Source organism: Chiloscyllium punctatum, chromosome 22, assembly GCF_047496795.1.
Source record: "Chiloscyllium punctatum isolate Juve2018m chromosome 22, sChiPun1.3, whole genome shotgun sequence".
Taxonomy (NCBI): Eukaryota; Metazoa; Chordata; class Chondrichthyes; order Orectolobiformes; family Hemiscylliidae; genus Chiloscyllium; species Chiloscyllium punctatum.
The window spans coordinates 30,744,110-30,888,288 of NC_092760.1; the positions used below are offsets into that span (position 1 = coordinate 30,744,110).

General features: G+C 42.0%; 1 protein-coding gene, 1 long non-coding RNA gene and 1 pseudogene across 6 annotated transcripts; 1 reads left to right on the plus strand and 2 right to left on the minus strand.

Moving 5' to 3' along the window:
• Positions 1 to 1,932: 1,932 nt before the first annotated feature.
• Positions 1,933 to 101,607, minus strand: chrm4a (cholinergic receptor, muscarinic 4a). 5 transcript variants are annotated; one of them, XM_072591945.1, is made up of 3 exons: positions 101,578 to 101,607; positions 6,749 to 6,830; positions 1,933 to 4,186 (listed from the first exon to the last, which is right to left on the minus strand). In XM_072591945.1, exons 2-3 carry the CDS (start codon positions 6,750 to 6,752, stop codon positions 2,721 to 2,723), a joined length of 1,470 nt encoding a protein of 489 aa, XP_072448046.1. In that variant the 5' UTR covers positions 6,753 to 6,830; positions 101,578 to 101,607; the 3' UTR covers positions 1,933 to 2,720. The 5 variants fall into 5 exon arrangements, with proteins under 5 accessions (XP_072448046.1, XP_072448045.1, XP_072448048.1 ...); XM_072591944.1 differs by lacking the exon at positions 101,578 to 101,607 and adding an exon at positions 99,584 to 100,406; XM_072591947.1 differs by lacking the exon at positions 101,578 to 101,607 and adding an exon at positions 85,481 to 85,503.
• Positions 48,708 to 52,572, plus strand: LOC140493355 (uncharacterized). The gene is made up of 3 exons (XR_011963649.1): positions 48,708 to 48,807; positions 50,554 to 50,594; positions 52,263 to 52,572. It is a non-coding gene; the product is annotated as an uncharacterized lncRNA (long non-coding RNA).
• A 24,035-nt stretch (positions 101,608 to 125,642) lies between the features above and the next one.
• On the minus strand, positions 125,643 to 128,982 carry LOC140493882 (small ribosomal subunit protein eS10-like; annotated as a pseudogene).
• Positions 128,983 to 144,179: the final 15,197 nt, after the last annotated feature.

The following is a 144,179-nucleotide window of genomic DNA, read 5'->3' on the forward strand; positions in this document are numbered from 1 at the left end:
ATAGTTAGCCTCTACAGAGCTGACCAATTGGTACCTCCTCTATGTCAGATGCTACAGCAATAGATTTAGACTGATTTAGTTCACATCCGATTTAAGCAGTCATTGACTTATCTGAATTACATCAAGTACTGTTAAACCTCATTACTCCTCTGATTAACCACTTGTTGAAATGGTTAATCCATTTTCCTTAGTCTCGCTGAAGCATCTGGACTCCCCCACTAGAAATACTGACTGGTTGATTCAGGAGCACAAAGGTAACCCTGGTTTATTTTTTTCACTATCTGCAGTGTTCTTAAACCCTACTTCCTTCATCTTCTCACGCGATTGCCTCCAACAAATGTGAAGAGCTCACTGTTTTGTTTGCAACTAGGATGGAGGTTATCTCTCCGACTACCTTTGCTGGCACCTACCCCACTTCATTCAAATCACCCCCTAAACCTGTCTAACAATCCCCCCTACTTCAACCTTAAATACTTAGAATCCCTACAGTGTGAAAACAGGCCCTTCAGCCCAGCAAGTCCACACCGACCATCCGAAGAGTAGCCCACCCTAACCCATTCCCTTATTTCCTCTACATTTCCCCTGACTAATGCACCTAACATTATGGGCAATTAACAGGACCACTCCACCTAACCTGCAGATCTTTGGATTGTGGGAGGAAACCGGAGCACCTGGAGAAAACCCACACAGACGCCGGAAAAATGTGCAAATTCCACAAGGACAGTTGCCTGAGGCTGGAATCGAACCCAATCCCTGGCACTGTGAGGCAGCAGTGCTAACCACTGAGCGACCATGGTGCCCCTAAACTAACCTGAAATGACACCATTTGGAGTTTCTCTACCAGGTTCCCCATTCCATCTAAACTCATCTTGTCCATGTCTCTTTGACCCCATTTCTAGTAAAGTGTTGACATTTTAAGACTTCCTTGTGACTTGCGCCAAACAACCCCCTTGCATTGTTCAGTTCACTTTTTTCCAGTCTGGCCCATCCAGTCACAAACAGAGCATCTCCAGCAATGCCATCACTTCCTGTCACAATGCAGTTAATGCCAGAGTCCCCCTGTGATCTACTCATGAGTCCTCCCTCTTCTTCACTGACCTGTGTTCTTTGATGATATCATCTGTAGACATTAGGCCAGTTTCCCCATCATGTTTAAAATGCCCGTCTATAATGGCCACTACCTCTGAAGCTGCGTAATCCATTTGTTCAACCTACAATCTCAGATGAGCTCACTTAATTATTGGTAAGACCAAAACCATTGCCTTTAGGCACTTGCCACAAACACCATATTCTTACCAACATTTTTACATGCCTCCCCAACTCTTATTTCACACAGAGGCTGCCATCTGCAACCTTGGAATTTGACTTTGGCCAGAGATGAGTTTCTAATCCTTCATTCTCCTCATCTGTACAGCATATTTGCTCCTCTTGTCTATCTGTTTGTCACCTCCGACTGATTCTAACTCTCCTCTGAGTAACTGGCCATCACCTGCTGCTTGTTTCATCTGGATTTGGGCTGCCCTGAGGTTACCCCATTCAGATCAATCCATTTTTCTTTATCTCGCTGAGCTGCATTGGCATTTGGGACTCCACCACCTTAAATATCAACCTCCTAGTTTGTGCTCAAATCTTTGTTCTTTATCTTGACAATCTATTCCTCTCCAACCTTTCCCTGAAATTATTCATTTGCATCAGTCGGTGTCACCAACTGTGAAGGATCCAGATCTCTGAAGTCCAGGGTTACAATGCCTGCTACCCAAGCCATGCGAATCTGCCATTCTTGAAGGAACACCTTGTGATAGGAGGCTACCTTCTCCCAAATACTGTCCACCTTCTGGACGTTAATGGTCTGATTGGAGTAAGGAAAATGGGAATAGAGAAAGTGAACAAACTGGGTCCATCATTCAGTCACAAAACACACTCCAGCACGTGTGAATGTTTTAAATGTTTATATTGTAAATAATATTAAAGGGTAAAAGTTACACCAGCTGTAGCATTATTGGAAAGATTACAAGAAGTTCATTTTATTATATGCCCTGACCATATCTGCTTTATTTTTAAATAATTCCATTATAAATAAAGGTCATATCGTACTGATATTCTACCTTTCTGTAACATTTGGCAGTGATAGCCTCATTGTATCTACTCACCAGCCCCTGTCGGTACACATAAGCTTTCATATGGGCTTGTTCACTTTGCCAAGATCACATTACACTGTTTAAATGACTAAGGGTGAGGGAAGGGCTGTAACTTAATGTGGGGATGTAGGTGATGTCAAAACACCATTCCTGGGATTTTTGATATCAACCATTAAATGCCAGTCACAGCATTCACTCGGTCATGTCACAGCTGTCTAGATATCTTATACTTTTATTTAAAGTTTTGTAACAGTAGTTTAGTAAATCTCTCAACATATCAAGCTTCTGTATCCTGACACAATTGGAGTTGCTGAGCTGAAGCTGGATACAAGGAAAAGCACATTTCTGACTTGGTCTACCACTAGCACCTGCACAATATTAAGATGTGTTATGACTTTTTTCACACTGTCATCTCTTTGCTTATATGGTATGTACATGCTTTACTTCAGGAAGGGAAACAGAATTTTATACTGAAAATACAAGCACAGTGTAAGTCTGGTATCTCCAGAAATACCACTTTAGAAGATTTACATCTTTAAGTCTGCAGCGACACACATTGCAGACCAGATTCTGGCATTCGCTTTATCTTGCATTGCCAATGTTCTTGTATTTGCACAATAGCAAGTGTTTGAAAGTCTTCTTAAAGGTAATGTTGCAGAGGGCATAACATGCTGGGTTGACAGTGCTGTTGATGTAGCACAGCCAGTACCCAATGACCCAAACAGTCTCAGGGACACAGTCATCACAGAAGGTGCTGATGAGAACCATGACGTTGTAAGGAGTCCAGGTGAATATAAACGCCAGGAGGATTGCAAAGATTGTCCGCGTAACCTTTTTCTCCCTGGCAGCCACCTGGCGTCTCTTTCGCACTTGACTCCTTGCAATGTTAGCGAATTTCCTGGCGACAATGCCGGGCTTGTTGGCAGCTGTGTTGTTGGTTGCATTTCCAGGCATGATCTCGATGGCAGTGACACATTCATTGCCAGTCTGCCTGGTGACAATCTTGATCCTTGACCATTTGGAGCTCTGCATTTTGGACAGCTTTGGGACTTGTGCATGCTGTATGACGTCACTGGTGCCTTTCTCTTTGAGGTTGGGTAGGACAGTGCTGGCTGAACTGGACTCATTGGAGGTCTCCTTCTCCTCACGATGGCTCAGAGACACCTGTTTTGTGGAGGGCTTTTCCTCTACCTTTCCATTCCTCACAGTGTCACTGGAGGAGTCCGTTGCTGGCTTGGGAGAGTTGTTATTCTGTTGTTTGCTGAAGTGACTCTTGAAGAAATTGGAAGATCGAGAAGTATTCTCCTTCTGACTGTCTGTCCTATGACTTTTCATTCTACTCCTGCTGGCAAAGGAGACTTGGATGTACAAAACAGTCATGATGACAACTGGAAGGTAGAACGCTGCAATGGCTGTGCCAAAGGTCACAACAGGGTTGGAGAAAAATTGAATGTAGCATTGTCCTTTTTTCACCTTACGCTCACCAACAATGAATTGCCAAAAAAGGATGGCTGGAGCCCACAAGATGAAGGAGAGTATCCAAGCTGCCGCGATCATCAGCCCAGCCAATTTGGTGGTCCTTCGAGCCGGATAGGTCAGTGGCTTTGTAACACAGAAGTATCGATCAAAACTGATAATCAGAAGGTTCATTACAGAAGCATTGCTCACAACGTAGTCCAAAGCTAGCCACAAGTCACAGACAACAGCTCCCAGAGGCCAGTAGCCTTTAATAATGTAGACAGTATACAAGTTCATGGAAAAGACTCCAATGATCAAATCTGCACATGCCAAGCTGAATAGGAAGTAGTTGTTAACAGTCTGCAATTGGCGATTAACTTTGATGGATAGCATGACCAATATGTTACCCACCACTGTGACCAAGCTCAGGGATCCAGTCACAACAGCAATGAAGACAATCTCAACAGTCTTGTAAGGGCTGGTCGTTGTCACTTCAACAGTTAAGTTTGAATTGTTGGCTCCAGCTTTCTCAAATGTTACATTCTCCATTTTCAGCAGAAAGGTTTGAACAAATGTGTTATACATAGAACCTGAAACACACAACAAAAGCATCATGAGAATGGTGAATGCCTACTTCTTTTCCCTACTTAACCTGGGAGTGGTTTCTCTATTACTAGGTCTTCCAGTTTCTCATCCATTCTTCCCTTTTCTTAAGGATGCTACAGTTGTGTGTAAAAATCAAATGTCACTGCAAAATATCAATTAACATTGTAAATATGTGCTGTGGATGTTCTCACTTTGTACTCTGACACATAATAAATGTTAAAGGAAGAGGTTTCATGAAGCATATAGGAACAGGGATAGGTTATTTAACCTTTTGAGCCTGTTCTGTCCTTCAATGGAATCATTACTGATCTGAATCATTACTCTATCCATACACCATGGCTCTATATTCTTTAATACCCTATGTCATTAAAAGTCTATTAATTTCAGAATTAAAACTATGATTTGAGTTATCATCTGCTGCTTTTGCTGGGAGAGGTTTCCACAACTTTATCAGTATTATGTGAACAAGCATTTCCTAGCTTCACGCCTGAATAGTCTGGCTCCGAATTTTTTGTATCCAGAGCTTAGCAGCAGAAAAGCTTCTTTCTGTTTAACCTATCAAATACCTTTAACAACATCTATTACCTTGTTTCCTAAACTTCCATACCACTTGTTTATGTGATCTGTGGTCTTTTAATTTAATCATTACCAGAAACATTCTGGTCAATTCCTGCTGCACTCGATTTCGCGATTACTGTTTCTGCTCGGGGTTGGTTAGCTCAGTTGGCTGGACAGTGCAGTGTAATGTCAACAATTCAGGTTTAATTTGCACTTCTGGCTAACACCACTATAGAGCTCAGGCCTTCTCAATCTTGGTGGTCACCTGAGGTGCGATGGTCCTCGGGTTAAACTGCCACCACCATCAGTCATCTGTCTCTAAAGAGAGAGTAGCACTCTGGTCCTCTAAGTCGATGGCAGCTACTACGATTTCTATTTACTTTCTACTGTTAATATGCAGACTGTGATTAGATTAGATTAGATTAGATTACTTACAGTGTGGAAACAGGCCCTTCGGCCCAACAAGTCCACACCGCCCCGCCGAAGCGCAACCCACCCATACCCCTACATCTACCCCTTACCTAACACTACGGGCAATTTAGCATGGGCCAATTCACCTGACCTGCACATCTTTGGACTGTGGGAGGAAACCGGAGCACCCGGAGGAAACCCACGCAGACACGGGGAGAATGTGCAAACTCCACACAGTCAGTCGCCTGAGGCGGGAACTGAACCCGAGTCTCTGGCGCTGTGAGGCAGCAGTGCTAACCACTGTGCCACCGTGCCGCCCACTGTGCACTGTACACTGTGTGTAATCTAGCCATGGTTCTGGATAGCTGTAGCAAACTTCCTCTCTTTTTATTCTAACCAGCTGTTGTAAAAACTAACATTCCATTTGCCGATTCGATTACTTCTGTACAGTTATGGAGTCATAGAGTCATACAGCATGGAAACAGACCCTTCGGTCCAATAGTCCACACCATATTTCCAAACTAAATTAGTCTCACTTGCCTGCACTTGGCCCATATCCCTCCAAACCTTTCCTATTCTTGAACTTATCCAAATGTCTTTTAGATGTTGTAACTGTACCTGCATCCATCACTTTCTCTTGTCAGTTCATTTCATACACAAATCACACTCTGTGTAAAAAGAAACTGCCTCTAATATCCTTTTTAAATCTTTCTCCTCTCACCTTAAAAATATACCCCCTAGTTTTGAACTCCCCCATCTTCTCTGTGCCCCTCATGATTTTATAAACCTCAAAAAGATCACCCCTCAACCTCCTAAGCTCCAATAGTCTTTCCAGTCTATTTATATAACTCAAACCCTCCATTTCCAGCAACATCCTGGTAAATCCTTTCTGAACTCTCTCCAGTTTAATAATATCCTTCCTATGTCAGGGCAACCAGAACTGCACACAGTACTCCAGAGGAGGACTCACCAAAACTTCTGTGCAACCTCAACATGATTCCATTTTTCTAATCTGTGTACATGAACCCCTCAATCTCGTGGAAGTGTGACTGTTTCTAGCTTTTCAACAATTAGAAAATACATTTAGGTGTCCTGTTTTAAACCTTAATGGCTGACCTCACATTTTAATCTGTTGAAATCTGTCTGTCACAACTTTGCCCATCCTCTTAATCTATCAATTTCTCTTTGTAATGTTATTCTGCTGTCTACATGATTTAATATACCACAAATCTCTATGTCATTGGCAAACTTTGATATATGGCTCCTGTCATTTCAAAGCCATTAATAACCATGATGAATAGTTAAGCTCCCAGTAAAAATCCAGTGGGACATCATTCCCATCCAGATCATGAATATATTCATTGACCCTACCCTCTCTTTTCCACCACCTAACCAATATCCTGTACAGACCAATAATTTCCCGTTAACTTGATTAGTTTTTACTTTAGTTTGCAGGATGCACGTTTAGCAAACACCATCTGGAGGTCCATCTAAACAGCACCCAGAGACATTCCTCAGCTTACTATTTAGCTACTTCCTCAAACAAGTCAATTTTGATCCCATTTGGCATGACTCACCCATTACAAATCCAGCTTCGTAGAGGCAGTCTCCCAGTGGCAGTCCAAGACGGAAACGTGGCGTAAGCAAAGCCAGAGTTTGCTGGAGAACAAAATAGAGAGGGAGATGAAATAGAAAAAAAATGCCTATAGCAGAAATCAGACGAATAACACAACTGAGATATAGGTTAGGTTTGGACCTGGTGAGTGTGATGGCGAAAACAGAAACAAGGGCAGCAAAGACAAAGTGGGGAAAGAGACTGACAACCAACATTAGTTGTATCTTGGGATTTCCCTTTATCAAAAATAGATGGCAAATGACAAAGCAAGATCGATTTGGGACCAAGAAGGGGATTTAAGCATGGATGCAAAGTGTATTGCTGGAACTAAATGAGTACTCTGCCTTTATCAAGGAGGATGGTGCTGCCAAAGCTGTTCTGAATGAAGGGTTAGCTGAGGTTCTAGTTGGGATAAAAATTGATAAAGAGATGCCAAAAAGGCTAGTTGTACTTAGGTTGTTAAATCATTAGGACCAGATGGATTGTATCAACGATACCAAGACACGTGAGGGAGGAATGTGGAAGGGTTCAAAGGGGAAACAGAAAAGTGCACAGCTAAGCACATACAAAGTCAGTTGCCAACTGTGCCTGGTTCCAATTAAATGGGAAAATAGGGAGTTGTATACCACACTCAACTGATGTTGCAAGAGCTTAAGACCTGTTAAGAGAAAAAAATGTTGCTAAGGCTTGAAATTGAGATGTGATTGGTCAATAGGAAGAGCACCGATTTGTACACAGAAGCGTGATTGTAACCGCCAAAAGGCAGACTCTGTGACCATGCCAGGCCTCTGTGACCCTGCCAGGCCTCTGTGACCCTGCTGGCTGACGGTCCTTGATGCAAGCCATAAAGGAAGCTGTGCTCAGTGTTCTATCATCCTGGTGATCATTTTGCCAATTCTTGGAGGTCCAACTGAGATAGCTAACCCTCCGACTTGAAGCACAGGTCTGTTTAACGCATCTCATCAGTAAATGAACCAGCCATGGTTTCCGTAAAGTAGGGACTTTATCCCTTTGGTTTGTTTACCAGTGAGAAACCTATGCCTGAGTATGAGGTAGGCCGATCGGGAGTGACAGGAGTACAGGATTGTATGTCTGTGTAGTGAATGTACATCCACATACTGGAATATTTTGAGAATAGAGAAAGTGTCTTCAAGCCCACCTACAGCAAAAGTGAAGGGAGTCAGGGAGACCAGCTGACAATGATCTGGGAAGAAAAAAAGGTTGTATGCTTGGGCAACTTGGTAAACCGTGTCTACAATATTGGGCAACTCAGTAGGCTGTGAAGTATGAAATAAAGGACGTTCAGTTTGTATGATAGTGTAGTTGTGCCTGTGTATATGTGTGTTACGTGTCAGTTGTCAAGAAAATGCTGAGCGACGTCTCTCATGAGGCAGCCTCTCAGAAGGGAGCACTTTTGGCATATATGTATGTCCATTACAGGCCCGATTCCATAAACTTTGTCAACATATGGGTGAAATGGACGCAAAAGACTGAAAAGCCATTTCCCCCATTCAATTGCGATCACATAGAATGATTGGCAAATATTCTGAAAACAAAGGAAAAATAAGGGAATCTGGTGGTAAGGTTACCATTTTTAGTTGACCAAATCTAATAGGAACAAAGACAAGTCTGTACGGAGAACTAGAGAACTTGTGGAAGTAGGTAGAATGCTGATAAAGACATTAGGCGAAGTTATCCAAGGAATGTTGATTAAGGCAGAATTCACGGGACTATGCAGAAACCTGATGAGGGTGTGACAGATTGGGTGTAGGGACCTCGCTTGGTTTTTCAACAATATTCAGGTATATAAGGGATACACGGGGATGCCCGCCCTTGTCACAACTTTTGTAAATGGGTTTGCAACCACGTATGAAGCAAATCTTCTGTGCGGTCTTGACAGCAAGGGAAGCTAAGAGCCTGAATGGAATCTTGAGTAACCTGTAATATTGCCAGCAGTAATTACAGCTCCAACAGCACCTGATTGGGTCCTTGTCACTGATAGAGCTAGACCACCCCATAGAAACCTCTAGATAGTGATGAGGTTGGGGTAGGGGGAGAGGGAGAATGAGACTTTGTTGTCGTTGCAGCCAGCATGTCCTTTAGTCCCGAGAGAGTGTCTGAACAAGTCGCAGGAGAATGTTGCGTTGTTTAGTGTCTCCAATCCCTTTTTCCTTTTGCATCAGTCGCAGCAGCAGTTATGGGGGTGACAGTCCCAGGTAAAGGACTGCTCATTTTAATCCCTCTGATGATGTATCCTTAGGAAACTCTCACGCTGGTCTTGGGGCCAAGGCAGGACAGTCTGGGACTGTGGTACAACAATGTGTTTCCCTCGCTACCCCTGATAGTTCCGCCCCTTCCCTTGCGGACATTATCACCTCTCAAACAGAATCCAGCACTCTGCAGAACAAATTGTCCTGGCAGGTTGCAGGCTGTCTCCAAAGGACAGACAGCTTATGGGTCTCCCACTATGGCCGCGTGGTTGCACCCTCTGCCTGGTTACCATAGCTTGCCCACCTGTGTCACCACTTTACACATGTGGGCAAAGAAGGGGTGAATAGTATTATACAGCAATCCTGGCATGTGCCAGGCTTCACACCCATAGCTGAAAGAGAATAAGTGCTAGATGTACGGTGTGTCAAACAATTAATGCAGGGAAAGCTCCCAGTGTCAAGCCTGCTTTGCAGCCCCAACCTTTGTGCATAAACAAATGGACATCCACAGCATGGATGAAATCCCATTGAACTTTGTATGGCCTTAACTAAGTCTCTTTAAGCCTTCCATTCACAGGTAGTTGAAGCTCAAAGGGAAGCCACTAAGGAAAGCTGCCACATATACCAGCCAGGAGACTGTGTATTTATGAAATCATTCCGCCGAAAGAACTGTTTGGAACCCAGGTGGGAAGGGCTATTCCAAGTGCTATTGGTGACACCCACACAGCGGTGAAGCTCACGTGGATCCAGGCATCGCATGTCAAGCCAGCACCGACCCTGACCCCAGAAGGGATGAAGACGGCAAAGAATGTCTAAAGACTGTTATACTGTGAATACTTAACCATTTTTTTCTTTATTCATTCATGGGATGAGGGTCACTGGCTAGGCCAGCATTTATTGCCTATCCCTAATTGCCCAGAGGGCAGTTAAGAGCCAACCTTATTGCTGTGGGTCTGGAGTCACATGTGGACCAGACCTGGTAAGATGGCATATTTCCTTCCCTAAAGGACATTAGTCTTTAATGAAAACACCCAAGCTGCTCATGGCTTAACACAGGATAAGCCATGAGGACCTATCGCATAAGTGAACCAGCTGGGTTTTTCCACCAGTTGACAATGGATCCATGCTCGTCACTAGATTTGTAATTCCAGATTTTTTTTATTGAATTCAAATTCTACCATCTGATGTGGTGGGATTCAAGCCTGGGTCCCCAGAAAATTACCTGGCTCTCTAGATTAACAGTCCAGTGATAATGCCACTAGGTTATCACCTCCCCCTATCATTGTTAAAAATGCTGGGGAGATTGCTGTTTGATCCAGGCCAAGCTTCTGGGCCAGATCAGTTTTTTTATGAACTTGTAAGAATCCCTTGGAGCACCTGGTGGCAACTGGCCTGGTTCTATGCAAAAGCTCATAAGGGAAACAGCTACTGGGTTTGTTCACAGTTCCCCTGGGATGCTGGGTGTTTGACGTGTATCCCAGGGTATTCCCAGTGAATCTGAGTCAGATGTAATCTGTTTTTTTACTTTGACATTGACACACGGAGGGAAAACGGTAGGGGGTGCACCCTGAAAGGTGATTGCTCCTGTGATTGCTTCCGGTTCTGTGTAAGCCCCACTCCAACAGAACTCAGAGGCTCCCCTCAGTTTCAGATGACCTTCTGAATGATGGGGATGCTGTTACCTGGGTTACGTGATCCCACAGCCACACTGCACCTCAAGGACCAGACAGTTGTAAAAATTACATTCACGGAATTCCTGCGACATTAGTGGAAAAGGGCTCTGACAGGATGGGATCATTTCATGTCCTTCATGTACCAACACAATGGTTATCCGGAGAAGCCATGGGAATGGTTAGTCTCCTACAGCAGATTGCTAACTGAATAGTTTGAGCACTCCAGAAGACAAGTCGGGATATACAGGAGATCCACACTGAGTTAGCTGCAATTAAGACTGTAACCCTGCAGAATTGAAAGACCCTTGATCTTATCTTAGCTAAGGAAGGGCGTGCATGCATTATAATACATAAGGGCTGTTGGACCGACATACCAGGCAAATCTGAGCTCATATCTGATCTCGCCATTCTTATTCCGGCTAAATTTGGAAGGTTGACCAGTCGCTAAAGCAGCCCCATGGCTTCGGGGGCCCAGTGGGTTGGCTCCAAGCCACCCTGGGGCACTGGCGAAGCTCAATCACTCAGTGGTGCATTGGGGTACTGTTCCTGGTTGTTATTGTCTTGGTTCTGACAGGTTGTTATTGTCTTGGTTCTCACATCAGAACCCTTTTGCACCAATTGTGTGAAACAAACTATGGCCAGCGCTATGGTCCAGTAGGTGACAGTACCAGAGGATAAGGATGTAGAATTCCAAAGACTGGGTCAGATTGAACTCTAAGGTTGTCATGAAAGGACAAAAAGGTGGAGTATGGAAGGAATCAAAGGGGGACAAAAGAGTGCACAGTGAAGCATGTACACAGTTCAGTGCAAATCACATCTGGTTCCTGTTAAGCGAGAAAACAGAAAGCTCAAAACACACTCAACCAGTGTTACATCAGCTTAAGGCAGATGACTTATTAAGGGAATAAATGTTGCTAAGGCTTGGAATTGAGATGTGATTAGTCAATAAGAAAAGTACCAAATCGTGCATAAAAGTGTGATCGTGATCACTGAAAGACAGACTCACCACGCCAGGGCTCTGTGACCCTGCTGGCTGACTCTCCTTGCAGGCAAGTCATAAAGGAAGCTGTGCTCAGTGTATTATCATCCAGCTCGTCATTTCAACAGGATGTTATGGAGATATTGCCTATAATCTTCCAAACTACCTTCAACAGTGATGGTGGTAGATTACTGGAGAGCTACAAATATTATATCCATGTTCAAGGAAGGGTGTAAAAGGATGAACTCAACAACTGCAGGCCTATCAGTTTAACACAATGATAGGAAAAGATTAGAAATGACAATCCAGGTCAAAATTAAATCATTTGGATAACTGCAGATTAATTTAGGAAAGCTGGCATGAATTTATTAAAAGCAAATTGCTTTTAACTAATTTGAATTGTATTTTTTTGCTGAACAATGAGGGTAGATGAGCATTATATAATTGATGTGGTGCCTGTGGACTTCCAGATTACGTGCCACAAAAATTGGATTTTCTGCAAGGTTGAAGGCCATGGAGTTTAAAATGGACAGTACCAGCATGGATACAAGGTTGATTGAGTGCCTAGAAACAGAGGGTAATGGTGAATGATTGTTTATTGGACTGCTAGGTCTAGTGAGGTTTCCCAGGTGTCAATATTAGGTCACTGCTTTTCCAGTCCTAGACGCCCATTGTCAGGGTACAATTTCAAAGTTTGCAGTTGATATAAAACTTGGAAATATTGTGCATTCTGAGAAGAATACTAATAGATTTCAAGGGGGCATAGGCTGGTGGAATGGGTAGCAAATGTGTGGCCAATGAAATATAGTTCAGAGAAGTATGGAGTGATCCATCTTGGTACTAAAAATGAGGGGAGAACACTGTAAAATAAAGACGGCAAACCTAAGGAGATGCAAGACCAGAGAAACCAGAGGTGTATGTGCACAGAAGGAGTGCCTAATAAGGCAAATGGGACTCAGGGCATGAAGTATAGAAGTAGGCAGGGGTTGCTGAATCTTTATGAAATACCGTTGGGTCCCATACTTCATGAAGGATTTGATGGCATCGGAGAGGGCGCAGAAAACATTTATCCGGATGGTTCCAGAAGTGACAAACTCCAGTTATCAGAATAGTTTGAAGAATCTAGGTCTGTTCAATTTGAAATAAAGAAGGCTGAAGAACACAAGTCAGTTTTTGGCCAAACCTTCCTTGTTTCTGTATTAATACATTCTGTCACTTTATGCATTGTCCATTAAATTTTAAGCCCTCTCTTCTTTCTCAATTCATAGAGTCTTTGCTGACCACATTCCCATACCTGTAACCTCTGTACTAACTTCCTAGCAGTACTGTTCATCAAAGACTATCCCTTCCCTCATCAAGCAGATTCCCTAACCTTCTTACACTGAAGGTCAAAGGTAAAATCATGGGGGAGCTGTAAAACTGTCCAATACCCAACACACATGATATACTGAAGCAAAACAAAACATGATGCACACTAGATAGCTGAAATAAAGAGAATACCAGAAATACTGAGGCAGCATTAGTTGAATGGAAAGTGGAGGTAGAGGGGTGCTGAAAAATAGTGGGGGAGCTGCATTGGTATACCGCCTTGACACATTCTGGCAGCTGGGGATGCTTCTGAGTGGCGGGGCAGGCAACTGATCAGGTGCTCACACTACAGAGGCAGCCAGCCAATTAAGCCTTTTGAGAGGCCAATGTTGTTGACACTGGTGAAATGCCCAAGTGTGAGATTGCCAAATCCGTGGAGGTGGGCTCCCTGAGGCAGACTGAGGACTGGGACATCAAAGCCCTCAATAGTGAAATTGTGTCCAGTGTTTATTGAGTGCAGGGGATTCCCTTTCATTCCTGCTGGTTCCAAACTAGTTGGTTTCAGCAATACTAGTGGGTGGCACGGTGGCACAGTGGTTAGCACTGCTGCCTCACAGTGCCGGAGACCCGGGTTCAATTCCCGCCTCAGGCGATTGACTGTGTGGAGTTTGCACGTTCTCCCCCTGTCTGCGTGGGTTTCCTCCGAGTGCTCCGGTTTCCTCCCACAGCCCAAAGATGTGTAGGTTAGGTGAATTGACCATGCTAAATTGCCCGTAGGTAAGGGGTAAATGTAGGGGTATGGGTGCGTTGTGCTTTGGCGGGTCGGTATGGACTTGTTGGGCTGAAGGGCCTGTTTCCACACTGTAATGTAATCTAATCTACTATTCCACCCACTTAATTGAATGACGAACACAATTGCAGCCAAGTATGAGACTGCTTTCCGAAAGGTCAGTTTCACTGCTGGGAATTCTTGGCTTGGGACCCCATCGGCCTGAGGCATCGGGATTTTGAAACACTTAGGAAAATGCAGCCCTGCATCAATAATCTTGTGTACAACTGGAAATAGTTAAATATTTAACAGGTTTTAGAAAAGCACAGAGCATTGAAAGGAGGTAGTGGTGCATGCATCAACATTAGTAAGATGATTAAGTAAAACTCTGTAAGCTTGTTTAGATATATATAAACAAAAGCAAAGTTCAGATAGCAAACAGTGATTTAAATACTATAGGTGAGGGGAATATTAAACTAAATCAAATAGTTATAGCATGACTGACAAATGATGGGTGATTTTAATTGTCTTATAGATTGAGAAGAGCAGTGAAGCACGCCTGTAACATAGTAAATTTCTTGTTCCAGATGTTACAGTAAAACGAGGAAGGATAATTAGATCTGAGATTATAAATTGAAACAAATTAAAAATAAACTCAATAAATAACAGAGACATTTTTTTCATGTAAATAGTCATTAATGGATGGGAGAACATGCTGGGAAGATGTAGTTAAGAGGTGGATTTAGGAACATTCAGGATACAATAAAATCCTGCCATTTGCAAAGCCACAAAGTTATAGAGTCTATATCATGGAAACAAACCCTTAGGTCCAACTCATCAGCCAGACATCCCAATTTGACCCAGTCCCAGTTGCCAGCATTTGGCCCATATCCCTCTATCCTATTCATATACCCATTCAGGTGTCTTTTAAATGTTGTTATTGTACCTGCCTCCACCACTTCCTCTGGCATCACCCTCTGTGTGAAAACATTACCCCTCAGATCCATTTTAAATCTTCTTCCTCTCACCTTAAACCTGTGCCCTCCAGTTTCGGACTCCTCTACCCTGGGGAAAAAGACTACTCACTCTATTCATGTCCCTCATGATTTTATAAACTTCTACAAAGTCATCTCTCAGCCTCTGACACTCCAGGTGGAAAAAAAGCCCTCAGCCTACACAGCCTCTCCCTTTAGCTCAAGTTCCTGGAAAACCTTGCAAATGGCAAAATCACAAACAGTGAAAGTATTTTATAATTGGAGTCAACTGGATAGATTTCAACCAACCAAAATCATGATACCTATAAATATTGCTTCTGCATATAAAAATGATATGAATGAATAACATTCAGTCAGCAGTAAGTGCGATGCAAACTCTAGCAATGAACACCAGGCTGATTAGAGAGCCTCTCTTTGAATAGAAACATTGAAAAGCTTTGTTTACTGTTGAATCGGAACTTAGTAAAATCCAACATCAAATGTTTATTTTCCTCATTCTCCCTGGAGAGTAAAGCTGTCTCTGGTACTCTGGCCAGCTACTAGAAGCATGTGTGAATACTGCGGGAAGCAGAATTGTTCAGTCCTGGAGAATCTGTTGACACATGAAATGGTCATGGAAATGGCAGAAAACATTTAATTTTAGTGGTTAAACAATTGCTAATTGTAGTTATTTTTAATCAACCTGTTGAGAGATGTAATGATGCATCTTTGGGGCAGGTGGGACTTGAACCAGGCCTTTTGGATCAGAGGTAGGTGCACAAGAAGCCCTCAGTTTCTGATTGTAAAATGTCTGTTATTAGCTAAAGACTGAAAATTCAAACAAGTCATTTGCAAATTGACAGGAATGTAGATATGAAAGTGTCACAGGTAAGGCGTGACTCGTTGGTATGTTCTAATCTGAGGTGAAGACCAATTGGTATCATGCCCAAGATTAAATGATAGCAAGCTTATTCATCTCAGATAATGACATAGTATCATCCAGCACAGAAACAGACCCTTCAGTCCAGTCGGTCCATGCTGAACATAATCCCAAACTAGACCAATCCCATCTGCCTGCTTTTGGCCCTTATCCCTCCAAACTTTTCCTCCTCATGTATCTATCCAAATATCTTTGAAATGTTGTAATTGTACCTGCATCCACTAATGTGGTATTCTTTATTGCATTTTAATACATTTGAGAGGGCAAATGAGTCATTGGGTGCACAACAACTGTCCCATTAAGGGCAGGAAAACAGCAGATTTCCGCCCGTGAAGGAATTAGATTAGATTAGATTACTTTAGATTAGATTACTTACAGTGTGGAAACAGGCCCTTCGGCCCAACAAGTCCACACCGCCCCGCTGAAGCGCAACCCACCCATACCCCTACATCTACCCCTTACCTAACACTACGGGCAATTTAGCATGGCCAATTCAACTGACCTGCACGTCTTTGGACAGTGGGAGGAAACCGGAGCACCCGGAGGAAACCCACGAAGACACGGGGAGAACGTGCAAACTCCACACAGTCAGTCGCCTGAGGCGGGAATTGAACCCGGGTCTCTGGCGCTGTGAGGCAGCAGTGCTAACCACTGTGCCACCGTGCCGCCCACAAATATAATGAACTACCTGCCAACTGAACTCATGGTCACTTTTACAATACCAGCTTTTTATTTCCAGTCATAACTGAAATGAAGCTTACATTTGCAAGCTGCCATGACCAGTTCATTTCCAATAACAGAACCATAACATTACCTTATCTGAATATGCAAAGTGCTTTGAGATCAAATATATTTTCTCAACCCATTATTATTTTGGGACAAGTGAACCTTGATGCTGCAATATGCAATATGGTGCACACAGTGAGTGAATTCACAAATGATGATGATGCATAGGTCGGGACCGGTCTGAGAAAGATGCAATGCTGAAGAATGAGCTTTGTTGAGTCGAGCAAGCAGCATTTTATCATTGGCTCTTTTATCTCACCTGGAATGATAAGACAAAGTTGTCTCTCTCTGACTGTAAGGAACTGCAGTCAGTCCCTTTGCCGTCAACAATAGGATAAGACAGACTGCTGTGTCGAGGGTTGTATTGATATCAGTTACTGGGAAATTCCAAGTGGTACAAAAATTAGAAAAATTCTGGACAGAGCAATCTATTGAATCTATTCCAGGTGAGAGTTGTCTTGACACGGGTGATCTCGTCTGACAAATAAGTTATCATTTCTGGCTCTCTAGGTGCTTCAAATTTCACTGCTGGCATTTCCCTTAGGGAAGGGATTGCTGCAAGCAGAGACATGAAAGGATGTTACCTTCCAGGCCAAACCTTTACAGAAAAAGCTTTTCTATCACTGTACACCAGCAGGTCCAATTCCCCAAGGTTCGCATATTAGCTCAGGATCTGGGCAAGAATGGAAGGGCTGAGCACTAAATTAAAAATGCTCTGAATGACTACAACCTGGCATCATTTTTGATACTGAGCAGATGTCTTCCAGCTTCTAGCAACCACTTCACTTTTAAGACTGGATAATATATTGCCTACCCACTCTCATGTTTCCTGTCAGTCTGAGCCACTGCCAATATGCACCTTGCTGGTTGGCTAGTAAAGCACTTCAGACTAACGATACCTTGAGCAGAATGTCATTTTTCTGCTTAAACTATTCTTGTGCACTTGGTTGCCAGCCCCAATTAGCTACTTGTGCAATCTGTTCCTCTTCACTACTGTCACTGTGTTTTTTTCCCATCAGTATAACAGAAAGCTTTCTGATCTCTTTCAAGTTTTTGACTAGATTTAGTTCAGAAAATGTATTTAATACTTGTAATATCTGATTGTATCAGATGGGAAAATTGCTTTTGCAATCTATCATCCACCCATTGAGAGTCAACGAAATGTACAGCACAGAAACAGATCCTTCAGTCCATGTTGACCAGATAACCTAAATTAATCTAGTCTGAGTTGCCAGCATTAGACTGATATCCCTACTAACCCTTCTTATTCATATACCCATCCAGATGCCTTTTACATGCTGTAATTGTACCAGCCTCCACCACTTCCTCTGGCAGCTCATTCCGTACACACACCACCCTCTGTGTGAAAAAGTTAATCCTTAGGTCCCTTTTATATCTTGCCCCTCTCACCTTAAATCTATGCCCTCCAGTATTGGACTGCTCTACCTTGGGGAAAAGATCTTGATTATTCAACCTATCTATCCCTTCTTGATTTTATGAACTTTTATAAGGTCACCCCTCAGTCTCTGACACTTTAGAGAAAATAGCTCCAGCCTATTCAACTTCTCCCTGTAGATCAAACCTTCCAACATGGGCAACATCCTGGTAAATCTTTTCTGAACCCTTGCAAGTTTCACGACATCCTTCCTATAGCAGGAAGACCAGAATTGAATGCAGTATTCCAAACATGGTCTAACCAATGTCCTGTATAGTGGCAGCATGACCTCCCAACTCTTATACTCAACACACTGACCAAAAAGGCAAGCATACCAAACACCTTCTTCATTATCCTGTCTACCTGTGACTCTACTTTCATGGAACTATGAACCTGCATTCTACGATCTTCTTATCCTCCCATCCACTTCACAAGGGCCAGTCATGTCCTCATGCCTTTTTTATTACTTTTCTTTAACTTCAGAGGGATAATGTGGGATGCTAGTTTCTTGCCCTCCAACTGAATATGAAATTATAGCATGCTATGATCACTCTTCCCTAGAGAGTCATTTACTATGAGATCACTCATTAATTGCACCTCATTACATTGTAACAAATCTGAAAGTACCTGCTCCTTGGTTGGCTGCACAACATATTGTTCCAAGAAACAATCTCTGACACATTCAATGAATTCTTCCTCAGCTCTAACCTTTTATTAGTCTATATGCATTTTAAAACCACCCATGATTATTGTTGCACCTTTCTTACAAACCCTCAGTATTTCCTGATTTATACTGAGCTGCGTTGTGGGACTAATATTTCGGGACCTATAGATTGCTTCCACCATGGATTTCTTTCCTTTGCTATTTAATATTTGTACAAAAACTGATTCTATATTTTGATTTCTGGTGCTGATATCATTTCTCATTACAGTACTGATCTCTTCGATTACTGGCAAAGCTATACCACTTCCTCCTCCTCCCTGTCTAACCTACTGAAACACTGAGTATCCCTGGATATTCAGTTCCCAAACCTGGACTCCTACAACCATACTGAAGTAACCACTATCAAATCATACCCATTTGTCTTTATTTACATTGTTAACTCATTAATTTTATTTCAAATGCTTCGTGCATTCAGATACCTAGCCTTTAAGTTTGTTTTATTATCTAATTTTCTGACGATTTACAATTCATTGGTGCAATATGATGTTCATACATTCTGTTTATTTTCTGGTGACAATCAGACTCATCGCTAATCTGCACTCCTACCTTCTGTACAACTGAACCTTGCCTTTGTCATTATTTAGTTTAACATATTAGCTATGTGATCTACCAGGACTCTGGTCTTGGCATGATTCAGGTAGAGCCCATTCAATCAGATTAGCTCCCTCCTTCCCCAGTACTGCTCCATCACTATGAGCTCATTTCTTCCATTCCGATCTTTGAGTATTAATCTCTTGAATCAGTTTGACCATGTGCCTATTACTTATGGTTCAGGTAATAATCCGGCAGTGATGAACCTTTTGGTTCTGCTTTCTAATTTAGCCTCTAGCTGCTCATATTCTCTCAGCAGAGCCTCTTTGCCCGTGATACCTCTTGTGTTGGTAACCACATGGGACCACAACAACTGGACCTCTTCCCTGACGTGCCAATGTCCTCTGTATCCTGAAGCCACAGACCGGGCAGGCAACACGGCCTTTAGGACTCTCAATCCTGGCCACAGAGAATTCCACTGAGCATACTATCCTCCATTACAATGATATTTTTATTTTCCTTCCTGCATCACAGTGCTATAGTTAATTTGCTCTTCCTCCTTATGCTCCCCACTCTTGTCCATACAGGGAATAAGAATCTCAAGCCTGTTAAACAAGCACAAAGGCTGAGGCTCCTTCAGTACTTGCTGATAGTGACACCCCCCCTGTCCCTGACCACTGACTCAATTTGAGGTGGTTAATCTAAGGGATGTGACTGCCTCATGAAATACAGCATCCAGATAACTCTCCCCCTCTCTGATGTGTCACTGTGTCAAAGCTCAAACTCCAGCTCACCAACTCCCTCAAGAAACCAACACTTGCTACAGATGTGGTCACTATGAACCACGGTAGGGTCCACCAGCTCCCACGTCATGCAATTACAACACATTGCCTGCGCCCAGCATCTTGATTTTAGAGAACATAGAACAATACAGCACAGAACAGGCCCTTCGGCCCACGATGTTGTGCCGAACTTCTATCCTAGATTAAGCACCCATCCATGTACCTATCCAAATGCCGCTTAAAGGTCGCCAATGAATCTGACTCTACCACTCCCTCGGGCAGCGCATTCCATGCCCCCACCACTCTCTGGGTAAAGAACCCACCCCTGACATCTCCCCTATACCTTCCACCCTTCACCTTAAATTTATGTCCCCTTGTAACACTCTGTTGTACCCGGGGAAAAAGTTTCTGACTGTCTACTCTATCTATTCCTCTGATCATCTTATAAACCTCGATCAAGTCACCCCTCATCCTTCGCCGTTCCAACGAGAAAAGGCCGAGAACTCTCAACCTATCCTCGTACGACCTACTCTCCATTCCAGGCAACATCCTGGTAAATCTTCTCTGCACCCTCTCCAAAGCTTCCACATCTTTCCTAAAGTGAGGCGACCAGAACTGCACACAGTACTCCAAATGTGGCCTAACCAAAGTCCTGTACAGCTGCAACATCACCTCACGACTCTTGAATTCAATCCCTCTGCTAATGAACGATAATACTCCATAGGCCTTCTTACAAACTCTATCCACCTGAGTGGCAACTTTCAAAGAGCTATGAACATAGACCCCAAGATCCCTCTGTTCCTCCACCTGACCAAGAACCCTACCATTAACCCTGTATTCCGCATTCTTATTTGTTCTTCCAAAATGGACAACCTCACACTTGGCAGGGTTGAACTCCATCTGCCACTCCTCAGCCCAGCTCTGCATCATATCTAAGTCCCTCTGCAGCCGACAACAGCCCTCCTCACTGTCCACAACTCCACCTATCTTTGTATCATCTGCAAATTTACTGACCCACCCTTCGACTCCCTCATCTAAGTCATTAATAAAAATTACAAACAGCAGAGGACCCAGAACTGATCCCTGCGGAACTCCACTTGTAACTGGACTCCATGCTGAATATTTACCATCTACCACCACTCTCTGACTTCGACCGGTTAGCCAGTTTTCTATCCAATTGGCCAAATTTCCCTCTATCCCATGCCTCCTGACTTTCCGCATAAGCCTACCATGGGGAACCTTATCAAATGCCTTACTAAAATCCATGTACACTACATCCACTGCTCTACCCTCATCCACATGCTTGGTCACCTCCTCGAAGAATTCAATAAGACTTGTAAGGCAAGACCTACCCTTCACAAATCCGTGCTGGCTGTCCCTAATCAAGCAGTGTCTTTCCAGATACTCGTAAATCCTATCCCTCAGTACCCTTTCCATTACTTTGCCTACCACAGAAGTAAGACTAACTGGCCTGTAATTCCTGGGGTTATCCCTATTCCCTTTTTTGAACAGGGGCACAACATTCGCTACTCTCCAGTCCCCTGGTACCACCCCAGTTGCCAGTGAAGACGAGAAGATCATTGCCAACGGTACTGCAATTTCCTCTCTTGCTTCCCACATAATCCTAGGATATATCCCGTCAGGCCCGGGGGACTTGTCTATCCGCAAGTTGTTCAAAATGTCCAACACATCTTCCTTCCTAACAGGTATCTCTTCTAGCTTATCAGTCCGTTTCACACTCTCCTCTTCAACAATACGGTCCCTCTCGTTCGTAAATACCGAAGAGAAGTACTTGTTCAAGACCTCTCCTATCTCTTCCGACTCAATACACAGTCTCCCACCACTGTCCTTGATCGGACCTACCCTCGTTCTCGTCATTCTCAGGTTTCTCACATACGCATAGAATGCCTTGGGGTTATCCTTGATCCTATCCGCCAGGGATTTTTCATGCCCTCTCTTAGCTCTCCTAATCCCTTTCTTCAGGTCCCTTCTGGCTATCCTGTATCCCTCCACTGCTCTGTCTGAACCTTGTTTCCTCAACCTTATGTAAGCCTCCTTCTTCCTCTTTACTAGACATTCAACCTCCCTCGTCAACCAAGGCTCCCTCACACGACCATTTCCTTCCTGCCTGATCGGTACATACATATCAAGGACACGTCGTATCTGCTCCTTGAAAAAGTCCCACATTTCCACCACATCCTTCCCTGACAGCCTATGCTCCCAACGTATGCTCCTCAAATCCTGTCTTACAGCATCGTAATTTCCCTTCCCCCAATTGTAAAAACTTCCTTGTTGTGCGCACCTATCTCTCTCCATAACCAAGGTGAAAGTCACAGAATTGTGGTCACCATCACCAAAATGTTCACCCACTAACAAGCCCACCACTTGTCCCGGTTCGTTACCGAGTACCAAATCCAATATGGCCTCCCCTATGGTTGGACAATCTACATACTGCGTTAGAAAAGCTTCCTGGACACACTGCACAAACACCGCCCCATCCAATCTACTTGACCTAAAGAGCTTCCAATCAATATTTGGGAAGTTGAAGTCGCCCATGACTACGACCCTGTGGCTTCTGCACCTTTCCAAAATCTGTTTCCCAATCTGTTTCTCCACATCTCTGCTGCTATTGGGGGGCCTATAATAAACACCCAACAACTCAAATTAATTAGTTCTTAATTTGTTAGTTTTAATTTGCTACCGGTGTTTTAGTTTTGAATCTGTAAAATATTTCTCCTAGTTACCTTTAATCTGAAAGTAATTCATGGTCAAATTAGCAGTTATTACCGATCAATGAAATTATGTTTTTCCTGTGAAGTCACTCTTTATTTGGTGTTAGGTTCCCGATCTCGGGCTTCAGTTTCTCCTGTTCTCTGCCACGTTGCCTCCAAAATCCCCGAACTACATATATATACTCATACAATCTAATACACTGGGTCACCTGCAGAGATTTATTATTCGACACTCCACTCACACCCTTTGTATGACCTTTTGACTCTCTGCCATTGATCTTCCTGGCCATAAACTCTGTGTTCCATGTGCTTCCCTTTCACTACACCAGCTCCAAAAGCTGGTGATCTCATATAAACCTGTTGGGCTATAACCTGGTGCCATGTGCTTTCTGACTTTGTGCACCCCAGTCCAACACAGGCACCTCCACATCATATATATGTGTCACTTGGGCTGTGTCTCACTTTGGGTGTGATTTCTCCCAACTGCTCCTGCGAAGTTTACTTATGTATCCAAATTTGGTGACGATGCATAAATGGTCAGCAAGAGGAACTTATTTAAGTTGAGTGTGTGAAGTGTGAGTTGATGCAGTTGACAGGGCATGGTTAGGAACATGGGACTGGGATATCATAGCAATTACAGAAACATGGCTCAGGGATGGGCAGGACTGGCAGGTGAATGTTCCAGGATACAAATGCTACAGGAAGGATAGAAAGAGAGGCAAAAGAGGAGGGGGAGTGGCATTTTTGATAAGGGTTAGCATTACAGCTGTGCTAAGGGAGGATATTCCTGGAAATACATCCAGGGAAGCTATTTGGGTGGAACTGAGAAAGGTGACTGAGGTGTCAGTGGGGAAGCACTTTGGGGCCAGCGACCATAATTCTATTCATTTTAAAATAGTGATGGAAAAGGATAGACCAGATCTAAAAGTTGAAGTTCTAAATTGGAGAAACGCCAATTTTGATGGTATTAGGCAAGAACTTTCAAAAGCTGATTAGAGGCAGAGTTTGCAGGTAAAGGGATGGCTGGAAAATGGAACACCTTTAAAAGTGAGATAACAAGAATCCAGAGAAAGTATATTCCTGTCAGGGTGAAAGGGAAGGCTAGTAACTATAGGGAATGCTGGATGGCTAAAGAAATTGAGGGTTTGGTTAAGAAAAAGAAGGAAGCATATGTCAGGTACAGACAGGATAGATCGAGGGAATCCTTAGAAGAGTATAAAGAAAGTAGGAGTATACTTTTTTTTTAGATTTTTTTTTAGATTACTTACAGTGTGGAAACAGGCCCTTTGGCCCAACAAGTCCACACCGCCCCGCCGAAGCGTAACCCACCCATACCCCTACATCTACATCTACATCTACTACTTAAGAGGGAAACCAGGAGGGCAAAAAGTGGACATGAGATAGCTTTGGCAAATAAAATTAAGAAGAATCCAAAGGGGTTTTACAAATATATTAAGGACAAAAGGGTAACTAGTGAGAGAATAGGGCCCCTCAAAGATCAGCAAGGCAGCCTTTGTGTGGGGCCACAGAAAGTGGGGGAGATACTAAATTAATATTTTGCATCAGTATTTACTGTGGAAAAGGATATGGAAGATATCGACTGTAGGGGTGACATCTTGCAAAATGTGCAGATTACAGAGGAGGAAGTGCTGGATGTCTTGAAACGGTTAAAGGTGGATAAATCCCCAGGGTGTACCAGAGAACTCTGTGGGAAGCTAGAGAAGTGATTACTGGGCCTTTTGCTGAGATATTTGTATCATTGATAGTCACAGGTGAGGTACTGGAAGACTGGAGGTTGGCAAATGTGATGCCACTACTTAAGAAGGGCGGTAAGGACAAGCCAGGGAACTATAGACCGGTGAGTCTGACCTCAGTGGTGGGCAATTTGTTGGAGGGAATCCTGAGGGACAGGATGTACATGTATTTGGAAAGACAGGGACTGATTCAGGATAGTCAACATGGCTTTGTGCATGGGAAATCATGTCTCACAAACTTGATTGAGTTTTTTGATGAAGTAACAAAGAAGATTGATGAGGGCAGAGCAGTAGATGTGATTTATATGGACTTCAACAAGGTTCCCCATGGGAGATTGATTAGCAAGGTTAGATCTCATGGAATACAGGGAGAACTAGCCATTTGGATACAGAACTGGCTCAAAGACAGAAGACAGAAGGTGGTGGTGGAATGTTGTTTTTCAGACTGGAGGCCTGTGACCAGTGGAGTGCCACAAGGATCATTGCTGGGCCCTCTACTTTTTGTCATTTACATAAATGATTTGGATGTGAGCATAAGAGGTACAGTTAGTAAGTTTGCAGATGTCACCAAAATTGGAAGTGTAGTAGACAGCGAAGAGGGTTACCTCAGATTACAACAGGATCTGGACCAGATGGGCCAATGGGCAGAGAAGTGGCAGATGAAGTTTAATTCAGATAAATGCGAGGTGCTGCATTTTGGGGCAGCAAATCTTAGCAGAACTTGTACACTTAATGGTAAGGTCTGAGGGAGTGTTGCTGAACAAAGAGACCTTGGAGTGCAGGTTCATAGCTCCTTGAAAGTGGAGTCGCAGGTAGATAGGATAGTGAAGAAGGTATTTGGTATGCTTTCCTTTATTGGTCAGAGTATTGAGTACAGGAGTTGGGAGGTCATGTTGCAGCTGTACAGGACATTGGTTCGGCCACTGTTGGAATATTGTGTGCAATTCTGGTCTCCTTCCTATCAGAAAGATGTTTTGAAACTTGAAAGTGTTCAGAAAAGAATTACAAGGATGTTGCCAGAGTTGGAGGATCTGAGCTATAGGGAGAGGCTGAACAGGCTGGAGCTGTTTTCCTTGGAGCGTCGGAGGCTGAGGGGTGACCTTATAGAGGTTTATAAAATTATGAGGGGCATGGATAGGATAAATAGGCAAAGTCTTTTCCCTGGGGTTGGGGAGTCCAGAACTAGAGGGCATGGGTTTAGGGTGAGAGGGGAAAGATATAAAAGAGACCTAAGGGGCAACTTTTTCATGCAGAGGGTAGTATGTGTATGGAATGAGCTACCAGAGGATGTGGTGGAGGCTGGTACAATTGCAACATTTAAGAGGCATTTGGATGAGTCTATGAATAGGAAGGGTTTGGAGGGATATGGGCCGGGTGCTAGCAGGTGGGACTAGATTGGGTTGGGATATCTGGTCGGCATGGACGGGTTGGACCAAAGGGTCCATTTCCATGCTGTGCATCTCTATGACTCTATGACAGGAAGAATCAAAAGACAGACTATTATTTAAATGGATGAGAGACTGCAAAAAAAGTTCAACACTGAGGAATCTGGATATTCTTAAGATTGATTTTGTCCTTCATTGCTCGGAGATTGGAGTTTAAAAATAGGGAAATCTAGTTACCACCGTACAAGGTCTTGGTGAGACCATACCTGGAATATTGTGTACAGTTTTGGTCACTCTATTAAAGAAAAAGAAATGCTTAAATTGGAGGTAGTTCAAAAGGGATTCATTCAGCTGGTTCCGGCGGTGAAGGGGTTGAGCTATAAAGAATGACAGTTTAGGCCTTTATTCACTAGAGTTTAAAATAATATGGGATGACCTTATTGAAGCATAGAAGATTTTAAGGGGCTTGACAGATTTGTTTCAACTAGTGGGGGAACCTTGAACTACGGGACCTAGTTACAGAATAAAGGGACATTCATTTAAAACAGGGATGTCAAAGAAATCTCTTCTCTGAGGGGGGAGGATGTCTATAATGCCCTCTCCAAATTTTTAAAGAGGTGGTAGGTAGACTCCTGAAATATGAAGAAGACATGAAATGGGAGTTGTGCCCTGACATGGATCAGCCATAATCTGATGGATTAGCCGAATGGTCTCTGCTTGTTCCTATTTCTTATGATTTCATGTTCTTATGTTGTCATGTTAGTGAATACATCTCTGTGCATTTTGACGAAGTCATTAATGGCTGAGAACATGATGTCAGGAGCTGAGCAAGACGCCAGCAGTCCTCTGAGTGTCAGTAACCTCAGATGCTTCTTCCTCAGCCAGCGATGTGCTCAGCAGCTTGTGCTCCTGTCAAATTCAGATAGAGTGTCCATATGAAAGTCTCGGACAAAGTGAAGAAATAGGTGAAAGCCTGGATGGTGTTCTCCAAGAGTTTCAGTGGCTTCCTCTTCACAGGCGGTGGTGGAACTGAGGGTCCCTGGCACTGATCTCTTTGTAGGGACTTGATGGTCCACTAATGCTTGCATGATAAAACAGAGAATTAACTGTCCAAGACAGTAGAGGCTAGTACAGATTAAGAATGAGTTGGCATAGGAGTTAATGGGAGAACAACACAGCACAGTTTGTTTTTCATTGAGATCGACCTATCCCGACACAACTAGCTATCTTTTTCTTGGGGTAATTTGAGAGTTGTCACCTCGTACGGTGAGCAGCCCAATGTTAGCCACACCCCAGCCTGCCAGTCCTCTCGACACAAATGTGGGCTAATGTTTCCTGTAAGGAGACAAAGAGAGTGATCAGTTATGATGGAAATGAATGGAAGAGTAGTTAGTGGTGTTGTATGAACTGAAGAGGTGGTAGTGGTATTCCCAGTGAATGAGTAACAAGCTCAGAGGTTGGGCAGAGTGAGTAGTTTGGGAGAATGGGGGTGAAAGTCGTTGAGTGAACAGGCCGCTCACAATAGTGAGAGTTATACTCAGTAAGCCTTGATGAAATTAACATGTAGTGGCAGAGTTCGAGTGAGCAGTTGCCCCGTGAGCATGAAGTAGCTGAGAAAAAAATGGCAGCAATTCCAAAGGATCATTGACCTACTTCCTGCACCTCTGTGCAACTCATTCTGACTTGGGACACAGAACTGACCTGGGCTGCAGCCTGGGACCAGACTGGTGGTGCAGTTTCATGTGAGAGATTGCAGATAAAGGCCACACCCTTCTCTTCATCACCCCACTCAATGTTATTTTCATGTGCCTGTCTACAAAGCGAATACCAGCTGGGTTTTAAACATAGCACCAGCAGTGTGAATGCTGGAAGTGCTATTACGGGAGAGACCTTTCACCTCCCCTGCTGCGCGATCCCATGAGAAGGCATGGTGGCTCAGTTGTTAGCACTGCTGCCTCACAGCACCAGGCATCTGGGTTCGATTCTTGCCTCAGGCAACTGTCTGTGTGGAGTTTGCACATTCTCCCCGTGTCCGTGTGGGTTTCCTCTGGGTGCTCCAGTTTCCTCCCACAATCTAAAGATGTGCAGGTCAGGTGGATTGGCCATGCTAAATTGCCAATAGTGTTAGATCCATTAGTAAATATAGAGTAGGGGAATTACTAGGCTAGGTGGGGTACTCTTTGGAGGGTTGGTGTGGACTTGTTGGGCCGAAGGGCCTGTTTCCACACTGTAGAGAATCTAATCTAAAAAGGCCATGAAGAACTTGGCCGTAAATGTAATAAGGCAAAGAACAGAAGACTGCAAGAGAAACATCACTCTGAGGTATGGTGGACCAGGAACAATGAATCTCACTCAACAAACGCATCACTAAAAATGGCAATATTTAACCCCCTACTTTCAGTAAAAGTGACCATGCAGCTAATATTCAATGTCATTAGGAAAATAAATTCAACTGGTTCACTCATGTCCTTCAGGAAGAAAATCTGCCAATCTTATCTTTTTATTTAGGACATGAGAATCACTCACTGGTCAGCGTTTATTTCTTGTCCCTATTTGCCTTTGAGAAGGTGGTGGTGAGTTACTTTCTTGAACTGCTGCAATCCATGTGCTCTGGTTTGACTCACAATGCCCTGACTGATGGAATTCCAGGTTTTTGACCCCACCACAATAAAGGAACGGTGATATATTTCCAAGTCAGGATGGTGAGTGGCTTGGAGGAGAACCTGTAGGTAATGGTGTTCCCATGTTACTGCTGCCCTTGTCCTTCTAGATGGAAGTGGTAGTGGATTTGGAAGATGCTATCTAAGGTGGACCTGATTTGCCTCTGGACTTATAGTAATGTGGTTGAGCTTTTCCCTGATCAAAACCACTTTTACAATGGCTTCTGGCAACTACTTCAATAAAAAAACTATCTGTTTAAGAGGTGCAGGAGCCTAAGGACTGCAAGACTTTTTCAACTTATGGTAACCCTTTATAACTTTGCAGCTCCTGTTCAGGAGTGCAGACACTCAGCAGTGTGCATTGTGCTGGACGCGTATTGGAACCAGTCAGATGAGCAGATAGAGCTACCAATTTTGCGGTAAATGTCTCTTTAGCATTTTGTACAGTTTCCAAGAGACGTGATAAAATAATCTACATACAGAAATCATTATTTTACCACCAATTAGTTTTAGCTCTTTTCCCACCTCATATTCTTCTCTGAAACATACTGATTTATCTTAGGACATGTGTTCATGGTCAGACCTCTTCCTTGACCTAATTCACTCCTTTAAACATTCATTCAAACATTGCAATGCACACTTTGGTTGCAATGATTGAAACAATAGGTCTTTTATGAGACATAGTAGTTTTCAAACCAGCACATGTTTTCAGGTACATCACGCAATATGAGTCAAGTCTGTGTATGTGAACCGGTGATTCAACTAGCAATGAATCTAGGTTAGAGTGATGCTAAAAAAGCACAGCAGATCAGGCAACATCCGAGGAGCAGGAAAATCGACGTTTCGGGCAAAAGCCCTTCATCAGGAATGGCTTTTACCTGAAACATTGACTTTCCCTCTCCTCAGATGCTGCCTGACCTGCTGTGTTTTTCCAGCACCACTCTAATCTAGACTCTGGTTTCCAGCATCTGCAGTCTTCACTTTTGCCTAATTCAACATGAATACTGAGGTATACCATGCTCCTCAATCCAGTATCTATCAAGGTGCATTAAACGACATGATCCAATAAGAGTAAAATGTACAGAGGTTCAGACACAACGTTTTACAATTCTGCTTTTATCTCTCCATTCCACAAGTACCACCACAAAATCACAATGCATCAAAAGATATCTAAACATTTCCAAAAAAAATGCTTTCATGTGATGCGAGTGACACTTGCAAAGCCAGAATCTGTCAACCATCCCTAAATGCCCTTGAACAGAGTGGAATGTGAGGGCAATTCTGCACTATCTTCTCATTTAACTACTTCTAACAGATTTAAGAACAGCTTCTTCCCCACTGTTATCAGACTTATGAATGGACCTCTCACATTATTCCAGTTGATCTTTCAATGTACCTTTTCTATAGCTGTAACACTATATTCTGTATTTTGTTCTGTTACCTGATGTACTATGTAAGGTATGGTAAGGCTCTGATGTAAAGTCATCTAAACTCAAAACATTAGCTTGCTCTCTCTCCATGGATGCTGCCTGACCCACTGTGATTTTCAGCATTTTTGTTTTCAGTACAGATTCCAGCATCTGCAGTAATTTGGTTCTACCTGAGATATGATTTGTCTGGTTAGCATGCAATGCAATACTTGCCACTGTATCTCAGTACATGTGACAATAATAAATCAAATCAAATCAAATCAAATCAGATTCTAATATATTATCACCAATAAGTGTACTTTTGATTGTCTGAACCCCTGAGCAGCAACTGCAAAATTATAAGGGGTTATCGCAAGTTCAAGAAAGGCCTGTAGTACTTAAGGCCAGCCTGCAAATCTTAGACAGATCTGCCTTTTTATTGAAGCAGATGCCAGAAGACAATGTAAAAGTGATTTTGATCAGAGAAAGACACAACATGCCAGAGAATGGACTCCAAGACGTTTTAATATTGAATTTCTTGGTGCAGGAGGAGAAGAGGTACCGTCTATTCAGAGACAGTCAGGAGGCTGTCTGAAAAACATTTTGCAAATACAGTGGGAACAGCAAGTTATCATGAGCAATGTCGGCAGTGCTGTCCGAAGGACTTGGATGTAGAACCAGAAGTCCAATGATTTCACACAACTGCTGACAGTCACTGAATACATCTTCAAATACCAGATGAACTAGTTTACAACTGTCTCAATAGATCACATTCTCATTACCAATGTGCCAGTCTATTAGTTCCAGACCTATTTTCACAGATCATCTCACCCTCACACACACAGCAACAAGCCTCAAGCTCACACCCACAACTTGCATACACCATTCCACCATGACTGTCAAACAGATTATTTCACTCTCCTTAATGCACTTTCCTCTCTGTTGCAGGACAAGGTGATGTCTTACCAACACACAACTGTACTCAACTAGCAGGGAAACAGAATATTCTATTACACTCCTGATTCCTTACTTGTGCATTGTAGATGATGTACAGGCTTTGGGTGATTATTCACTGCAGAATTCCTAGACTATGACCTGCTTTTGTAACCACGTTACTTACATGGGTGGTCTCATTAGTTTTGTGGTCAATAATAAATTCCAGAATTCTGATGTTGGATCTTAAATGATAGTAAAGCTCTTGAACAGTAAGGGAAAGGTGGTCATCGCTTAGTAATTTTGTGGTTCAAATGATGCTTGCTGTTTATCAGCCCAAGACTGAATGTTGACTATGCCTTGCTGCATGTGGGTACGGGCTACTTTGGGGTCTAAGGATCTGAGAAGATTTCATTTTTCTTTGTAGAAATTGTTATGATTCCCACCGATGGTAATAGTGGACAAGTCAGATACCAAAGTGAAACTTGGCTTTAAAGATCATAACTGAAAATGTGTTGCTGGAAAAGTGCAGCAGGTCAGGCAGCATCCAAGGAGCAGGAGAATCGACGTTTCGGAAGGGCTCATGCCTGAAACATCGATTCTCCTGTTCCTTGGACGCTGCCTGACCTGCCGCACTTTTCCAGCAACACATTTTCAGCTCTGATCTCCAGCATTTGCAGTCCTCACTTTCTCCTTCTAAAGATCATAAGTTTTTCTGGCAACTAGTTATTGTGGTGCCTGAACATATTTACAAGAGCCTGCCAATGTACTTTTAACAAAATAATATAAGTTTATTACACAGAAGTAGAGAAATACATAAGAAAATTTGGAAGATGTTTTCATAATAGCATTAAAAAAAATTCAGCTATTTTCCCAGCAACATCCTTTATGGACACTCAATCCTAATGAAATATCATTTCTAACTTCACTCTAATTTCTTACTCAACTGATAACGTTGCAACTATATCTTTTGGGTGACTTTCTGCAGTTTGCCCCAAGACAGACAGACACAGGCTAACTGACTGACTTTTCTCACAGAATTGTAAGAACAAAACATAAGTTTTTTTCTCAATTACTTTCACTACTCTGAGGCCATTAAACAACACATTTTTTGTTATAGACTTTTTCTTCTGAAATAAACGTGCTTCTGACCTCTAGACCCTCATTTGCTTGGTTGTAAAAGGTCAACTCAAGGAACACTTCAGAAATTACTTCCCCATGCAGCTTATCTAGTCATTTAGCTCAAGTCATATGATTTCTTGGAAACGCTGTTTTGACTCGCTGTTAAAATAGATGAGTTGCTGACCCTTTCACATTCTCAGAACTAAGAACCAAAACCACTACTTTATAACCCAAGTTGCCAAATAATACTATGCCATTAACTTTTGTCATCACATTTCTCCAATCAGTGGGGACCTCCAACCTTCCCTCTCCCAATTCCCATTCACTTTAGCTCTGTTGGGGCCACCTTCATTGAAATAGTGCATTAATGCTAAAGGCAGTGACTATAATCTCATCTCCTGAATTCAGCTCTTTGCCCATATTTGGACCAAAGTTTGTAATGAGGTTTGGAGCTGAATGGGGAATCTTTTACAGCTGCTCAACATATTCAGTTGTTTGAGGTGAAGAGAGGGCATCAGTTGGAGTATGAATCACTAAAATGACATCATCACCATCAAATTAATATTATGCTACATAATCAATGTCACAATTTGCCTCTTCTGCATCCTTCAGGTGGATCCACTCTGGAGCTGAGCTGTTGCCTTTACCAAAATGGCACTTAACGTAGCTAACAGCAGAACTGTGTACATGCGCTATAGCTGCTGCTTTTGAGACAAAGAAAAATTCATAAAATAGCTAATTATAGAACCAAATTTAACCACAAATGTATAACATTGCAAGTGTGGTGTTGGCTTGTAAGGACAGTCTTAGTTTGTGCAGCAGTGAGATGAACAATCAGTTAATTAGTACATCATTATTTAGAAACAAGCCAATCTGATAACTGCACAACAGTGAACACATGTATTAAGCAGATGGCCGGCTTTTGTCTTTGTGTAAACATTACTCATTTGCTCCCTTCTGCTGTGGTACGGTTCAAGTACATCTCAGTAACCCCTACGCTCATCCAGAAAACATTGGCTAAAAAGGGACGGCTGCAACTGCAGCCGTGTGGTTCAGAACTGTATGTACCCAGGTGCTATAAACTGAGCAAGTTATTTACCGACCACAGCATTGGAACCGATGCTCAAGAGCAGGAGGGGTTATGTTGGTGCGAGAGAATCAGGTGTTGATCTACGATTATGGCAGCTGTATAAATAACAGGCATCGCCTGAGTTTGTACATTGTCCATGATTCTGACACTTCTGGCAGAGTTGTACAATATTCAGTGAGTGTGCTTTGGGATACCCCCTCTCCTAAGGGCTTGTTAAATTGCTGCAAGCTCATGTGTTCCTTTATTTGACTTGGGAAAAGCATTTTTAATGCCTTGCTTCATGTACCCAGGAGGAATGAAGCCCCCAAGAGGTTGTGTAAGTGCATGTTCAATGCAGACTAATGTGAAATGTTCAGTTGCCAGCTTGTATAGAGATCAAATTACTCACAGTGGAGCTCAACATTTTTATGACATTCTTATGCCAATTTTGTTTTGCAGAAAAGAGTAGAAGATTTAAAACTGAAGGTGAATGCAATATAGCCATGAGAACAAACAAAAGGCAAAGGATGACAAAAAGTTGCTCAGTTCAATGAAGCTAACTCCTGCTGAACTCCCTCACAAAAAATGTAAAGGGCAGAGAGGATGGACAAGGCAGGGTTTCTTTATAGATCAACACATCTACAACATTGTGGTATAAAGCAGCTTTTAATATGGTGAAAAATCCTGAGAAAAATGGCGGAAGATACCTAAAGGAGCAAAAGGTACTAAACATTCCACAAATTACTAAACATTCATGTACATATACAAAAAGTCAGCAAAATAGCTCATGACATAGAGTACATGTACAGCATGGAAACAAACCCTTCGGTCCATGCCGACCAGATATCCTAAATTAATCTAGTCCCATTTACCAGCATTTGGCCCATATCCCTCCAAACCCTTCCTATTCATATACCCATCCAGACACCTTTTAAATGTAATTGTCCCAGCCTCTAAAACTTCCGCTGGCAGCTCATTCCATACATGCAATACCCTCTATGTGAAAAGGTTGCCCCTTAGGTCCCTTTTAAATCTTTTCCCTCTCACCTTAAACCAATGCCCACTAGTTTTGGAACCCCCAACCCTGGTAAAAATACTTTGGTGATTCACCCTATCCATGTCCCTCATATTTTTATAAACCTCTATAAGGTTTATAATTAAACATTTGTGTGCTTGTACAAAAAATCATCAAAATAGCTCATGACATAGAGTCGTAAAGATGTTCAGCATGGAAACAGACCCTTCGGTCCATGCCAACCAGATATTCTAAATTAATCTAGTCCCACCTGCCAGCACCCGGCCCATATCCCTCCAAACCCTTCCTATTCATATACCCATCCAGATGCCTTTTAAATGGTGCAGTTGTACTAGCCTCCACCACTTCCTCTGGTAGCCCATTCCATACATGTATCATCCTCTGTGTGAAAAAGTTGCCCCTCAGGTCTTTTTTATATCTTTCCCCTCTCACTCTAAACCTATGCCATCTAGTTCTGGATTCCCCCACCTCAGGGAAAAGACCTTGTCTATTTACTTTATCCATGCCCTTTATGATTTTATAAACATCTATAAAGTCACCCCTCAGCCTCTGACACTCCAGGGAAGACAGCCCAGTCTATTCAACCTCTCGCTATAGCTCAAATTCTCCAACCCTGGCAACATCCTTGTAAATCTTTTCTGAATCCTTTCAAGGTTCACAATATCATTCTGCTGGGAAGCAGACCAGAATTGCACGCAATCTTCCAAAAGTGGCCTAACCAATGTCCTGTACAGCCGCAACATGACCTCCTAACTCCTGTACTCAATGCTCTGACAAATACAGGAAAGCATACCAAATGCCTTCTTCACTATCCTATTTACCTATGATTCAAAGCGCTATGAACCTGCACTCCAAGGTCTCCTTTTTCAGCAACACTCCCCAGGACCTTGCCATTAAGTGTATAAGTCTTGCTAAGATTTGCTTTCCCAAAATGCAGCACCTCTCAGTTATCTTAATTAAACTCCATCTGCCACTTCTCAGTCCATTGGCCCATCTGATCAAGATCCTGTTGTAATCTGAGGTAACCTTCTTCACTGTCCACTACACCTCCAATTTTGGTGTCATCTGCAAACTTACTAACTATACCTCTTATGCTCACATCCAAATCATTTATATAAATGACAAAAGCAGTGGACCCAGTACCAAACCATGTGGCACTTCGCCGGTCACAGGCCTCCAGTCTGCAAAACAACCATCCACCACCACTTTCTGTCTTCTATGTTTGAGCCAGTTCTGTATCCAAATGGCTGGTTCTCCCTGTATTCCATGAGATCTAACCTTACTAAGCAGTCTCACATGGGGAACCTTGTTGAATGCCTTACTAAATCCACATAGATCACATCTATGCCTCTGCCCTCATCAATCCTCTTTGTTACTTCTTCAAACAACTTAATCAAGCTTGTGAGACATGATTTCCCATGCTCAAAGCCATGTTGACTATCCCTAATTAGTCCTTGCCTTTCCAAATACATGTACATCCTGTCCCCCAGGATTTCCTTCAACAACTTGTCCACCACGATGTAAGGATGGCGGATTTCCTTCCCTAAAGTACATTAGTGAATCATATTGGTCTTCACAATAACCGGCAGAGGTCACAAGGTCAACACTAGGCTAGCTTGTATTGAATTCAGATTTCACCATTGGCCATGAGGGTTCAAACCCAACTGCTTAGCTCATTAATGTGGATTTCTGGATTGCTAGCCCACTAACATGCCCACTACATCACTATCTCCTGTGTAGTCTCCTAAAACGATATTGGGACTTAAAGGCTTAAAGAAGATAAGTTATGTAAACTGGAGTTCGAATCTCTTTAATTTAGAAGATTGAAAATTGTTGTTGTCAAGTTGTTAGAATGATCAAAGGGTGGTTTCAAGAGGGAGGAATCACATGGGAATCTGAGTGATATGGGTTTTGGTGAGATTTGTGGCAGAATTGAATGAGATATCCAGTGAGGCCTATCTCCACGTGGAGCACATCCTGTGCATGCTTTATGCCTTTGACAAATGGTGCAGTGAGTTTCCTGCTCGGCAATAAGTTGGCAATTAAGGGGCATTATTGTTTGTTAAACACCTTGTTGATGGCACAAACCACTTCATTAATGTTCACTTTGATATCTTATTAGAAAAGGTAGATATTGAGAAAAATTGGCAAGGAAGCCAATGCAGATACCAGGCAGATTTGACTCACTGCTTGCCCTGGATGACCTCTATGTTGGATACCAGGCACAAACATCTCTGGTTGCACTCCATGGGCACCAGCCCCACTCACCCATGACTGGGGACATTGGCATTTGGCATGTACTAGCCTTGAAGAATATTCATGGCACATCTCCTATCCACTTATAGGATGCTTCTGCACTTCAACCTTTGAATGAATCAGTTGCTATCATTGTAATACTGCAGCAAGGGCATTTTGTGTTCAGGGACATGCAAGGACTGGGCTAGGTAGCATCTTGGGGCTCTTTGCTTGCTGTCATGGTGCTCACTCAGTCTGAGCCTACCTAGATGTTCACAGGAAAACTGCCTTGCACTGCCTTGCCTTGTCTTTTGACACTTTGCTCTGCTCAGCCAGAGTACTAAGCTTAACAATTTCTCTTTCGCTTTGTCACTTAGTGCAGTCACAAAGGATAGACGTTTGCCGCAGTTGTCAAGGGAGATTAGCTAACATAAAACAAAGAATTGCAGATGATGGAGATCTGAAACAGAGAAAAACAGAAATTGATTGGAGAAACCCAGCAGGTCTGGCAGCATCAGGAGAGATGAAACAGAGTTAATGTTTGAGTCTAGTGATCCTTTTTCAGAACTGTATTCAGTGGCCCTTCTTCTCCAGTTTTGAATAATGGTCACTTTGTTTTCTCTCCACAGACCCTGCCAGGCCTGCCGAGTTTCTCTCGCCATTTCTGTTTTTGTTTGTTTCGAGGTAGATAGTCTTTGGTTGAGGGGTCCTGGGTCAATAAGTCAAGGGCAGCCTTCAAAAAGAGAATTTGAAAAGATCAGTCAGTTGTTCAGGGTAGTCAGGGTCCAGGCACTCTCCAAAGAAGGCTGTCCTCCACCGATCTTTAATCTTACTGCCCTGAAGGGGGCTGCTTTCTTCCTTGAATGAAAGGGAGAGAGAGAGGGAGACAGGTATTCAGGGAGAGGAATATGGGTGGCATAGCTGTTACTATTGGTGCAGGTAGGGAGGTGTCCTGAGCAGGTATTTAGGCAGAGTACGGAATATGTTGGGGTTGTGGATTGATAGCGAGTGAGGTAAGATGTTGCAGGCAATAGTGAGAATGGTAGAGTATGAGCCTTGGTGGGAAGTGGTGAAGTTTGCTGGCAGAGTGAAGTAGGACATTAATCTTCTTGGTCCATTCCTCCACTTGACTGAGACAGCTTTAACCTGGGTAGCAAACTTGGACCAGGCTGGCATGGTCAGGTGTTGTCTTCATTGCTGGTCTTGGGTGGAATAGGAAGTCCAGCCTCTCGATACTCAGCCCACAATGGACTTTTTAAATACGGGCATGTGCAAAGGATGCAAGTGAATTGTGGGATATCCGCTGAGTGACGAGGTTATGCCCCACAAGTGAGATGGGTACTGAATCCGATTTGAGGGATGCCATTTGGGTGGGGTAGGTAGTTAATCAGGTGAAGATTAGACTGGTGCTCAAAAAGGACAGCAGATCAGGCAGCATCCAAGGAGCAGGAAAATCGACGTTTCAGGCAAAAGCCCTTCATCAGGAATGAGGCTGTAGAAAGAGGAGGAGAACTTCTTCAAGGTAGGCTTCCTTGCAGGAGGATTCGAAATAACATTAAAATCAACTAGGCAAAAGTGAGGATTGCAGATGCTGGAGGTCAGAGTCAAGATTAGAGTGGTGCTGTAAAAGCACAGCAGGTCAGGCAGCATCTGAGGAGCAGGAAAACAAAGTGAATGTTTTGAGTCCAGTGACCATTATTCAAAACTGGAGAAGAAGGGCCACTGAAGGAGCCTCATTCCTGATGACGGGCGCCTGCCCAAAACATTGATTTTCCTGCTCCTCGGATGCTGCCTGACCTGCTGTGCTTTTCCAGCACCAGTCTAATCTTGATTCTGATCTCTGGCATCTGCAGTCCTCACTTTGGCCTAGTTGATTTTAAGCTTACTTAAAATCCTCTTACAAGGATGCCTAACTTGAAAACGTTCTCCTTCCCCCCACCCTCCACCCACGCCCCACCCACACCCCACCATGTTAATCAGGTGAGTTTGGTTAGATGTAGTAAGAAAGCCTGTTAAGTCTCATGTTGGAAATCCTTCTAAAAAAGTTGAAGCAACCTGGATTTAACCAAAACAGCATGAGATTCTGCTCAGAGATGCTATTTCCTGTGGTTGAAAAATCCAATACATGGGAAATTAAGAATAAACTTAAAATTTGGTAATTTAGGAGTGAATTAAATAAACACTTTTTTCACACAAAAGAAAGCAAATCTGAACAGGTTACAAATGCTGGATGCATTGAGCATTTCCAGTCTGGGAACCATATGTTTTGTGAGTTAAGGATATCAAGGGACATAGACCAAAGGCAGGTAAATGAAATTATGGTGCAGATCAGCAATGGATAATGGCTTACTTTGTACTGGACGTCATCCTCGAAAGCAGTGTTAAAATCACACCTGCAGTACAAGGTTTAAAAATTCCAGCTTTTGTCAGCGTAGAGATAATGTGCTCAACATATAAAGAGGCAATAAGTTTGGTCCATGAGAAGATGTCACAAGTCTTGTTTTAGAACCCATTGATCAGATGCTTTAGAGATGTTAGATGTTCATGAGACATTTCTTGGAATAGGTGGGGGCAGTAAATCATGACAGCTGCTGTTTAAAAGCCTTCAGTGAGCGACAGGCATGAAACTCCTGCCCATATCCCATCAGCTTTTGTTTTAGTTTACAGGAAATCTCAGAGGCCATCGAGCATATGCTTGAGTTTTATTTTTCTAAAACAGGTGCTTAAGAGGATCAACATTACTGAATTAATACTTTCTTATCCATCAGTGTAGGAACAGCTATGGAACAGCCTAAAAGACACAACTTGCAGCCAATATTGCACCACTTGTTGCGATATATGTGTTTGTTTTACCTGTAATGTAAATACAGTACAGTACTGAATGGTTGGTGAACTTGATTCATGTTTTTATAAGTAGTGGCCTCCCTCTGAGGTGACTTGTCGAGATTGAAGGCTGTGTATGAGGGTCATAAGAGATAATGTTTAAATATACAATCGAAGTTTTCTTTCAATACAGCAATTTCGTGGAGCTCTTTTTGTTTCTGATTACATACATCCGCAAAGCCACGAGCGATTTTTTCCAGGTGACTCTTCATTTCTGCATACTGCATTTCTGATTGAATTTTCGTTAACTGTTAATCCTTCCCTTCTCTTGTAACCTCCAACAACAAATTCTGATTGAATTTTCATTAACTGTTAATCCTTCCCTTCTCTTGTAACCTCCAACAACAAATTCTGATTGAATTTTCGTTAACTGTTTATTCTTCCCTTCTCTTGTAACCTCCAACAACAAATTCTGATTGAATTTTCATTAACTGTTAATCCTTCCCTTCTCTTGTAACCTCCAACAACAAATTCTGATTGAATTTTCGTTAACTGTTTATTCTTCCCTTCTCTTGTAACCTCCAACAACAAATTCTGATTGAATTTTCGTTAACTGTTTATTCTTCCCTTCTCTTGTAACCTCCAACAACAAATTCTGATTGAATTTTCGTTAACTGTTAATTCTTCCCTTCTCTTGTAACCTCCAACAACAAATTCTGATTGAATTTTCGTTAACTGTTTATTCTTCCCTTCTCTTGTAACCTCCAACAACAAAGGTTTGTTTCTGAATCCCTTCTAAAAACCAGTTGGCTGTAGTGTAACTTTTCATTGCTGATCAGTGGGAATCTTGTCTTCCACTGCATGTCAAGGTTTACTCTTATGATTTAAGTTAAGAGAAGTTAAACTTTAATTGCAGCCTTCATTCAAGTAGAATCATACAAAAATCTGAGAGAAGACACAATGGGTTAATTAGTGGATGCTTTAATTTTTTTTTGAAGCTTGAGCTATTTGTTTTCAGGAAGAATAAACAGGGGCCTCTGTCAAGGTTGGCTTTTCTGCTCTAACAGCTGGTTTGGTTGTATAATGTGTAAACTGGGGGTTTGGTGAGTTAGAGGGAGTCCAGTGAAGGGTGGGCTGGGTGGGGTGGGATTTGGTGGGGAAGGTGCTCCTTTCTTCCCCTACCTTTTTCAGTGTCCTTCGGTTGTTGTTAACTTCAGTACAGAGAAGAAGCTGGCTGTGACGGTTTCTACCATTCTAAGCGTAACAGGTAGTGTTTTTTCAAGTTAGAGGATGGCAGGTCAGCTTGGCTAAGCAACAAATATGTTTTGCAGTACTTGGGTAGCTTTAGCTCTGGACTTCCGAATTTGAGAGGCAGTTGGAATCAATGCTTTGTACCCTTGAGCTAGAGGCCTACTTTTAGAGAGGTGGTCACACTGCAGGTTAGAAGCTAACATACAGCAAGAGAATGGGTGACTGTTTAAGAGAATTTAAGAGAATCAGACAGGCATTGAAGGAGTCCTCAGGGTCTACCTTGCTTGCTAACTGGTGTTCCATTTTTGACACTAGCGATCTAATGGTTCCTCAGTAGAGTATAATCCGAGCCAGGTTGATGGCACCATGGATTGATGGCAGCTCACAGGGAGAGAAGGAAAAAGAATGGAAGGACAATGGTTATGGTAATAGAGAATTCCGTAGTCAGAGGATCAGACAAGTGCTTTGCAGTGGTCATCATGACTTCAAGAAGGTATATTGCTTTCCTGATGCCAGGGTTGAGAATGTTACAGGACATTCTTCTGAAGTGAGTACTCAGCCAGAGGTCATGGTCCACATTGGTCCCAATAAGTTAAGGAAGAATGAGGATGAAGTTCTGATTTCAGCAAGCTAGAAGGAGATTAAAAAGCAGGACTTCCAAAGTAGAAGTTTCAGGACTTTTCCTACTCCACATACCAGCAGGCATTGACATTTGAGGATTTACTGATTGAACATGTTTTTTGTGATTGGAAAGCTTGTGGAGAAAGATGGGCATCTGAGTTCTGGGACATTGGGACAAGTTCTGGGTGATGTGGGATCTTCACAAGTTAATGGTTGGCACTTGGACAGGACAGGGATAAATATTCTGGCAAATTTTTGAGTACAGAAACAATAGAGCAATAATAGTTGGAGATTTCAACTACCCAATATCAACTGGGATATAGACAGTATGAAAGGGGCAGAGGGTACAAAAGTTTTAGCTAGCCTGCACAAAGTCCAATAAGATGGTTCAATTCTACATTTAGTCTTAGGAAATGAAGCTGGGCAAGTGGATGAACTAGCAGAGTGTGACCATTTTGGAAAGAGTGATCATAACATCGACCAGCAATCATAATACAGAGAAGTGAAGTACTGAAGGGGCTGACCGCTTTGAAGATGGATAAATCCATCGGCACAGTGGCACAGTGGTTAGCACTTCTGCCTCACAACGCCAGAGACCCGAGTTCAATTCCCACCTCAGGCGACTCTCTATGTAGAGTTTACAAATTCTCCCCGTTTCTGCATGGGTTTCCTCCGGTTTCCTCCCACAATCGAAAAATATGCAGGTTAGGTGAATTGGCTATGCTAAATTGCCCATAGTGTTAGGTGAAGGGGTAAATATAGGGGAATGGGTCTGGGTGGGTTGCGCGAAATCTAAATCTAAATCATCAGGTCCAGTTGGATTATATTCAAAGCAGTTAAACAAAGCCAGGAATGAAATAGCGGATGCTTTTAGAATCATTTCCCAATCCTCACTAGATGCAAACAAAGTATTAGAAGATTGGGGGTGTAAGAACATTGTACCATTCTTTAAAAAGGGAGCATGGATAGGCCACTGACCTCGGTGGTGGGTAAATTACTGGAATCAATATTAAATGATAGGATTAATGTGTCACTTGGAAAGATTTGTATTTATTAGGCATGCTCAGTATAACTTTGTTAAGGGAAGGTCATGTCTGATGAACTGAGAAGTAACAAGGAGATTTTTGAGGATAGTGCAATCTACAGGGATTATAGCAAGGCATTTGATGATGTCCCAAATGAAAAGCTGATCATAAACTTTACAGGCTTTAGAATATAGGGGAGTGTCATGAGTTGGATCTAGAATTGACTGAATGACAGGACACAAAGCGGCTTACAGAAGTTCTTGGGAATGGAAAGTGCTTTCCTGTGGCATTCTGCAGGAATTAATGTTGGGTTGCTTGATGTTCATGGTATATATTAATCATTTAGAGGGTATGACTGGGATGTTTATAGACAACATAAACATTGGCCATAAGGTTGATAATGAAGAAGATTATTGTAACTGAAGGGTCATATTAATGGTTTGGTCAAGTGGATAGAAAGCTAGCACATGAAGTTCAATCCAGACAAAGGCATCGCTATAGATTTTGGGAGTGAAAATGAACAATAATGGGAGTACGCTAAGAGGAGGAGATGAAGGAGACACCTTTGAATGCATGTCAACGGGTCCCTGAAGGTGTTCAAACAGCTAGTCAAGTTGGTAAAGAAGGCATATAAGGATGCTTTCTTTCATTCTACAGATATGTAAAAAAGAAATGTTTGTTTAAAACAAATGTGGGTCCATTACAGGCAGAATCGGGAGAATTTATAATGGGGAATAGGACAGCAGAGAAGCTAAATTATTGCTTTGTGTCTATTTTCATTGAGGAAGATACAAGCGGCCTCCTAAAAGTAGAGAGCCCAAATAGGTGGAGAGAATGAGGAATTGAGTGACATTAGAATTAGTATGACAGTGGTACTGGAGAAATTAATTTCCAGGACTTGATATCCAACATCCCATAGTGTTGAAGGAGGTGACTATAGAGGGAATCAATGCATTGGTGATCATCTTCCAAACTTATATACATTATTGAATGATTCCTTTGGATTGGAAGGTAGCAAAAATCACCCCAGTATTAAGAAGGGAGAGAGGAAACAGAGAACTACCGACCTGTTGGCTTTATATCGGTAATAGGAAAAATGGTTGAATAATGGCTAGAATAAATCGACACTTAGAATGATTTGATTGAGCATAGAGAGCACGGGTTTATAAATAGGAAATCATGTTTGATGAACTTCTTGGAGATTTTGAGAATGCTACTAACAAAATTGATAAAAGAGAATTGCTGGATGTGGTACTGTTGGATTTTCAAAAGGCTTTTGATCAGATTTTTGACAGGCTGTGACTAGTCGAGTACCATGGGGATTGGTACTTAGGACCTCAGCTGTACGTGATATATGCATCAATGATTTGGATGTGGAGACCAAATAAAATATTTCCAGTTTTGTGGATGAAGCAAAGTTAAGTGGGAATGTATATTGTGAGGTAGATGTAAATCAGCTTCAGGAGGGTTTGGACAGATTTAGTCAGCAGGCAAAACTGTGACAAATAGAATAGAATGTAGAAAAAAGTGTGGTTACCACTTTGGTAGGAGGGACAGATGTTTAGATTATTTATTAAAAGGTAGGAATTTGGAAAATGCAGATGTAGAAAGGGTCCTAATTGTCCTTGTCAATAAATCACTGAAGGCTGACATGCAGGTGCCTTTAGGAAGCCGAATGGGATGTAAGCCTTATTGTAAGTATAGGAGTTGGGAAGTCTTGATTCAATTGTACAGACTTGGTCAGACTGCACATAGAGTACCGTGTGAAGTTTTGGTCCCCTTACCTAAAGAAGGATATCATTTCCATTAAGGGAGTGTACTAACATTCCACCAGATTTGTTCTTGAGATGGCAAGATTGTCCCATGAAGAGCAATTAAGTAAACTGGGTCTGTATTCTCCAAAGAATGAGAAGTGATCAAAATTGAAACTTGTAAAATACTTAAAGTGATAAACAATGTGAGATGATTTCCCTGCTCTGTGAGTCTAGAACCAGGGGGTTCAATTTAAAATTAAGGAAAATGCAATTTAAGACTTCTTTTACTTTTACTCAGCGAGTTGTGAATCTTTGGAATACACTGCCTAGAGGGCTTTGAAAGCTACCTTTTTAGTATGTCTAAAATGTAACTTGATTGATTTTTGATTGCCAGTGGTATAAAAGGTTATGGGATGGTGTGGATTAAAGGGAATTAAGTGTTCAATCTGCTAATGTTGAATTAAATGGCAGTGCAGGCTGAATGGCCTACTCTTGTTCTTAGGGTCCTGTTGACTGAGGAATTAAATATGACAGCAAAGATGTAACACTAGAACTACATAAAATACTGATTAGGCTACACTGATTCGGAATTTTTGTGTACACTTCTGATCACCACATTACAGGAACAACATAATTGGTCTAAAAAGAGTACGGAGAGGTTCCCAAGAATGTTGCCAGGTATGAAACTTGCAGGTGTGATGAAAAATTGGATAGGCGAGATTGCTTTTTTCTTAGAACAGAGGAGGCTGAGGGTATGACTTAATTGAGGTGCTTGGACTGAGAAAATCTGTTTCTTGTGTCTGGAGCACATTGATTGCTCAAAGGATTAAAAGGGACATAAGGAAAAGCCTTTTGACCCGGTGTGCAGTAGGTATCTGGAATTTTCTGCCCGTTTTGGCTGCTGAGTCAGAAACCTTTAAATTATTTTAAAAGAATAAGCAATAGAACTTGCAAGGCTACAGACCCGGTGCTGGAAAGTGAGATTAGAATAGGGTTTAGGATAGTTTATTCAGCTAGTGCAGATTGAATGGGCTGAATGGCCTCTTCCTATAGCTCTGTGGTTTTACACTTCATTGGGTAGCTTCTAGTGTTGAAATGGAAGTGTTTTATGGGACTAGATCATCTTGAAGTGAATGCGACATGAGGATTAACTACTTTGCATTAAAAACCATTAATTCAGGGGCTAAAATTGCTTGGCAAGTTTAAGATTACTGACTGAGGATAATTCTTTGGAAAAAAAAGAAATTCCTGGAGTACTCAAGCTTCAAACATATTTTAAAGTACAGAAATCGTGCTGGCACTTTGCAAGGGTATTCCAAAATTCGACTTATTCCCTTGCTCTCTCACCAGGATATATGTCCTCTGCTACTTCAAATGTTTCTCTTTATGAAATGTAATGATTTCTGTCTCAACCACTTCCCAGAGGAAAAGCTTTTGCATTCTAACAACCATCTGTTTAACATAATTTCCCTTCACTCTCTCTTCACTTGTAGTGACTTCCCAGACAAAATACCCTTTCTGCCACTTGCCCTTCCAAAATCCTTTGGAATTCAAAGAAAACAATTTGCCACTCTGGTGGCAATTGGCTCAGTACCATAAGGTTCACCTCATTAACTATAGCACCATCCTTTGCATCATAAAAGTCCGCATGGACTTTGGAGAAAGGACTATTGTTAAGTTTGCTAAATAAACTCTTGATCCTATTTCCGGCTCAGGAGTAGAATTCTTGAGTGTAGAAGATCAGCCTCAACCAGCCTCATATAAATCATTAATTCAGCTCCAAGGTACAGCAATAATAATCTGATTTTTCATCATTGGTGGAAAACTTCAGAATTCAACTCATATTTCCAAGGACAATTTAACAGATCGCTTTTTCAAGTTGTGATTTGATGTCAGTGCCTTGCAATGACCTACTCTTTCACTGTAGCTAACAGCACTAATCTCAAAATTATCTGTAAAATCAAGGCATGTGTTTTGAATCGTCTCTTGCCGTGTGTCACCTTTCAAAAGTTAAACCGGATGAGCAAATGGGGCATAGGAATTATAGGAAGAATATGGAAGCTTTGGAAAGGGTTCAGAGGAGATTTACTAGGATGTTGCCTGCTATGAATGGAAGGTCTTATGAGGAAAGGCTGAGGGACTTGAGGCTGTTTTCTATGGGAGAGGAAGGTTGAGAAACAACTTCATTGAGACATATAAGGATAAGCAGAGGGTTAGATAGGGTGGACATTGAGAGCATTTTGCTTTGGATGGCGATGGCTAGCATGAAGAGACATAGCTTCAAATTGAGGGGTGATAGATATAGGACAGATGTCAGAGCTAGTTTCTTTACTAGCTCTGGGAGTGGTGGGGGGGGCATGGAATGCACTGCCTGCAGTAGTACTAGACTCGCCAACTTTAAGGGACTTTAAATGGGCATTGGATAGGCATATGGATGAGAGCGGAATAGTGTAGGTTAGATTGGTTCCACAGGTCGGTGCAACATTGAGGGCTGAGGGACCTAAACTGCACTGTAATGTTCTATGTTCTAGCTGTCAGAATGACTAATGCAAATTTAAAAGAACTGACAAGTCTAGAAATGATTCAAAGATTCAGCCCAAGATCAGATTGGGTCAGGAATGTTCAAGAGACAGATCTGGGGCACACTGAGTCAGGAAGTTTCAAGATTCCAGCTAAGAACACACTGAGATAGAAGGATTTGAATTAAAGCTAGTTTCTAGACAACTGATATAAGAGTAATTATGGAATGAAGTAAAATTTAAACAAAAAATCCTATTTGATACCTCATTCTGGAATAATTCAAGACCTTATGACCAAAAGATGTAGGAGTAGAAGTAAGCTATTCCACCCCCTATGTTCCTTGGCTGGAGAATCCAGATGGCACAATCTCAGGATAAAGGGCCAATCACATAGATTAGGAGAAGGAGAATAAAGATCAGGAGAAATTTCTTCATTCAAATGGTGCTGACATTTTTTTGAGATATCTATTATAGAGGGATGTGAACGTGCCACCACTTAAATTTTAAGGCTGACATCGACAGATATTTGGCCTCTCAGAGAATCAAGAAATGTGAGAAATGAATGGGAATGTAAGTTAAGGCTGAAGGTCTGCCGTGATCCTACTGAATGACAGAGCAAGCTGAATGGGCCACATAGTCTATGCCTGCTCCTATTTCTTATGTTCTTAGATAGGATCCCTCATAAAAGCAGCTATCTCATAATGATTCATGTTGGAGAATATGACCTGCGTGATGTCATATCAAATTCAAAAACCTTGTAAATTGCTGTAATAATTGATATTAACCTCCATTAGCAGAAAATTACACTTTGTAATCCAACCCTGGGCTAAAATGTATTTCATTGAAGCCATCGACTTGACACATACGTTATTCAAAAAGCCAACACTTATCTATCTCTTGCGTTTTCAGGCTGTTTACTATGAAGTAAAGTTTAGGTTCTTTTCTGGATATTCACACCCAAATATACAAAGTAATTTACGAAGAGATTCAATTCACTTGGGCTGAGCTCACTGGGACATCTATGGATTTATTAACTGCTTTTCCAAATATATATCATGCAGCTATTTTTGGTGGCAAACCATCATGTAATTGACTACAAAAAATTGAGGATTCTTCCAGAGATTTGAATATTATTCCCATTATTATTAATGGTGCAGAATGGACGGGCAAATAATTCATCATATAGTTTGGGGATTCTTCAGTGAATTTAGATGATGCTGGAGCAGAAACTGAGTGTACCATTGTCATTTCTGAGTAGTATAGAAGGTGTTAACTTGTTGAAAATCTTGTGTCTATTTAAAACTCCCTTTCCACAATCAGGCTAGTGTCATTGAAAGAAGTAAGACCAAGCAGGTGGACCACATTTCACTTTTCACAATAGAAAAGGAGAAAAAGAGGAGGCAATGTCTTCTTCAGCAGAGTGCTGGTGTGCATCAAAATCAATGGATGTAGATAGTGAAGATGGTTGACCCTTAACACTCAAGGTCATTGGAAAATTGTCCAGGTATATCCTGTATTAACAAAAAGCAGGACAAATTCACCTGTCCAATTACCACCCTATCAGTCCAGTCTCGAGCATCTGTAAAATAATGAATGCATAGCAATAATGTGTTCGCTGATATTCAGTTTAGGTTCTGCCAGGGCCACGCAGCTCCTGATCTTATTAAAGCCTTAGGTCAACCATGAACAGAAGAGCTGAATTCCAGAGGTGAGGTGTGAGTAGTTGTCCTTGACATCAAGACCACATTTGACCATGTGAGGCATCAAGAAGCCCTCATAAAAATAGAATCAATGGGAATTATGGGCAAAGTCTCCACTGGTTGGAGTCACACCTGGCACAAAGGTTGTGTTTGTTGGAGGTCAGTCACCCCAGCTCCAGGACAGCACTGCAAGAGTTCCTCAAGGTTAGTATCCTAGACTCCACCAAGTCCAGCTGTTTCATAAATTTCCTTCTGCTCATCATAAGTGCAGAAGTGGGGCTGTTCACCAATGATTTCACATTGTTCAGCTATATTTTTGACTCCTCAGCTAATGAAACATTCCTCGATATCCTAGGAATGGATTTGGATCCTAGTCGGAAGGGGGTGTGGGAGGGGAGGAGTGAATGGAACCAGTTTAACCAGTGACAGAATTAATTGAGCTCCATGTAATCTGTCCAAAGGGTTCAACTGAGGATGCAGGACTGATAATAAGCACAGGCAATTCCTATTGTGGCCAGCATCGATCAACTGTCCCAGGTCTTTGGTGGGGACTATATTTGCTTAGCTTGAGTGGGAGTAATCCATGGCAGAGGATTCATAACCTATCATTCTATTGCAAGGATCAGAAAATACAGAGTGGTCAGTTATTAAAAGTATCATATTGGACTCAAAGCATTAATTATGTTTTCTCTCTCCACAGATGATGCTGAGTTTCTCCAGCACTTTCTGCTTTTATTTCAGATCTCCAGCATCTGTAGAACTTTATTTTTATTTAAGTCATTTCAGTGACTTTGCTTATGTGAAACAGGACAGGACTCAATGGAACGCTACGAGCCTAAAAGCAGACTGATACGTGAAGGTGCATCACCTTCAAAGTTACTGGTAATTGCCATCCTTTCCCTGCTTAGATGTGAAGGGTGTGATTGAAAAGTGGCAAATTTCAGCAAAGCCACCTCTGCTGCACTGCAAACAGTTTACATGTTGTTCCTCAGAGAAGTGCAGATAGACAAACTGCACCTTGAAGACCATGAACCGTGAACAAAGCCTCTTGCTGAGATTCCCTCCCCCCACCCCCCACTCTTCCAGCATCGTACCCTGCTCCTGATTCCCTCTCTTCATTCTTCCAATTTACAACAGAGTCTTTAACTACCGGCTACACCAGTCATTGCAGATTTTAGCCATTCTAAAGAACTGGAAATATTTAGTGATCCCTTTAAATACCGTAGTTTGGTGGGTTTCTCCTTGTTGTTGATCATTTGTGTCATTAAGAAAATACATTAGCTAAAGTGTAGAGCTAATAAAATTGTTGAATTGATGTTAAAACAAGTCATAGGCTGATTCACACCATAATCTCCCAGTGCACGTATAAGCATCCTTATAAATATGATGTGCAGTACAGTTCACATCAAGTTTATTACATCTCTTTGGCCCAAGTTTAAAACATGATCTAAGCTTTCAATGATGTCTTAACATTCATTCTATTGAACCTTCTCATAACCTTAAAGAGATTTATCGAGTCACTCCTCAATCTTCCCTTGTCTGTTCTAATAAACACAATACTGTTCATTCTTCCTTTGTTCTTAATTCTGCTATCATCTGAGCAAATTATTTCTCCATCTTTATCAATGTCTCTGTATCTTTTTTATTGATTTAATGAAAGCCAAACTATTTATACGCATTCCAAGTTTAACATATCTAACATAATTTCCCTATCCCCATACAATGAAACCCAGTGTTTTGTTTTGATTTTTTTATGGACTTGTGTTGCTATTTCCAGTGTTTTGTGCATAATTCCAACTGCACTTACCCACCCTCCTTCTGTTTCTGTTCCTTCTTTTCAAATTTGTTTTCTAAGGACCATAAGTTGTAAGATGTAGGTGCAAAAATCGTCTGTTCAGACCATTAAGTCTGTTTTACTATTCAATGAAATCAAGGCTAATCTGATTATCCTCAACTCCTCGTTCCTGTATTTTCTCCATAGCCCTTGCTTCCTCTACTGATTAAAAATCTGTCTGTTTCAGTCCTAAATATAATTGATGCCACCTTTATCCTATTAAGCTCCCAAAGAATCTTGTATCTTTCAAAAAAGTTCTTCAAAACTCCAAAAGTTACAGGTCCAACCTACTTACCCTTTAATTAGAAAATTCTTCCACTCCTAGTATCAACCTAGAGAACATCCCTGGACTGCCTCCATTGTCTATATATCTTTGTTACGATAGGGGACCAAAACTATTCACGATATTTTAGGAGTGGTCTGACTCATGCTTTTACAAACTTCCCTATTTTTAATACTCATTCCATTTGCAATAAAGGCCAACATTTCATCTGCCTTCCCTTTTACCTGCTGAATATGTATGCTAGCTTTCTGTGATGTATATGGTCAATACCCATATCCCACTGTATTGCAGCTTTCTGTAGTTTTTCTCCATTTAAATAATATGCAACTCCTCTAGTCTTCCTGACAAAATGCATAACCTCACGTTGTCCCACTTTATTTTATATCTGCCAAGATAATGAAGGCAGATTTTTAATCAGTACATTAAATGGACTTTTTGACCACTCACTTAACCGATCCCTCTACTGGCTTTTTGCGTCATCCTCACTACTTGTCTTTCTGCTTATTTTTAGGTCAGCTAGAAACTTGGCTATAGGACACTTCACTCAACCAGGTCAGTAATGTATTCTACAAACAATTGTGGCCCCTCTGTGGTGCTCCACTTGTTACAGGTTGTCATTCTGAAAATGCCCCACTTATCTCAACTTTTTGTCTTCTATTAGCTAGCTAATCCACTGTCCATGTTAACATACCAAATCTAATATCACCTTATTTAGGAGGTACCTTATCCTATGCCCTCCGGAAAACTAAATGTATTACATCCACTGGTCCTTCTTCATCTATCCTGGTTGGTATCTCCTAAAAGAGTTATAGTAAATTTGTCAGACATGATTCCCCTTTCATGAAGCCTTTCCCCTTTCTGTTTCATCATATTATATATTTCTAAATGCTCTGCCATTTCATCCTTTATAATAGATTCTAACCATGGCTAATTTGGTGATGGGAATAAAAACTATTCAATTGTATAAAAGAGCACTTTCTGGATATGAAAAAATAAATTGGAATAATTTACCATCTTAAGCTAACTAATCAATGGTTGCCTGTTTTTTGTGTCCCTCCCTTTTTTTGAATAAAGATGTTGCATTGGCAGATTTCCAATCATCTGGGACTTTTCCAGAATCCAGACACTCTTGGAAGGCTTTAACCAGTGCATCCACTATCTCTGTAATTACTTCCTAGGATGCATCCCATTAGGTACAAGGGTCTTATTGGCTTTTAGCCCCATTAGTTTCCATTGTACTTTGTCTCAAGTGTTAGTTATTGGATTTATATCCTCTCCTACTTTTGCTCTTTGATGGTTTAGCATTTTTGGAATGTCTTCTAATATGCAGGAATACAGTATGCAATCTCCTTAACCTTCCTACCAAGCTCATTCATTTTGAAACTCTTTAGCCAATTACTTGTTGATTCTACAATTTTATTCATGTCTCCCCGTATGCCATTGTCTCTCCATTAACTACACATCCAAGCTGTCATGATTTGACAGGATACTTCAAACTCCCAAGCCAAATTGTTGCTGTAAATGGTCATAGAACCAATTGTTGAACTATTGTTGAACCATATTTTCTGTTTTGTAGCCAATTACTCTATTTGGTAACTTGTTCCTTGACTGAACATCATAACTTTAAACACGTTGTGAATGCTACTATTAAGATATGCCATTATGTGTACTTCATAGAATCATAGAATCCCTACAGAATGGAAGCAAGTCATTTGGCCGACTGAGTCCACACTGGCCTTCTGAAGAGCATCCCACCCACGTTTACCGTCCCTATGTCTGTAACCCTGCATTTTCCATGGCTAGTCTGTGCCCCAGACGGTATGGACAATTTAGCATGACCAATCCATCGAACCTGCACATCTTTGGACTGTAGGAAACTGGAGCATCTGGAGAAAATCCACACAATCACAAGGAGAAAGTGCAAACTCCACACAGACAGTCACCCAAGGGTGGAATTGAACCCAGATCCCTGACACTGTGAGGCAGCAGTGCTAACCACTTCTTGTACTCATTTCCATTGTTTATTTCCCAGGCAGTTTAATTTGTCTTAAACCTTGAACTTTGTTTTTAACAGTCCTTTTATATTTATGTGTGCTCTTTTGCTATTTATCTTGTAGGGGTATGATTTAGTTTTTTTATTATTATATTATTATTATTATAACATTATTATTGGGCAATTTTAGACTCCTATCAACAGCCTTGTTTATCCTTTTCTCTCAGACACCAGTTCAGTCCTTTCCAGATGAAGCCCATTCTACTGAGACAACTTCGTCCTGGCCTACTACTGCTGTCAGTGTCCCATGAAATGGAACCTCTGCTTCCTGCTTTAGAGTTCCATCCACACATTCATCTCTCTGATCTACTTATACTACTCTGACTGGATAAAAATCTTGAGACTATCACCTTTCAGGTTTCTTTAGAGCTAGAATCTAAACCTCGGTATACTTTTAGCACGGCCTGTTGTAGGGAAGTTTGTCAGCCAATTTGCCCAGTTAGCAATAAGATCATGATCAGTTAATTGTGATTTAGCAATGCTAGCTGATTAATATTGGATTGTATTTGGTACCTGAATGGAATCTTGGTTTCATGCCAATCTGAAAGACAGTCCCTCCATTATGCAGCAGGCCCTCAGAGATACACTAGCATTAACTGAGACAATGTGCTTGACCCTCTGGGGTGAGACTTGAACAGCTACTGGCACATAGGAGAAAGTGCCATAATTGAGCCATTCTGCAGAATAGGAACTAAGGCAGAAGCACAGGAGGTGACCACTCAGCCCTTTCGGTCTGTACTGTAACTTTATTTGTTTATATGTCTTTTGTACATCCACTGTGTTTTCTCTCCTTAGCTCCAGACCCCTTGACTCCCTGACCAAAGTAAAATTTACTGCTCTCAGTCTTGAAATAACCAGTTGAGCTGAATCTACAGCCTTTAGTGGGAGAGATGTATTGATTTCTATTGCAGTTGGTAAGGATAAATGCACCCTGATTTGTCCCTGGATAGTTTGGCTCTTATTTTAAAGTTATGTTCACTCATTCTTTAATTTCTCCCTGTATAAGTCCTACTGACTTGCAGTGTTTTGAATTTCCTTTCCGATTGAATTTTTCTAATATTATAAAATTCTCAGTCAGATTATCCGTTGATTCTCAGTACTCCTTCACACTAATCCATGACCCATGACCTCTCAGTAAAAAAGAATGAGAAACATTTTGGCTGCCTGAGAAGCATTTTTCCCCTTGTCATGAAAAGTGGTGTCAGTGACAACATTCATGCATTCCTGAAAAAGAAGCAGGTGCGTGAAAGTAAAGTTCTCCAGCAGAACAGCAATTTGATCGAAGTCTGGTGCTTTGCTTTTGGAAGGAGAGTACAACATAGGCACTGTCCTCAGTCAGTAAACAGCACCTGTTCTTCTCCCATCCCTGAGTTCAATGAACTGGAGCAATGTGACTGCCGATAATGATTGACTGAGGAATGAACAACAGAGCAAGAAAGAAGTGTTAGTTTAAATTGATGAGGAATTCAAGTTGTGCATACATTTATGAGACATTTCAAATATATTTGCCAGCACCTCACAAATCTGTGACCAACACTGACTGCGGAAGGGCTTTCTATTAATGGCAGCACAGTGGCTCGGTCTGCTGCCTCACAGCATCAGGTACCTGGGTTTGATTCTAGCCTTGGGCAACTGTTGGTTTGGAGTTTGCATATTCTCCCTGTGCCTGCATAGGTCTCCTCCCACAGTTCAAAGATGTTTCGGTTAGGTGGGTTAGCCATGGGAAATACAGGGGTGGGTGAAGGGGTGGGGGGGATGTGGGTGGGATGATCCTTGGAGGATCAGTGTGGACTCAAAGGGTTGAGTGACCTGTTTTCACACTGTAGGAATTCTAAGTTATGAAATCATCAAAGAGATTCATTAGGATGATCAGCTATGAAGAGAGATGGGATTGGCTAGGGTTGCTTTCCTTGGAGCAGAGAAGGCTAAGAGGGGACCTGACTGAGGTGTACAATGTTCTGAAGGGTGTAGATTGGGTCGATAGAAATAAGTATTTCCACTCAGTACAGAGATCAGAGATCATAGATTTAAGGTAAAAAAGGCAGGATGTTTAAAGGGGATTTAAGTAGCAAGCTTTTCACTTAGAGGGTGGTGGGTATCTGGAACGCACTGCCTGTAAGGGTGGTAGAGGTGAGGACCATTACAGCATTAAGCAAGTATTTAGATGAATACTTCAGATAGTGTACAAAGGTGCAGGCCAAGGAATGGGATTTGAGTAGTTGTGTGCTTGATGATGGTATGGACATGATGGGCTGAAGGGCCTCTTTCCATGCTGCACTGCTCTATGACTAGAATGATGCAAACCTATCCTCTCTCCAACTACCATAACAAACTCTGACTCATACTGGACCAACTAAAGACCATGACCAATAAAGAGTTGATTGAGGTTATATACAATTTTATTTATTGTTGTCAGGGGAAGGGGTGTGACAATCAACAATGGGCAACTACATCAATGATATTTTTATTTCTGTACTTTGATTTCAGTTTTTATTTTGCTCAGGTAATTTTGTTTGAAAGAAAAATACAATTTAGCTTGCATGTATAATGTTAATTTAAACTGGAAAGTTCTCTCCTACCTATCAATGTGTGACATTTTAGTTCAAAATATCAAGAGCTCTCTCCAGGTGACCATTGTGTGGACCCATGAAATCAAATAGACCAGAAGGTTTCTACACCCCTTCCTGTCTTGTGTTCACCCATCTCAGTCAAGGAGCAAGCCGGACACACTAGGCACCTCCAGGCTGGAATAAACTGTGAGACCCAAGGAAACGAGGAGCAGAAGAAGAGAAGCTTTATTGTAAATTGCAAAAGGGTCAGTTAGCTCAGTTGGCTGGTTGGATGGTTTCTAATGCAGAGTGATGTGAACAGTGTGGGTTCAATTCCTACACTGGTTGAGGCCACCATAAGGGACTGTCCTTCTCAACCTCTTCCCTCTCCTCTCCTCAACCTCTCAATTTCACCTGATGAAGGAGCAGTACTCCAAAAGCTTGTGATTTCAAGTGAACCTGCTTAACTATAATCTGATCTTGTGTGACCTCTGACCTTGTCTCCCCTTGCCTGAGGTATGGTGACACTCAGGTTAAACCACCCTCAATCATCTCTCTCTCTCTATAATGAGCAACCTTCTGATCTAGTGGGATAATGGTGACTTTATCCCTTTACCTGTCATGATCTGAAAGGGTGGGGGAAGATATTCAATTGTTATCTTTAAAAGGACTTTGGATAAAGACTTAAAGAGGAAACATTTGCTGAGTTACGGAGAAAGGCCAGAGGTTGGGATAACTTCTTTGCAGAGGCTGTATAGGCAGCTGAAGTTCAAATAGCCTTCCTCTGTGCTATCTCATTCTATGGTTTTTTGATGGAACATGCATTCATGTGGATTTTTGATACTATCATTATTGAGGTGGTTGGCAGTGATGTTCTCTATGACTAAAGAACCTCCAATATTAACACATGAAGATTTCATAATGCAAGCATTAATAATATAAAATTACCTAAATGCATTCATTCTGCACTGTCATACTGTTCCATGGAGGGGGATAGTAACCAAAATGGGGCATAATTTTGGTTTCCATGGAAATTGCAATGTTCAGGCACACCACCAGGTGAGGAGGAGAAAAGATTAATGCTAAATGTCTCTTATCACCAGAATTGAGCCATTATTCAGATTCTTGAAGCTGACAAAAGTCCGTGTAGGAGGTGCAATAGGATACTTAAGAGGCATACAAGACAGATCAATGTAAGTGTCGGTGCTTTGGCTATCAGATTTGAGGTTGGGAATGTTCGGATGTATGAGAGCTGAGATGATTCAGTGTGGGGCTGGTTCATTCACAAGTATTGAATATCGTCGGCTAAAGGTTAAAATGAATTTTTCAGCATGGAGAAGGTCTGGGAAGTATGTTGCTATGGCAATGGCCTTGAGAGTTTATTCCGTGCTCTCACCATAGTACATAATGGGGTCTCTGTGTCATAATGTGAAACAAAGCCTGGCATTCCCAAAAGGGTTTGTTTCCTTCTGTGAGCATGTATCATTTTGCAAATCCAGCATTTAATGTTGACGTGAAACTTTCACTGATGAAACTTGGCCCTGGCCCCTGCCCTCTCTTTTGCCCATCACACACTTTTGAGTGGTGAATCTAAACTTATGAATCTCAGGATTTGATGTGAATACATGGATGTTCCCAACATCAGTGGGGACAAGTGAGAGAGAATGTTGCTGGGGTTGTAGAGGCAACTTGCCTGGAATTTTAGTTAGGCAGACAAGTAACATGCTGAGGATGCTAAGGAACTGAATATAAAAACTACAGAGTAATAAAGCAAGTCAGTTGACGTATTATTTTCTGTATCAAATGCTCCCCAGCACCAATATTACTATGATTGACCAATTTGAGTTGTGATTACTTGCACAGTATGGAAATTTAATTATGACTTTAGTGAAACAAAATATCTACACTACTTCTAACTATAAACAGTTGACACAGAGGCATATCCTTGGCAATGATGGTTAATGACTCTGGATTTGATCCAATGGTAGGGATTCATTGCTTATTTACTTTGGGGACTGCTAAGGCTTGTTTCTGCAAATCAGTGTGGATGGGGATGTTAATGATGGAGATGCAGTGCCCTCCGCTGGAGACCCTGGACATACCTTCATGTCAGTAGTGACCACAATGGAGATGGTCAGAGAGAAAATAATCAGCTTAGAAAAAACCTGGCTGCAATTAAAGGCCACTTTTTAAGAGGAACAGAGCAGAAAGTACTGGGACAGGACAAAAAAAAGTTTAAATCAATGGGAAGTTAGGCACCAGGGCAACAAAATTGTTAACCTGCCCCTGTGTCAAATTTATAGCTGTTAAAACGCAACTGCAACAACAATTGACATTTGTATAGCACTGAGAACAGCAAGAAATCCATCCCACATACAGCATTGCGAAAGCACATTTACTGATCACTTCTCTCATTGCTATTTTTGTCACTTTGCCACGTACATAATGGCTGCTACATTTCACGAAACATTTTGCTTGGAGAGTATATAATCTACTCCTGGTACTTGAACCTAATGGTCATTGTGGTCCGAATCACCACTTAATAATTGACAATCCTTTCATAATATAGTGAGCATGGCAGTTTTAGACAAGCCAAAAGTTATATTAATAGCAAAATAATCAAGTAGCAATCTCACTGTGTTTCTTTAGTTGCATTATGCCAACAATGTGTAGAGCGATTGCACCTATCATCATCAACCCAAGCACTTTTACTCTTAGAGGGTCATAAGTCTGTGAGATTCCCAGAGACTGGTGTGGATCAGTTGTAATGAGGTCATGTGGACATCTTAGAAAATGAGTTCCTTGATTGGGGATGTCAATCTGCTCCTTATGGGCAAAGGTTCAGGCAGAAATCAGAAAGCTGGAAAGCGGAGGAATCATCAAAGCAGTGCAGTTTGAGGAATGGGCAGCTCTGGTCATACTGATTTTGAGGCCCGATGGGTCAGTTTACCTCTGTGGGGATTTTAAAGAAACAGTAAATCACTTTTTGCATCGAGGATTTAAATGTGAATCTGACAGGGGAGCTGTCCTTCACACAGCTGGACATGGGCATGCGCACTTGCAATTGCAGTTCAATGAGAAGTCCCAGAGGTTTGCTGCAATTAATGATCATAAGGGTTTCTATCAATATAGGAACCTGTCATTTGGGGTATTGTCAGCCTGTGCAATTTCTCAGTGGACAATGAAGAACATTTTACAAGGTCTCAGTACTTGTAAATGGGGAAGATTAATAAGGAGTACTCAGAGAACTTGGGACTTCGACATTTCTCCCAAGTTGGGGTGTATGCCTTAAAAGGGAAAAATTCGTATTCCAGGCACCTCAAGTGACATACTTGGGGTTACAGAGTCGATAAGACTGGAAGATAAAGTGAGGGCGATCAAAGATGCCCCAGCTCCCATGTCTGTACCAGAGCTCCGGTCTTTCCTAGGCTGGTGAACTATTATAGAAGGTTCAGGGCTTTCAGGGAAGTGAAGAAGCAGCTATCATCCCCTAAGGTGTTAGCACACAATGATCCCAAGTGAGATCTGGTCTTGACATGTGATGCCTCCCCATACAGCATCAGGTGATTATTAGCTCATAGGTGGCCCATTGGTGAGGAACGCACAATAGCATACACATCTAGGCCTTGGGCTAATGCAGAGTGTAAATACACCCAGATAGAGAAGGAAGGTTTAGCAGTCGTTTTTGGAGTCAGGAAGTTCAACTAATGCCTTTATGGATGTAAATTTGTAATAATAATGGACCACAAACCTTTGCTAGGTCGACTTCAAGAGGACAAGGCAGTGCCACTCATAGCTTTTGGCCAAATTCAGCAGTGGGTTCTAATACAATGTGTTTTTAATTATAAGTTGGAACACCTTACAGAGGCCAAGTATCAAATGCCAAGTAGCAAGTAGCAATCTGCCACTTCCCATTGGCAGATACACATCAATGGTACTGGCACTGGAAAATTCCGTAATGCTTTTAAGCTTTCTGGACTCACTTCCAGTCACAGCTGATAATATCAGACTTTAGATGCAGAAAGATTTGGTCCTGGCCAAACTGAAACAGTTGGTGGTGATGGGGGGCTCCAAAGGGAGTCACAACCAGAATTGAAATGATTTTGGACCCAGAGAAACCTGATCAGAGTAGAGGATGGCTTACTATGAAGGTGTGCAAGAGCGATTGTCCTGAGCAAAGGATGAAACAGCACATCAGGAATGTCAATGCCAGACACAAGACTCCACTAAGCTAGAGAAACTGTTTACTTCAGGGGTCAAACTTTGGTGGAGAAACCACGGGAATGGCCCTGCATGGGTAAAGGGCATGGTCGACGCAGGACCATGTGTAAAGCTAACGTGTAAAGTTTGGGTAGATGTGACGTGCCTGAAAAAGTCTATGCGAACCTGCGAATGGGGTAGGAGCAAAACATGCCTGGTTCCACAGAACAGTCAGATAGGGTGGTTGGACCCATGGGTTCTCCCTCTCCATGAAGCATTGAAGAAACCTCAGAAACTGAGATGGACACAGCATATGTCGTTGCCCCCATGACTTTGCCACCTGAAGAAGAGAATGTATTTCTTCCGAGATGGTCCAGGTGCAAGAGGCAATCTACTGTGCATGACACACTGCCTATATCTGAGGCAGAGGTGGAGGAACCTGACCTGATGTTAAAACACCCCAGGAGGAGCTACAAAATGGCCTATGTCCTCAGACTCAGAGAGGGAGGAATCTAGCAATTGTAACAATAACAGCCAGGTGGATCACAGAATCTGAGTTCCCTGATTGGGGCAATTAATCCAGTCTAATCAGGGAGCCCTGAATGACAGATATAAACTGGAATGTTATGTTAGAGCCCGGGTGTCTCTGGAGAAGGAGCATGCAGTGTCCACCAACACCCTGGAGTTGTTCAGGGAGAGGTGGGCACCGCAGAGTGCATTATTTCCCTGTCCAACTCTATTTTGATTTAATCCCTGCCCTCCCCTTCACTGTTTGATCACGTAACATTGCCCTTTGACGTGAGGGGCATTGTTTGTCACTGGCCACTCAGGTGTTTCTTTTCTTCCTGGTGGTGGAAACTGAATAAAAATTCGATCACCCTGTGTCTTTCACTAAAAAAACTTAAGCTGGAATGTCAGACATCCTGCTTACTCTGAGAGCTGGCTCTGAGGGAGCTTGATCAGTGTCAAGGACTCTCTGTGTGACTTAGTGATGGGATACTGGCCTCTGTGGAGTTATTTTATGGTGAAGGTTGGTTAGGTCATTAAACTGATTGCAGGCTGAAAGTTTTGATCAGCAGAGAGTTAATAGGAAAGGCCAGGAAATGGAGTTATGATCAAAATCAGATCTTATCAAATGGCAATGTGGTTTTGCACTTAGTTTTTATGTTCTTGTAGCTCAGGTGGTTTTGCATTCATGTCTGACTTTGCATGCGACACTATCAGAGCTACCAGCCCTCAGATGCCTGGTTAAACATAAGCTTTATCTGCCCTGTCAGATCAGTAAAAGACCCTGTAGGATTATTTCATGGAAGACTTAACCAATATAGCTCTCAGCCAGCACCTAAAATCAGAGGTCCTTAGAATGTTGCAGTTAGTCACCCATAATGGATGGGTAGAGTTTTAGTATAATTATCACCAATACTCTGATTGCAATTGTTTATATATTTATATAGTCTACGAAAACGATGGTATGATAGGTAGAATCTAGATAAATAGCAGTGTATGATCAAGGGGTATAACTCCCTGCTCCTCCCTGCTCCGATGTTCCTCTAATCCAGGAAGAAAATGCAAACTGGGTCTGATAACAGACAATTACCATCTCCATACTGTGCTCAATGCAAACCATTAGACATTATCATCAAAAAAGGATCTGGAAGAAAATAAGCATTAAAGTGGAATGGTCAAAGGTGCTCCTCTAGGCCCCACAAGAATAACCTGGGTCACTGCACCCCCGCCCCTCCGTCTTTGCCCCTCACTTTTGCTCAGGCCTGGGAATGTCTAGTGCCCATATCCAAACAACTGCATCGAGATGCCTGGTTGGGGCCCAGACTTCATGATCGATTCTGTCCTTTCAACTCCAAGGATGAACAGTACAAATCCAGCCCCGGTCTGCAAGAGTGGGACTTCTGCAGCATTAGTTCTGTGTTACTGTGCAGAGAATTTTCAAAGTAGTCTGTGCCCCCTCCTCTTTACTCCACCTCACTCCTTCCCCTGTGCATTCTTCACGATAATCTTGCATTGTTTCTATATGTAATTAGACCTGTCCTGTACAGGTTAATCAGTATAAAACAGGTTGACCATTTCACTAAAAGGTAAAAACAATGACTGCAGATGCTGGAAACCAGATTCCACTTTCCTCCTCTAGCTTATCTCTCCATGCTTCAGGCTCACTGCCTTTATTTCTGATGAAGGGCTTTTGCCCGAAACGTCGATTTCGTAGCTACTTGGATGCTGCCTGAACTGCTGTGCTCTTCCAGCACCATTTCACTAAAAGTCAAACAAATAACTGGGGATGCTGAAGAACAGTGTTGTTATTCTGCTGTAGGATCAGACCAGACAGAAACGTTGATTAAAATGTTATATTACTGTTGGTAGTGTCCAACTTTTGAGTGAGTTGAAGCATTGTGATAACTCATGGCAATATTGTCAGATTTAATGCCAAAAAGCAAGGTATTTTCCCCGAGGTGGGCGAGTCCAGAACTAAAGGGCATAGGTTTAAGGTGAGAGGGGGAAGATTTAAAAAGGTCCTGAGGGGTAACTTTTCTACGCAGAGGGTGGTGCGTGTATGAAATGAGCTGCCAGAGGAAGTGGTGGAGGCTGGTACAATTCCAACATTTAAAAGGCAGTTGGATGGGTATATGAATAGAAGCATTTAGAGGGATGTGGGCCAGATGCTGGGAAGTGGGACAAGGTCAGATTGGGACATCTGGTCGGCAAGGACGGGTTGGACCAAAGGGTCTGTTTCCATGCTGTATGACTCTATCATTGGCCAGTCTGGTTTGACAATGTCCTTGTTCATTTCAGTGGAACTGCACCTATTCAGATTCTGCTGAAAGGCTGTAAATCTATACAACCTGGTCAGAATCACAAAACCAGCTACAAACCCCTCTGGGCCTTCTGAAATACCATCAATGTGACAGGAGCAGGATGAGGCTGATGACAAAAGTAGCCTTGCATTTCCAGTGGATCCATGGGAACAAGATTAACATGCAGCATCAGCAAATAAAAGATTATTGGACCTTTAAAGAGAGTTTCAAATAGGCACCTTTGTCTTTTCAAGTGCAGTGCACCGTTTCATCTCAGTGAAATGTCTGACCTTTAGAGAATAACTAGAAGCCGTGAGTCTTCAATTCATTAGCTAGTGTTGCATTCTGTCACATGGGATAGTTTTCTGTTGAAAATGTTGAAATATTCTGCTGTTGTTACATTTCTCTCATTCTATGTCTCATGGAAACGATTCTAACACGGCAATAATTGTCGGCAGCCTGTCGCAAATGGAGCAGGTTTGGCAACCTACAGAGTCAGCCTGGATTCAAAGGTGATACAGCAATAGAAAAAAACAGCAAATTGATCTCGCACATCCCCCATAGCTGTTCACCTGAGAGAAATGCAGGCTCAAGCTGTCTGTGTACAGTACTGTAGAGAATGTTCTCTTCCAAATAACTGTGAATGTTGGGTTAATTAAAGCTTTCAAGATTTGACACTGATAGGTTTATACAAGGCACAGATAGTAAGAGTATGGGAATAAGTTGGTTAAATAGAGTTCAGGTATGGATCAGCCATGAATTAATTAAATGGTGGAGCAGGCATCAGGGCTGGATGGCCTACTTCACACTCAATATTTAAAATACCCTCCAGCTTTCTTTTGTGAGAAGTTGTTAAAGGGGATTATCTCCAGCTTCCACATGTAACTATTAGTTTGTTCTGAAGTCATTAGCAGAATCCTTTTGTAATTTAATTATTACTTGCAGCTCCTGGCTGAAAATTGCTTGGGGTCTCCTTATTTTAAATTCATTTATTTCTTTCAGCTGAAGCCCAGCATACAAAAGCTCCTCGCCAGTGTTTTGCCCACTTAAAGTATGATTGAGTCTGACTCAGACTTTAGAGTAACAAAACTCAGGATGACAATGCTGAGGTAGTCCAACACTATTGAGGTTTCTGTCTCCTGAGTGTGCTCTGAAACTCATTGTCTCCACGCAATCTGTCACTGTGATGAAGATTTGTAAGCCATTGTTAATATTTGGAAAATGGTGTTCGAAATAAGAGATGGTGGGTTTTTGGTTTTCAGCTCTGTGAAGGTGCCTTTATGAAGGTCAGACATTCTTTGTTTTAGCAGTGGATCAAAACAGCATTTCTCAGAAACCCCCCTGTTACATACTTGCCTTCATTGCTCGGATTATTGAGTAGGGACGTCATGTTGCAGTTATACAGGACATTGCTGAGGCCACTTTTGGAGTACTGTGTACAGTTCTGGAAGCCCTGCTATAGGAAGGATATTATTAAATTGGAGAGGGTACAGTAAAGATTTACAAGGATGCCATCGGGAGTGGAGGGTTTGCGTTGTAATGAGAGGTGGATAGGCTGGGACTTTTCTTGGGACTGGAGTGTACGAGGAGGAGTGGTGACCTTATAGAGGTTTATAAAATCATGAGGGGCAGAGATAAGGTGAATAGCAAAGGTATCCCCTAGGGTAGGGGAGTTCAAAACTACTTTAAGGTGAAAGGACAAAGATTTAAACGGGACCTGAGAGACAACTTCTTCACACAGAGGGTGGTTTGTACATGGAATGAACTGCCAGAGGGAGTGATATATGCAGGTACAGTTCCAACATTCAAAAGATATTTGGACAGGTACACGAATAGGAAATGTTTAGATGGATATGGGCCAAACGTGGGCATATGGGACTAGTTTAGTTTGGGAAACTTGGTCAGCATGGATAATTTAGACTGAAGGGTCAGTTTCCATGCTTATGATTCTATGACAAGTTACCCGGTGAGACAATTGCTGAAATTCAGCTTTACAAACTAGAGACAGAGAAACATCATCAATGGGTGGCACAGTACCTCAGTGGTTAGCACTGCTGCCTCACAGCACCAGGGACCCAGGTTTGATTCCAGCCTTGGGCGACTGTTTGTGTGGAGTTTGCACCTTCTCCCTGTGCCTGTGTGGGTTTCCTCTGCATGCTCCAATTTCCTCCCACAGTCACAAAGATGTACAGGTCAGGTGAATTGGCCGTGCTAAATTGCCCTTAGTGTTTGGTGCATTAGTCAGAGGGAAATGGGTCTGGGCGGGTTACTCTTCAGATGGTCAATGTGGACGTGTTGGGCCAAATAGCCTGTTTCCACATTGTAGGGAATCTAATCTAATCTAAAACCAGAAGCAAGTTCAGTATCAGAAGAAAAGATCCACAACAATACATGTGCTACAGCAAACTCAAAGTAGCCAAAGAAACTGGAGGGGAGAAATCTGGAACAAAAGATTTTTTTCCCCTTTAAAATTCAAAGAGAAAAATCAATGACTTAACCTGTGCACTTGTCTCAGGGAGAGATTATGAGAATCAAATCTGGTGAAGGTACAAGATGTCACCAAAAGGAAAAGGTTGCAACTTTTTCAGTTGAGTAAGAAATGAATGAGGGAACATCAGAGTGATCTTCATTGGGGGTGAGGGTCTGTAAAGGAACAAGAGTAAATTGCTGGGAACAAGTGTAAATATTTCCTTTTGCTGTTCATGTTGAGATCTTCCCAAATTGTCATATATCTATAAAAGCAAACCTTGAAGCTCTTTTGTTAAAAATGCATTGACAGCCTCTTGAGAATATTTTCAGTCACTGACCTTCATGGCAATCAAACTGCAAACATAAAACGTATGATCTATTAAGCCAGATTTAACCCTGGAGTGAGATACGTTCAGTATGATCATCACCTTAGATTGTAACAATACTTACAAAGGTGACTGAGAGAGTTCACACCAGTGTCCTAACTACATCCTGAAACTACATCCACTAAAGCAGATGCGATTAGAACTTTGAACATTCCAATTTTTGGGATGTTCATGGGAATCAATGGTCATGATCCTCCCATGATTGGCTGAGAGAGGTTTCCCAGACAATGGATGTTGCATTGGAGGTATGAGTGATGCATGAGAACAGGAGGTACCATGGTTCCAAGGGGCCCAAAAGAGATACTCAAAGCCCAGACTCAGAAGATAGTGCAAGTATGTGCCCTGGAGGAGCAAGGACCCAAGAAGTAGTGCCACAAGAAAATATAATGACTCCAAGCAGATTGTGAAGATTAATAATTACTTCTTCATGTGATATCAAGTCACGGAGTCATAGCATGGAAACAGACCCTTTGGTCCAACTCATCCATGTTGACCAGATATCCCAACCTAATCTAGTCCCTCTGCCAGCACTTGGCCCATATCCCTCTAAACTCTTCCTATTCACATACCCATTCAGATGCATTTTAAATGCTGCAATTGTAACAGCCTCCACCTCTTCCTCTGGCAGCTCATTTCCTCTGCATGAAAAAGTTGCCCCTTAGGTCTCTTTTATATCTTTTCCATCTCACCCTAAACCTATGCACTCTAGTTCTGAACTCCCCCACCCAAGAGAAAAGACTTTGTCTATTTATCCTATCCATGCCCCTCATAATTTTATAAACCTCTATGAGGACACCCCTCAGCCTCCGATGCTCCAGGGAAAACAGCCCCAGCCTATTCAGCCTCTCCCTATAGGTCAAACCCTCCAACCCTGGCAACATCTTTTTAAATCTTTTATTAACCCTTTCAAGTTTCACACCATCCTTCCGATAGGAAGGAGACCAGAATTGCACATAATATTCCAAAATGCAGCACCTCACGTTTATCTAAATTAAACTCCCTCTGCCACTCCCCAGCCCATTGGCCCATCTGACTATGATCCCGTTGTAATCCGAGGTAACCTTCACCACTGTCCAATGCACCTTCAATTTTGGTGTTATCTTCAAACTTACTACCTATACTTTCTATGTTCACATTCAAATTATTTATATAAATGACAAAAAGTAGTGGACCCAGCACCAATTCTGTGGCACTCCACTGGTCACAGGCCTCCAGTCTGAAAAACAACCCTCCAACAACACCCTCTGTCTTCTATCTTCGAGTCAGTTCTGTATCCAAATCGTTAATTCTCCCTGTATTCCATGAGATCTAACCTTTGCTAACCAGTCTCCCATGGGTACCATATCGAATGCCTTACTGAAGTCTATATAGATCAAGCCCACTGCTCTGCCCTCATCAATCCTCTCCAAATTCCACACCCCGATCATACACCGGCCCTCAGGACTCAGACCTAACATCCAGGTATAGCACCTTACTCTCACACACATTCCATCAATGTCAGCCACCAATCACTTTCTCCACATTACTCCAGCAATTCAGCTACAGCAGGAGGATCACCCAAATGCAATGCAACATAATCACTTATATTTTCTGAGATGAATGATCCTGGTATATTTTTGTCATTTCTACCAGCATGTGGCACTGGGTAAAGGGTCCCTCTGGAAGCTAGAGTAAAATTCTTTGTTCCCATCCAAACTCTTTGTCTCCATCCACAGATTGTATGTGGCTTCAGTAGATTTGGTAAAGTTGATGTGACATCAACATTAACTCCTTCAGAACCATTATCTCAGCCAGTTATCATTGATAATCTGGTCTCTGTCTTGAAAGTCAATCATGGTTGTGGGGGTGGGGAGCAGAGCTGCTGGGTGTGGAGGACTGGGGTGGGGTGGGAGTGAGAATGTCTCCATCCAATAACGTCTACAGTACTCTCTGGATAGCTTGTGAAATCCAGCATGACTGAGAGCATTCAGGATAACTGCTCTTGTCTTATGTCCCTTCTGAATTTCTAGCTCATGTTCTGAGAAAATTGTAGATTTTTCTATGAGTATTGGAGATGTGCAGGGATGTGAAGATTAGATTAGATTCCCAACAAGTCCACACTGACCCTCCGAACAGTAACCCACCCAGACCCATTCCTCTACCTTGACTAATGCATCTAACACTATGGGCAATTTAACATGGCCAACTCACCTCACCTGCACATCTTTGGATTGTGGGAGGAAGCCAGAGCACCCAGAGGAAACCCACGCAACACAAGGAGAATGTGCAAACTCCACAGAAACAGTCATCCGAGGCGGGAATCGAACCCGGGTCCCTGGTGCTATGAGGTGAAGTTGGAATTAAAATTAGATCAGCCATGAGTGTCAAATGGCATCATTGAATGGTGGAACAGGTTTGAAGGGCCAAATGGCGTGACCTTATTTCTTGTCTGTATATTTGGATGTCTGTTTGTGTGACCATGGATCCCTTTGTTTTGCATACCATTTCACTTCCTATCACTAACCCTCCTAATTTCTTGCCTTTATGCCATCCCCAGATTGCTGTGCGCCCACTGCCCAAGACAGTGATGGTAAGTATCTGCACGGCACTGCCAAAGAGGCCCTGTCATTTGATCAGACACTTGTAACAACCAGCTCAGCTATTGCCATTGCAAAACCTCGGTATAGAGTAGGGATAAGGACTCAGGAGTTCTGCCTCAAAGCACTCAAGACAAGAACCCTGGTGAGGTTGTGTGCAAGAGGATGCATATTGAGATGCATTTTTTAGTCTGCCAGACTCCTGGTATATTTCAGTGAGCACGATTTCAAGTGAGTGGGGAGCACTGCATGAAACTTACACTTCAACAGCCTTTGCCTCATCTCAGATCCAGAGGCACTATGATGTATCCCCTCATACCTCTTGCTGCTTTGATGTGGTCAGACTCCTAACCCCTTTCTAGATTAGAGTGGTACTGGAAAAGCACAGCAGTTCAGGCAGCATCCGAGGCGCAGTAAAATCGACGTTTTGGGCAAAAGCCCTTCATCAGGTGGGGAGAAAGTAGCATAGAGTACAATTGAGTGAATGCAATGACTCTCCCTGCTAAAGCCAAGGAGTCCAGAATACTGCCTCTGAGTTGACAGAAAATTCTTAAAAACTGCTTTATCTGCAATTTGGTGGCCTGATGCTTTAAGGAACAGTTACAAATGGTCCATCTTGCAGCTCAGCATCTATTCTTTGAGAATTTACATTTGTACTAGTTGCTAAGACCTGCTTGGTACAGATTAGATATCCTGATGTTAGTCAGTTTAGGTTGTGTGATATCAGGGTAGTGACCATTCCCAGACATATAGTGCCTGCAATGTTTGAAAGATCTCAGCTGATGGAATAGCAATCAAGTCAGATTCCAGAATGAAAAATACCTTAATAAATCATAGATTTATTTTATGTACTTTGTTAACATTGTTAATCAATGGATCACAAGGTTGCAGATGTGCTTTAATGACAAAACATTATTTTTTTTAAAAACACACAGGGGCCTCTCTCTCTCTCTCTCTACACATATATGTAGAAGACAGGTAGAAAAATCTTAACATAACCATCAAACAACATTTTAAATTGTTTCCTAACACTTTCCATGAGAGGCTCGATCCCAGAAAAACATTATTCTTATCCCAGTTTTTAAATTTTTACTGAACTGACACTTTCCTGTTCTTTTTACCCCCTTGGACTGTTGAGTCTGCTTCCGTCCAGACAATTTGTTTTCCCAAGTCCATGGATGAACACCTCTCCCTGTTCTGATGGACTAAACATTTGCATTCTAACAACTTGAATATTTATATCAAAACTCTCCTGGCTTGGAATCTGCTGAGTACAGTACCTCATCCGTGCTGACCAGATATCCTAATCAGATCTCGTCCTAATTGCCAACATTTGGCCCATATCCCTCTAAACCCATATTCATATACCCAACCAGATGATTTATAAACGTTGTAATTGTACCAGCCTTCATCACCTCCTCTGGCAGCTTGTTTCATACATGTATCACCCTCTGCATGAACAAGATGCCCCTTAGGTAGTTATTAAATCTTTCCACTCTCACCTTAAACCTAGCCCTCTAGTTTTGGACTCCCCTATCCTGGGAAAAAGACATTGACTATTTACCATATCCATGTCCTTCATGATTATACAAACCTCTATAAGGTCACCCCTCGGCATCCAACACTCCAGGGGAAAAAAAAACCCCTGCCTATTCAGCCTCTCCCTCCAGTCCCAGTAACATTCTTGTAAATCTTTTCTGTATCCTCTCAAGTTTAACAACATCTCTCCTTTAGAAGGGCAACCAGAAATGTATACAGTATTCTAAAAGTGACTTCACCGTTGTCCTGTACAGCTGCAACATGGTCTCCCAACTCTCATACTCAATATTCTGACAAATGAAGGCAAGAATGCCAAGTGCCTTCCCCGCCACCCGGTATACCTGCAACTTCACTTTCAAGGAATTGTGCACCTGCATCCCTAGGTTTCTTTGTTCGGCAACATTCCCTACAGCCCTACCATTAACTCTATAAATTCTGCCCTGGTTAGCCTTAACAAAATGCAACATCTCAGATTTATCTGAATTAAACTCCATCTGCCACCTCTCAGCCCATTGGTCCATCTAATCAAGGTACTGTTGTACTCTGAGGTAACCTTCTTCATTGTCCACTGCATCACCTATTTTAGTGTCTTCTGTACACTTACTAACCATTCCTCCTATATTCACATCTAAATCAAGGACAAAAATCAGTGGACCCATCTCTAATCTTGTGGCACACCGCTGGTCACAGGCCTCCAGTCCAAAGAGCAACCCTCTACCATTACAGGGTTACAGGGAGAATGCGAGTAAGTGGAGTTGAAATGCCCATCAGCCATGATTAAATGGCGGAGTGGACTCGATGGGCCGAATGGCCTTACTTCCACTCCTATGTCTTATGGTCTTATTACCCTCTGTCTCCTACCTTCAAGCCAATTTTTTATACAATTGACCAGCGCTCCCTGGATCCCAAGTGATCTAACCTTACCAACCAGTCTACCACGTGGAAAATTTAAACTTTCCTGTTCTAATGTAAAACTAAAATAATTCCTTAATATGTTTACTCTGTCTCTCATAAAGCCAATGTTATGAACATTTTAACCAAAGGTTCTTGCAGGAATTCTACTGAGTCCACCTGCTTTCTTGGAACTGATGTTTTAAGATTTCTGTCCAAAATTGGCTTCTTACCTTTATTAAATAAACCTTGACAGAGATGGTGCACATTGATCCGCCTCTATTTTGCAATCCAATTCCAAAAGTATTTTATATTTATAATGCAACTTTTCTCCCAACACTGTAGTGTGGTCTGGGCTGCCCTGATGTTATGGAGGTGTTAAAGAAATTCAAGTTTTTACTTTATTTTCTCCTCTTCACTGCTTCTGTGTAGCTATTCTCCAGGGAGGAAATTTATTTTGTCAGCTGAGAGGAGGCTTAACTACACAAAGGGGGTGATTCTCTGAGTGCATGGATCAGTTGTGAGCAACAGATTATAGCATCACCCGTCTTGGAAAATTACCGTCGAAATGTCTAACCCCAAGCCAGCCCCTAACCGGAAGAAATGACTGCATAAAACACAAGAACAGAGGCCAAGGGACAGTAGTAATTAGATACACATAACATTTCAGATGGAAGGATTTTCTTTATAAATTAGCCCATCGATATTTAATGCCTGCCAGAGACAGACAGCTGCGAGTAGAGCTGCCTTCAATGTTGGCATCTGCCATTACTAATTTACAGTAATATGCTAACAACAATCTAATGCAGTTAGTGAATACTTAAATGGGCACAGGAGACATTATGAATGGTTAATGTTTAGGAAGAATGAGCATCTGTCTTTATGTACTGCATAAATCATAACTTATTCGCCTATAAACCTCTGCAACTAATAGCAGCACATCTCTTTAAGTTTGCTCTATTGAAGGTGACTGAGATGGCCTTTTAATGCACCTATTTAAATAGGCATGGAATGACTTCAGGGCACAACTGGCATTAAAGTGATGCAAGTATTTAGGTTCATTTTGTCTTGTGCTGTATTAATTGCTTATTCATGCATTACTTTCATTGCTAGTTTTAATTCCACACTGCTTTGTTTTGTGTTTGACAGCTTCTACTGAACATTTGTGGTCTCTGTTAATGAACTATCATAAATTCAAAAGGCCATTAGTGTAAGAACAGAACAGATGCCTTTTTTGCTCTTGAACTGTGATCCGGAATACCAAAATTGTGCTTTGTGACCTCAAGGACCTAAAAGCCCTAAATAAACTTCTCACCCATCTGATCAATGCCACTGACAGAACTGATTTGTTATTCTTTGTAGAGTTCTACGAACCTTCTGTCAGGCATATGTCGCAAATCTATGAAATTCCTTTAATATTTAGGCTGTCAAAATAAACATATCTTTAGAAACATTGGGCTACCAGCACACAATGTCAGTAATAACAATTTCTGGTTTATGAGACACCGAGAGGAAAAGGGCTTGTCAGGTTGGCTCTGCGTTTTGCACCTATTTGTTACTGTATTGAAGTTAGTGAAGGGTAAAACGTGGGAGGGTGCAAAATTGGCAACTGATCGCAACCCATTCTATCAGGTTTAAATAGGAGGCTATGTGTCATCGCTCACTAAATGGAATGTAGGTATTTCTCATCAATGCATTTTTGTTCTAGCTTAATTGTCAGCTTTGAATGTGGGAGCATTGCATGCTTGAACAAGAAATATTTTGGTCATATTTTTAGTTCTTTTGTCTCCATTGTTCAATGCTATGTCAGGCTGCTGAGATAGAACTCCATAGAGCCTAAGTGCCCAAGTTATTCAAACTAAGTATTGTGAATAAAATGCGAAATTTGTTTGTAGATCTTATTAATTGTGATGGCTGTGATTTTTAAGATAAGTGCACTCCAGTACCAGTTTCTAAGATAAATGCAAGATGATGTGTTGCAGAATGTAACATTGTAGTTTTATCTTGGATAACGGCTTAAAGTTATTATTTCATGATTTACTTGCTGATTTATTTATTGGCAATGCATATTTGTGTATTACAATACAGGTTGATATAAAATATACAGTCTTTTAAGGCAATGGCTTTCTGCAATCCGCATTGTAGGTTATCATTCTTTTCACAGCTAGTATTCAAGTCAAGAATTGGATAATTTTATAACAGGGCAGAATAACCTGGTCATTACAAGTACAAAGGCATATATTTTAGTTTATAGAAACCATGACAAAGAACATGGCAGGGATTTAAATTGCAAAACTTAGAAAATCATACAATTTCATTATTGGAATTTCAGTACTGGAGGTCTTGTGGTGCAATGGACATTACCCCTGCTTCTGACCTAGGTTCAAGTCTGACCCCAGGATCCAATGATAAAGGAAGCTGCGTTCATGACGTGGCCAAACAAGTTGAATATCAGCTTATAAGTCCACCCAATGTGTGTGAATGGCACACAGTAAGAGGAGAAAGAGAGACAAGCTGCATTCTAGCTAAATTTCTTTCTGCTGTGCAGCCCTCCAAAGTCTGTGCATGGCAGTCATGCCTGGAACTGGAAGTTAGTTTGTTGGCACGTCCATTGGCACTTACACAGCCAGTCCAGCATCTCCAAGCAGTGAGAAGGAATGCTGCTAGTATGATGATGTAACTTCATTGTCCATAGCTCCAGACTACAACATGCAAGTGGAAAGCGTATGTTGTCACCATGTTGTCACTATTTGGGAAAGTGGTCAACTAGTGTGGATCAGACTGATGCCAACAACATGGTGTTCGTCCTTGTCCTGGTTTGGGTGGGTTTGGAACCTGCCACTTAGCTCTATCCATGTGGAGCTGTAGATCAGATCTGTCTTGGGGCACAGGACTGAACAAGAATGGTAGACACTAAGGACTTCAGGTTTTGAAGTCATCTTTTGTCAGGATGAAAGATTTCAACCTAAAACATTGACTGTCCTGCACCTCGGATGCTGCCTTGACCTGCTGTGCTTTCCAGCTTCACACCTATTGACTTTAAACAAGAATATTGAATTGTACTTCTACTTCTGTTTCTAAATGTCGGTACCCACCAACTAATTATACTCCAGGAGAGTTGTTGATGAAAATTCCTTCTGCGCTGCTCCTACAATGCATCATTGCTTTAATCTCAGTACGATTGTGGTCTAAATTTAGTACTCCTCATCGTGAATATTTGACAGGCTTTTTGAGCACCAAAGCTTAAATGAGTAGATTTATGTTGTGGACTTGCTGTCCCTTGGAATAAGAAGATCAAAGATCCTGTTATAGTTTACCGGTTTATGCAATGAGAAGAACATAATCCACTAGTTTCAAAACTGTGGGAGTTTGATACATCTCAGGTTTCTCAGGTAGAAAACACTCCCGCAGGTCTGTAGTAAGAAATAAAAGGAAGACTTGGATTTTTATTATGCCTTTCATGACCTTGCCAGTTTGCTCATTACACTTTGTAATGTAGGATGCATCGGAGCCAAGGTGCACACAGCAAGGTCATCCAAACAGCAGGGAGATAGCATGTTTAGTGATTAGTATTTGCTAGAACTCTCCGCCTCTTCCTCAAAATTGTATTCAATCTTTCTTGCCCGCTTCAGAGAGGAGACAGGATCTTAACTTGTTTTCTCACTGGAAAGAGTGAACTGTACTGCACTTATATATTAACTTATATTTGGTGCCAAAGTTTTTAGAGTGACCCTATGACTTATGAACTCAGGGAGTGGTACTGCTAAGCGGGGTAGATCAAAATCTATGTGATTAGTTGCTGTCATAACACACTCAGTTTTCACTGCGAAGAATTATAATTAGATTTAATGTGCTGCATATAAATTCTTTATCTTGATTATATTTTTTCATTACCATGTTTGATGGCATGAGGAAATGCAATTAATACCAACCGTGCACTGCGGTTAAATTCCTTTAACTGCGCGTTATAATAACTCAGCTGTAGAATACTGACTGGCTCACTAATTCCTACCCTAGCTATGACCCCAGTGAGTTCATTAGTATTCATTATTTTTACGAATATCCATGTTAGAAAAACACAGCAGGAATGGGGTAGTAACCCAATTAAAAAACCTTTTCTGTCTCTGTGAAATAGTCACTGCTTTTTTGAATTAGTTACATGGAGGGACAATTTCCCAGATCCCATTGGAACTGCCCAGATGGAACTTACAGTTAATAGAATGTAGCAAACACTGGATGAAAATAAACAAGGTTTGTCTGGTTCAGCTTCTGTTGCCATGGTCGTCACATGGTACAACAATATGGAGTTATTGACAGTAATCAATCAGCTATCAATTAGTCAACAACTGATATGAAGTTAGAAACTCCCCAGTGGTGGAACACCTTGAGACTCGTGGATTTAATTAAGCTGTTTCACAGATTCACTCACCATAAATGATCTTTTAAGGAATTCATTTGCTACTTGCAAAGATGTAATTTTCTAAAATCACTGTTTTTAATTTACATCTGAATTGTTCAGCACAACATGCTTCCATACCCAATGAGCCTGTTGCAAAGTTTGCCCACTCTCTTTCGGATGAAGTTTTTTTTGCACAGACTCATTTGGAATTCCTGAAGGCTCCTGAATGCATGACGTTCCAGCCATTAGTTAGCCACTACATCTGCGTTTCTGATATGCTCCTTTGCTAAGACCTCCCTAATTCCACCACCTCATTAGTTGTTTCACCTTCTCTTCAGTGTCCCACCAGATGGTCAGCCTTGATTTGGGAATCTTGTGAGGGCATGTGACCTTTCGCTCCCTACAACAGAGCCTTTATATTTCTGTACTGAGCTATCAGGGCTGTGCCCATTAACTCCATGGTCTCCTGCACTTATGCAGGAATGTACTACATCCCTAGGTTTTGTGAGCCTCGAAAGTTATTTCAACATCAAGTTGTTACCAAGTATGACGTTTTAGATCTTATACGGCAACAGAATCTGTGATTAATTACCATGTTATTAATAGGAACTCACTGCATTCTATGAAGGCCCATACTGTATCACCAACACATACTTAATTTCCGTTTTGGAAATAGTCCAGGCATAGTCGTGCTCACAATACTGCTGAAGAACGTTTAGCTTGTTTTAAAGCCATCATCCATAACATGCATTTGTGCTGGTAAATTAATCGCAGGTGCAATGCTTCAGTGCACAAATCACCAACTAAATCAATTATTATGCCCTGGTAATGACATAAAGAGGCCAGCGACAATTTAGATATCACCTATTCATCCAACATTACAGTTGGTGTGCTGTTACAGATCGCCTTCCTTTGTATGTGTATTGAATATGTACTGTTTTATTTTCTGCTCATCTGAAGGGGCCATCACTTTCGGAATGATTATGGCTTGTTATCAGTTACTAAGGCAAAGAAAGCCGATGTGTTGCAACGAGTGAATATTTGTTGCTCTGTTTAGAACCTGGAACTCCATCCAAATCTTGAAATGATTGACGGTTGCAGGTCAGATTGAAAAGGTGATTGAAAGCTTGCTTGGCTTTATAAAGAGGTAATGAGAACAGAAGGAAGCAAGGTGGCTTCCTTCAGACCCCCTCAAAATATTTTAAGAAAGTAGCCTAGATCCTAACTTTTTCCCATTTTAAAAGGCAAATTTAATGTCCTGAAATCCAGACACAATTTGATTCGTCAAACTATTCGACATTAAGCAAAACGCAATTTATTTAAATACTATAGTTAAAACACAACAAAGGAAAGAACTTAGAATAAATTTATTGGAAAACTTAACAGAATAATAGATACAGTAATTATTACTAATCAATTGTTCCAAGATAGCAACATCCCATAAACACACCCCTTGGCAAAAAGGTAAACTCAGAAAAATAAGTTTGTCTTCCAGGGAACCCAGCAGCAGAGAGAAACCCCAGCTTCTCGCTATAACCGAGAGAGGGAAAAGACATTTCTTCAAAACTCCAGCAGCTTCTGCCGAACCTAAAAGCTAAAGAAAAGTTAGAAATCTTGGTCTGCGAGAGCTGGTCACGTCTATCCAAACTGCTTCTATTGTTCCAACAGTAAATTAAAAACCCCAAGTCCTCGCAAGCTGTTTACTGGCTTTCCAACCAGACAGTTTGCTACCTCTGTCTATAAACCACCCTTTTTAAAAAAAAAATCAGGACACAATAACCTCTTAAAGTCACCACATTGTCACAGTATGGTTAACATGTAAAAAATGCTGGCTCAGTCTCAACTAGAGAATTGCATTCAGTTTTGGGCGCTTTGTGTTTCAGGAAGGTTATAAACAAATTAGAGCAGGTATGGAATGATTCTTGTATGGGGAATTTGTGGATACATTGGAGAAATGGGACCTGTTCTCAACAGAGAAAAGAAAGCTGTGAGTAGATTAGATTGAAGTATTCAAAATTGCGAGGTCCAAGGTAAAGAATCAATAATGAGATATGGGATAAAAGATAATGGTTGTGGAGGGTATACAAAGGATGTTCAGCCTATTGCATGCATATCGCTGCACATAAATGAAGGAGACACACATAAATGGCATATTGCCCACCCACTCCTAAACAAATTAGAGAGATTATTGCCTATGTCATTGTTCTTTTTTAGCTTCACACTTTGTAGAAAGATTTGTAGGCTTGTAGTCTGACAGGACGTGTCTTGAATGCTCGTTCTGTAGCTATAGCCATCTGTACACCAGCCAAGTGGGTAACATATGGTGGGAGGGACTTATTGGATACCACAACCCATAATGATGAGGGAAGGGAACCCACAGGACATGGATATCGCTGCTGAGTGTTAATCTAGCATTCACAGCTGGAGTTCTCCAGTTACTGTCAGGACACAGTTCAATCATATTATCTTCTGACTTAGAGGCTAGGAACTCTACAACTAGGCCAAAGTCTTGCTCTTAGGATGCAATGAGGTTTACACTGCAGTCAAAGTATTCCTTAAAAAATGCGCCAGCAATGCTGTTTGATCTTTCAAACAAAGAGCTCAAAGTACCTCTTTAAACTGAACAGAAACATATGGTAGACAATAGAGTAGTGGGGACAGACAATTTATATGGCTGTCTGTGTTCAGGCAAGTTCCTGAATGTAACGTAAGGAGTTGTTGTGCCATTGCACTTAACTGGACCCATTTGCACTGAAAAACTTCAAGTTCAATGCCCTGAAGCCCTACAGCAATTCCTGACCTCCCACAGTCTCAAGTTGTGGTCTGCAGCCTGAGGAGAAAGTGAGGACTGCAGATGCTGGAGATCTGAGCTAAAAATGTGTTGCTGGAAAAGCACAGCAGGTCAGGCAGCATCCAAGGAGCAGGAGAATCGACGTTTCGGGCATGAGCCCTTCTTTGAGCATGAGCCCTTCTGCAGCCTGAGGGCCGTTTCTGATGGTTGATTGAAATGCTTTTGCAGAATTGCATGCGTTGGATTTTGGAAATGAGTCATAGTCCCCATCCTTATTCTTCTACCAGTCCCTGACTAACCATTAGATCTTGAATGGCATTTCATGGTTCCAATGGAGACCACATGTTCTTCTGCTTTCCCCCTCTCTTCTTCATGTTCCATCTCAGACACAAAACTGACTTTGGAAGAATTAGCCATAATTAGGGGTGTGGATTAACAAAAGTGCTAATATAAAACTAAACTTTCTGAATGGATTGACTCAAATCAAATCAGATTGCCACTCCTCTCCTATTTCTTTTACAGTCTGATAGAATTCCACATTTCTGGCCAAACCAGATCTTCCCAGAAATATGGACCATATGTTGTGATCAACATCACATATAAGATAGTTGGGGCACTGCAAGCTAAACATTGCCATCCCTTTTACGGCACTGGCTCTCATAATTTGATAAGTTCATTGATTATCTGCTTCATATTTGTAAGGACAATGGAATGCATAACACAACAGAGTGCAAGGCCTCTTGTAGGTGTGCCTTCCTTCTTACATAGCACTGTGCAGCAATGTTTTTTATTTTCAATTTAATTTTTCAACAACTCATATCACCTTGAACATGATAAATCACTTCAACTTACTTCATAAGAATGTTACAAAATGAATCATGACACCAGGTCACATGAGGAAATATTCAACCAGGTGGGCAAAAACGTGGTCAAAGAGGTAGGCTTTAAAGTTTTAGAAGGATGTTCCTCTCTGTTAAGGGGAAATAGCAACGTATAATGGCAGTGAATTGCAGGTATAATATTACCGAACTTAGGACTGCTGCCACTGAAAACATGGCCAGCACTGGTGGAGCGATTAAAGTCAGGCATACTCAACAGATCAGAATTTGGAAAGCACAGATAGCTCAGAGAATTGTGAGGCTTCAGAGGCAAGTCCATGGAAGGATTTGGAAACACAGGTGAGAATTTTAAGTTCAGAACTTCCACTGACTGGTGAACAAAACTGTGAGCAAATTAGTTGTTCATGCTTCTCTAAGATCCTGTTCTCCATCTTTCTGTTGTGAGAAGATGACAGCAGAGGCCATTGGCCGTGACAGAAAACAATGCTATACTCAAGCTTTTCAAGATCCATTGGCAATTGACTGAAATCTCAATCTCACTATGATTTTTTTTAGATGTATTTATATTTGAAATATAGTGATTTCTACTTGGTACAGGGATGGTTACGTAGGACTTACTCACCTAAGAATAATTCTACACGCATTAAATTGCTCCACTGAAATACATAGCCCAAATTCCTAGAAACAAGAATTTTGAAACACTGTTTGGCTTCTGTTACAACAATTGGATTGAGTTACTCATAAAGGTCAGTCAAAAAAAAAAGTAACCAAGGTTAGGGGTAATGGCAGGAAAGCAGACTTGAGGATTATCAGATAAGCCAAGATTTCATTGAATGGTGAAGCAGACTCAATGAGCTGAATGGCCTGCTTCTTCTGGCCCCACACCTTATGGTCTTTTGGAAAGATAAGAGGTTAATCACTGTTATGGAGCTTTTCGTTTGCACAAGTCTATCCAGCACCAAATTCTGATACATTTTCAACTAAATTCAGAGATCAGTCTCCATCCCAGGAGCTGTCGTGTCCTCACTGAACTCTCTCCATTCTCTCAGTCATTGGAATTTCAGTCCTCACTCCAGGAGCTATCCACTCCTCAGTTTTATCCCACTCCCACAGCCAATTAATGTTGTAAATAATAACAGGGAAGAAGAAGCCCTCATCCAACAAGTAACCAATAAATTTACAACAAAGTGAAGCTGCTGAAGCTATTAAATTCAATGGAAGAGGCAGCTTCTTGAGAATAGAAACGTGGAATATAAGGATTTCATAACAGCCAGCAAAAGTTGCTAACTGCACACTGAACAATATCACTGTTCCAAATTTATGTGTTGATGCCAATACAGTTAAACTGAAATGCCTTATTGTACAATTGACCATCTTCTTACCCCTTCCTTACTTTCTGTGTTAGGTGATGGACAATGCAGTGGATATAGCCCTCTTTTTGAGCTGTGCTGATATACTGACTTCCAGTAGCCAGTTTTATATGTTTACAACCGTTATTCCCAAACTGGTTAACATCACAGAGAAGGCCCCATCTTCTCAACCTCACCCCTCGCCTGAGGCATGGCGAGTCATTCCCCCACATCGTTCCCCTATCCCTTCCCCTCCCCTCCCCACCCACCCCTGCCCCACCACCTCTTGAGACAGCACCCTATGGTCCTCTGGGAATATGTAAAGTTTCACTTTCATTGCTGTTAGATCCACCATCTCCTTCCATGATAGTTTAGAAGATGGACCTGACAGATGTGAAATAACTGCCTCCACATTGGTAAATATCCATCAATTAAGGAGCATCTCTTTGCCCAACTTACCCCCGCCCCCACCCCGCCCCCAGAATTTGCAACCCATGAATCTCAAAGCATCGTAAATAAATAAAGCAAAATTGATATCTATAAATGTATGAACTTTAGAAAAGAGCTCAGCAATAGGTCAGGCTTGGCTTAGTAATTTCATCAATCTTGAGGTATGTATTATTGCCTAACGAATCCCTAGTCTACCAAATATGAAATTAAATTTGTTTTCTGCTGCACATGAATTTCGCAGTAATAAAATTCTCAAATAGAAAACATTATTTCTCTTTATTTATATATGTTTACTTCTTTGTATTCCCTTCCAAATGATTGACAAAATTAGTTTGTAAAAAGAAATGTTTATGTTGATTTGTGTGCAGTCCATCTCTGTCAGTGTAGGTGTATGTGCTAAAGTATTGATGTCTGGTTGACAATCTGAATATCTAAATGATTCTCTGTCAATGTTGTGCAAAGTGATAAGGTCACCACTAAAGATTCAGAATTTACTTTTCACCACCAGAATAATAGCTCTATTTGAGATCATTCAACCTTTGTCCAGTTACTGGTCCTGAGAGAGATGGCAGTTGTGAAAGAAAGATTTTCCGATTCAATCACTGTGGGCAAGAGCAGTGTCTCGAGCACACAAAAAAACCTCCATTCCGGCATTCAGTGTTACCGAGTAAAGGATTTGCAGGGGATTGTCCTTTGTAGAGCTGTTAAAATGGGAAGGTAATGTATACTTATTTAACAAGCAAGCAAGCACATGCAACTTATCACAATCGGTAATAACTTGTACTGTCCAGTCAAATACCCTGTAAATTAATCTCTTCAGTGGCAGAAGAGCAACCATTTGTCCTTTGCCCATGAATTTGACTTAAGCTCCAGGCTGAAAAATTATGACATTAATGATGCATGCTTCCATTAATGTACAAATTGACCAGCAAATTTAGAGTATTAAGAAATGCAAAATGAGTTGTAGATCCCAGAAATCACTCTGGTGGTTTACTTCCCACAAAAAGCATTTTCCCCTCAACCTGCCTGGAATATTTTCAGAATTTCTTGGATTTACACATTAATTCCACATTAAGCTTGATTCAGAAAGTTGAATCTGGTAGACAAGGGTGTAGGTAGCCTTTGAACAATGTGATCATTATTATATGGAGAAAGTGAGGACTGCAGATGCTGGAGATCAGAGCTGAAAATGTGTCGCTGGAAAAGCGCAGCAGGTCAGGCAGCATCCAAGGGGCAGGAGAATCGATGTTTCGGGCATGAGCCCTTCTTCAGGAAGAAGGAGGGCTCATGCCCGAAACGTCGACTCTCCTGATCATTATTATATGTCAATCAATCTCTCTAGACCATAAAGGAAACCATTTAAGGCATCAATCATGTTCCAGTGCCAAACAAATTTTTTTTTGGTGACTTTCAAACTTTAAAGTTTATTATTTTTCTCGTATCACTTATCCTTTCTGATTCTCTTTTGTTCTCTCCTAATCCAATGCTATTTTCCTCTCTTTACTTTTCTTTCTATGCCAAATTTGCTATCAATTCTCACTCTTTCTCAGCCATTCCTGTGTTTCTTTTTTAATCATAACATCGCAATGGTTAAAAAGATGCACCGTTGGTCTCATCACATTGATTTTGCAGATGCCCTGTCCACTGTATTATCAATGGCACACATCACAAGTTCCAGCCCTCCAGCATAATCCTGCCTACTGTTTCTGGGCCACCAGCTCCTGACACCTAACTGCCAGACCAGGGTGTCTGTTCCATAACTTTAGAAAGGTGATCCCTCTCATGAAATCGTAGCGAAATTTTAACTGCGAGCCATGACATATTTGGCAAAATCAAATGAGAATATGCAACAGCCCATTATCACAGGCAACCTGTAAGTGCACAATCTTATTATATTGCAACTGACTTAGACGGTTGCAGGAATGGAACATAACCATGGGAGAACAATGTACTTATGCTGCTACTTCTTTCTCAAGGTCTGTGCATCAATATAAAAGTGGCTTGGCTTTCACTTCTCTCTGACAAAGCAAAAGAAAAGTGGTGTGCAAATGTTCAATCAAGCTATAGGATTTGTTTCTTGGTTGTACAAGGCTAATGTTTTAACAAGGAAATAAATATGAAAATGTACATATAAATGGGAAAAGCTAATGTGGAACCAAAATGCCAAATTAAAAAGGACCCCCCCCAATTGACTATTGAAATTGGTCCAAAATAGATTGTGTAGACCAAGTAGGATTTAGAAGACAAGGAAAGACTTGAAAGCAGTAACAATAGGGCAAGGTCACCCTTTTATAAAGAATGAGAAGTAAGTAAGAGGAACTGAGTTACAAAAGGAAGTCTCTTTTGTTGGGAAGAATGAATGGAGCCGTGCTGCTTCATACAATGGACATGAACAATGAGCTTTCTGAAACTGGAACATGGAGACTATGAGAATCACCGTTTTAAATTACTGGGTTAGATTTATGAAAATATAAAGACGCCAAAAGGCCAGAACAGCGCTCATCACATCAGATAAATAATGTTCATTATCCATACGCTTATCTGTGATTCATGACCTATTGTAAGGAAGCATTTAGTTCAATTAAAAAACAAACCCTGTAAATTCTAGAACTCCTGAAATAAAAGCGGAACGTACTGGAAGGACATAGCTGGAATGGTTTCTCTTTACAGATATCAACTCCTAATTAAGACAGATATTACGAGGAATGTTCGTCTCAGATGGGAGTGTATCTGATGAATTCTGTATTGCAGAGACTGGATAGTTCAGTATGTTCAAAGTGAGATAGATTTTTTTAATCAATTAGGGAATCATGGTTATAGGGAAAATGCAGGACTGTGGAAGACAAGGATCATCAGATCAACCATGATATCATTGAATGGTGGAGCAGTCTCAATGGGCTGAATAGCCTCATCTTATGCATTTTCTGTTTTTTGCAGTGAAATTATATTATCATCAAAACAGCCTAAAATTATGCTTATTCTACAATCATATGGTCTCAACATACTTTCACATTTACGCAGATAGTTCAATCATTGGTGAAAGTAAATTTGGAACGAGCGAAAGAAGGAAAAGGGGAAACAGAGGACTGCTGAACCATTACCATGAGTAAAGTACAGCCTGGGGCAAGGGAAATCCTGTAGGATCATAAGATCCTTCGTAGAGGGCTCCCATGGTAAAGGAAAGGAAAAGAGAGAAACCTGTAATTAGTTTCAAAGCAGAAGTTCACCAGAACATTAGTCAGGATCTGCTCTTCAGCTGCACATTGTAATGTTGCAGGGGTCCATGAAGATTCTAAATATGAGAACTCGAATTGCATCTTTGCAAGGCTGATTTGACTGAATGCATTCAGGAAACCAACCTTATCAAAAACAAGCTAAATGCACAATTCCAGCACGTACAATCTCCCATAGCGTTCACAGATGCTACCAGTCAGCAATCTTGTCACAACGTTCAGATTTATTCAAGTGTTGCAATTTAGGCTTTGTAATGGACTGTTTTCTCTCTCACAGGTTTCATGACGTGATCTAAAGTCAATGATCAAACTTTATTCATAACAATGTACTTAGTCATAACAATGACTAATGATGACCAGATACCAATGCATTCACGAGATTTTGACCCCAAATTCCTCAGGATACCAGGACACCATGGGAATTAGAGGTGAGAGTAGTGGCCAGCACTATGGAGAAGGTGTTGGGGCAACTGAAAGATCTGAAGGTAGATAAATGTCCCGGAAGACCCGGCCAAACCTTCACCACACAGACTGCGTCAGTTCAAGGGCGTGGTTCATCACTATCTTCTCAAGGGCAACTAGGCATGGGTAATAATTGAGAGAAAGTGAGGACTGCAGATGCTGGAGAGTCAGAGTCGAAAAGTGTGGCACTGGAAAAGCACAGCAGGTCAGGCAGCATCCGAGGAGCAGGAGAATCAACGTTTTGGGCATAAGCCCTTCATCAGGAATGTGGGTAGTAATTGCCACCCTTGGCGGTGAAACACAGAATCAATGAATGAATAAAGCAAATTTCTGGAGTGCACTCTCAGACTCATGCCCAATACTTTGTCTTTTCACACAGTTGTTGGTCTGTCAGTTGGAATTGAACTGTGTTCTATGTGTTTGCATCTTCCATATGAATCAACCTCAATATTCCAAATGGCCTAATGAATTTAACGTCTAATTTCTAACCAGATGTCTCTTGTGAACTCAAGATTTCAGATGACTGACCAAACTAATCTTAGGCACTTGTTTCATGGTGTGTTTTAATTGATTCACAGGATGTTAGTGCAATGCCCATCCTCATTGTCCTTGAGAAGCTGGTGGTGAGCTGGCTTCCTGAACAATGCAGTCCATTTGGAGTGAGTAGATCCACAATGCCACTTAGAAAGGACTTCCAGGATTTTGACCCATGCAGGGTCCTTCTAGATGGCATTAGTCATGGGTTTGGAAGGTGCTATCCAAGGAGCCTTACTGAATTTCTGTAGAGCACATGGTATATGGTGCACACTGCTGCCACTGAGGGAATTTCTGTGGATATGGTGGCTGCTTTGCCCTGGATGATGTCAAGCTTCTTGAATGTTGTTGGAACAGCACTCATCCAGGGAAGTGGGAAATATTTCATCACACTCATCACTTGTGCCTTATAGATGGTGGATAGGTTTTGAGGAGTCAGGAGGTAAGTTACTTGCTAGAATATTCCTAGTCTGTCACCTGCTATCCATCGTATTTATATAGAATAGTGGAATGCTTACAGTGCAGAAAGAGGCCATTCAGTCCATCCAGTCATCTTCAACCATCCAAAGAGCATCCCACAAATTCACATCCATCCCTTGTCCCCCAACATATACCATGGCCAATCCACCTAACCTGCACATCTTCAAACTGTGGGAGGAAACTGGAGCACCCAGAAGACACCCATGCAGACATGAGGAGAATGTGCAAACTCCACAGAGAGCGTTGCACAAAATTGGAATTGTACCCAAGTGGCTGGTGCTGTGGAGAGTCTGCGGTGCTAATTATTATGCCACTGTGCCATGGCTAGTCCAATTTAGTAACCACCAGGATATTGATAGTAGGGTGATGCCATTGAAGGTGAAGGCAAGATTCATGCTTGTTGGAGATGGTCTTTGCCTGGCTCTTGAAAGTGTTTGCCAGTGCAGACAATACATAATAATACTACATAGTAGAAGAATGAAGGCAATTGGAGCAAGTATGTGCCATCATTTCTTTGAGATTGCTCTGCTATTCAAGCAGGTCGTGGATAAATGTTTACCTCAACCCCATTTTCTGACATTATCCACAAACCCCTGGATTCCATTAATTTCTGTCCTAGATATACTCAACCACTGAGCATCCACACCTCTCTAGGGTAGAGAGAAAATTTGAGGTTCATAGCCCTTTGAATGAAGTAATTTATTAAAGTTGGCATAGCACATGGAGACCAATGAAATATTCTTGCTTGGTATCAGATTGTTTGCAAATAGGCTATACACAAACTTCAGCTGGGAAAGTTACATTGTAAGGGAAAGATAAATGTTTATTTAGCATGTATTATAAGCAAATACCTAATATTTGATTATACCTTTATGTATTGCTATAAAAAATAATCTGCTGAAAGCTTGGTGCACTTTATATGTCATTTTTCAATATTGTTCCATTGATGCTTGAATATTATTCCTTGGAATTTGAGGACTACATTTCACTTTAACTTGGAGTAAAGAATTGGTTAGAGCAGGCCAACTGCCAGTTATACACCCCATCCAATCTTATTTTGTATTTACATTTGACGGGGGAGATGTATAACTATCAGCTGATCAACTGCCATCAGATTTCCACCATGGCTAAGAGTGAAAGTTTGTCTCTATGTTTTCAGTCAAGGCAGTATTGAGGGAGTATTGCACTATCTTTTAGGTGAGATGTTACGATGATGTTCCATTTGCCTTCTCAGCTGGTCATTAAAACAGCATTATTTGAAGAAGGGCAGTGGATTCTTCCAGTGTCCTAGTTTAATCCTCGGCTGCATATGATAATTCAATAATTGGCTGCTTGCAAATCTGTTGTATGCCTATTTGCTGCTGTGCTTACCCACAAACTAAACTTCAATTGCAAGTCTGATGCAAACTGTTTTAATGGAAGTTCACTGACCTGAACATTGAGTGTTTTTCGCTTTGCAGATCTTGCCAGACCTGTTGAGTATTTCCAGCATTTTACATAGAACATAGAAGAATACAGCGCAGTACAGGCCCTTCAGCCCTCGATGTTGCGCCGATCAAAGCCCACCTAACCTACACTAACCCACTATCCTCCATATACCTATCCAATGCCCGCTTAAATACCCATAAAGAGGGAGAGTCCACTACTGCTACTGGCAGGGCATTCCATGAACTTACGACTCGCTGAGTGAAGAACCTACCCCTAACATCAGTCCTATATCTACCCCCCCCCTAATTTAAAGCTATGCCCCCTTGTAATAGCTGACTCCATACGTGGAAAAAGGTTCTCACTGTCAACCCTATCTAACCCCCTAATCATCTTGTACACCTCTATCAAATCACCCCTAAACCTTCTTTTCTCCAATGAAAACAACCCCAAGTGCCTCAGCCTTTCCTCATAGGATTTTCCTACCATACCAGGCAACATCCTGGTAAACTTCCTCTGCACCCGTTCCAGTGCCTCCACATCCTTCCTATAGTATGGCGACCAAAACTGCACACAATATTCCAGATGCGGCCGCACCAGAGTCTTATACAACTGCAGCATTTTCTGCTTTTAGTTCAGATTTCCAGCATCTGAAATGTTTTGTTTTACTTCAAGGGTAATGCATTAGTTTCTGAAGATCGCTGGGACATCCTGAGGACATGAAAATTGCTGCAGAAATGCAAGTTCATTTGTTATTTCTTACAGCATTCACCAGATAGAATTAAGGTCTCTTCCCTGAAGCATGTTAAAGCTATTTAGTGCAATGAGGCTAGGCAGTTTAATCTAGTTATTGGTGAACATAAATCCAGTTACAAAACTATCTTAACATTGGTCATCAATTTGGCAGTAATTCAGTAATCTCATTCTGACGCACCATAAGAAAGCATTGCATCTGGTTTCAGCTTCACTGGGCTCTCAAAGGAGTACTGTTATCAGAGAATTATAAAATCAAAGAATCATAAAACATAGGCAGATGCCAGTCTGGCCATCGCACCTGTGCTAGCTCTGTGAAAGAGCTACCAAAGTAGCTCCACTTGTTTGATGTTTCCTTTTAGCCCTGTTGATTTTTGCTTTTCAAATCTGCATTCAATGCGCTTTCGAAAGTGTTACGATCCCAGATCAGGCTCTAAACTTTGGTACTAGATCTTCAAATTTTGGTGAGATCCCAAGTGAGAACCTCCAATATTTTCTTACAATGCACCTTTTTGTTGACTGAGACAAGAGTTGAAATCCCAGTTAATTACTAAAAGGATGAAGCCACATGACTGTTTTGAACAAGCATAAGACATTTACAATATAGAACTGATCAAAGTTAACAGTCTCAGCTAGCTATTATTTTACTCTAATATCCAGAACTAACATGAGGTAACAGACAATCTGTGGCTGGGCAACTGCAAACTGCATGCTAAATAGTATACATAAATAAGACAGATCTCATGATTCAGCAACACGTCTGTGAATCAGTAAATCCGTTAACTGTTCTGTATTTTTCATACAGAATTTAACTCCTCTTTTTTGAGGATGTAATTTCTGATTTCCCACAATATACATTCTAATATAAACTGTTACAACTACAACCCATTTCCTTGTTGCTCAATTCTTCCAAGACTGCATCCACAGGATTCCCAAGGCTGTATTCAAGAAGCTAATTACTGACACAAATCCAACTGTCTAGCTACTCTGGGTAAGACATCATAGGTACCAAGCTTTCCTTCCCCTCAATTGTCAGCTACACAGAACAAACAGTACCTTCCCCTATAATGCCCTAGACATTTTTCATCTTCAGCGACATCAGTTGATGACAGCATTTTAGCTGCATAGAGCCAAATCTACTCCACGTGTGCTCCCCATTAGTTTACACTGCTCTTTGAACTGATCTGTGTGACTTGTCAACATACAAACCAATACAACTAGTAGAAGAAGTAGGCCATTCAGCCCTTTGATTCAATAAGATCATGGCTGACCTGATTGCAATCTCAAATCAACAATCTTATCTACTCGTGATAACCTTTTATCCCCTTGTTGAACAATTGCACATCTACCATTGCCTTAAAAATATTAAGGACTTTGTTTCCACTATCTTTTCAAGAACAATATTCAAAGACACACAACACAGCCTTTTGGGTGAAAAATCACCTCATTCCTGTTTTAAATGGGCAACTCTTTAAACAGTGATCTGTAGTTCTAGATTCCCTAATACGTGGGAGCATCCTCTCCACATCTACCCTGTCAAGACCCTACAGGTTTTTATGCACTTCAAGCAAGCCACCTCTTTCTCTTCTATACTCCAGTGGATAGAAGCCTAGCCTCTCCAGCCTTTCCTTAAAAAGGTAACCTATCCAACCCCATCACCTTTCCAGTTATTCGTTAATTAAACTTTCTCTGAACTGCCTCCAACACAGGTACATCATCCATTAAATGAAGTGTCCAATTCTGTACAGAGTAGCCCAGATGTGGTCTCATGAACACCCTATATAACTGAAGCATAACTTCTCTTCATCGATTCCTGCCATGATGAATTAAAATGTTCTATTTGCTTTTCTAATGACTAATATCTCAATATTGCGAAATGTAGGAGCAACAAGCCACAGGTGGATGCCTGGGTAGATGGATAAAATGGAAATGAGAGATGTATGAAGGATACAAAGGGAACAAGACAATGGAGGCCCTATAGAAACATAGAAAGTGCGAGGAGAGCTCAAGAAAGCAATTTGTAGACGGGGGGCATGAAAAATCATTGGCAGCAAGATAAAGTACAATCCTAAGATATTCTGCAAGTGCAACAGGGGGAAGAGAAGAGTCAGGAAAGACTAGAGCCTATTAGGGACCAAAGGGGCAATCTATGTGTGAAGCTGGAGGTCGTTTGTAGAGTATTAAATCAATACTTCACCTCTGTTCACTTATGATGGTGGTATGGAATGCTCTGCCTGAGAGAGTAGTTGAGGTAGAAAACCTCACAATTTTCAATAAGTACTTGGGTGAGCACTTGAAGTGTCATAACATTCAAGGCTACGGGCTTAGTGTGGAAAAGTGGGCCTAGTGCAGGTTGTAGTGCATTTTTGATGGTATAGACTCAATGGGTCAAATGGCCTCTTCTGCATTGTGTGATTCTATGATTCTACAATTTGACCAATATCTCCCACCAGGGCTCTGCCCCTGTTTCTGGATAGCCCTAATGTATCCAAGCTAGCTATATTCTATACCTTAAATATTATAGTTTCCAGTCAACCAAAGCTCATCTCCACAGGTCCTAATGTACAAAAACACAGGCAAAAAGTCCAAAACAATTTATTTCATCACAAAATTTCTGAATCTGCAACCACCACCTTTTCAGGTGATGCATTCCAACTCATAACTATTTAGAGTAAAAATAATTCTCAGGTTTCCTCTGTACCTTTGGCAATAATCTCTAAACTGCGCAATTTGATTAGCAATCCTCCTGGTATTGGAAACAGTTCTCTGTTAGTTATTTGATCAAAACCTTCATAATTTTGAACACCTCTATTAAATCTCCTGGTTGCCCTATCTGTTGAAAGATGAACAGTTTCAGCTTCTCTAGTGTCTCCATATAACTGAAGTCCATTAACGCTGGCATCATCCTATTAAATCTCTTCAGCATCTTTTCCACTCTATCAATGTGTGCATAGAATTTATTTTCTCTCCCTTGTCAGACATTGCTTTAATAGATGCATAGGCACATTACTGCACAGGCTTCACTTCAACATGTGGACAATCTTATAAAGTCACATATTTGTGCTGCATTATCCTTGCCACTTTATTTTTCTGGTTACTTTCTTTTCTGTTATCTTTTCCAAAGGTTAATCGAGGGTTACTACTGCCTCTTCCACTCTATTCTGCTGATTACCTGGAGCTAATGTGCTTCATGCATTTGTTCCTATCAATCCAGGCCAAACTGTGTGCTTTTTAAAATAAATGGTTTTGCCATAAGCTTTCATTCCTCATATGGCCAAAATTTAATCTTTCATGACAGCTAAGCATTAATTCTTAGAGACGAAAAGCAAAGATAGCAATCACTCCGCCCTCCCCTCACTCTTACAGGAAGCTGTCAGATAAACTGTACTCACAACTTTGGATCAACAATATTTAACCCTCCATAAGCTCTAAATCCTGCACAATCCACAAAATAATCCACTCCCTTTGTCTGGAATCAATGGCCTCCATCTCTTTCCAAATGGTTGGTAAATGGCATGTTGGGAAATGTTTGAGGTGTTGCGTACTTCTGCCTGGATAAAATGGATGCCTAAAATTTCAAAGCCACCAGGATCATTATTGCCAGTGGCAGCACCATCTTGCCCTCATGCAAAGATCCTGGTTGTTGTGTAGGAGTTGGTAGTGACTTATCCTTGTTGAACCTGGATGAGCTGGTGACAGGAGAAAGATTATCAATAATGGGACAGTCTTGTATGGAGATTCTGCTTCCTCTGATTTGTTCACAGAGCTTCTCCTTCACTTCAACCTTTTGTGGTCATGTTACAAACCAAGGAGCAGAGCAAACACACTCTTCATAATTATTCACTAAATAATGTGGAGGAGTATTTTCTCTCAGAGGGTGACAAATCTTTAGAACTTTCTTTTTTAGAAAGCAGTGGAGGTGGAAGAATCATTGAATGCTTTAAAGGCAGAGATTGATAGATTCTTGATGAGCAGGGGAGTCAAAGGTTATTGGGGATAGGTGGGAATGTAGAGTTGAGGAAATGATCAGATCAGCCATGATCTTATTGAATATTGCATCAGGCTCGATTGACCACATGGACTATTCCTGCCCTTAATTCCATACGTTCATACCTTTATTCATGTCATCCCTACTTTTAGGCACTAGCTCTCTAAAACACCTTCCAAACACAACACTGAACAACCCCAAACTCATCCTATACACGAGTAAATCAAAACACCTCACCTGTGTTGTATCTGGTCCTTCTCCCCCCTTACTTCCCTCCAAGGCCCCAAGGGATACTTCCATATCCACCACAAATTCACCTGCACCTCCACACACATCATCTATTGCATCCGCTGCACCCGATGTGGCCTCCTCTATATTGGGGAGACAGGCTGCCTACTTGCAGAACATTTCAGAGAACACCTTTGGGACACACGGACCAACCAACCCAAACACCCCATAGCCCAACACTTCAACTCCCCCTCCCGCTCCACCAAGGACATGCAGGTCCTTGGACTCCTCCATTGCCAGACCATAGCAACACGATGGTTGGAGGAAGAGTGCCTCATCTTCCGCCTAGGAACCCTCCAACCACAAGGGATGAACTCAGATTTCTCCAGTTTCCTCATTTCCCCTCCCCCCACCTTGTCTCAGTCAAATCCCTCAAAATCAGCACCGCCTTCCTAACCTGCAATCTTCTTCCAGACCTCTCCGCCCCCACCCCAATCCAGCCTATCACCCTCACCTTAACCTCCTTCCACCTATCATATTTCCAATGCCCCTCCCCCAAGTGCCTCCTCCCTACCTTTTATCTTAGCCTGCTGGACACACTTTCCTCATTCCTGAAGAAGGGCTTATGCCCGAAACGTCGATTCTCCTGTTCCTTGGATGCGGCTGACCTGCTGCGCTTTTCCAGCAACACATTTTCAGCTTCAAATCTCACCCTCATGCTACTGAGTGACCCTTCAACAGGCAGTGATCAATACAGGTAGTCATGATACATGTGCGGATGAGGTTCCTGAAAGGAACATCAAATTGGCAGGAATGTCATTCCTGACCATTCCAGTGCAAGCATAGTCTGCCCGCATTTCTGCCCTTCTCAATGTGGGACAGTCTGAAGTGCCCAGTGGAATTGGCTAGAAAGATGGGTGTTGATGATTTCTTCTTATGTAGAATCTGTAGTATTGGTTTCTGAAGTCTACAGAACCCCATTTCTTTTGCTTACAAAAGATCCCTCTTGGGCTGGTTGAGGATTAGTTTGCCAGTCAGTCTGAAGATTGTGCCTATAACTGTTGTTACACAATGAAATTTGTACCACCGATAGTCACAGGTGAGGTGCCGGAAGACTGGATGTTGGCAAACATGGTGCCACTGTTTAAGAAGGGTGGTAAGGACAAGCCAGGGAACTCTAGACCAGTGAGCCTGACATCAGTGGTGGGCAAGCTGTTGAAGGGATTCCAGACGGACAGGATGTACATGTATTTGGAAAGGCAAGGACTGATTAGGGATAGTCAACATGGCTTTGTGCATGGGAAATCATGTCTCACAAACTTGATTGAGTTTTTTGAAGAAGTAACAAAGAGGATTGATGAGGGCAGAGTGGTAGATGTGATCTATGTGGACTTTAGTAAGGCGCTCGACAAGGTTCCCCATGGGAGACTGATTAGCAAGGTTAGATCTCACGGAATACAGGGAGAACTAGCCATTTTGATACAGAACTGGCTCAACGGTAGAAGACAGAAGATAGTGGTGGAGGGTTGTTTTCCAGACTGGAGGCCTGTGACCAGTGGAGTGCCACAAGGATTTGTGCACTCTTTTTATAATTTTTATAATTGATTTTTTATAATTTACATAAATGATTTGGATGGGAGCATAAGAGGTACAGTTTGTAAGTTTTCAGATGACACCAAAATTGGAGGTATAATGGATAGCAAAGAGGGTTACCTCAGATTAAAACAGGATCTTGACCAGATGGGCTGAGAAGTGGCAGATGGAGTTTAATTCAGATAAATGCGAGGTGCTGCATTTTGGGAAAGCAAATCTTAGCAGGACTTATACACTTAATGGTAGGGAGTGTTGCTGAATGAAGTGGCAAGTGGGTTAGCACTGCTGCCTCACAGCGCCAGAGACCCGAGTTCAATTCCCGCCTTGGGCAACTGTTTGTGTGGAGTTTGCACATTCTCCCTGTGTCTGCATGGGTTTCCTCTGTGTGCTCCAGTTTCCTCCCACACTCCAAAATTGTGCACGTTAGGTGAATTAGCCATGCTAAACTGACTATAGTGCTAGGTGAAGGGGTAAATGTAGAAGAATGGATCTGGGTGGGTTGCTCTTCAGAGGGTTGGTGTGGACTTGTTGGGCTGAAGGGCCTGTTTCCACACTGTAAGTAAGCTAATCTAATCTAAAGTGACCTTGGAGTGCAGGTTCATAGTCCCTTCAAAGTGGAGTCGCAGGTAGATAGGATAGTGAAGAAGGCGTTTGGTATGCTTTCCTTTATTGGCCAGAGTATTGAGTACTGGAGTTGGGAGGTCATGTTGCAGCTGTACAGGACATTGGTTAGGCCACTGTTGGAATATTGTGTGCAATTCTGGTCTCCGTCCTATCGGAAAGATATTGTGAAACTTGAAAGAGTTCAGAAAAGATTTACAAGGATGTTGCCAGGGTTGAAGGATTTGAGCTATAGGGAGAGGCTGAACAGACTGGGGCTGTTTTCCCTGGAGCGTCAGAGGCTGAGGGGTGACCTTACAGAAGTTTATAAAATTATGTGGGGCATGGATAGGGTAGATAGGCAAAGTCTTTTCCCTGGGATCGGGGAGTCTAGAACTAGAGGGCATAGGTTTAGGGTGAGAGGGGAAAGATATTAAAGAGATCTACAAGGTAACTTTTTCACACAGAGGGTGGTATGTGTATGGAATGAGCTGCCAGAGGAAGTGGTGGAGGCTGGTACAATTGCAACATTTAAGAGGTATTTGCATGGGTATATGAATAGGAAGAGTTTGGAGGGATATGGGCCAGGTACTGGCAGGTGGGACTAGATTGGGTTGGGATATCTGGTTGGCATGGATGGGTTGGACCCAAGGGTCTGTTTCCATGCTGCACATCTCTATGACTCTATGAGTCTCTGAATGACTTGCTTGGACTTCAAAAGATAGCCAACGGCAAAATCAAGCACATGCTGTGGATATGAAAGGCAAAATTGCCAGATTCACTTTTCCTGGGGACATTAGTGAATCAGTTGAGTATTAATGGCAGCCCAGCAGATTTGAAAACTATTGAATTCAATGTGAATCCACAAATGGCCAAACTTATCATCTTCATTCGCACAAATTGTCATGACAGGAGTTGACATTGTGACCACTAGATGTCCTAACTGGTACATTACTGTGTTCACAAGCAAAATTCCATGCCCATCGGACATAATTCTGCCACCACTACTCATATCATTGGAAATTCTGCTGCCACTGTTTCTCTCTGCTGCACCTCTGCCAGCTGTGAAGCTGCTATTGTACCCAGGCCTGGGATTCCCAACACTGATGTTGCTAAACAATACTCTCCACACCTCCAAGTTTGGAGATCTATCTAACCTTCCCCCCAATAAGTTTAGTGCCATATGTAATCTTTCCTAACCCCTCAACAATAAGCCCAACCCCTTCAAGTGAATGAAATCTCATCCAAAATAATGCCGAGTTAAGTTCAACCATAATTCTACCTGGTTGTGGGAGTGGTGTGGGAAGATTTAGTAACCAGAAGATGGGAGAGTGGCATTCAAAGGAATCTAAGGCCCATTTCACAATGCCAAATTAAAGGGACAATGGAATTTAAAAATTGTATACATGCCTGTTTTATTGAGAGGGATTTTAAATGTGAACAACTGTTTTTGAAGAAATTGAATTGTAAACTGTATCTGTGTTACACTTTTTCTAAAAAGCATTATATATTATTTTAGCATTATATATTATTTAACGTAACTGCATACTTGTGAAACCTCAACATTTGTAAGGATAAAATCTGTGTTAGATAAAACTGTGTTCGAGGAATTGGAAGAGCTATTGTCAGACTCTTTTTTTTAAACAGATTCCCCTTTAATCGCTGACCTAATATCCACATGAAGTAATTTGAGGAGCAAAATTTTGTGACCTTAAACAAAATAACAAATATTCAAAAGTACTTTCAAACATATAGATCCGAACGTTCAATCATTGCATGTAATAAAACTAGGATGTGACATTATTACACTGAATATGATGGTTTATGAGATGGATAACTTTATTTTGACAAATATACTTTTACTCTCTCAGTAAATGCCGCCATGAATTTCAACATTATATTCCAACAATGCCTAGAATGAAGAAATGTATTTTTGTGACTGGTCAAATGAGTCTCCAGTGTAGACTCAAAAGATTGCTGTTACTTGTCTTAGCGAAAGGCATATCGCAATGCATCTATTGGAAAAAAATCAATGTTTAGTTAAATCCAATGGAACCCAATTATATGTTCTTTCTTCCTTTTGTTATGCATTAATCATTTCCTCTGCTGTTCCAAAAAAATGCTTCAAGATTAGATTTTAACTTTAAGTTGCTCTTATGTTTCTCATCCATAATGGGAATTAAGCTGATTCCTGACTGCTAACAGTGGGTTCCATGCAAGATTATATCTAGACTGGAGAAAGTTAGGACCTTGGAGGCTTAGACTTAGCACAACCTATTATGGTCTAGCCTCGTTTAGAGCTTGATTTTGCTGCTCTAGACTTCAAGTGGCACTGGCATCAAATGAAAAACAGTGATTTAATACCAATTACACACACATATATATTATATATATATATATATATATATATAATTGTTAACATAATTAAACATCAAAGGTGCTTCACAGGAGAAGAATCCAACAATATTTTACACTGAGATATGCACTGACATTATCTTCGGTGACCAAAGACTTGGCCAAACCAAAACATTTAAGGCATAACTAGGAGAAAAATTGGAGGCAGAGGGCGTCCTGGAATTTAAACATGATATAGTTGCCAATGGTGCAGCAGTGGAAATCAGGAAGCACAAGAGACTGGACTTAGAGGAACATAGAGACCTTGGAAAGACTGGAAGACTTTAAATGAGATTCAGTTATGGGATCACTAATACCTACTGGTTATTGTGGCAAACTAAATACAGGCATTCTCTGGTTTCACTCCGAGTCGCTAATTATGCTGTAAATATCATTTGTAAAACAACAAGCAGGGGTTAAGTTTTTGCAAATCTTGGAGCTGGAGGTATGAAATCAAATTTATTGCCTTATTCAAATATGGATTTGGTATATTATGTGGATTAGTAGAAAGCTGCAAGTGTACCAATCCCAAACCATAAATAAATGGTGCCTACCTGTCTAGGATGTTATAATTATATTACAGCAGCAATCCAGTTATTAATGTTGTGAGCACAAGCTATCATCTCCATTATAAGTTCTACTGACATATTCTTTGAACACTTTCAGAAAGTGCGACAGAAATATGAGAATCATTTGCATCAAGCTGTAGATAAATATTTATTTCATAGTCCTACCAAGATGTCTGGGTTGTTATGATGGTTATAAACCACTCATTTTATATAGCCAATTGCACAATGTGCTATTGCCACAAAATATTGCCCCAGTTATTTGTTACCCCATTTAAAAAAGGGTGGAGTTGCCGTATCTAATCGACTTGTCTCCAGTCCAAATCATTATCTGAATCAAAATTGTTTAAAGCATTGTGTTTTAACTCCAATCCAGCAATACTGTTCAAATTACTACATATCTCAAACAGAAATGTATGAATTAACTCAATCCTTCCATGAAGCAGTAAGAAAGATTTATCTTATTATATTTTTAAACAAAGCAGAGTATTTCACTATTTCATCAATTATCTTCATGAGGAATTTATTGCACATGCATTCTAAAATACTCAATTAGTTCAATTTTGCTTGTTCAGGAATTGCATAGACTAAGAATAATTGGAGGAGAAGTACTTGAATTTACACAAGAGAATGATTAGGAAGTGAGTTTTATGTTAGATAAGGATTCAAATATGCGAATGCATTTTTACTTATTATAAATGTTGGAGTTGGGCACCTTGCATTTAAATGATAAGAAGTGACAATCCTGATAATTGGAATATCAGCTGAACTGTCCTTAATCCATCAAATAGCACTGCATTGTTTTACATATGGTGGGTCATTGATAAAAACTCAAGGTAAATTATCATTATCTCAAGGATAGTTTTAGTCTGGAAGTAAGATTATCATAAATATAATTTAGTTGTGAAACATATGTTTTCAACTAGGATTCTTTAGTACCATTAGTTACTAATGATCAATACAGCTAAAACATTTTTCTTGTTGTCATGTTGCAAATTCATATGAAAAACGAAGGATTTAAAAGGGTGTTCCCTATCCATATGTTCAAAGCTGCATTATCCTATTTTACCAATTGTATATTATAAGAAGTAGTCACTGAAACATGCATTTGAAATGAGAGGGTTTTATGTGGACAGATGTTCTAAGGAGCATTGTGCTTTTAATTCTAGGCAACTTGTAGCTCTTGGCATTGGCTAATAAAGGGGTATTGGCCTCCATATTTAAGCAGAGAAAAAGTTCTTCATTGATAATAGGACTAGCATTGTCACTTCGGGAGATTATTAAAAATATTTAAAGGCGATTAATTTTGGATAGAAATTATGCAAGTGACTTTATGGGGCTATTCCCAGATTCAGGGTTCCTTCACCATTTAGGTTGATGATGAGCTGAGTTTATTCATTGTAGAGAATAACCTTTGTTGGGAGTTGAACATTAACTATGGGATCTGGTTTGTTTCCAAATTGAAGTGGTTATCCATTGTTTGGTTTCTGGTTACTTTGAGATTAGGCCCAAGCAGGTCGATTTGAGATTGGAGCTGACTTTCTGATTGATGGTGCAGGTTAACCCTTGATTAGAGCTGTTGTGTTTTTTTTTCACTTTGAGTTAATCTTCCTATCCCTGTTTAAACAGGTGGTATAGATTGAGAAGTCATATTTCAGAAGATTGGATTCCTCATGGAAGCTATTAGGCTGCATTTTGATGTAGAAATACATGTGATATTCATAGCATTTATCATAATTTATCCTCAAAACGTATATTCTCTGTGATTGTAATTACTGAAACATGGAGGTTGCTGCCATAGTTGTTCTGCTTCTTCTACCATTTTGCCATCCAACACAGCACCTATGCATATTGTGCAGCATTACATTCCTATCCTTACCTCAAAGGATAACTCCCAAAAAATAGTTATAGCATGTCCTTTCCCATGTAAATGTCTTATATTGTGGTAGGTATTTATTGCTGTTGAGCAGTTTCACTGGTGATTACATTAACCTTTAGAAGTGCAAAGTCTCATTTCTTCACCTTTTAATTATGGTTGAAAATCTCCACACAAATTGGAATAACTTATTTTCATAGATCCATAGATATATCACCTAAGGAGACTATTGGGTCCTTTGTTCCCCTGTTTGGTAGATTTGGCCAATTAATCCCACTGTCCTACCTGTAAATACTTTCCCTTGAAGACTTTGATTGAAGCTATTCCATGACTCTTCCAGGCGGTGCAATCCAGATCACAACAAAATTGCTGTGCAAATATAGTTTCTTCATGTCATTTAAAAAAAGATATAAGAGCATTCCCTTTTGGTATTAGATGTGAATATAGCAAGTTCAGGATTCGTTCTAGATGGGCATTTAGTCATTCATAAAATCAGTGAGTTTACTAAATGAAAAGCAACATACATGTCCTTAACAGCGTGCTGCAACTATGTTGGTTTAAGCTGGGAGTGCTCCTACTTAGTTTACTTTGATATGGTCTAATCACAGGTTGTTTAATATGGATCTGGTCCTTAAAAAAACTAGAATTCTGTGAATTACATTAGGAACTGCCAGATCTGGAGGCATTTAAGGTAAGGTTGGATTCACTTTGGTTTTGAGATAGTTTTCGGTTTGATTCATTTCAGTCATTTCCATTCATCATGGTTTGATTGCTTAGAATGGAGTTTGGCACGAAAGTACATAGTTTGCTTTTCTCATGATCATCTATTCCTTGCTTTAATAATGGATTGGGGTGACTTGGCATTCAGGGATTTATGTAGTGGGTGGACTGATTGCTCATTGTTGGATCCGCGATGTTCAGTTTGCTTCATTGATTGGGTCTGATTGAGTTATTTGTGGGATGGTTCTGATCTGGACTGATGTTGATCTGTTGTGGGCTATTACAGTGAGGAGTTAATTCAAAATTTTAGCTTTGACTTTACTTCTAATCCGTTCACCTGTGGTTTGTTTGCATTATCCAATGGATCCAGTACAGTGGTCATTTCCAGGAAACTAGACTCTCCAACAATTACACTTGTTTGGGTCTGAATGTTACATTTAAATCCCCCTGCTTCAAATCCGGGCAGGGAAATTCACTAGGGAACATCCTTCAAGTAGAAAACGGCATTGTTAGTTGACAAAGTTTGCAGCGATTTTCCTGATGGTTTGGTTGGTGGGGATTTTGAAGGGGAATCTTGGTCGTAGGCATCCGACATTATCCCACCACTGTGAGGGGTGATCGGATGAAAAGCTGATATAACTGTGTAAAATAACTCGAATTAATATTAAACTCAATTTACGATTGGATCCATCAGGGTGTTTAAACGACAAACCAGTTTTGAATTAACTTACAGAGTAAGAATAAAAGGGAAGCCTTGTCAAAATGACATTCCGGTGAGTCAAACAGAAACCAGGTGAAGGTACATCTATTATAATTCAAATGACACTTAACTAATTAAAAATGTACAGGCTTCATTCTCCTTAAGGTAAACACCAAATATCACTGAGGTCACACCAAATAAACATTGCAGTTACTTATAAAGAAGGCAGCCAAGACAAGCACCTTAATACTCTACAAGCACCTTAATACTCTAGGTAAAAGATTTGCTTTGACTTGGGAAGTGTGGGCCCAATATTTTACCAGTGAGTCGGATAGGAGAATGAGGGGTTTAGGCACAGCATCCCAAGAGACAAGCGCGCTTGCTTAGCGATTAAAAACCATTCCCCCCACCACCACCCCCCCCACACCCCACCCCACCCCACCTCCGTAAGATTCAAAGTTGCAGGAAACTTCCACTCAGTTCTCAATTCAATTCCGGGGCTTAACAAGACAACAGCAGCCGCTTACCAATTACAGGCGTGTTTAATGTAAAACTTCCTAAAGAAAGTGACAATCCTCACTGTTTCCATTACAGTGCTTTACTCCAAGCTGCACATTGACCGAGCGAAGCGCGGATCACCAGCGGACATTGATGATGACCTCACGGGCAAGGTAGTAGAGACAGCACCTACCTGAAGTCCACCGCAGCCTTCATATCTGCTTTCATATGCACTCTTGAGGCACTGTTACAATCCTTGGGAGGATTCGCCCAGGAATTTCGAGAGCTGGGATCGTTGTGCTACCTGCCCGCCTACCTCTGCTAGCTGCTGGGAGTTATGGCCAAATACTTTTGAGCGTCCGTCGAACCTCTTCTGGAACATTTTCTGAGTAGCTTTCAGGAAATGACACCCCCGCCCCAGCCACCCCTCCCCGCCCTACTTGGTCGCCGTCCTTTTCGGGGGGAAGGGAGCAGAGTTCCCTGCTCCCATTAACTCGTGTTGGGAGAGACGGTGGAGACTGAGTAGGATGTGATGCTGTTCGGTGAAGGCACTGACTCTTTTTTCGGTCCAGAGAAATAGCGGCAAGCCAATAGAGGTGATGTAATGCAAATGCAGCCAATCATCACGGAGTCTCCCCATCCCCTAGTTAGAATATACATTAATCCCCATCCAAAGCATCGAGACTATTTAACACTGAGCATTGTCAAATTGGAGTCGTTCGGGACCATTAAATCATCCAAGTTCATGGATTTTATGGGACTGTTACAACAGCAATCAGCTGCTAAATTGCATTCATTTCTTCACTGCCCCCTTCACAAATATGTATCCTTTCAGTGGGGAGTGCTGGCTGACATCACAGACAGAAGTGCAAGAGTTAGGGGGATGGGAGAGGAGTGAAAGTTAGCACATATCCAGGTGACATGCCCACTGCCCACAAATGTGCAATGCTCATAATCGGAGTTAAGATGAAGCCATGAGCGTGTGTGTGTGTGTGTGTGTGTGTGTAATTGGGGAGCCGTTGTTTTCGTGGTGGCAATTGGTTGGACTTCGAGAAAGAAGCCTCCAACTTCGTGATGCTCTTCCTTACTTCACAGCCTCACTACCTCTTGATGCATGTTGTGGATGACTCCGGGTCACCTGGGGGAAAGTGTTGCGCTGAAATTACCCATGGGCACATCTCGGCCAAAGCAGCTAAGAATGTTGGCATTGGTCAGTCTCACTTGCCTTCTTGAGACTCCAGCCTTCCGTCTCCTCATTCCCGCTGGCTCTACATCGGTGACAGTCATAGCAATGGGGCATTAGACAAACGCATGTGTCATGAGGTGACTATGGAACCAAGACTGAGATAAGAGTATGTGTTGGAATGCAGCGGCTAACTTTAGCGGCTGCCAGATGAGACGCTGAAGGTCTGATGATCTGCTCACAATAAATTCGTTGACTGGATTAGCTGCTTGGAAAGTCTTTAAACTGAAGGCTGAAATTTTATTGGCTGTGTAAAATCATTTGGGCCCTTCTAAAGTCTATGTTTTCCTCATTCGGAGTCAAATCTGCGTCCTGTGAAACTCTATACGGAAATATTAGTCATGTCAGGCATCCTGCAAAGCGCAAAAGCGCAATTTTAAATCTTTAAAGAGATTAAAGTAAATTCTATTGACTCCCACCTGAAAGGTAACACCTAGCCGCAACCAGTAAAATACCGAGTCATGAGGCTACTCTTAGCCCTAATCCTAACGGCAGAAATTACCTCTTATTAATCTTACTGTTAATTAGAATCTAAACTCGAACCAACCGGGAGCCGCCAGTTCATAGAATCTGACACCAGGTCCATGTGGCCAGGTTGATGTAGCTCTCCATGACAGGGTTGTTGGGGTGTGCGTGTGTGTTCGTGTGGCATGGGGGTGGGGGTGGGGGTGGGGGTGGGGGTGGGGGTGGTGGCGCTAGGAAGGGAGAATTTGCATTTCAAAACGACCGAGACCTCTGTATCCCAAGAGTGTCAACCAACACTGTGAGCAGATTGCCCTTTAGAGGAACAGTCATCCTGGTTTCCATAGCACGTATAGCACACAGACAGATTATTCGACCTAACTCGTTAGTGCTCTGTTCTGCAAACCAGTTTCCTCTCGTCCTACTTTTTTTTAAAAAAACCTTCTCAGCAATACCCTTTTGTTTCTTCCGCATGCACTTACCTAACGTCCACTTAACCTTCCTCGTCTCGATATTCGACACGAGTGAAATTATCTTTAGACCTTATTGATGGATGCGTGCGTGCGTGCTAACTCCGTCCGTGAACAGATATCATTGCAAAGAGGTGTAGACATCTCTCAGTCGTGTCCGTCCAGGTTACAGCCGACAGATTAGAAAAGTAATTGAGTCTCTTGCAGATCTGTACACTCACAGTGCAGGGAAATTGTTGTGCTAATATTCTTTGTCACTCTTGATTAACCAGCATATACTTCAACCATGAATATTCCCACATGTAACGCCTTGCAGAGCCCTGTGCAATTCCAGAGGGGAATCCTTCCTTGCACGCATCGCCACAGTTAGAGTTCTTTATCAATTCAGCGAACATTGGGCTGTTTAGGGCCGGTAATTTATTTCATGAGCTGGCCTAATGTGTGATTTATTTAGGAATGTAAGTTATTTGTGCGTCCTAATGCTTCTTTCACCCTACCACACAGCGGGCTTCTTTACGTAGTCCCCGTGTTTTGAATGTTTCTCTCGTACAGCGTTTCAGCACCGTGGACAAGAGCACCGCTGTCCATGGTCCTGAAACACCCAAATACCAAAAATGCTCACGCCAGAACTCAGCAAAATTCAATTGAGCCTCGCGTACTGAATTCACATAACGGTTCTTAAACGCGCTGCGATATCTCAGTCTGAGTCACAACATAGAGTCATGTCCATAAATCTGCAGACAACAAAATCCCGAAGTGAATAGATGTTAATCTCAGGTCAGTCAGAGCGCTGTGACCTCTAAGTGAGAAGGATGTGACTTTAAGACCCACTTGATTGAATATGTAATGCAGGGTGTCACTCTTAGACCGGCACAAGGAGAATGTTGCGAGGTGGGAGACGCTTTCTTTTAAATTAATTCATCAACCTAAGTCCTTTCCCACCTCTCAGCTGGATCTAAAATCAAGTAGTTAATGGGGCTTCTCTGCAGTGTGATTCCAACTGGTTTCCAACTGGTATCAAACAGTTAAATGAACACACAGGTTGTTGTATTGCTGTGTAGGGGACCTTGCTGTGCTCCAGTTCATAAATTTAACAGGTACACTATTGGCTGTAAAATATTGACCATCTGGATGAAAGTATATATGTGTGGCAAGTTGTTTTCTGTAAATTTGTTGGGGGACGGGGGTGATTTTTGAAGCAGGACACAAAATTGGTGAAATAATTGTTTGGCTGTTAAGCTTTTCCACAGATCCCCGCTGAGCCCTAACATTTCTCTTTATTTGGACAGCGTTGGGGCGGGTCAACTCACATAGTTCTGAATATGACGAATGATAACAAATGAATGAATTTGAGACAACCGCCGGGTTGTGATATTTGTTGTCAAAGATAGTAGTATTATAGTTGTGTCTATCTGTTACTGTCTTTCTCTCCCTCTCTGTACCTCGCTCACTCTCGTTAAATATAGTCAATATTTTAATGAAATAACCTGTCAAAGTGGGTAAACAGCAATTCTAAAGTACCGCGGGCGTTCGCATTAAATTAGTGGCGTGGAAACTTTCAAATGATCTTCTGCAAGCCTGCATTTGAGATAAAAGGCGTATAATTATAATTCAGTATTGCTACTGGGGGGTAAAGAAATTCAGTGTTTTTTTCGACTTAAGGTAACACGAGGAAAATAACATGCTTGTTTTTGAAGAAATCTCCTTTTCGGGATTAAGTTTAGTGACTTCTTATTAACTGTTGCATACAAATACAGGGTGTTTTGCATTGCTGACAAGATGGGCAGGATAGGTTGCAAATGTTTCCGACTTGTAGCCCAAGCCAAAGAGAATAGAGAGGGAGAGATAGAGATATAGTAGCCAGAAGTTTGTTTGAAAGTGAAGATCACTTGGTGGGATTTATTCTTGTGGTAAATGCGGAATGGTTAATTCGCGTATAAGGAGATTGAAAATTAATTTGACTGCTTCAAGGGTCACACGATTCAATTTCACTCCTTGACTCAGACCAATTTGCAAAACAAGGCTTGCAGAATGTTGGAAATTCAGACAACTTGAGAGACAAATGCATAGAGAAATTCATTGGGGACATAGTGCGTGAATTTGGGGTGGGGGGGGGTGGGGTTAAAATTGGAGTGAATGGTGAGCTGTTGAAAACATTGATTCCGAAATCAGACCAGCAGAAAATATAAGCGTGAGGTATGGACTTAGAAATACAAGAATATAAGGGAAAGCTGCAGAGAGCGAGAAATGTGTCGGTTTCAAAAATAGAGGGTTGCGGAAGGAGTTAGGGAGGGGGTGTGGGCGCAAGACTAGACGCGCAGATTGCTACTGGAAGGATGACTGAGAGATAGGATGAGAGGGAGATGATAACTCCAGAGTGACACTGAGAAAAAAGAAATAGACTTCGAGAAACTCGAGAAAAGGACTTGGAGCGACAGAGTAAGGTCGTGAGCGCATTTTGTTCTAGACAAAGGCAGCCTGGTAGTACCCACCAATAGATGGCATCGTAGCCATTCACCGGCCCCTCTTCTAGCAACCTGATAAAACTCTGCACCTGGTTCCAGCGGATCGAACGTACTAAACAGAAACATGAGATGAGATTGATGCAACAAAACAGTGGGAGGGAAGAGTAACGTACTCCTCACAGCACGGGGGCGTCTGAAAATAACTGACAAAAATGGGCAAACACTGAGAGATTAAGGCGGAGTGGCCTCTCAAAACGGTGTCCTTGAGCTCAGAGGTGGCGAGGCCTCAGCTCCCAGGAGAATTCAGAAACTCTCTCAGCTTTCGAGAGTAGAGCACAAATGAGGCGCTAAGTTCCCCAACTGGAAAGTTCCTTTCCCGTTTAACCCCTGCCAGAACAAATCTAGAATGAATTTTAATTGCCATGGGTATTTCAGAGCCCATATTGTCAACAGGCCGGAACTTACTGTGCAAAGCGACAGCTTTATATGTAAGACCATAAAACACAAGGGCAGTAGGAGGCCATTTGACCCAGAGAGTCTGCCCCAAGATTCAATGACATCATGGCTGATCTGATCATCCTCAACTCCACGTTCCTGCCTTTTCACGTATTATGAGATTAGATTACTTACAGTGTGGGAACAGGCCCTTCGGCCCAACAAGTCCACACCGACCCTCCGAAGAGCAGCCCACCCAGACCCATTCCCCTTCACCTAACACTACGGGCAATTTAGCATGGCCAATTCATCTAACCTGCACATTTTTGAACAGTGGGTGGAAACCGGAGCACCCGGAGGAAACCCACGCAGACACGGGGACAATGTGCAAACTCCACACAGACAGTTGCCTGAGACGGGAATTGAACCCGGGTCTCTGGCGCTGTGAGGCAGCAGTGCTAACATCCCTGTCGCTATATACACACAAATTACAAAAAATCCAGACGGGACAGCGGTAACTTTTGCAGTTTCAGTTCTTGAATTTCATACGGGCACTTGTAGTTAGTATTCGCATGTTTTTTTTGCAACTGAAGTTAAATGTACTCAGTATTCAAAAATTAAAGATTGTTTTAAAGGCCAGGTTGGACATGAAGAATGAAATGTCATGGTGCGTCGCGCTGTGCGGTGCAAAGATCGCAGGTTGCAATAAGACCTGCTTAAACTGTTAAACGACTAGCTGCAAGCTTCTTTCCGAAATGCTAACCCGATCCTGTTCCACACCCTCGCCAATGGCCAACTGCCTCCAACCAGAGTAGGAGCGCGGGGAAAGCTGATTAGGCAACTCCACTGGCGCCTGCATTTCTCCCCTCCTTCCGCAGTCAAATGATTCCCCCCTTCCCCGCCAGCTGGACCATAGGATTTGACAGATGGTTGGGTTCCGAACGCAGCCATCTGTTTGGGGACGTTTGGAGTGAGAGCCTAGCAGCTGGCTTGCTCATCCCCCTGGAGAATGGGTGAGAGTCGTGGGCCCTGCAAAGTCTTATGTAATGAATAAAATAATCAAAATAAACGACTCGAGCTGCTCTGATCTGACCGTCTCCTGGGGGAGTGGCAGGAGGTGATGAAGGTTGATACTTTCGATAAGATTAGCAATGAAGGGCTAACATCAAGTTTAAATATACGGTACTACTCTCACCAGCGCCTCCCCTCCCCCGATTTTTTACTATCCAACACGTTCCCGGCTCATCTCAATCCCCCTCGGCTGTGGGGCTGTGTTCTGGCTTTTCCAACTAACAAGGACAAAGGCCCTGCTCCCCTTTCTTAAAATCCCACAGTTTTGTTTTGCTTGACTCTTAGAAGGACTGAGGTGGAACCTTTGAATTTGTCAAAGTGGTATTTCCGATGAAGACCATGCGGCGGGCCATTTCAGTGCTTCACTTACATTAGCTGCTCAGAGTTAAAAAAAAACACCCCACTAGCCGCGGGAGATTGCAGCTCTCAACTGATCGAGATTGTAACTTCAGAATCCTCCCAGGTCTGGGATTAACGCATTAAAGGTCTCTCCCTAAGGAACACAATTTCTGCTTATTTAACCATCAAGACTCAATGAGTTGGATTTCTGTTGTTGTTAACAGCTCAGCCTCGAGTGCTTTGGAAGTGAGTTATCAGGTTTAGCGCCGATTCCTCTCGTGGTTTCTGCTCTTCTCCTTTATCCAGCGAAGATGACCCGCGGCTCTCTCCTTTCAATCAGCAGCAGTGGCCAGTGAGGGAGAAGGAGAAGAGACAGGATGTTGGAGAAGTGAGGGAGAGGGGATAGGGGAGTGAGGGAGAGGGAGTGGAGAATAGGAGTTTGGGTATTTGAGGGAGAGAGAGAGAGGAGATAGGAGGTTGGAGTAGTGAGGAAGAGGGAATAGGAAGTTTGACAAGTGAGGGAGAGGAGGTTGGGGAAGTGAGGGAGAGAGAGAGGAGGATGGGGAAGTGAGGGAGGGAGAGGGAGAGGAAATCGGGGAAGTGAGGGAGAGGGAAAGGAGGTTGGGGAAGTGAGGGAAAGGGAGTGGAGGTTGGAGAAGTCAGGGAGGGGGAGAGAAGGTTGGGGAAGTGAGGGAGGGAGAGAGGAGGATGGGGGAATGAGGGAGAGGGAGAGGAAATCGGGGAAGTGAGGGAGAGGGAAAGGAGGTTGGGGAAGTGAGGGAGAGGGAGAGGAAGTCAGGGAAGTGAGGGAGGGAGAGAGGTGGTCAGGAAGTGAGGGAGAGAGTGAGGAGGTTGGGGGAGTGAGGGAGAGAGAGAGGAGGTTGGGGAAGTGAGGGAGAGGGAGAGGAGGTTGGGGAAGTGAGGGAGAGGGAGAGGAGGTTGGGGGATTTAGATAGTTGGTGAGGAGATGAGAGATTGAGAGGAGATGGGGTCAGGTGGTGGTTTTTGATTTTATTTGACCTGTATCCTGTCATGTTCCAGTTGAATATTGATATTATTAGTGATATGGGAAAAGAAAACCTCTTAGAGTCCTAAACAGTAAAATGAAATAGAATATTCTGTGCATGAGATAAATTAATATTTCACTCTGTACCTTACATTTGGTTTGTCCAAAGCTGCTCTTTTCTATCAAAACTTTGCCTCTGTCAAAGGTTCCTGGAATGATAATGATCTTGAAGTATTTAAGAACGTAAAGATTTCTAGAATTGGAGCAGGAGAAGGGCATTCTGTCTTCGAGTCTCTCACTTAAATATGATCAGCGCCAATCAGCCACCTCCACTTAAATTTGATTTTAAATAGCAGATCCTTGCAGTACCCAACACATACGTATCTCGCATTACTAAATGGGATGCATGTTGTATATTGGTCTAAAGTACAAAGTTAAAAATCACACAACACCAGGTTATAGTCCAACGGGTTTATTTGGAAACACTAGCTTTCCGAGTTCCACTCCTTCAACAGGTGGTTCATAAACCTGATGAAGGAGCAGCGCTCTGAAAGCTAGTGGCTTACAAATAAACCTGGTGTTGTGTGATCTTTAATTTTGTACACCCCAGTCCAACACCAGCATCGCCAAATTATGGTCTAAAGTACAAACTGTTACCACTTAGTCCAAAACTCAGAGGTTCATATTCCTCTTCAGAGGTTCAATTTGAGAAATGCTTGTATTCAGAAGGATTTGGAGGTACATGAGTCAGTGAAAATGAACATACAGGTAGAGCAAACAATTAGGAAAGCAAATGAATTTCAGTTTGTTACAAATGAATGGAGTATGAGAGCAACAAAGTCTTAGTACAATTATGTACGGGCTGGAATACTGTACATTGCTGGTAGAGTTAAAGAGTCAGACAATCAGAGAGTCATACAGCACAGAAACAGACCCTTTGGTCCAACTTGTTCATGCCAACTAAGTTTCCTAAACTGAACTAGTCCCATTTGCTTGCATTTGGCCCATATCCCTCTACATCTTGCCTATTTGTGTACCTGTCCAAATATCTTTTAAATATTGTAACTGTAACTGCACCTACCACTTCCTCTGGCAGTTTATTCCACATACGAACCACCTTCTGTGTGAAAAAGTTGCCTCTCAGATCCCCTTCAAATCCCTCTCCCTTCACCGTAAAAATATGTCCTCTGGTTTGGAATTCTCCTACCTTAGGGAAAAGACTTTTGCTAGTCACCTTATCTAGGCCGCTCATGATTTTATAAACATCCATAAGGTCACCCCTCAACCTCCGATGTGCCAGAATAGTTTTAAAAATGTATACTTGTGTTTGCAGAGAGTGCAGCCAAAGTTTACTGTTCTGATGAAGCGTCATTGGACCTGAAACGTTATTTCTGATTTATCTTCATGGATGCTGCCAGATCTGCTGAGATTTTCCAGCAACCTCTGTTTTGTTTCTGATTTACAGCGTTTGTAGTTCTTTCAGTTTTTATTTACTCAACTGATGCCTGGGATTAGAAAATTGTTTAGTTGGAAAGATTGATTGCATCAGCCATAAACTTTAGAAGGTTGGGAGATGCTATCAATGAAACACATGAAATTCTTGAGGAACTTAAGAATTAGATTCCAGGAGGGTGTTCCTGTTGCCTTGTGAGTCTAGAAGGAGAGATCACAGTCTCTGAATAAGGGGTGAGAAGTGGAGAAATTTAGTCACTCAAAGGATTAAAAATCTTTGGTATTCACTACTGGACACAGCTATAGGGCATACTTAAAGGAGACATCAAAGGACTTTAGGTTGCAAAGGGAATGAATTGATATGATGATCGTGTTAGCAGGTGAAGTTAAAGAAAAAAGAAATGCATATTTATTTAATGTTGTTCACAATTACCAGATGCCTCCAAGTGATTTACAGCCAATGATGTAATTATAAAGTGTAGCCACTGTAGCATTGTCTGAAACGGAGCACACAATTTGCCCACAGCAAAATCCAAAAAGTTAACAATATGATAATGACCAGATAATGAGTTCAATTGGAACACCATCTTTTTGAATAGTGAAAATGATCTACTTATCTTAAAACCTCATTCTGCCATCTTTCAGCTAATCTTTGTTCCTTGCTGATACATAACCACCAATCCCACAAACTTTAATTTTATGCAATAACCTCAATAACCTGCACAATTTAATATTTTTAATCCAAATACACAACATCCACTGGTTCCTCCTTATCTACACCAGTAGCTACAACCATAATAACATATTTATCAAATGCCATGTTCCTTTCATAAGTCAATGTTAACTATGCCTGATCATATTTTCTATGTGTCTTGTTATCAAATTGCTAATAATAGCATTAATAAATTTCCCACTTAGACTGGCTGGCCTATCCTTTACTATTTGTTCCCTCCCTCCTTTCTAAGTTTGCTACTTTCCAATCTGAAAGACTAAGTTAGAATCGAGGAGAAGGAGATGGCTAATGCTGCATGCATTAAATAGCTTCTAAATTGGCTGCATATTGAAATCTTGATGCAATGAACAAACTTATAAACTTCTTAATTTTATACAATTAAGCTGTATTAACAAAGAATTCACTTTTAAACTGTGCTTCGGGCACTTTTGGTACAGTGGTAGTGGACCTTCCTCTGAGCCAGAAGACTTGCTGTGTAATAATATTTCGGACAGGTTGAATTTTAAACAAAGTGTGTTCTGTGTCTTCAGGAAGTTGCAAAATATTCAAAGCCAAAAAATTGTTTTCTCTTCTTTTTTGGAAGGTGGTGCAATTATTGTAAGTAGCATCAGCAACTAGTTTGTGAATGGTAAGGCATGGAAGGTCGATTAAGTTATTAGTTAACTTGATTTTGGAGAAATTGATTGAGAGATAGGATTGTCAGGCATACAAAAAATCTCTGTTCCCTTCTTCAAAACATTTAGGACGCCTTAAATTTGCAGAACTCAGTTTGAGACAGATGCCCATTTAGAGCCAGTGAGACTTCTTGCTTGTGTTTAAGATTGCGTTTCAAAATATTCACTGAACAAAATATATTGAAGCAACTCCATAGTTGATTTACACCCACTTGATTGTTGCATTGTTGTAAATTGAACCCAGAGCTTAATTTCATTCATTAGTTTATACCTGAACTTGTGATTCCCCTGAAACAAATTCATGGAAGAAAATTGGGAGACAAGAAATGATAACCTGCTCAAAAAAGAATGATGTCTCTGCACTCATTAAGGGAATCTTCTAAGTTGTTAATCAACTGGTACAAGGAATTTTGGGGAGAAAAAAGTAATAAATGCAAATCCAAGGAAAGGTCATTTAAAAGGTTATTATTCTGTTTGATCAAATATAGTCAGTTTGAAATGCTGGAATGGGTTTCTTTAATTTCCTGCGAGTACATTATTTTAATTTAAAATTATCTTCCTGTTATATAATTAATACAGCGTACATTTTACTTTTGCTGTAAAACTCAAGTTTTCCACATTATATGTTAGCTAAATAGGCAATGGTAGCCTTAATGCACTTAAGGAGAGTAGTCCTAGATTCCTTACTATTCTAAGAATGATGATTCTGCACTTAAATCACATAATTTAATTCATTAGTTTATACTAGTTAATATTAGTTAATACTAGTTATATTAGTTAATCAGTTTCATAAGGGTGGTACATCCACATAGGAATGTGGTCAAAATGAACATTGCATTTGATTTGTTTATGACTAAATTACTAAAGGCAACATTTAAGGTAACTTAAGATGTGGTGTCCGTGAAATTTTGCATTTTCACTAAGTAGTTTCAACTTAGGGAGAGATGATGGAGGAGTTATCATTACTGGACTAGTAATCCCAAGCCCCTGGCTAAATCTCTGAAGATGTGGGTTTGATCCCACCACAGCAAATGGTGAAGCTTGAAAAACATAGGAGCATAGTCAGGCCATTCGTCCCCTTGAGTTGATTCTATCATTTTGATTTTTCCTGATCATCAGTTTCAACACCACATTCTTGTGTTATCCTAAATTTTTCATGATCTTACTAGGAACATGAAATTTATCAATCTCTAACTTGATCTTACTTAATGACTGAGCATTTGAACTCCTCCAGAATACTGAATTCCACAGTTTCACCGCCTTCTGAGTGAAGACATTCCTCTCATTTCAATTCTGAAACCTTGCCTTTTATTTTGAGTTATTGCCCATTCAGAGCACCACAGCTAAGGGGAACATCTTCTCAGCTTATACCTTGCTTATCCTTTTCAGCATTCCAATGCATACATGTCTAACCATCTCAAACTCTCCACGAAGGAGAATATCACCATGCTAGGAATTAGTATGCTGCAATGTCTCGATGGCAAGTATATCTTTCCTTTGGCAAGGGAATCAGAACTGCAGACAATACTCTATCAAACCAATCTTCTATACTATTGAAGTAAGACATATTTACTCTCCTTACTCAAATCTTCCTACAAGAAAGGCTAAATTGTTACTTGCCTACCAAATAGTTTGCTGTATCCCTATGCTGACTTATAAACATGGACACCCGGATCTGTTTAGACATTAATATATTCCAATATCTCACCATTCAAGAAATGCTCTGCACTCCCCCATTCCTCCTACCTAGGCAGATAATCTTACATATACTCACATTGTATTTCATCTGCCATATTCTTTCCTATTCACTGAGCCTGACTAAATCAACCTGAAGGTTCTCTCTAGCCTCCTCATGGCTCATATTCCCACCACATTTTGTATACTCCGCAGACTTGGAAATGTTGCATTCGGCACCTGCATCCAAATAATTGAGAAAGGTTGAGAAAAGCCAGGGCCCAAGTTCTGACCCTTATAGTAGACCATTGCTCACAATCTGCCAACTTGAGAATAACCCATAATGGGTTATTCTCAAAGGAATTGGTCTGTATCATGTGCTCTCTAACCAATCATTAATCCATTTTAGTGTATGTGCACTTTAATTGTCAAAAGCCTTCTGAAGATCCAAATAAACCACATTCACCAGTTCTCCCTTAAAGATTCTGTGAGTAACATCCTCAGAAAACATGATCTCTCCTTTATAAAGCTATCTTGACTCAGCCTGGTCAGACAATTAAAAAAAATCCAGTAATCACAACCTTCACAGTGGATTCTAGTGTTTTCCTTACCATTGACATCAGGCTAACAGCACCCTTGATATCCTTCCCTGATGAACCATTCTTCCCACCAGTATCCAAAGTTGAGAAACAGTTTGTCAGTGAGAGGAATATTACATCTTGCAATTGCTTGATCCAGCTAGACTGCCTTTCAGTTACCTGTTCCCTCTCTGTCTGCATGACCACTTTGTTAAATGTGCTATCCAGATAGATCTCAGCTTCACAGATGCACTGCAGTGATCGTAACCTCTGATGAGGTCCAAAACACAGACCTGCAGTTTTTGAATCTGGAGACATGTCTTGCAGATATGATTCTCTCAGCCAGACAAAAAGCTGTAACTCCCCTCATGACACAGGCCAATTCCTTTCACTAAGAGTGTCTCAATAGCAGAACTATTTACTCAACTGACCAAGTCCTAAAGAACATGGGACTTGCTAGACTATGTCTACAGCAATTGGTGAGGAAACCAGTAAGAGGGAAAACCTACTTGACCTCATCCTCAGCAATTTAGCTGCAATGGGTGCATCGGTCTGAGATATTATTGGCAAGAGTGACCACCAAGCAGGTAAGATCCTGTCTTCAGGATGTTTTACCACCATGCTAAATGGGACAGAGTTCAAACAGATTCTGAAACAGATATCGGGCATCCATGAAGTGTGGTGCACCACAGCAGTAGCAGCAGAATTGTATTGAACGACAGTCTGCAATCTCATTGCCCAGCATATCTCTCACTCAACCAGTTTAAAGTATAGGAAGGCAAAGCAGGAACAGCGACCAGCAAACCATAAAAATGAGATGGCAACCTTTCGAAGCTACAAGGCAATACGGCGCACGACAAAAAGCGAAAGTCACATGCCATAAATAAAAATAAGTGATCCCACAGTCAAGAGGTTAGAAGTGAGCTCTACAGTGCTGCTACATCCAGTCACGGTCAATTAAATAACTATTAAGAGGAAGAGACTCCATAAATATCCTTATTGTCAATGATAGGGAGCCCAGCACATTGTCTCATCATTGTGACTGCTAGCAGGGGTTACCCTGACCATCCTAGACATGTTGTGAGCTGAAACAGAGCTTATTTATACTTTCAATGTGCAAGCAAAGATGTATTAATGTAAGTGCTTATGTTGCTCTCTCCTGCCTGTGAGAATAGCATTCAGTGAGTGTAAACCAGCTACTAACATTTGTACATTGATAGCACTGCTGTCAATCATTAATCAGACGCTGTAGATTTTTCTACCAACCATAGAATCACAGAATTAATGCAATGCAGAAGGAGGCCATTCAGCCCATCATGTGAAACATGGTGTAAACTTTGCAATCAGGACACAATCTCTGAAAATTATAGTGTCTCATATTTTAATCATCTTTAGTAACAAAAGACACATCAGTAGTACCAAATATTTTGATACTGATTAGTCCATTAGGTCTGATATGCCTGCTAATTTCGATATAGATACACTTAACTAATGAACCATGTCAGTGCTCACTTTTATTTCCATTTTAATTTGAAAGTTTGTTAGCAATATTGCCCGGGTTAGAGGATTTGAGCTGTGGTAGAAGCTGAATTGGCTGGGGCTGTTTTCCCTGGAGCATCGGAGGCTGAGGGGTACCCTTACAGAGGTTTATAAAATCATGAGGGACATAGATAGGATAAATAGTCAAGGTATTTTCTCTGGGATGGAGGAGTCCAAAACTAGAGGGCCTAGGTTTAAGGTGAGAAGGGAAAGATATAAAAGGGACCTAAGGAGCAACGTTTTCACACAGAGGGTGGTGCATGTGTGGAATGAACTGCCTGAGGAAGTGGTGGAGGCTGATACAATTATAGCATTTAAAAGGCATCTGGATGGGTACATGAATAGGAAGGGTTGAGACAGATATGGACTAAGTGCTGGAAAATGGGACTAAATTAGGTTAGGATATCTGGTCAGCATGGATGAGTTGAACTGAAGAGTCTGTTATTGTGCTGCACATCTCTATTACTCTATGACTCTAATTGGCCAGATTGGAGCAGAGGATTGGTATTAGTTAGTAAAATAATCTGTGTTTGTGATGAAAATAATGTTGGTCATTTTCCAAGCTTCCCAGGTGCACCAGAGAAACTGTGCAGCTCTCTTGTACACATAGGGACATAAGGACAGGAGAAGGCCATTTAATAGATGTTTGAGCCCTTTTTGCCATTCAATTAAATAACTGATAATCTCCATCTGAACCTCAACCTCGTTCTAGAACCAAATTGCCTATTCCATGCTGAACAAAAATATATTAATTTTAATTTGAAACCTATTTTTACTTAACATAACAGTTATTTTAGGAAGGAAAGTTCCAGGCTTTCATGACCAAGATGGCTACTGATTGGGAACCAGTGGAGCCTGGTCAGACCACAGAAAAAAAACTGTAATGTATATCTTTTTAGCTTTATTTCTTATTTCCTTAACTTATGCTATGTCTATTTGTAATGTTGTGCATTTTTGTTTGCATCTAGGTTCTTTGTCCACTTCTCCTTTCGTAACTTGACTACACATGATGATAAACCTAATTCTAATTTATTCAGGGATTGCTCCAGACACAAGAAGTGAATTGGAACAGGAGACAGATCCACAGAATCCCTACAGTGTGAAAGCAAGCCACTCAGCCCACACCGTTCCTCCAAAGAGCATCCCACTCAGACCCATCCCTATCCCCCCAACCATATCCCTACATTTCCCATGGCTAACTCACCTAGCTTACACATCCGTGGACACTATGTGCAATTTATCATGGCCATGCCACCTAACCTGCTCATCCTTGGATTGTAATAGGAAACTGGAGTACCTGGAGGAAGGCACGGGAGAATGCACAAGCTCCACACAGACAGTTGCCCAAGCCAGAATCGAACCCAGGTCCATGGCACTGTGAGGCAGCCGTACTAATCACTGAGCCATCATGCCACACCACCTGGTTGCTCAGACTTTTTATTTAATTGACTGCAATGATCTCAGAGACTGTACAAAAACTCTTCCACCCTCTGCAGTCAGCGACATAAGCAAGTGTTTTCCTATCCAACCCTTGTAATGATATTCAAACTATTGTAACAGAATTCCTTTAGTAGAACCTACTGATCACACCCAGGGTTCTGACCGCATATTGATTTCCATTAACAATTAATATTGATTTGGGGTAGAATGTTAAAAGTGTGTTTACAAAGGTTTAGTGGCAGCTCTTTTCATCGCTTCTTAGTTTAATTGAAGCTTATGCTCAGGTTATAGTTTAGCTTTTGTGCATGACAGTGCAGTGCTGTTCTTAACAGATGCAATATAAGAGGAGAAATCAGTTAATGAAAGGTCAGTATATTCAAACTGGAGCAATGTTTGAAATTTGAAACAATAGCCAATAGTGGCCCATACAAGCTCACTTGACCATCACTTGTAAGCTTATTTTCCACCCTAATTTCCAGCCCTATCATTGGGAGTTGGATAAAGGGACAAAACAGATAATTCTGAGTATGTCGCAACCTCCTTCCTAAGATATTAACCCAAAGGTTTGTCTTGTTTGCAACTAAAGCTGAGTTCAACAAATTTGTTCTGTTAAGGATATTTTATGACAAAGAAGATTTTAAGGAGGGAAAGGGTAGGTCAAGTTTAAGGCGACAGCTATCTTCACTGCCATCCTGAGCTAGAGTCCAGGTAACTTGTCAGCAGTCCTTGGGTGAGTCAAGGGAGACCGCCTTCAGTGAGGGAGCACTGATACAGCAAGCCAAGGGCAGGTGCTGATATCAGTTAGTGTCATAATTAGATGGCCACTTTGGGTGGTCAAAGTCAAGAATCCTATCTTCTTTTGGGTGAGGAGCTGAATGTTGAGCTAAAAATCAAAAATGTGCAATGAAACATGTCGTGTGCTTTCTGGCTCCATCTCACATGGTGGCATTTAATTGGGAAATCCCAGCTTTCTGCCCTGTCCAAAACTCTTGAAGCTCCAGCTTTTCTGGCCCAATTGTGCGCTGTTTCCTCCTGGATTGAGAGATAGGTGAGAGCTTGGGTGGGATGAAAATGGGTGGCAGAGCAATAAATGGTGGTGCAGGTGGGGGAAAGACAGTGAGGTGTGTTGAGTGAATGAATGGGCAGCACAGAGGGCATGCAGAATTGGTGTTGTTGTGGTGGGTGAGAGTGAGTGAAGCTAGATGCTACAGGCAACAGTAACAGTGTTAGGGCATGAGTCTTGGTGGACAGTGCTAGATTAGTGGTGCTGGAAGAGCACAGCAGTTCAGGCAGCATCCAACGAGCAGCGAAATCGACATTTCGATTTCGCTGCTCGTTGGATGCTGCCTGAACTGCTGTGCTCTTCCAGCACCACTAATACAGTATTTGGTTTTCAGCATCTGCAGTCATTGTTTTTATCTTGGTGGACAGTGCATCCACTAACGGAGACAGAGTGAGTATGAGATAGCAAAGAGAAGAGGATGGCTCTCAAAGTGCTGGAGTGGAGAAGCTCATTGACCTATGCTGCTGGGCATTTCTCCTGACAGTTGAGACAACACTGATCCAGGTGCCAATCTCAGGCCAAGCTGGCAAGGTCTGGCATTGTGACCTCCAATGCCAGTACTGTCTGAAGAGGACAGCATTCCTGTGCATCACTGCAGCTACCTGGACCTTCAGGTCTCTGTCTATGCCTGCTCTTTTGACAATCAAACTCATTAATCCAAATCCTTTATTCATTCTCCAGCAACTCTGCATTTCTTTCTCATTCAACTATTTATCCAGTTTCGTGTTGAAGGCTATGGTTAAATCCATAGTCACTTTTGAATAAAAAATCCAAAGAACTGTGGATGCTGGAAATCAGAAGTGAAAACAAAAATTACTGGAGACACTTATCAGGTCTGGCAGTATCCGTGGAGAGAAAATAGAGTTAACATTTCAGATCCAGTGACCCTTCTTCAGAACTGAAGATTCCCAGGAATTTCTATTTATTTCTTCACTTTTGTATCACTTTAGTGTGCTCTATTTGAGATCACACAGAATATATTGCTATGGCATTTGTATGTCTCACATGGATAATTACTTACAAGAACTGTAAGCTGGGAAGCCAATTTTAAGACCTGTGCCCGAAATTTGTAGAGGAGCATTGTCTATCGATCAACAAATCAGTGCCCATAGATATCCTCAGTCACACCCTCTTAAAGATTCTCTGCAATTACTGTAGTTTTATTTTTATTTTTGTTCATGGGATGTGGATGTCACTGGTTAAGCCAACATTTGATGACCATTCCATAACTGCCCTTGAGAAGGTTTTGGTGAGCTGCCTTCATAAGCTTCATATGGATAGGTATACCTGCAGTGTTGCTAGGAAATATGTTCCTCGATTTTGATCGTGCGACAGTGAAGGAATGGTGATATATTTCCAAATCAGAATGGCATCTGGCTTGAAGGGGAACTTACAGATGTTGGTGTCCCCCTGCTATCCTTGTCCTTCTGTGTGGTCGAAGTCACAGTTGGGCAAGTGCTGTCAAAGGAGCCTTGGTGAGTTGCCACAATGTATCTGAGGAGTAGACACTACGCACTCTGCCACTGCATTGTTAGTGGAGGGTATGATCATTGAATGTGATGGATCGCTTGCAAATCAAATGAGTTTTGTTTCATGAATGGTGTTATTCCTGAGTGTTGTTGGAGCAACTGGACAGTATTCGATCACACTCCTGATTTCTGCCTTGTAGATGGTGGTTGGACAGTGGGGAGACAAAAGTGAATTACTTACTGGAGAAAATGTCTCAACACGTAGTTCAAATAGAATTTGCATAAATCTCAAAAAAGTTGTTAGTCATGGTCATGGAATCATAGACTCCCCACAGTTTGGAAACAGGCCATTTGACCCAACAAGTTCACACCAACCGTCTGAAGAGTAACCCACCCAGACCCATTCCCCTACCCTATTACACTACATTTCCCCTGACTAATGCATCTAGCCTACACACTCCTGAATAATTTGGACAATTTAACATGGCCAGTTCACCGAACCAGCACATCTTCGGACTGTGGGAGGAAACCAGAGCACCCGGAGGAAACCCAAGCAGACATGGGGTAATACGGTATGTCTAATTTGAAGTACATTAATATTTTTGCAAAGAAAACAGGCAAAAATATGTGAAAATCTTAGGGATTCTTACTCTTACATCAACAACCAGCATTTTTGGACGTGATTCTTAATTTTAAACAAGGTAGCAGTCAATCTCCCACTAGTTACTAGCTATATATTTTAATTAATATTTCCCTTAATTGCAATCCCTGCTTCATCTGGGACCCAGGACCTGCTATGGAAAATGGACATTACTCAACTTTGAGATTTCTTTCTTGATCTGTGATGGAAATTATTTTTTTGTCTTAGTCTCTCAATTTCAATTAGGATCTGTTTCACAAAGGAAACCTCCTCGTATCAATCATGGAAAAGGTATTACAGTACCTAACTTTGAAAAACAGCATCAGCTCCAATTTGGCATGAAATTCATCAAATATGAGCAGTTGACAATAACATGATTAACCTCACAAGGACCTTTTATGGAATAATTATCTTGACTGTTATTCTGAGAGACTGATCTTAACAGCAGATGTGGGTTTTTCTACCATTCTTCCTATTCGCAAATGTGAAGTTGGTAACCACAGCAGTTCCAGTTGTTTTTGGGATATAGACGTTTATGAATTTCAAGCTACTGGGGTTAGTGAAAGTGAGGTGAAAAGAAGTTTGTGTGGAGGATAAATACCAGATCAGGCCAATTTCTGTGCGACAATTGTTATATATTTCTATCTATCAGGCATGGAATTTATCCCCAGTCTGCCCCATATGCTCATATGACTGTGACTTCATAATGGCACACAGACTCATTCAGATCCATTTGTTTATTGTAGTGAAGAGGGCCATTTGGACCATTAAGTCCATGTGAAGCAATTGATTCTGTTGTCTCTTTGCTGCTTAATCCCAAGACCTTGTTATGATTGTTTTCTTCAGCTGCCCATCTAATTTCCTTTGAAATCATTCATTGTTTACACTTACAGCACTTGCATGGTCAGTGATTTCCAGTTATTACTACCCTTTCTGTAAAAGTTCTTCTTCTTTGCTTCTATTGTCCAGAATCTGAAATCTGTACGCCGTAGTCCCAGTGTTATCAGCTGATGGGAAGGGATTTTCCTTGTACAACTTCTTGAAGCCTGTAATGATCTGCCATTAAGTTTCCCTTCAAACTCTTTTGCTTTAAGAAGAACTGCCCCAGACGTTCAGAGATAACGTTCATCTAAAATCCCCCATCGTTGCAACCATTCTGATTAATCTCCTTTGCCTCCTTTTAGGTCATTTTGTAATGTGTGGTAATCAGACTTACGTGCAGTATCCTAGTTGGAGTATAACCATAGCTTTATAAGGGTTCATCATAACTCCCTGCTTTTGTACTCAATGCCTCTATTTACGAAGGCAAAGGCAATTGCTTTACTAACAATGCCCTCAACATGACCTTCAAAAGTTTGGTACACTCTTTATATTTTTGCCATTAATTTGTTGTTGCCTCTCCCATCCTTTCTGCCCTCTGCATTGAATTCCATCTGCTAGATTTCTGTCTATTCAATTAATTTCTCTACATCCTATTGCAGCCCACCTTCACTGAAACTTCTCCAAGTTTAGTATCATGGGAAAATTGTGAAATCTGACTCTGCATTCCAGTGGTTTTTATCTAGAAATAAAAGCCGTTGTCCGAAAGCTGACTCTTGGGGAACACCATAACCACTGTCTTCCAGCACTTGATGCTTTCTGTGTTTAAGCCATTCCTTCTTAAACAACTGGACACTGACCTCCTACTCCATAAACCTGAATTTTGCTAACCAGACAAAAAGGCACACTGGGTCACGGCACAGGCTCTGAGTCTCCCCACTGAGGAGGGCGGTCAGTCGCTGGTGTGCATCCACACCCAGGTGGTGACTTTCGACCTTCAGACCTTGCAGTGATACCTTTATGTTGAGCCTCCTCCCCAATGGTGCGCTCTGGCGATGTATTTTTTCCACCAGTTGTGTAACCTCAACTACAGCATGCAGCTCCTATTTATTGACTGTGACGGCTTGGAGGTCGCTCTCAGGACGCTGTCTGTCTTTTACCAGGACCTGATCACTGTCTGGAATATGGTCGTATCACGTCGCACCTACCTTCAGGCAGGAGTAGACGCTGTTGTAAGGCAGCTGTTGCTCAGGAATCTGCACTTCCGTACTTGTGGGTTCGAGTGGCTGTCGGAGGAGAGGGCCGTGGTGATGAGGGTGATCAGGGTCAGGGACGTGCTGGGTGGCAGGGGCCTGGGCTGGACGCTGCCGCAGAACCAGGGCAGCAGTAAATGTCTGCGCCCACCCCTGCCCGGGCTGAGTTTCACATTGGCCCCAAGGACCTGTACTTCCTGCGGGAGCCTGTGATCCACAGCCTGAGCTGCCTCCGGAGTTTTTTTTTGTCCCCCTTCAGGACGTAAAATGGCAGGTCATTTATCGACTGCTGCTGCACCCCATCCACCTCTTCTCCCTCATCCACCACCTGGGCATGCCTTGGTGTGCCCATTTGCCACTGGCAGTGGGGATCTCCAGTAGAGGGCTCCCTTTCTCTCGCGGATCTGCGGTGGAGGGTGCTGCATTTGTCAGTCCCCTGCAACCACAGATTGCGGTGGTTCAGGGACTCTCAGCCCAACAGTTTGTCCTGTGGAGTGCTGTGGAATCTGTGGACCATGTATATATTGGGTGTGGGCATTTGCACTCTCTTTTTGGTTTCCTGAAAGATTTTCTTTTATGCTTTTGGTTGCACTTCAGCCCCATGTTTCTGATTTTTTGGCACCTGGTGTGAAGGGGGGAGGGCAGGTCAGAGGATCTTCTCGTGGGTCTGCTCCTGTACCTGGCCAGGATGACCTTAAACAGGTCCAGGCAGTGGGCCATAGAGAGAGTCATTAGGCCCGATTGCCTGCCCGCTTCTGTGGTTACATTTGGGCCTGGATGTCCCTGGAGAAGGAGGACGCGGTATCCACTAACACCCTCAAGGTTTTCAGGGAGAGGTGGGCATTATGGGGTGTGGATTGTTTTATTTCCCCCTCCGATTCTATTTTGATTTAACCCCTGCCCTCCCCTTCACTTTTTTTGATCACTTAGGCATCGCCCTGTGCTGAGAAGGGCACTGCTTGTCACTGGCCACTCAGGTGTTTCTTCCTGATGGTGGAATATGAATAAAGATTTCTACACTTGTTTATTTTCACTGTGTCCTACACCTGCACACACACGACAAGGGTGCTGGGGAAAATAAACACTACTGCTGTTTGGTGTTTGTGAGGGGGTTTTAAGTTAAACACAAAACAAAAAAAAAACCAAGAGCGTTCAGAATCTCCTCAGTTCAGGCAAAAAAAAATGGAATATGGGGATGTTGCCATGAATAGACGGCTTGAATTATAAAGAAATTCTGGATAGGCTGGGACTATTCTCACTGGAATGTAGGAGGTTGAGAGGTAACTTGATAGAAGTTTATACAACAAACTTGTACAAAAGATAGAGTTAACAGTAATTGTCTTTTCCTTAGGATGGGGGAGGGGGGATGTTCAAAACTAGAGGGTACATTTTTAAGGTGAGAGGAGAGAGATTTTAAAAAGACATGAGAGTCTAACTTTTTACACAGACAGTGGTTCACGTGTGGAATGAACTTACTGAGGAAGTAGTGGATGTCTGTGCTTAGTGTTGGTGCTACTGTCTATCTGATGACCTGCTGGATTCTTCCGTAAGTCTGTTGTCTTTCAGGGTGGATTCCAGTGCTGCTAGGAAGTCCTTTTTGTCCACATTCCTGTGGTTGAAGTTTATCCCTCGTACTAGGACAGTTTTTTTTGTGTCTGAGAGTCGTCTTCTGACAAGTTCTTTATCCAAGTCTTTGAATTGTACAGGTTATTGACTAGAAACTCAACTGGACTAACCTTATCAATGGCTACAAAAGCAGGTCAAAGGCTGGGATTCCTGCAGTGAATAACTCACCTTCTGACTCCCTAAAGCCTATCCACCATTTTCAAACCATAATTGGGAGTGTAATGGAATACTCCCCACTTGCCTGGATGAATGGAGCTCCAACAACACTTATCCAGGACAAAGCAGCTCCCTTGACTTGAACCACATCTGCAAACATTCACTCTCTCCACCACAAATGCTCAGTAGCAGCAGTGTGTACCATCTAAAAGATACGCTACAGAAATTCACCAAGGCTCCTTAGACAGTACCTTCCAAACCCATGTCCTCTGTCATTTGGAAGAACAAGGGCAGCTGAGACATGTAAATAACAACTCATGCAAGTTCCCTCAGAGACACTCACCATCCTGACTTGGAAATATATTTCTGTTCTTTTAGTATCACTGGGCCAGAATCCTGGAACACCCCTGCTAATGGCATTTTGGATCTACCTAAATTAAATGGAATGTTGTGATCCAAGAAAGCAGCTCAGACCTTCACCTCGGGATGGGCAATAAATGATGGAACAGCTTGCAATGCCCACTTCCCAATGAATAAAATAAACTTCTATTACATTATCATATAATACAATATGATGTCTGTGTATTTAATGATGACCTTTCCAAAAGTAGAGCACCATGTTTCAGGAGACTTCTTCCTGCATTTGAGCATGCACACAGCTCTATTTTAGGCAAAAGAATATTTGTTGATTAAGCTCATTCTTCTAAATCTATGATCCTTACAATTTAGCATAGGTTCTCTCCATTTGAACTTTGTGGTTGGAGGTAGATTGGTGCTGGTTGCATTTCAGTTGCCACTAGCAGTTAGAAATGGTCACCAATATTGCAGAGGCGTACTGAAAGTTTCTGGTTGGTCTTTCTGGTTGTTTCAATGTGATTGTTTTTCCAACTAGCACATTTTAAGCACATATGACTTTCAACATTAAAGTGAATTACAAACATTATTGGAGAATTGAGCATGATGGAAATTGAGTTATCTCAACCACAAGCTTAATTTATGAAGGGCCACAGCCAATAGATCAAAAGATTTTTATGAAGAAAACCTGAAAAGAGATTTAACCTGTGAAATTTAATTTAATTACAGGGATTAGTGAACACACGGTGCAACAATTCACAAAATCAAGACACTATTGGGATAATTATTCACAAATTCCATCATCTTGTTTAAATCTTGGGTCTGTTCCACAATGTAGCTGCTTGTTTTGTGAAGGTCCTTTATGATCTTCTCCTCACCTCACCCCAAGGTGTGGAAATGGTGTGTGAACCACGCTGTGGGAGACAAAGAATTACCCATGTTGGTGTTGAGGATTAAACCTACAGTCATCTCATAAAATGCACCACTGTGAGAGTAATAAAGTAAAGCAGTCACTGTCACACAACAGTGTGGATTTATATTATTCAGCTTGACTGATGGAAGTGGCATCTTTGCAATGCTCCCATTGTTCATAAACAGCCGGGTACAATCCATCATTGACCCATCTCTCTTGGTTTATCACAAGCTGAACTCTCAAACTGGCCTGCATAAAAAAAATATTGTTGGGAGTTAAATGAATGAGTTGGGTGGGAAGGTGAAGAAGCTCAGTACTGATGAGCTCAAGAAGAAAGGGACGTGGAGGTTCAGGGTTCCCTTGATTACCAGGTTGAACTTGCAGCTCACTGAGCAAAGCTATGTTGCCTTCTGTATCCCCACGGATTCTAAATGTGCACCGAAAGTCCAAGTATCTGGAATGGGAGGAGAATTTGTCTTTTAATCAGAGAATTACTTTGGGGAAGTCAATTCTGACATTGGAGGCAGCATTCTGGGATGCAGAAGGGCACTAATATTGGGAGGCATGTTCCCAATAACCAGGGAATCCAGAACCAAGGCTCACAATATAAAGGTACAGGGTAAACTATTTAGGACCGGGACAATGAGCGATTGCTCCACTCAGAGAATGGTAAGCCTGTGGGTTGCTATGTCACCAAAAGCGGTTGAGGCCAGAACGTTGAATGTTTTCAAGAAGGAGTTAGATATAGTTCTTACGGTAACTAGATCAAAGGAGTAAATGGGGTAACGCCCTTTGAATTAAATGATCAACCATGATCTTATTGAATGGTGGAGAGGGCTCAAAGGGCCGAATGGCCTAGTCCTCCTTCTATTTTCTATGTTACTGTCTGAGCAGGCAGGCTTTACTTGTGAGCAATGTGAAACCCTTCAAGAGCTAATTGCTTGAAGCAGGCACTTTCACAGAACAGGTCGAAGTTATTTGTAATCATAGCACCCTGTACGTGAAATGCATCCAAATGAGTAGGCTGCAAAGCTTGGTCACACACAATCCTGACCATGCCATTGGCCTTTGCAGATGGCAAATAGTTATCTCTGTGAAGCAGAAGTAATCACAGACAACCATAAAATTGATACTTGGGAGTACTGGGTACAATTTACAAATACAATACAAGGCTATACAAGGACACAAAGCTGATTTCCTCTCCCTTTCAATTGCAAATTTGCACCTACATGTTCTTCAATGCAATGCTGTCTTTCTTGGGTGATGAGAGGATGGGAGATGAAAGGGGGGCGTGGGGTAGGGGTAATCATATAGCATTACCATCAATTATATTTGAGCAGCATGGCTTGTATTGCATTGAGAGGCTATTGATGATAGGGGCGGATGGTGGATTGGCGGTAGCGTCTGGAGGAGCATTGGATGGTGAACAGGAGGCTACTCCAGGCCTAGTGGTGAGGTGGCTTACAGCAGCCCGGCATGGTGGTCTTAGCCTGACATGGCAGGAATGGCGGTCTTGGTCCGAAATGACGGTTTCATTCCAGAATGACAGTCTCATTGTAGAATGGTGGTCTTGGTCCGGAATTGCAGTCTCGTTCCTGATTGGTGGTCTTGGTCCAGAATACCAGTCTCAGTCCAGCTGCATCTTCAAGGTATTTCATCATTCCTTAATAGGGTTACCCTGAGCCCAGGAGCTGTCAGCTGAACTGTAATGAACTTGTCTTAATTTTACATTTTATCACTATTATGTACGCTTCTGTCAACAACATAGGCACCGTGGTGTGGGAACTTATAAAACCTTTCACTGTATTTTTCATGCAGAAGGCATGTGACAATATATTTCTATTCTATTCTATTCTATTCCATTCTATTCATTCTATATGTTCCCTATTTCAAAGGTTCATTTAGAGGCATTCCTTGTCGAAGTTCTCCATCTCCTATTGTATGGGGGACTAAGCCAAACCATCATGTGTAAGTGAAGCGAGCACTGGCTTCACAGTGCCAAGGGTCTGTTATATATCGGACATTTCCCCACACACCATCATTGAATGAATCAATTGGCGAACCATGACAAATGGATCCAGCCACAGCAGGGGTTACCGTCAGAGTGCAGTGAAGACGAAGAAAGAAAGAAGAGGGAACAGATGTGTCAACAAACTGAGGACCAGCAGCACCCTCCACTGGCTGCCAACCAGGCTCCACATGAGGAGATTGCAGTTGGAGCTCTGCTCAGGATGCACAGGAGGCTCAGAGTCTATCATGCTCAACGTCATTTTCTGCAGAGACACAGTGATCACTTATTCACTGCAAATTTGTTGCTACTCGCAAGGCAAGTGGTTCCTGTTTGGTCCCAGAAGCCAAACAACATTTTTGTTTCTTTTTCAGTTGACTTTATTTTCCACAGCAAATTTGACACATTTACTGAGGTTGGCCAGGAGGCCAGATCTGCCTCTATACTTGAATTCTGTGGCTGCACCAACACCAATGTTTTTGTCTGCATCAAAAGGAACAGGCTGTTTATAAGTGTCTCTGTCAGGTTCACTGCAAAGATGAGCTGCACGGTCTCACCCAGACCTTTACCTCTTGGCCTGGCACTCTCTGGATGGGTCTGGCGATGTAGACCAGCAGGAATAATTGAAGGAGAAGATAGTCACTAGGTACTGAATGCCTTTGTTTATCAAGTGCCAAGTATCACCAAGCAAATTGCTCCTTTACATAACTATGGGATTTCATAAACTGTATGGCTTCCATTTCTCATTTTGTCTACCAGTTCTGGATATTTTGCCATATGCACATCCTTCCTGGCCATCATTGCCCACCCCTTGAAGAGGAGCTCATCAATATCAGTACTATTCTTCTTGGGCATCAACACAGACTTTAAGAGTGGGGCTGAAGCCTTTCATCGTTTGCTGTTTCTTTGCTTCTGCTGTTGCTGAATAAAACTGAAAGCTGTTTGAAGGCTTTCCAGTTCATGATAGCCCCACAAAGAGCAATGAGAAGACATTAGACTATGTGGCGCTCCCTTACACAGGGTTTGAAGATGGCATAGTGTTAAGGACAGGTAACAAGCATATTTTATTTCTTAAATATCAATAGATTACAAATGCATATTTGTGTATTGTGATCTCCAAGATGGCAGTGGAGCAGGATCAGGTATGGTTTGGCGCCACCCTTTTGGTGCTGATCATTTGGCCTCGTCGTTTTAGCTCTAAACTGTTTTGGTGCTCATTACTTTGGCGCTGAGCTGTTCTGGCACCAATTCAGAATTTTAAAAAAGTCTTGTTTGGTTAAAGAAGAGAGGATGACTAACGACCCGATGTAATTTCCTCAACTAGCAAGAGTTGATAGTCAAAACTGTAATGACCCACTGTAGATTCAAATCTTGTTTTGTAATCATTTTCTCATTTAACAATTGTTAATAGTCATCTACTGCCTTGATGATACTTCAGCCCTTCTGTCTTCACATTGGAAAGCTGTGATACAATTTTCTTTCTATTTTCTTGTAGAGCCCATACCAGAAATGGCTGAAAACATTCTAAGCAAGAGAGACAAGCCAAAATTTTTACACGATGGTTATCTATATGTATTGGCGCCAAAACAGTTCAGTGCCAAAGTAACGAGCGTCAAAACAGTTTAGAGCCAAAATGGTGGGGCCAAATGATCAGCACCAAAAGGGTGGGGCCAAATGATCAGCGCCAAAAGGGTGGGGCCAAATGATCAGCGCCAAAAGGGTGGGGCCAAATAGTCCCATTTCGAGTGGAGCAGAACTCCTGAGCCAGAGCTCACCCACTCTATCCATTTCTTTCATTTTTTTCTGTCTCTTTTCATGTTTTCCCCTTTTCCTTTTACCTTCGGTCCTTGGGGGCATCAGCGATGTCCAGGATAAAAGCCAGCACAGACTCCAGCTTAAATGTGGACTCGAACTCCCAGCCTCAGTGTGGACTTGAATGCCCAGCCTCAGTGTGGACTCGAACTCCCAGCCTCAATGTGGACTCGAACTCCCAGCCTCAATGTGGACTCGAACTCCCGGCCTCAGTGTAGATTCAAATTCCCGGTCTCAATGTGGACACAAACTCCGGGCCTCAGTGTGGTCTCCAGACCTCAGTATGGTCTCAAACCTCTGGCCTCAATGTGGATTCAAACTCCAGATCTCAACGTGGACTCAAACTCTTGGCCTCAGTGTGGACCCATACTCCCAGCTCAGTGTGGATTCGAACGCCTGGCCTCAGCGTGGACTCAGACTCCCCGGCTTCAGTGTGGACTCGAACACCCAGCCTCAGTGGGGACTCGAACTCCCGGCCTCAGCGTGGACTCAAACTCCAGGCCTCAGCGTGGACTCAACCTCCAGGCTTCAGTGTGGACTCGAACACCCAGCCTTAGCGTGGGACTCGAACTCCCAGCCTCAGTGTGGACTCAACCTCCCGGCACTCCCGGCCTCAAAGTGGTCTGGGTTAGAAGGTCTGTTATTCTGAATGCTTATTTCTCTGTCTTCTAATTTATTGCTGGACTTTTTACTTTTTTATTTTTCTAAGATTTTCCTGAAGAATTTGTACTTAAGAATCCGTACCTAGGTACCTTGGTACCTGAGATGGCACTGTAAACTTTTCATGTGAGTACATGTGACAATAACGTTAATTCTACTTCTTGTATTTGCAATGAAGTGTCAGCCATGCTACCTTTGTGTCCTCAGAAGACTTTCATTTCGGTTCCCTTCTCACTACTTGTGCAATAAAAGGCAACTCCTGCCTCGCAGCTTTTGACCCAGTTTGTAGCTGGGCTAGTAAGGAAGTTAGGATGAGTAGAGTGCCATAGGGGTCATGAAGTGAGTTTTGAAAAATAGTCTGAGAAATCTCACTAGGGCTCGCAGAGAGAAACCCTCCACAAAATTCACCATAATTGACACGGAACTGACTTCTGCTAAAATTTGGACCTGAATGTTGATTGCAGGCTGAAATTTCTGTCTCTCTCGCTCAGACACACACACACACACACACACACACCTTTCAGCTTCACTGAAATCTGGCCTTAAGCACATAGCAGGGTTGGGACATCTGGTTTCAAGTTTTTTTTTGATCTCAAATAGCTGGTCCAAGATGGGATCTTATGAGGACCTGAGTGACGTGGAATGAAATGTGGCCAAATTGTGTGAGTTAATTGAGTAAGGTCTTTCACAATATCGGGAGCAACTGGTTGCACTTTCCGATTAGACTCCAAGCATCAAGTTGAGGTTCTGTCAATTAATGGGGATTATTGCTCGTCGGCACTCTCATTTACTCTGAATCCCACCTCATTAATATGCAGCTCCATACCATATCACAGGACAGGCACAGAATTCCCGACGTGGAAGTCTGAGCAGGTGCCTGGTGACTCCAGTTCTTCTGCACCACAATCTTGGAATCCTGATGTGAATGTCTTTGAGCATTCTCCTGTGCAGGGGTTTTAAGCTCCCCGCATCTGCGGAATTCGGCATTTGATACCTGCTACCATCTCTGCGTCATCGTGGCACCTCTCCAATCCATTTACAGTCTGTTTCTGCACTACCTTAGGGCATACTGGCAACTCCACTGCAATGTCACTGGAAAAACAGTGTACGGAGGGACAGTAAGCCAATTATGGATTGGACCAGGCTGCTCTCAGGGCTGATCACTCACTCACTCACTTCAAACTTACCTGGATGCCCAGATCATTCCCACATTCCCATTTTATCCTGTGGCATGTCATGCAGAGTGTAAAGGCTCACATGTGGCCTCAGCACAACACATGACCCCTCAACATTAACCCACTCAGTGCAGTCCAGCTCCCTGCCACCCCCCCCCACACTCTGACCATTTCAAGCAGGATTAAGACTGAACTTCACCAAAAGCCTGTGACACAATAACAGTGTCTGTGCACCTGGTGAGATGGATCTAAAGTCGCAATGGCCTGGGAGTAACTCACTGCCTGTACATGGTACAGGAGCTGCTCACTTTGCACATTGGAACATTCAGTCAGGAGAAGGATTGGTGGCTTCACCTTGCCCTTGCACCACCCAGAGATGACTGGAAAGTGAACATGTTTTTACAAAGGTGACAGCATACAGATCATTTTCCGCATTTCATCATGCGTGATTTGTCTGTAATGAGATTGGTGAATTGGGGACCCATTTTTTAAAAATGTGAACTCCTGTTTGCTATTACCTGATTCCGTCCCCGGTTACCTTAAGTCCACTTAGGTCAAACAAAGTAGATAGGATGACGGGGCAAATTTTTATGATCTTATTGTTGATGTTTTTGAGAATTTTTAAAGAAATTATTGTAGAAGAAAAGCTTTGGATTTCAAGATTCTCCTCATTCTGACAATGCACGGAGCCATCCTCCCACGATTGGTGAGCTTTCTGAAAACAGCAAAGTGCTATTTCTACCTCTGAACAGCAACCTCTCACATTCAACCCGTGGACCAGGGTGCAATAGCAGCTTTTAAAGCTTATTGTTTAAGGTGCACATTCATGAGGCTGATTGCAGCGACTGAGGGGGTTAATGAGGACAGTTTTCTTCAATTTCGAAAGAGCTTTAACATCAAGAGTGCTATTGACACCACTGTGGAGGCCTGGGGTGATGGCAGGAAGGGCTACTTGCATGCAGTTTGGCAGCAGCTTCTCCCAGATTTTCTTCATGATTTTAAAGGTGTTGAACTGTCAGAGGGGCTTCCAGCAATCAAAGATTATTGTGTCGCTCTCGCAAAGCAAGTTGGATTGGACAAAATGGAGACTGATCTACAGCAATTTGTTGCTGCAGGGCAAATTGAAGCTGGAGCTGGAGACGACCAAGTCCAGGATGCAGCACCACGAGACCTTTCCATTTCTCTTTTGTCTTCTGTCCTGAGGGAAGCTGAGAAGCTCTTCGAAGACAATGACTACATTGTAGAATGCAGCAGGCTAGCAGTCAGTGGCGTAAAGTTTTATCTGACACCCTCTGAACAGCTTCTTCATGAAAGAGGAAAGACGGCAAAGCAGCAAACACGAGATACCTTTTATAAACCACCCTCCAAGAAACAGTCTGAGGACAATGAACCACAGCCATCCATTTCTGGACTAAATATTTTATTTTGTTGCAACACTGTAGCCAGAACTGCACCTGAAAGTGATGATGATGCTAATGCTGACCCTCATCCCCTTTTGTACTATAATGCTGTAACTCAGCAAACTCAGAAACCCTTTGAAGTGTAACATTTATTGTATTATTTTATTAAAATGTATAATTTCAACATTTACTTAAACTGTGGTATCATTTGTGTTCGACTAACTACTACTTTTGTTTTGATTTTTACTGATGTTTTTGGCGGTTCGCCCAACCCTATTTTTCCCATTGGCCCCGTTATTTCTATTGTGTGATTTTCTATTAAACAAGGTCACATGAGAACGCAGCTACTGTGTTATAGCAGAACAGACTGTATGCGCAAACTAATGCTCACTGTGAAAAGCAATCTGCCCTTAAAGCACTTTCTTCCTTCTTATCCACCCCACTATATCTCAACACAGTCCTGAGTTCCACAGAGGGAGCCTGCCTTATAGTGGAGGAGAAAGTGAGGACTGCAGATGCTGGAGAGTCAGAGTCAAGAGGTGTGGCACTGGAAAAGCACAGCAGGTCAGGAAGCATCGAGCAGCAGGACAGTCGAGGTTTTGGGCATAAGCCCTTCATCAGGAATGAGCTGATGAAGGGCTTATGCCTGAAACATTGTCTCTCCTGCTCCTCGGATGTTGCTTGACCTGCTGTGCTTTTCCAATGCCACATATTTTGATTCTGCCTTCGTGGAGCCCCTTGGCCTTCGAGTTGGATGACTGCAAGGGTACTTGCATCAAGAGGAGCCAGACATACCCAGGGGCAGGTGCACCCTGTTCAGCTTGAACTCCTAAAGGTAGGGTAGTGTGTGTGTGTGTGTGTGTGTGTGTGTGTGTGTGTGTGTGTGTGTGTGTGTGTGTGTGTGTGTGTAAATGTATGTGAGAAAATGTGTGTGCGTGTTTCCTCCTCTAGTTCATTGCCTCCTGGCGCAACCCCATCTTCTTGTGGGAAGGAGCACTCAGTGAGCTCATGGCGCCCCATCTCCCTGGTGCCACACCATTGACAAAAGGGACCAATGTCTTGACTGTAGCTCCATCTATGTGTCCAGCAGATCCTGTGACCGAGGGACTTGGGTCTCCATGGGGACCCCCTCCTGCCTGCGGCTGAGTAGGTGCCTGGCCTTTGGCCATCCGTCAAGAGCCAGCAGCCAGGGCTGTTTCTTACTCACCAGTCACTGAGCTGTTGCAGTGATGCTCTCATCAGACAGTGCTCCCATACTTTTTAAATCTAATGTTCCCTTTGAGGCATCAGTATCTGCACTGGTGGGGACTGCAGGTGCAGCCTTGCCCATGTTTCCTCAGAGCCACCCCTGCTCATTCCCTCTTGCCCACTAAGACCGTGGGTATATTGCTGATTAAGAAGAGAGAAGGTTTCATGGCCAAGGGTTATATGTTGTGGCAGGTGAAAGTGGGCTTAGTGTAAGAGTTGCTTTGCAAGGACTATTTCCTTTAACTCAGTTACCAGGGTGTGGATGTTTCAGTATCTCTGCCAACCTAGTCCTGGTTCTCTCTGGGTCCACTTCTCGTAGAGGCTGAGGAAACTAGCATCAGGCACCCCACCACATGTTCTGGCTCTCTTGGCCATAATGAAGGCTGATTTCCGTCGAAAGAGAGAAAGGAAAGGAATGATTGAGCTGAAAGTGGGTCGGCACTGATGCTATCCAGTGAATTCATGCTGACCTGGGTGGCAACCTCAGTCCAGGCTGTCAGCGCTTGGCATCGTGGCCTCTTCCTCAGTCCTGAGGGAAGAGGCCATTGCTCCTCTCTACCTTCCCAATCCACTAGGGCCTCCAGGAGTCTGTCAGTGAATCGTGACACCAATTTCTCCTTATCTACCAAGGCCTCTAGGAGTGTGTGCAGCCTTGCAGGGCAGTAGTAGAGTTCTAGCACTTGTCTGGATGTGCATTTAAAGATGGCACAGGTATCAACACGGCTGGTCAATTCCAGGATACCCTGGCAGAGGCAAGAACTTCCAACTACAGTGAGTAGTAGAAACATAGAAGCATAGAAAATTGGAGCAGGAATAGCCAATTTGGCTCTTCAAGCCTGCTCCACCATACAATAAGATCATGGCTGATCATCCACCTCTGAGGTGCTGAGGTGGAGATAGTCGAAAGCATCAAGTTCCTGGGAGTGATGATCACCAAAAATCTGTCCCGGTCTACCCACATCAAAGCAACTATCAAGAAAGCACAACAATGCCTCTACTTCCTCGGGAGGTTAAGGAAATTCAGCAGGTCCACAAAAATGCTTACCAATTTTTATAGATGCACCATAAAACGAGGCTATCTGGATGCATCATAGCACGATATGGAAACTGTTCTTCCCAAGACCCCAAAATATTACAGAGTCATGAACGCAGCCCCATCCAACAGGCAAACCAGCCTTCCATATATTTGACTTCATTTGTACTTCTCGCTGCCTGAGGAAAGCAACCAACACAATCAAAGACCATTCCCACCCCAGTTATACACTCTTCCACTCTCTTCCATTGGGCAGAAGACATAAAAGTTTGAGTACACATATCAACAGATTCAAGAACAGCTTCTTCCCCGCTATTATCAGACTTTTGAACAGACCTCTCAAATGGTAATATTGATATCTCTCTCTCTGCACCTTACCTGCAGTTGTAACGTTATATTCTGCACTCTGTTCTGCTACCCTGATGCACTTTGTATGATACAATCTGCCTGCACAGCATGCAAAAACAACACTTTTCACTGTATTTCTGTTTATGGGGTAACAACAAATCAAATCAACTCAACTCGGTATCCTCTTCCCATTTTCCTCCCCATACACTTTGATACTTTTAGTCCTAGAGTCAAGCTCACATTGGACAAGAAGGTGCGATAGGAGGGTGGGGCCAGGTAGTTAGTGGGGTGAGTTTGGGATGAACAGCTGAGACAATTCAATAAGTCTTGCAGACAAAACTCTTCGTAAAACTTGAAAAAAAAACCATAAGGTGCAGGCCACAAATTCTCTATTTAACAAATTTCAACTATGTTTTCCATACTTTTTTGGTGCTGTTCTCACGCCTATATTGAATCAATTTGTTGTATTTTTTTTGACAATCTTGACGTCAAACTGCTTCCAACTAATTTAAAATGCTGCCCTGACAGAGCAACTAACCTGGATCTGATGACTCCAGAAACATTCAAACCTTAAAGGTGTCAGTTGAAGTCCTGCTATTGTCCATCAAGGAGTGAAGTTCCAGGACGAAAATCTTTGCTCACAATACAGCCCTCTCATTTCAGGAATCGGCCATATATCCTTTCTCGGAATTGTCTGCAGTGCTTGTACCTTTTCTTCGAATTTCAAGGGCTGCAGTAGAGCAGAATTTAAATTGTAGAGAGTTGCACACTGAAACCATAGTAATTATTTATTTCCCACAACACCCAAATGCCAATGTAAAATTGTCATTTAAGCTGACAACTGTAGACAACTGTCTCCAGAGGACCAGCTCCATGGAGAACCCCCGGCACATAATCTAACACGAGTAAAGCATAAGCATCTCAAAACAGACGTAAAAACTGAGGCCCTGGGAACAAATCCCAAGCTAATTGGTAAACCTCGAGCAATGCATACAGAAAAAGAAGGTGATATCCAAAAATAACCCAAGGCAACAAAGGAAACAGGGAGGAGAAGTTTACTCACAGATCTGAAGGGAGGAATGAGGCAAAAGTTTCCTCTCATCACCTGAAATGAAGGAATGCAAGCACAAAACATTTAGCTGAAGCGTATGTTTGGAGGGAAAGGGTTGGGTAGTGGGATTGAAACAAAATTGGAACTACTTCCGAAAAGAGAATCAAAGGTTGTGGGGGAGAGCAGGGGGAAGGCAGGAAAATGTAGTTGAAGATTATAAAATCAGCCATTATCTCATTGAATGGCAGAACAGGCTCGATGGGCTGAATGGCCTGCTCCATTGTTTTACAGTCTTAAAGAGAATTCATGGACAAATCCATTCATTATTTAAATATTACTTTATCGTTACTGATTATTAGAGGGAAAATAAGAGGAGAATGCTCGCAATTTTGTGCCAGAGGCATTCACTTTTTCTTGTTTGGTAACTGGACTTGAATCTTGTTTGAGGAAATGAGATTAATGTCTCCTATAATGGATTAAGTGACTTTTGTTAGATGTTAGTTAGCCTGAAGATATGTGAGTTCACAGGGTGGAATTCATCCCTTTGATGAATTATCACTGTATGCCACCATATTATAGGGGTACAGTCACTTGTGGATGTGGCAGTATCTCTTTATCAGATTCTAACTCATAACCGAACGGTGAGAGTGCGTACTCAGTCTTCTCTCAATAGAATTCCATCTGACACACTTCCTGCTTTGGATGAAGTTTGAGGTATTGTTTGAAATTTGGTTTCTCTTGCATCTGACCTGACGAATGCAAGATGAAAAACCTTGGCAAAATGTCATTTTTTTTCAGCAATATTCAGATCCTATGACATCAAGCCACTGTTTTATATATCTGAGACAGAAGGGCATGCCTGACCAAATTTGAAATTTGGCGTTCTTGTAACTGTCCTGATGCATGCAAGGAAAATTTTTCTGAAATTTCAGACAATACAATCATTTTTCTCAGGAAAGGAGACCATTGGGCCCACTAGGTCCATGTTGGTTGTCAACTGACCAATCCAGTTAAATCCCATTCCCCATTTGCCCTCTAAGTTTAGTTCTTTTAAGTAGCCATCAATTTTATTTGAAATCATTGACTGGTTCCATTTCTATTACCCAAGGGGAGAGCTTATTCCAACTCTTTCCAGCAATATTGAAGTTTTGTGACATCAAGAAACTGTATACGTGACACAACTGTACAAACAAGGAACAAATTGAGGTATTGTCTGAAATTTGCTAATCTTGCATTTGTCTGATGAAAGCTTTGGGCAACATGACTCTCTTTACAGCAAGGTTGTATAGTTTGATGATGGTTTTGCTTCGTAATTAAGAATAAACTGCTTCTGGTGGAAAGATGGTTGGTAACCATTTAAGAATATTGGAAGAGGAGAGATGTGGAGATTTTTGCATAAGCAATGAGCTGTGAGTTTTGCACTATTTGATAGGATGGTAAAAAAAGAGATTAAATTGTACCTTTCAAAATGGAATTGGAGAAGTACTTGAAAAGGAAAGAAAAACTGGATGGCTATGAGGAAGGAGCAAATGAGTGGGAGCAGTTGGACAGCTACTTGAAAGAGCTGGCATAGCTATGATGGACTGAATAGCCTTCTTCTGTGTTACATCATTCTATGATCTTACCTTGAGTTTGCTTTGCAACCCACACAACATGAAAAGCTGCAGAAAGGAAACTCTCATCTTCCTTTTTGACAGAAAATCCCACACCATTAGGATGACAAATTGGCATTGACGTCTCGCTGCTGTAGAATTGGCAAAGAAGAAAGTTTATTTCTTTTCATCGTTTCATTAATGATGGGAAAAAGTGTGATATGAGACATCAACGAGGTGAGAGATGTGTCCTCACTTTGAAGACATTTCAATTTATTTCAGTTCCATCAACGTCTGCAGTGTGTATACTTTGAAATTGCTGATGGCAGAATGTGGGTTAGGAAATATTTTGTTTTCATGTTAGTTTCTAATCTGTCTTTTCACTGAGGTGGTATCTCAATGAAAAGCATCCAACAAAGTGTGACAGATCTTGCCTGAATTAATACACATTCACAAGCAGGGCTGACTGGCAACAGTATACTCACTTGGAAAAATATTTGAATTTATATATCACTGGCACATCAATTACTAAAGATTTGACAGCAGACTAGTGCAGGTTATTATTCTCTGAAAACAATGATTTATCCATGAAACGTTTTGCACAGTTTATGGCAAATTAAACAGGCTGAGCAAACAAGTTACTCTATAGCTTGAAAAGAGAGCTGTACGGACTGAACAGTGTTACAAGGAAGGCTGGGAGGAACTTATGACCAATTGGCCAAACTGGTTTCTGGATTAGTGGTGCTGGAAGAGCACAGCAGTTCAGGCAGCATCCAAGTAGCTTCGAAATCGACGTTTCAGGCAAAAGCCCTTCATCAGCAATAAAGGCAGTGAGCCTGAAGAGTGGAGAGATAAGCTAGAGGAGGGTGGGGATGGGGAGAAAGTAACATAGAGTACAATGGGTGAGTGGGGGAGGGGATGAAGGTGATAGGTCAAGGAGGAGAGGGTGGAGTGGATAGGTGGAAAAGAAGATAGGCAGGTAGGACAAGTCTGGACAAGTTATGGGGACAGTTACTGAGCTGGAAGTTTAGAACTAGGGTGAGGTGGGGGAAGGGGAAATGAGGAAAATGTTGAAGTCCACATTGATGCCCTGGGGTTGAAGTGTCCCGAGGTGGAAGATAAGGCGTTCTTCCTCCAGGCGTCTGGTGGTGAGGGAGCGGCGGCGAAGGAGGCCCAGGACCTCCATGTCCTCGGCAGAGTGGGAGGGGGAGTTGAAATGTTGGGCCACGGGGCGGTTTGGTTGATTGGTGCGGGTGTCCCGGAGATGTTCCCTAAAGCACTCTGCTAAGAGGCGCCCAGTCTCCCCAGTGTAGAGGAAACTGCATCAGGAGCAACGGATACAATAAATGATATTAGTGGATGTGCAAGTAAAACTTTGATGGATGTGGAAGGCTCCTTTTGGGCCTTGGATAGAGGTGAGGGAGGAGGTGTGGGCACAGGTTTTACAGTTCCTGTGGTGGCAGGGGAAAGTGCCAGGATTGGAGGGTGGGTTGTTTGGGGACGTGGACCTGACCAGATAGTTGCGGAGGGAACGGTCTTTGCGGAAGGCGGAAAGGGGTGGGGAGGGAAATATATCCCTGGTGGTGGGGTCTGTTTGGAGGTGGCGGAAATGTCGGCGGATGATTTGATTTATGCAAAGGTTGGTAGGGTGGAAGGTGAGCACCAGGGGCATTCTGTCCTTGTTACGGTTGGAGGGGTGGGGTCTGTGGGCGGAGGTGCGGGATGTGGACGAGATGCGTTGGAGGGCATCTTTAACCACGTGGGAAGGGAAATTGCGGTCTCTAAAGAAGGAGGCCATCTGGTGTGTTCTGTGGTGGAACTGGTCCTCCTGCAGGCAGATCCGGCAGAGGCGGAGGAATTGGGAATATGGGATGGCATTTTTGCAAGAGATAGGGTGGGAAGAGGTGTAATCCAGGTAGCTGTGGGAGTCGGTGGGTTTGTAAAAAATGTCAGTGTCAAGTCGGTCGTCATTAATGGAGATGGAGAGGTCCAAGAAGGGGAGGGAGGTGTCAGAGATGGTCCAGGTAAATTTAAGGTCAAGGTGGAATGTGTTGGTGAAGTTGATGAATTGCTCAACCTCCTCGCGGGAGCACGAGGTGGCGCCAATGCAGTCATCAATGTAGCAGAGGAAGAGGTAGGGAGTGGTGCTGGTGTAATTACGGAAGATCAACTGCTCTACGTAGTCAACAACGAGACAGGCATAGCTGGGGCCCGTACGTGTGCCCATGGCTACCCCTTTGGTCTGGAGGAAGTGGGAGGATTCAAAGGAGAAATTGTTACGGGTGAGGACCAGTTCGGCAAAACAAATGAGAGTGTTGGTGGAAGGGTACTGTTGGGGACGTCTGGAGAGGAAAAAACGGAGGGCTTGGAGACCCTGGTCATGGCGGATGGAGGTGTAGAGGGATTGGATATCCATGGTGAGGATGAAGCATTGGGGGTCAGGGAAACGGAAGTCTTGGAGGAGGTGGAGGGCGTGGGTGGTGTCTCGAACGTATGTGGGGAGTTCCTGGCTAGGGGGGATAGGACAGTGTCGAGGTAGGTAGAGGTGAGTTCAGTGGGGCAGGAGTATGCTGAGACAATGGGTCACCATCAGCTGCATTGCATTTCGAGCCACACTACCTTGAGGCTAAGTGACTTCAGTGATCTAAAGTAAAGGAAGCAAAACTTGCACTCTGACTCTTACCACCTCATAGACATCGTACCCCATCTCCCTAAAGGTCCATGGGTCGAGAATTGGTCTGGTTAGTCACATGACAACCCATGGCACAAGCTTATGACTCTGAGCAAACTGCAGCCCTGAATCAAGGACAGTGAACATCGGTGACAGAGGTGGAGCTGCATGGACTGGACATTGCTTTGCACAGAGATCAGTATGGACTGGATACTGTGTTACACAAGGGTCTGTATGGACTGGACATTGTATTACATAGGATCTTTCTGGACCAAGCTCTGTTTGGCATAGGGGTCTTTATGGGCAGAACAGTGTGTTACACAGGGATCTGTATAGACGAGACATTATGTTACAGAAGGTCTGTAGACACTGGATGATATGCACAGAGTCTTACGGACTGGACAATATGTTGGACAGGGTCTGTGTAGATTGAACAATGTATCACACAGGGGATCTGCATGGACTGAACAGTGTGTAACCTGGAGATAAATATCAGACAATGAACATCTCCAATAAGAGAGAATCTAACCAATGTCCTGTGGTGCGCAATGGCTTTACCATCACTGAAGATCTACAATTAACATCCTGGGTATTAACAGAAACTTAACCGGACCAGCTGTATAAACGCAGGCTGCAAGAGCAGATCAGAGGCTTGGAACTCTGCAGTAAGTAACTCATCTGCTGACTCCCCTAGGAGAAGAGGTGCACTCTGATTCACCTCTGACTACAAGATACTGATCAGGAGTTTAATGGAATATTCTCCATTTGCCTGGATAAGTGCAACTCCAACAGCACTCAAAATGCTTGCAACTTTCCAGGACAAAGCACCCCATCTACCATTGGTGTACAGTTGGTTCAGTGTGTACCATATACAAAGTGCATTGCATCGACTTGGCAAGGTTTCTTCAACAGCACCGTCCAAACCCATGATCATCGCCACCTAGAAGGACAAGAGCAGCTGATGAGTGGACTACTGCCTCCTGCAAACCACATACTATCCTAACTTGGATCTATGCCTCTGTGCTTCCACTGTCACTCAATCACAATCCTGGAAATCTCCCCTGAACATAACTCCAGGTGTCCCTTCACCATCTGGGTTGCACAGGCTCACCATCAACTTTCTAATGACCATTACGGATGAGTAACAACTGTTGGTCTTGCCAGCAACTCTCATATCCTAAAAAGGCATTAAAAAATAGATGAAGCAGAATGTCCTTTCTATTAATGTAACTGGAGTTGATGCAACAACATGAACATCTTAGGCAATTGACCACAAACATTTATTTGATTTCCCTGAATTCCATTTTCTAAAAGGTTACACAAAGGGAATAAATCAATTAAAACTGTCTTGGTTTTGGATTTGGATCGGGCATTGCAGCCTCAGAGTAATGGTGTTGGGGGCAGCCAAGTGGAGAAATATACCACAATACAATAGAGCAAACATTTTGAATCCAATAGAACTCGTCTACCGAACTGACAAAAAATCATATTAGACTTGAAGACTTAACTGTTTCTCTTTCCATAGATGTTGCCAGACCTGCCAAGTTTCTCCAGCATTTTCTGTTTTCATTTCAGATTTCCAGCATTCACAATATTTTTCTTTTATTTGCACATCATGGACATTGTTACTTTCTTACCAAGCTTCTAACATATTAACACACTAGTAAATTCTTAGGTTTTCTGTTCTTGTAAGTTGGATATTATCATATCTGGAGTACTATGCACATTTCAGGCCAATGCACCTCAGAAGTGATATACCAACCTTGGAAGGAGTGCTGTGCTGACTCATCTCAATATTATCAGAGTTCTAAGAATTAAGCCGAGAAGAGAAATTGCATAAACTTGGCTCATGATCAGTGGTGCACAAAATATTAAGGAGAGAATGATTGAAAGGAATAACTAATAGAAGGTAATTTTTTCACTGGTAGAGAGATTAGAATATGGGAACAGAACTTCAAAACAGACTCCAGCCACTTGGAAAGATGTTAGGAAACATTTTTTCCACAAATAAGCAGTAGATATTAGCTGAATTAAATCTGTGAGTAATACAGCATTGCTGGTCAAGAATGTAAAGGGATATGGAGCCAAGCACGTATGGCTGGAATTAAGATGTATTTCAGTTATAATATAATTGAACACATTACTCTTATTCCTATGTTTACAATGAAGGTTTTTAAAAAAAATATCTTTATCTCCATGTTTATTTCCCTCCCCATATGAACATGCTAACTATCATTTCTGACCTTAATTAGGATTCTCAAGGTCACACCATTCTCCCTGCTAGCCAGACAATCCTCATCTTGACCAAGGGGAGAAGTTTTGCTTTCTGTAAAGATGGGTAGGGATTAATCCTGCAATCATCAAGGTCCATTTCACATATTGCAGTGCCCTGTCTGCGTTAGTTTCAGATTTGGGGCCAAACTGAAATGCTTGGAGATCTTTTGGCCCTGACTTGGGACTCATTAAAGTTAAACATTTATTTACAAGAATGGGCTAGGAACATTGAAACCTTACTTAATTCTTGGTGTGAGTCAGGTTGTCTATATACAGAGGGTGAAGGAGGGTACCCAACAAAAGAGAGTTTAATCACTTCCTATCACTCAATTGAAAGATTTTTGAAAATGGCAGTGAACCCTAAACCTTTATCTGACTCTAAATTTCAGCCTTCACTCTGGAGATCAGGGAATTTGTAATGTAATTTACAATCTGGTCCCTACTGAATACAATGGAGAATTTCATTTGGAATCTGTTGAGTATATGTTGCTCAGAGCAACAGGATATGTCGGGCAGCAGAAGATATTGAAAGTGCTGCTAGCCACAGGTACCTTGCCAAGTATAATACAGTGCATGGATCCCACAGAGGAACAATTCAGATTGGTGATATAGCCTGTGACTGATTTCCATAATGTGATAGAAGAGGACAATAGTTGGTCTAACACATCTGAGGCTATGTCTCATTTGCTGCTTGCACATACAACAGTAGTAGTCAGAAATACAGCCATAGCCTTCAGCTTTGGGATTGAGCATGAGTGGAATCTGTGTTTACTGGATATTGGCTGTGAATAAAAATCACCATAATCTTTCTGCACCATGGGGCTGTTCTCTCATTAGAGAGAGAAAGAGATGAGAGAGACAGATGCTGATTTAACTTGAGGATCACCACACCTTAGACAAGGGGAGAGGTTGAGAAGGAGAGTCCTTCGTGATAACCTCAGCGATGTGGCATTTAAATCTATGTTGCTGGGATCACTCTACACTGCAGAGCAGTCAACACACCCAGCCAACTGAATTAATTAACCCTCAACATTGACTGTGGGTGGAGGAAGGGTGAAAATTAGAGCTGTTTGCTTTCTTTGATCAGCATGGATGAAATAGTGACAAGGCATTGGTCTGCAGCACAAGATGAATTGGGAACTATTTAGTCAGTATTTACTGTGGAAAAGGACATGGAGACTGTAGGGAAATAGATGGTGACATCTTGAAAAATGTCCATGCTACAGTGGAAAAAGTTGGACATCTTGAAATGCATAAAAGTGGATAAATCCCAAGGATCTGATCAGGTGTACCAGAGAACTCTGCGGAAAGCTAGAGAAGTAATTGCTGGACCTCTTACTGAAATATTTGTATTATCGATAGTCACAGGTGAGGAGGTAGAAGACTTGAGGTTTGTTAACATGGTGCCACTGTTTAAGAAAGGTGGTAAGAACAAGCCAGGGAACTATAGACCAGTGAGCCTGATGTCAGTGGTGGGCAGGTTGTTGGAGGGAATTCTGAGGGACAGGATGTACATGTATTTGGAAAGGCAAGGACTGATTAGGGATAGTTAACATGGGAAATCATGTCTCACAAACTTGATTGAATTGTTTGAAGAAGTAACAAAGAGGATTGATGAGGGCAGAGAGGTAGATGTGATCTATATGGACTTCAGTAAGGCATTCGACAAGGTTCCCCATGGGACACTGGTTAGCAAGGTTGGATCTCACGTAATAAAGGAAGAACTAGCCATTTGGATACAGAACTGGCTCAAAGGTAGAAGACAGAGGGTGGTGGTGGAGGGTTGTTTTTCAGTCTAGAGGTGTGTGACCACAAGGACTGCCACACAGATCGGTGCTGGGTCCACTACTTTTCATCATTATATAAATGATTTGGATGTAAGCATAAGAGGTTTAGTTAGTAAGTTTGCAGATGACACCAAACTTGGAGGTGCAGTGGACAGCGAAGAAGGTTCCCTCAGATTACAATGGGATCTTGATCAGATGGGCCAATAGGTTGAGAAGTAGCAGATGGAATTAATTTAGTTAAATCTGAGGTGCTGTATTTTGGGAAAGCAAATCTTAGCAGGGCTTATACACTTAATGGTAAGGTCCTAGGGAGTGTTGCTGAACAAAGAGACCTTCGAATGCAGGTTCATAGCTTCTTGAAAATGGAGGCATAGGTAGATAGGATAGTGAAGAAGGTGTTTGGCTTGCTTTCCTTTATTGGTCAGAGCATTAAGTATAGGAGTTGGGAGGTCATGCTGCTGTTGCACAGGACATTGGTTAGGCCACTGTTGGAATGTTGTGTGCAATTCTGATCTCCTTCCTATTGGAAAGATGTTATGAAACTTGAAAGTGTTCAGAAAAGATTTACAAGGATGTTGCCAGAGTTGGAGGATTTGAGCTACAGGGAGAGGCTGAACAGGCTGAGGCTGTTTTCTCTGGAGCGTCAGAGACTGAGGGATGACCTCATAGAGATTTACAAAATTATGATGGTTATGGATAGGATAAATAGACAAAGTCTTTTCCCTGGGTAGGGGAGTCCAGAACTAGAGGGCATAGGTTTAGGGTGAGAGGGGAAAGATATAAAAGAGACTTAAGGGGCAAATTTTTCATGCAGAGGGTGGTACGTGTATGGAATGAGCTATCAGAGGAAGTGGTGGAGGCTGGTACAATTGCAACATTTTAAAGGCATTTGGATGGGTCTATGAATAGGAAGGGTTTGGAGAAATATGGGCCAAGTGCTGGCAGGTGGGACTAGATTGGGTTGGGATATCTGGTCGGCATGGATGGGTTGGACCGAAGGGTCTGTTTCCGTGCTGTACATCTCTATGACTCTATGGCTCTATAATTCAGCAATCTGCTGGCAGGAGGGGGAGTGGTCAAAAAGGAGGGCAAACATCAAATGTTAATGTCCACAAGGAATAAACAATGAAAGCCAATATAAGATGTGTATAAATCTGCCAGCTGAATGTGACTTTCTAAATGAATAAGTCATTAAATGAGTTACAGATGAGAAACTGGGGTTAATATTCTAAAATCAACAGTAGCATGCACTTTGAGAGATTCCTACTATAGTGTGTGACAATTGGGACATTTCAGCCAAATCATAAATAAAAACAGAGCTCTAACCACTTGCCCCAGCCCTCCAAACCCCTATGATTACAATTGCTATTTATTTGCCACTCCACCCCAGTCATTACAATTGCTGATTTTATCTGTGTACTGATTCCTGTGAGAGACCACTCTCTGATCCCCTCCCCCTCTTATTACTGTGTCTCTGTCAAGATTGTACTTTTACTGAATGCTCCACCAACTGTTGTGACAGTGTGTCAATTCTCGGCAACTAAATGAATGCATGCCTCAATAAGCCTAAGCTCTGACACTTATGAATAAATTCAGGATTCAATTTTAAAACGACATCAACTCATGTCTTATGTATATTAAAGCAAAAGGAAACTAAATTCAGTCCAACAGAAAATCACAGGTTCAAACAGTGCAGTGGGCTATTCAGCCTAACGAATCCATGCTGGTTTTCATTTTCCAGATGAGCAATGATTCTAATCCCATGTTCTTGCTCTATTCCTGTTCTCCCATTTCTTTCACCCACTAAAGTAACTAACAACAATACAGGAAACAATGACTTAGAGCATCAATGTTCC

Coding starts and splice junctions, on each gene's coding strand:
- chrm4a (XM_072591943.1), bottom strand. CDS start 69,781: ATGTGCACCATCTCTGTCAAGGTTTATTTAATAAAG. Junction 6,831..69,745: donor TCAAGGTTTATTTAATAAAG/GTAAGAAGCCAA, acceptor TTTGTTCTCCAG/CAAACTCTGGCTTTGCTTAC. Junction 4,187..6,748: donor CGAAGCTGGATTTGTAATGG/GTGAGTCATGCC, acceptor TGTGTGTTTCAG/GTTCTATGTATAACACATTT.